This window comes from Coregonus lavaretus (assembly GCF_964263955.1).
Source record: "Coregonus lavaretus genome assembly, chromosome: 3".
In the NCBI taxonomy this organism is placed as follows: Eukaryota; Metazoa; Chordata; class Actinopteri; order Salmoniformes; family Salmonidae; genus Coregonus; species Coregonus lavaretus.
The window spans coordinates 14,125,824-14,270,002 of NC_139990.1; the positions used below are offsets into that span (position 1 = coordinate 14,125,824).

The window sequence follows — 144,179 nt, forward strand, 5'->3', positions numbered from 1 at the left end:
CTAGTGGCCTGTTTCCATGTAATTTCCCGACGTCCTCAGACATGGATGGATGTCTAATACGGACTTCTATCCCGGGCACTGGAGGTTGGTGGCACCTTAATTGGGGAGGATGGGCTCGTGGTAATGGAATGGTATCAAATACATTAAACAGTTTGATGCCATTCCATTTGCTCCATTCCAGCCATTATTATGAGCTGTTCTCCCCTCAGCTGCCTCCACTGATCCTGGGTGACCTGGCTACAGTATACTACAATCTGCAAAAACACTTATTTAATAACTGTAGCATATACTATAGTATTCTTTCACTAAAGTATTCTGGGGCTTTTACAGAGCATCTTTAAACTGTTAAATGTAACCATTGTCTGTCTGGTTGCAAAACAATAACAGTACAGGGAGGTTATTGTCCTCTGTTATTACCCTGTTTTTCGGTCTGAATGTGAAAGTGACCAGAGGCAGAGAGTAAGAGAGTACAGAGAGGGAGGAAGGAAGAGAGGGGGGAAGACTGTGCTGACTCGTTGTGACCCAGTCATCAGGGGCCTCATTTATAACCGTTGGGTACATTTTATACTAAATATCTGCGTGCGCTATTTCTGAAAAGACTCAACACGCACAAAAATATTGAAATTTAGTAACTTGGCTCACGCCATACATACGCGTTTCCCGTTATAAAGCAGACCTGCTGTAAAATTGTGCGCGCGTGAACGAGCATTATACCAAATATAACTCTGCGTGAATAACGCCCATCATTCACCTTCTATGGTGACAATATCGGCCTTATTTGCTGTATACTTTGGAAGTATTGCAATTAAGCCAAGCCAGTATATCTAAAGGAAATATAAATGGCGAACTTGATCAAATGTCTTTGGAGGTGTTGACAGAATGTTTTTTTTTTCTGTGACATTGCTGTATCTGGCCGTTTCTGAAACACAAAAACAATTTCAAATTGTTGTGGACCTGTTAACAGATCGTTTGAATTAAATAATGTTTTGCATTTACTTTCTCCTGAACCAAAATATGCTGCACTGCCCGCGAATTCTGAAACAGAAAAATGAAAACTACATGTTCACCTGAATTTTATAAACCGCGCTCTCTTTAAGATGCATTCAGAAACAATTATAAATTATAATATCCTATCTAATCAGCCTGGTCTCATAGACTAGACCTAACATAGTAAATATACATCTGGGAAATTCAAATAATATGATATGTTACCTTTGGTGTGGTTATATAAGACAGATGGTTACTTAAAATCCTTAAGAGTCTATTGATACACCGGTGTGTCAATCTAAGTAACATAATAAAAAATCCATCAAAATCCTTCAATTTAAGCTAGAGGTATGTTTTTTTGGATGGGCTGCGTCTAAAATCTACCACATCTGCCTATGTCCGCCTTCTGCATCCACATGGAAGGTGGCCGAGCTACATCTGTGTTTGTCAGACCATGAGACATCCCGAAAATAGGTTCTCTCACATGTCACCGACATGTCTGAAGTGGGTAACGCTGATGTGCCAACTTCTGTGTTGTTCAATGCGTTTCTATGGGCTATAGTAGTAAAGGCCAAATTCAACCCTTCCCCCTAACCTTAACCCTTTTAGCTAACCGTTCCCCTAACACTTTAAACTAACTCCTAAACTTAACCCTAATCTTAACCCTAACCCCTAACCTTGTTAACGTTAGCCACCTAGCTAGAATTCGTAACATATCATACGTTTTGCAAATTCATAACATACAGTTGAAGTCGGAAGTTTACATACACCTTAGCCAAATACATTTAAAACTCAGTTTTTCACAATTCCTGACATTTAATCCTAGTAAAAATTCCCTGTCTTAGGTCAGTTAGGATCATCACTATTTTAAGAATGTGAAATGTCAGAATAATAGTAGAGAGAATGATTTATTTCAGCTTTTATTTCCTTCATCACATTCCCAGTGGGTCAGAAGTTTACATACACTCAATTAGTATTTGGTAGCATTGCCTTTAAATTGTTTCACTTGGGTCAAACGGTTCGGGTAGCCTTCCACAAGCTTCCCACAATAAGTTGGGTGAATTTTTGCCCATTCCTCCTGACAGAGCTGGTGTTACTGAGTCAGGTTTGTAGGCCTCCTTGCTCGCACACACTTTTTCAGTTCTGCCCACACATTTTCTATAGGATTGAGGTCAGGGCTTAGTGATGGCCACTCCAATACCTTGACTTTGTTGTCCTTAAGCTATTTTGCCACAACTTTGGAAGTATGCTTGGGGTCATTGTCCATTTGGAAGACCCATTTGCGACCAAGCTTTAACTTCCTGACTGATGTCTTGAGATGTTGCTTCAATATATCCACATAATTGTCCTTCCTCATGATGCCATCTATTTTCTGAAGTGCACCAGTCCCTCCTGCAGCAAAGCACCCCCACAGCATGATGCTGCCACCCCCGTGCTTCACGGTTGGGATGGTGTTCTTCGGCTTGCAAGGCACCCCCTTTTTCCTCCAAACATAACAATGGTCATTATGGCCAAACAGTTCTATTTTTGTTTCATCAGACCAGAGGACATTTATCCAAAAAGTACGATCTTTGTCCCCATGTGCAGTTGTAAACCGAAGTCTGGCATTTTTATGACGGTTTTGGAGCAGTGGCTTCTTCCTTGCTGAGCGGATTAGTTTTACTGTGGATATAGATACTTTTGTACCCGTTTCCTCCAGCATCTTCACAAGGTCCTTTGCTGTTGTGCTGGGATTGATTTCCACTTTTCGCACCAAAGTACGTTAATCTCTAGGAGACAGAACGCGTCTCCTTCCTGAGCAGTATGACGACTGCGTGGTCACATGGTGTTTATTCTTGGAACCTTCAGGCGTTTAAAAATTGCTCCCAAGGATGAACCAGACTTGTGGTCTACAATTATTTTTCTGAGGTCTTGGCTGATATCTTTTGATTTCCCGATGATATCAAGCAAAGAGGCACTGAGTTTGAAGGTAGGCATTGAAATACATCCACAGGTACACCTCCAATTGACTCAAATGATGTCAATTAGCCTATCAGAAGCTTCTAAAGCCATGACATCATTTTCTGGAATTTTCCAAGCTGTTTAAAGGCACAGTCAACTTAGTGTATGTCAACTTCTGACCCACTGGAATTGTGATACAGTGAATTATAAGTGAAATAATCTGTCTGTAAACAATTGTTGGAAAAATTACTTGTGTCATGCACAAAGTAGATGTTCTAACCGACTTGCCAAAACTATAGTTTGTTAAAAAGAAATTTGTGGAGTGGATGAAAAACAAGTTTTAATGACTCCAACCTAAGTGTATGTAAACTTCCGACTTCAACTGTATGTGACTAGTTTCAGGAAACGAGGCATATGTCACACACGTCACTACTTCACAGGAGAGGCATTTGAATGTAAACTTTAAAAAAAAATCTAAATGTGTTTTTTGGCAGAAATGCCTTCTGGAACATGTGAACTTTCATGTGCCTTAATAATAAACGTGTATGCATCTGTAAATACAAATGCAATTGTTAAATTACGAGCATAGTTGGTTTAGCCATGGAAAAAACAGGAACCTTCCCGCTAGCCATGATTGGCTGAGATAATGGCTGGGCTGGACATGCTGAGAGATGAGTGCGGATTGGTCTGCCATGTAGCACGCTTTTGTCTATAACATGAGCTGGTCAGTATGTGTAGGTAATCCTTTCTAACACGGCCTTTTTGAAAGATATCACGTAGTAGAACTGCAAAAGTGTTGCTCTCCCCTTTCTGAAGGATTGAGTTTTGAAATCAATGGAATGCCCAGTGGAATTAGAGTATGATAGCTAAGGAGGGCTTAGCTATCATACAGTTGTGTCAAGTTGGCTGGAGGTCCTTCGGATGGTGGACCATTGTTGATACAAACGGGAAACTGTTGAGCATGGAAAAACCCAGCAGCGTTGCAGTTCTTGACACAAACTGGTGCTCTTGGCACCATACCCCCTCTTCAAAGACACTTAAATATTTTGTCTTGCCCATTCACCCTCTGAATGGCACATATACACAATCCATGTCTCAATTGTCTCAAGGTCTAAAAATCCTTCTTTAACCTGTCTCCTCCCCTTCATCTACACGGATTGAAGTGGATTTAACAAGTTACATCAATAAGGGATCATAGCTTTCACCTGGATTCACCTGGTCAGTCTGTCATGGAAAGAGCAGGTGTTCCTAATGTTTTGTATAGCCTACTCAGCGTATGTATTATGTTTATAAATCAAATTGTCTAGGCTACTCGACACATTTTACATTACAGTAGCCTATTCAGACGTAGCCTACGAATGTCAATGGAAACAGTGGTAGGCCTGCTCATCGACAACAACGAGACAGCCTATAGGGAGGAGGTCAGAGACCTGGCCGAGTGGTGCCAGGACAACAACCTCTCCCTCAACGTGATCAAGACAAAGGAGATGATTGTGGACTTCTAGGCAAATCCCCACCTTATCTTAGGTCATTGGTCACCATAGCAACACCCACCCGTAGTATGCGTTCCAGCAGGTATATCTCACTGGTCATCCCCAAAGCCAACACCTCCTTTGGCCGCCATTCATGCCAGTTCTCTGCTGCTAATGACTGGAACGAACTGCAAAAATCTCTGATGCTGGAGACTTATCTCCCTCACTAACTTTAAGCATCAGTTGTCAGAGCATCTTACCGATCACTGCACCTGTACACAGCCCATCTGTAATTAGCCCACCCAACTACCTCATCCCCATATTGTTATTTATTTTGCTCATTTGCACCCCAGTATCTCTATTTGCACATAATCTTCTGCCTAATCTATCACTCCAGTGTTAATACTAAATTGTAATTATTTTGCACTATGGCCTATTTATTGCCTTACCTCCATAACTTACTACATTTGCACACACTGTATATAGATTTTCTATTGTGTTATTGACTGTACGTTTTTGTTTATTCCATATGTAACTCTGTGTTGTTGTTGTTTTTAAATCGCACTGCTTTGCTTTATTTTGGCCAGGTCGCAGTTGTAAATGAGAACTTGTTCTCAACTGGCTTACCTGGTTAAAATAAGGTGAAATAAATAAAATAAAGAAACAGGAAAAAGAAGAGGACCGAGCATGCCCCCATTCTCATCGACGGGGCTGTAGTGGAGCAGGTTGAGAGCTTTAAGTTCCTTGGTGTCCACATCACCAACAAACTAACATGGTCCAAGCACACCAAGACAGTCGTGAAGAAGGCACGACAAAACCTATTCCCCCTCAGGAGACTGAAAAGATTTGGCATGGGTCCTCAGATCCTCAAAAGGTTCTACAGCTGCACCATCGAGAGCATCCTGACTGGTTGCATCACTGCCTGGTATGGCAACTGTTCGGCCTCTGACCGCAAGGCACTACAGAGGGTAGTGCGTATGGCCCAGTACATCACTGGGGCCAAGCTTCCTGCAATCCAGGACCTATATACCTACCTCAAATACCTCGACTAACCGGTGCCCCCGCACATTGACTCTATGCCGGTACCCCCTGTATATAGCCTCGCTATTGTTATTTTACTATTGTTATTTTACTGCTGCCCTTTAATAATTAGTGACTTATTTTGGGGGGTATTCTTTCTTAAAACTTAATTGTTGGTTAAGGGCTTGTAAGTAACATTTCACTGTAAGGTCTACACCTGTTGTATTCGGCGCATGTGACAAATACAATTTTATTTTATTTTATTTGAAAAGGTGAACCATCTGTTCTACTATTAACCTGCACTTCGGATCGAATCGCATAGAGCAAAGTACTTTAAATAAATAATATGCCATTTAGCAGACGCTTTTATCCAAAGCGACTTACAGTCATGCGTGCATACATTTTTACGTATGGGTGGTCCCGGGGATCGAACCCACACCCTGGCGTTACAAGCGCCATGCTCTACCAATTGAGCTACAGAGGACCACCAAAATATCAATTTACTACTGTGAAGTGGGTCCAATTAAATTAGAGATGGGACGAATGGTAGCCTAGCCTAACTTGTTGTCGGCCTATAGGCTATTTCGTAAGTATGAAACCATCACAGTCAGAAAATGTGAGGAATGTATTATGCAATGATCATGGAAATGAAATAAATATTCGGAAATCAATTTAACTATTTTAGAATGCTAAAACAAAATAAATCGAGTTTCGCTCTTCTCTCTAACAGCAAATGATGGCATCTTGTTATTATATTTAGCTACCAGTTTTTTTTGTTATGAATAAGTAATCATATATTCCCCATTTGCACAATGCTACTAGGCTACTTTTGCTTTCTTGCAATGCAATAATTCAACTACTAGAAACTGTGCGTACAGATGGTCTACAGCAGGGCTCTCCAACCCTGTTCCTGGAGAGCTACCGGCCTGTACGTTTTCACTCCAAACCTAATCTAGCTGTAGTGTATTGAGATTATGACGTTGTTAATGTTTTTCATGAAGAAATGGAATGTTGTTTATTTTAGTATCAAGAGGGACTGTTTTAATGTAACGCCACATACAACAGACAGGAAGTGTGTTGTAGACAGGGGAGACTGGTGATTGGCCAGAAGAGGGAGCATCTTTTTGCATTGTTTATAAATAGGGGGCTAGACTACAGAAAGGGCAGAGCAGCCATTCTGAGGCGTCGCTCTCCGGGTGTCATGTCACCTGTCACTTATGCTGAAGCTTGTGATCTGAATAAACTTATGATCAAGGATTCAGTATGAGCAGACTCCTTTGTTTATCAGCAATAATTGCCACCACTCACTCGATACGACATAGCGCAACTGATTCTAATAATTAGCTAGTTGATAAACTGAATCAGGTTACAACTGGGGTTGGAGTAAAACCCTACAGGAGGGTAGCTCTCCAGGAACAGGGTTGGAGAGCCCTGGTCTACAGTTTGCGGGAGGATAAGCACATTCTCATGTCAAGTTACGTTTTTATAAATTACAACTTTTGCGTGAAAACTGGCGCACAAATATTTTGGGGCATATTTTGTGCGTACACAACATTAATAATTGAGGCCCCAGCTCAGCGCTCATCCATCCATCCTAACTAAGCTTTATGGGGAAATGCAGAGACTAACTTGGAGAGAAAACATGCAGTACTTCCATCATTGAGTTAGGAGAAGAGGAACTTGTTTTTGGAGGGTTGCCATCTTATCTTGGCTAGACACTTATCCGAGAGAGTTAGGGAGACTTGATAGGTTGGACCATTTAGTTATTTTTCAAGAGGATTGCTTCATTTAGCATCTTTTACAGCAATCTCCACCCACAGAAAGCTACTTCCACTACCTAGTAACTGTTACAAGGGCTATGAAACACTGACAAACCAGCATAAGGAGCAACCTTATCAAAGAATATAGTGTCTTCAGAAAGTATTCACACCCCTAGACTTTTTCCACATTTTGTTGTGTTACAGCCTGAATTTAATCAAATTGATGAAATTGAGATACCCTTTGAGCATGTTGAAGTTTTTAATTACACTTTGGATGGTGTATCAATACACCCAGTCACTACAAATATACAGGTGTCCTTAACTAAGTTGCCAGAGAGGAAGGAAACCTCTCAGGGATTTCACCATGACGCCAATAGTGACTTTAAAACAGTTACAGAGTTTAATGGCTGTGATAGGAGAAAACTGAGGATGGATCAACAACATTGTAGTTACTCCACAATACTAACCTAAATGACAGAGAAAAAAGAAGGAAGCCTGTACAGAATACAAATATTCCAAAACATGCATCCTGTTTGCAATAAGGCACTAAAGTACAACTGCAAAAGATGTGACAAAGAAATTAACTTTAAGTCCTGAATACAAAGCGTTATGTTTGGGAAAAATCCAACAACACGTCACTGAGTACTACTCTTCATATTTTTAAGCATGGTGGTGGCTGCATCATGTTATGGGTATGCTTGTCATCGGCAAGGACTGGGGACTAAGCACAGGCAAAATCCTAAAGGAAAACCTGGTTCAGTCTGCTTTCCAACAGACACTGGGAGACAAATTCACCTTTCAGCAGGACAATAATCTAAACCACAACGCAAAACCTACACTGTAGTTGCTTAACAAGAAGACAGTGAATGCTCCTGAGTGGCTTAGTTACAGTTTTGACTTAAATAGGCTTGAAAATCCATGGCAACACTCAAAAATGGCTGTCTAGCTATGATCAAATCAAATCTTATTGGTCGCACACACATATTTATCAGACGTTATTGCGGGTGTAGCGAAATGCTTGTGTTCCTAGCTCCAACAGTGAAGTAATATATAACAATTCACACAATTCTAAAAGTAAAAGAATGGAATTAAGAAATATATAAATATTAGGATGAGCAATGTCAGAGTCCGGAGTATGTGTGTGTGTCATATATACAGTGGGGAAAAAAGGTATTTAGTCAGCCACCAATTGTGCAAGTTCTCCCACTTAAAAAGATGAGAGGCCTGTAATTTTCATCATAGGTACACGTCAACTATGACAGACAAATTGAGATTTTTTTTCTCCAGAAAATAACATTGTAGGATTTTATGAATTTATTTGCAAATTATGGTGGAAAATAAGTATTTGGTCACCTACAAACAAGCAAGATTTCTGGCTCTCACAGACCTGTAACTTCTTCTTTAAGAGGCTCCTCTGTCCTCCACTCGTTACCTGTATTAATGGCACCTGTTTGAACTTGTTATCAGTATAAAAGACACCTGTCCACAACCTCAAACAGTCACACTCCAAACTCCACTATGGCCAAGACCAAAGAGCTGTCAAAGGACACCAGAAACAAAATGGTAGACCTGCACCAGGCTGGGAAGACTGAATCTGCAATAGGTAAGCAGCTTGGTTTGAAGAAATCAACTGTGGGAGCAATTATTAGGAAATGGAAGACATACAAGACCACTGATAATCTCCCTCGATCTGGGGCTCCACGCAAGATCTCACCCCGTGGGGTCAAAATGATCACAAGAACAGTGAGCAAAAATCCCAGAACCACGCGGGGGGGACCTAGTGAATGACCTGCAGAGAGCTCGGACCAAAGTAACAAAGCCTACCATCAGTAACACACTACGCCGCCAGGGACTCAAATCCTGCAGTGCCAGACGTGTCCCCCTGCTTAAGCCAGTACATGTCCAGGCCCATCTGAAGTTTGCTAGAGTGCATTTGGATGATCCAGAAGAGGATTGGGAGAATGTCATATGGTCAGATGAAAGCAAAATATAACTTTTTGGTAAAAACTCAACTCATGGTGTTTGGAGGACAAAGAATGCTGAGTTGCATCCAAAGAACACCATACCTACTGTGAAGCATGGGGGTGGAAACATCATGCTTTGGGGCTGCTTTTCTGCAAAGGGACCAGGACGACTGATCCGTGTAAAGGAAAGAATGAATGGGGCCATGTATCGTGAGATTTTGAGTGAAAACCTCCTTCCATCAGCAAGGGCATTGAAGATTAAATGTGGCTGGGTCTTTCAGCATGACAATGATCCCAAACACACCGCCGGGCAACGAAGGAGTGGCTTCGTAAGAAGCATTTCAAGGTCCTGGAGTGGCCTAGCCAGTCTCCAGATCTCAACCCCATAGAAAATCTTTGGAGGGAGTTGAAAGTCCGTGTTGCCCAGCGACAGCCCCAAAACATCACTGCTCTAGAGGAGATCTGCATGGAGGAATGGGCCAAAATACCAGCAACAGTGTGTGAAAACCTTGTGAAGACTTACAGAAAACGTTTGACCTGTGTCATTGCCAACAAAGGGTATATAACAAAGTATTGAGAAACTTTTGTTATTGACCAAATACTTATTTTCCACCATAATTTGCAAATACATTTATTAAAAATCCTACAATATGATTTTCTGGAGAGAAAAAAATCTAATTTTGTCTGTCATAGTTGACGTGTACCTATGATGAAAATTACAGGCCTCTCTCATCTTTTTAAGTGGGAGAACTTTCACAATTGGTGGCTGACTAAATACTTTTTTCCCCACTGTATATGTGATGGGATGTATAGACATTACGGACAGTATGTGGACAAAATATTTAGTATATTTGTATAATACGTAGGATAGAATAGCATTTATACAGCAATAGTCGAATAGGATGGCATTGACTAGAACATAGTATATACATATGAAATGGGTAAAACAGTATGTAAACATTAAAGTGACCAGTGTTCCATTATTAAAGTGACCAGTGATTCCATGTCTATGTACATAGGGCAGCAGCCTCTAAGGTGCAGAGTTGAGTAACCGGGTGGTAGCCGGCTAGTGACAGTGACTAAGTTCAGGACAGGGTACTGGGTGTGGGCCGGCTAGTGATGGCTATTTAACAGTCTGATGGCCTTGAGATAGAAGCTGTTTTTCAGTCTCAACTTTGATGCACCTGTACTGACCTCACCTTCTGGATGATAGCGGGGTGAACAGGCTGTGGCTCAGGTGGTTGATGTCCTTGATCTTTTTGGCCTTCCTGTGACATCGGGTGCTGTAGGTGTCCTGGTGGGTAGGCAGTGTGCACCCGGTGATGCATTGGGCAGACCGCACCACCCTCTGGAGAGCCCTGCAGTTGCGGGCGGTGCAGTTGCCGTACCAGGCGGTGATACAGCCCTACAGGATGCTCTCAATGTTGAATCTGTTTAAAAAAATAAAATAAAAAAAAATAAAAAAAAAGGGCAAATATTACACAATTCAGGTGTGCAAAGCTCGTAGAGACTTACCCAGGAAGACTCACAGCTGTAATCACTGCCAAAGGTGAGTCTAACATGTATTGACTCAGGGGGTTGAACACTTATGTAATCAAGATATATTAAGGTTTTATATCCATAAAAAACAAAAATAATTGTGTAATTGACAAAAAAATGACATTTAAAATCAAACATAGCACCAAATGTAGAAAAAGTCAATGGGTGTGAATACTTTCTGAAGGCACTGTATACTGTAGTTCAGAGCTGTTTGTGTGTATGCGTACACATACTGTATGCTATCTTCATCTGGTCAGATAATGTGTTGAAAGGAGCTAGTAATTGGTTGCTGGGCTCCATGCCAAGTTACCTCACTTCCAACACAAACACACAAAGTGCCCGCTTACATAATTTAATAGAACAGCTTTAAAAGGCTTCAACAGCTAAGCTCCAACCTCCCATTTCACTCACTGACTTAAATGTACCAGTATTACCATGCAGCAGTGTGCAAGCTATAAGCTACAGCCACATTAGGTAGGTCACAGGCACAAGTACAACAGAATCATGTGAAATTCACATTAGTTGTGTTTGCTTGTATCATATTGTATTGAACAAGCTAGGGCTCTGGTGGTTGGATCTCATATCAAAGATCAGCAGACTTGACACAAAGGGAATGTCTATTAATTTCCTTTTATTTCATATACATTTCTTAAATGTTTTGGCACACTCATGTCTGTCTATAACATACACATACATACACACACACCTCTTTTAAATGATTTACTCCAAAACAATGTCATGATAGTCTCTACTGTACATTGATAAAAGGCAATCTCTGTGCTTCAATTCACATTTGTCAGGTAAATCCACCCTTTGCTCCACTGCAAAAACCAGACCAAAGCAGGATCCAGTCCAGGGCAAAGTCAGGTCAGTTTGACATGTCATGATGTCACCTACACCGTGTCACAATCTTCCTCCACAACGGCACATCTGTATGTCCTTGGCGACCGCAAGCGGCTGTCACCGTTCGTGTTTCGACATACTTTCTCCTCTCTCTACCACGGCAACTCTGTTTCTCAGCTCCTTCGGCGCAACGTCCACGAAGAACTCTGCCATGACAGGACAATGGTCAGACGCCACCCCGCCCCACGACCAGTTGTCAGGTATCCAGGGGTTGGTCAGGCCCTCCCGCACCACCAGGCAGTGACCTGCAGGGGGAAGCACATACATGGAGATACATACACTTCAGAGAGGTTACACATTCAGATTAAATTCCTGGTAGTTTATTGCAGTGGGTATAACTACAATGGTATGAACGCCACATATTCTGACACACAGTTACATCCGTAGACATCAGACAGACACAAACAGACACAGACGTACCTGCATAAATCTTCTTCAGTGACTTGCTGACCCAGATGTTGTCCAGACAGAGGGAGCCCTGGGGGGAGCGGGTGCTGATGTTGGTGAACATGTTGGGGGGCACCAGGGGGCTCAGCCTCTCCTTCCTCAGCTGGTCCAACTCACTGCTCTGGGGGGGCAGGCCAAAGTCCCCTAACACCACCAGGCCCTTCTGACCTGTCACACAGATAAACCACAGATGGACATTAGCCATGTAGCTACGTCAAAAAACAGAATACAATAAACCACTGAGGAAGAGAAAGAGGGTAAGAATAAAGGAAGAGAAAGAGGACGTAAGTTTAGAAAAGACAGACTAGGGTGACCTTTGACCTTCAGCTACTGACCTTTCAGTGCGTCCTGGATACTAGAGGTATGTCTGTGGGCCTTGACTTCCTCAGAGTGGTGGTTCCTACCGTTGGACTCCTCAGCCCCAGACACAGCCGGAGCTCTCATGTGGACATTGACTATCGTCAGCTCAGACTTTCCAATCTAGTTACATATTAACCATTAACATAATGTTAGTCTCTCTAGCAGGACTTTATATGGTTATAATGGTATTGATAGGGGCAATAAAATGAGTAATGCGTTCTGTTACAGTCATTTTATGATAGTCATTTCAGTTTAGGGACACACACACTCCTTGTTGACTTACATAAAAGTGGGCAAGGTAAGGCCGGGGGTGGGGGTGTTTCCCATTGCCGTTGACAACAGGACTCTCCACGACGGAAGCATCTTTCAGGTCGATCCCAGAAGAGCTGTCCCACAGGAACCCAGAATAACTGACTCCCTGAGGGAAGAGAGGACAACAGACAGACAGGAGTGAAAAAAGGAGACTTGTCAAATTTCCAGGACACCCTTGAACCAGTATTGGAGTCAACTCAGTTTTCAGTGAACTTCCCAAAGCCAGAGCTCAGTCTCTACTATATCACTAGGGAGGGGGATGTTTCCTGGTCAGCCCTCTCTAAATATAAAGAGCCTGGGGATGTCTGGCCTATATACTGCAGATGAAGGCATGGCTGTATCTTCAGTTCTCCTCTCTGTTAGTTAAATGAGCCCCCCCCCACCCAGGGAAAGTTTAAGCCTCTCTGAGTTCTGGTGGGTCTGCCTCTGGGGCAGGAGGGGATCATTTGCTGGGGTAACGGTCAGCGTCACAGCTAGACCCAGAAGCAGATGGACTAGTTTGAGATCGATTAGATTAATAGACAGAGAGAGAGAGACAGAGAGAGAGACAGAGACAGAGAGACAGAGACAGAGAGACAGAGACAGAGACAGACACAGAGAGAGAGAGACAGACACACACAGAGAGAGAGAGAGAGAGAGAGAGAGAGAGAGAGAGAGAGAGAGAGAGAGAGAGAGAGAGAGAGAGAGAGAGAGAGAGAGAGAGAGAGAGAGAGAGAGAGAGAGAGAGAGAGAGAGGAGGGGTGTGTCATAGATAAGACAGGCCAGAGAACATGGCCACTGCAGTGGAGCCTCAGACAGATATGATACCCACTGGCTACATCTTCCTGCTGCTAAGTCAATGGAGCTTTCTAAACCACGTGCAGAGAGCAGACACACAAACACACTTGCACTAAAAACTAATCAAATTGTACACACACACACACACACACACACACACACACACACACACACACACACACATCCCTAACCACCACCAAAAGCCATTATAAAAACTAATCAAATCGTACACGGAGATCCTGTTCTACACTGAACAGGTCAGAGTAACAGCAGAAGAGTTATAGCTCCATTCCAGAGCATCTTCACAGCTCCTTGACAAACTGCAGAGCCTGACAGTGGCAGGACTAGGAGAGGGAGGCTGGGAGGGATGGGAGGCTGACAGTGGCAGGGCAGGACTAGGAGAGGGAGGCAGGAAGGGCTGGAAGGTTGACAGTGGGGGGCTGGAAGGTTGACAGTGGAAGGGCAGGACTAGGAGAGGGAGGCAGGGAGGGCTGGAAGGTTGACAGTGGCAGGACTAGGAGAGGGTGGCAGGGAGGGCTGGAAGGTTGACAGTGGCAGGAGAGGGAGAATGACAGTGGCAGGAGAGGGAGGCTGACAGTGGCAGGACTAGGAGAGGGTGGCAGGGAGGGCTGGAAGGTTGACAGTGGCAGGAGAGGGAGAATGACAGTGGCAGGAGAGGGAGGCTGACAGTGGCAGGACTAGGAGAGGGTGGCAGGGAGGGATGGGAGGCTGACAGTACTAGAGGTCAGAGGGTTTGTTTATGACCCCCCTCCACATTATCTGTACTATCCATCTTACTTGACAGGAGCCATCGGCCACAGACACAGAATAAAGCTCAAGTTAACTTCAAGGGTCAATTTCAGGACTGGCTTCCTCTGAGGGTAAACACTGCTATATAGTCCTTGTGGTGTTTGGGAAGACAGAGTGTTGGACAGACATTATGGGAACAGAAAGGGCCTCTCTCTAAGGGTCCCCTAAAACAACCAGCTTTAATCATACTGTACTAGACCTTCTGACCTTTGACCACTACAGCAGACCTTAGATCATGGTATCTATTGAGCTACATCTGGTCACTGATAACAGCCCCTTAGTAAAGAGGTTATGTTTGAGTGTAAAGGGTTAGTACATTTTTCAGTAATAATTGCTGTTTACTTCTGGGCTGTGTGAAATATTGAGATGGGTGGTCTGTTTCAGATGGGATGTGAGATTGTGAGAGAGGGGGGCTGGGGGGGGGGGGGGAGAAACACAGCGGGAGAGAGATGGAAAAAGAGAGAGAGAAACAAGAAAGACAGACAGACAGAAAGGGAAAGAGAATAAAATAGTTTTTAGTGCAGTGAGGTCATCAGTAACCTTACCTCGTTGGACAGTCCTGTGTGTTTCTCAGAGACGGTACTCTTCCAGACTCCCCGTGGTCCTCTCCACTTCCTCACGCTGTCCAACGAGCCCTGGTTCAGTTCCACACAGAACTGCAACACAATAGAGGAGGGGTACGTATTATTACACAACACTGGACTGGACAGTAGACCATAGAAATAGTGTAGTAGTCATTCAGTCATTCTATTTCTATGCAGTGGGCAATGCAATGGATGTAGGGGGCATATTAAACAGCACATAGCAGTATTACATCACATATCACAGCTACTGTCAACACACTATTTTTGTCTCTGCTACAATCGGTTTTTAAAATAGCCACAGCAGATATTTAACTACTTGAAATGAGCACCATTTTTAGTATGAAGTGAAAGTTACACTGAAATGACTCCTCAAATGATACCTTTTGAAATTACCTCAAATAATGTATTTCAGTGTGCAAAGACACCAGCAGTGTTGTAACGTGAGAGGTCACTGAACAAGTTGGCAGCGATGGACTGGGAGAATTGGGAGAGGAGAACTTGGTTTTGAGACAGTTTGCCTTGACTGACCTGCTACCAGGTCCCAGAGGGAGAGCTTCCCTATGGGGCACCAGGAGAGGCAGAGGATCCCCTCCCTGGGTCGTACCTAGCCCTCACCCCCACCCCACCCAGGGAGAGTGACATTAATTAACCTATAGCACAGCTGTCATATCATGCTGGTTATATCCACTCACTTCCCTGTCCTACTGTTCAGAGAGAAAGAGACAGCTCAGCAACTGTCAATGATCAGGTCAGTTCCCTGTCTCTCATACTGTTCCTACTGTTCCTATTCTCAGTCTGACTTTCTCCTATTAAGGGGTGTGTGTGTGTGTGTGTGCGTCCTCATACTGTCTGATAACACCGTCTCTCTGACTGTAGGGAAGGAAAGCCAACTTTACCAGTGACTATCATCAATAATTGCCCTATCATCCTCTTCTGCAGGCCCTATATTAATGTCAAGCACCAACTCAAGCTGACACAGTGCCAAGCAGCCTACAATAAATGAAACTAATAACATTTCAAAATGGCAGCTGGTAGAAAACAAACAGAATTTACTATCGTCATGACGCCTGTATCCGGCAGAAGCGAAGGGAGATATGAGGATGGATGGAAGGCAGCTCTTCCTAGGTACAACAAAACACACAGCCATAATTCAACCAGTGATGAACCAAGACGTGGGTATAGAGGAGGCCTTGGCACAGCTCCGGTGTGACCGGTGTGTGTGTACGTACAGTATGTATGTATAGTACCAGTCAAAAGTTTGGACACACCGACTCATTCAAGGGTTTTTCTTTATTTGTACTATTTTCTACATTGCAGAATAATAGTGAAGACATCAAAACTATGACATAACATTTGGAATCATGTAGTAACCAAAACAAGTGTTAAACAAATCAAAATATATTTTAGATGTTAGATTCTTCAAAGTAGCCTTGGTATTTTATTAGGATCCCCATTAGCTGTCGCAAAAGCAGCAGCTACTCTTCCTGGGGTCCACACAAAATATGAAAGATGACATAATACATTCATTTTTTACATTTTAGTCATTTAGCAGACGCTCTTATCCAGAGCAACTTACAGTTAGTGAGTGCATACATTTTCATACTGGCCCCCCGTGGGAAACGAACCCACAACCCTGGCGTTGCAAGCGCCATGCTCTAACCAACAGAGCTACAGGGGACAAGAACAGCTCAAGGACAGAACTACATACACTTTTTTTTAAAGGCACACGTAGCCTACATATCAGTACATACACAAACTATCTAGGTCAAATAGGGGAGGGGCGTTGAGCCGTGGTGCTGTTTTATCGGTTTTTTGAAACCAGGTTTGCTGTTCATTTGAGCAATATGAGATGGAACAGAGTTCCATGCAATAATGGCTCTATATAATACTGTCCGCTTTTAAGCCAAGAGAGACTGGCATGCATAGCATTTATAACAGCTCTCTGATTACAATGAAGAGCAAGATGTGTCGCTCTGTTTTGGGTCTGCTGCAGCTTATCTCGGTCTTTCCTTGCAGCACTGAACCACACGACTGGACAATAATCAAGATTAGACAAAACTAGAGCCTGCAGAATTTGCTTTTTGGAGTGTGGTGTCAAAAAAGCAGAGCATCTCTTTATTACGGACAGACCTCTCCCCATCTTTACAACAATTGAATCTATATGTTTTGACCATGATAGATTGTAAACTAAGGTAACGCCAAGTAATTTAGTTTCCTCAACTTGTTCAACAGCCACACCATTCATTACCAGATTCAGCAGAGGTCTATAATTTAGGGAATGATTTGTACCAAATACAATGCTCTTAGTTTTAGAGATGTTCCTGACCAGTTTATTAGTCCACCCATTCCAAAACAGACTGCAACTCTTTAAGGGTTTTAGTGATAAAATTAGCCGTGTTTGCTGATGCGTATATGGTTGAATCATCAGCATACATGGACACACATGCTTTGATTAATGCCAGTGGCAGGTCATTGGTAAAAATATAAAAGAGTAGAGGGCCTAAAGAGCTGCCCTGTGGTACACCACACTTTACATGACATTAGAGAAGCTTCCATTAAAGAAAACCCTTTAAGTTCTATTAGATAGATAGCTCTGAATCCACGATATGGCAGAGGTTGAAAAGCCATAACACATACGTTTTTTCAACAACAGGTTATGGTCAATAATATCAAAGGCTGCACTGAAATCTAACAGTATAGCTCCCACAATCTTCTTATTATCAATTTCTTTCAACCAATCATCAGTAATTTGTGTCAGTGCAATACATGTTGAGTGCCCTTCCCTATAAGCATGCTGAAAGTCTGTTAATCTGTTTACAGAGAAATAGCATTGTATTTGGTCAAACACCATTTTTTCCAACAGTTTGCTAAGAGCTGGCAGCAAGCTGATTGGTCTGCTGTTAGAACCAGTAAAGGCCGCTTTACCATTCTTGGATAGCGGAATTACTTTGGCTTCCCTCCAGGCCTGAGGACAAATACTTTCCTCTAGGCTCAGATTAAAGATATGACAGATAGGAGTGGCTATAGAGTCAGCTACCATCCTCAGTAGCTTTCCATCTAAGTTGTCAATGCCAGGAGGTTTGTCATTATTGATCGATAACAATAACTTTTCCACCTCTCCCACACTAACTTTAAAGAATTCAAACTTGCAATGCTTTTCTTTCATTATGTATGAATATGATGGCTCACTGTTCATTGTTGGCATTTCCTGCCTAAGTTTGCCCACTTTGCCAATTAAGTAATCATTAAAATATTTGGCAACATCAAAATGGTTTTGTGATGAATAAGCCATCTGATTCTATTACATTTACATCATTTAGCAGACGCTCTTATCCAGAGCGACTTACAAATTGGTGCATTCAACTTATGATAGACAGTGGGACAACCACTTTTTTTATGGGGGGGGGGGGGGGGGGGGTAGAAGGATTACTTTTATACTATTACAGATATTCCTTAAAAGAGGTAGGGTTTCAAGTGTCTCCGGAAGGTGGCCAGTGACTCCGCTGTCCTGGCGTCGTGGGGGAGCTAGTTCCACCATTGGGGTGCCAGAGCAGCGAATAGCTTTGACTGGGCTGAGCAGGAACTGTGCTTCCGTAGAGGTAAGGGGGCTAGCAGGCCAGAGGTGGATGAACGTAGTGCCCTCGTTTGGGTGTAGGGTCTGATCAGAGCCTGAAGGTAAGGAGGTGCCGTTCCCCTCACAGCTCCGTAGGCAAGCACCATGGTTTTGTAGTAGATGCGAGCCTCAACTGGAAGCCAGTGGAGTGTGCGGAGAAGCGGGGTGACATGAGAGAACTTGGGAAGGTTGAACACCAGACGGGCTGCAGCGTTCTGGATACGTTGTAGGGGTTTAATGGCACAGGCAGGGAGCCCAGCCAACAGCGAGTTGCAGTAATCCAGACGGGAGATGACAAGTGCCTGGATTAGGACCTGTGCCGCTTCCTGTGTAAGGTAGGGTCGTACTCTGCGAATGTTGTAGAGCATGAACCTGCAGGATCGGGTCACCGCTTTGATGTTAGCGGAGAACGACAGGGTGTTGTCCAGGGTCACGCCAAGGTTCTTTGCATTCTGGGAGGAGGACACAATGGAGTTGTCAACCGTGATGGCGAGATCATGGAGCGGGCAGTCCTTCCCCGGGAGGAAGAGCAGCTCCGTCTTGCTGAGGTTCAGCTTGAGGTGGTTATCCAACATCCACACTGATATGTCTGCCAGATGAAACATTTATTTGTCTTTCTGCCCATAATTTCATTTAAATTACTCCAAAGTTTTTTACATCATTCTTTATATAATTTATATCATTGATCTTGGCTTCATAATACAGTTTCTTATTTTTGTTGAGTTTAGTCAGGGATGTAGCTCAGTTGGTAGAGCATGGCGTTTGCAACGCCGCCAGGGTTGTGGGTTCGATTCCCACGGGGGGCCAGTATGAAAAAAAAAAAAAATTAATAATAATAATGTATGCACTCACTAACTGTAAGTCGCTCTGGATAAGAGCGTCTGCTAAATGACTAAAATGTAAATGTAAATGTAGTCACATCATTTCTCAATTTGCAGCAATTGGTTTGGTTATCGTTGTCGTCGGGTGAGGTTGTGTCTCTCTCTGGCGGGAGGTAAGCTTGGCTTATATGGTGTCGAGTAAAGCTTAAACTATGTAGTTAGATTGTAGTTAGGTATTGTAGGTAGTTATCGTGGGTTATTGTATGTAATTATTTTAGGTACTGTATTCGGCTGAGCCCGGTGAAGCACGAGGCTAGCTAACCCACTACCTGGACTAGCTAGCGGGTAGCTACTGGTAACTATTAGCAACTGTGGATAGTTGTTTCACGCTTGAGAGTACCTGTAATTACGCCAGCTAGCTGCCTACAATAATTACATACAATAATGCCTACCATTCAGCTGTTTTTCTAACCTCATTGTCTGAAGCGTTAACGTTAGGTAGTAAGTAGCTACTGTGCTCGAAATGTAGCTAGCTTGTTGCTACCTGGATAGCTACTAAACAATAGCTGGAACGACCTAGCGAACAGACGCGAACTGGCTGAATCGATTCAGTGGCTAGCTTTGCACTTGGCTAGCTAACAGTAGCTACTAGGTGTAAGCTATAACCTACATTTGTGTTTTGTTTTTACATACTGGTAGCCAGAGTCGTTCAAGGGGATTCAGGACATGGGTGACTAGTTAACGTTAGCTTAGCTCTCTCTGTGTGTTCGTGCCGTGGGAGGACGGGTTTCTTCGTTGGCAGAAAGCAATGGCTAGCTAGTATGCTAACTATTCTAGCTAACTAACTGGCTGAATAAGTTGACGACGGACTCGCTCAAGCTGTCGGGACTAACCCACAACGTTAGACACGGACACGAATGATCTGCTTGGCGTGTTGACACACTGGTGGTTTGTTGTGGCCGAGTATTGGTGCTAAACCGTGTTGATGGAGTCCGGCATGCTAGTTGGCTGTGGTGTCATATGACTAGGTGCCCTGGACGGTTTTCACAGAAGAATACTGTACCAAGTTAGCTAGCTGAATAAACTAAGTTAGTCTATTCCTAGAAAACATTGAACAGCTGTAGTTTACAACAATTATAGTTTCTGAGGTGGAAGTTGGGAGAGTTATATTTGGGTGTTTCAGTGAAACGTAAGTGAGGGAGGCCCCGCTCTCTCGCTTTCCCAGATGTTTAGTTCATTACATTCCGATCTCCTTTGCATTAATGTAGCCATTTTCTGTAGCCTGTCAACTATGCCTCTGTCTATCCCTGTTCTCTCCTCTCCGCACAGGCTATACAAACGCCTCACACCGTGTGGCTGCTGCCTCTCTAACCTGGTGGTCCCTGCACGCACGACCCACGTGGAGTTCCAGGTCTCCAGCAGCCTCTGGAACTGCCGTTCTGCGGCCAACAAGGCAGAGTTCATCTCAGCCTATCCTACCCTCCAATCCCTCGACTTCTTGGCGCTGACGGAAACATGGATTACCACTGAAAACACTGCTACTCCTACTGCTCTCTCCTCGTCTGACCATGTGATCTCGCATACCCCGAGAGCATCTGGTCAGCGGGGTGGTGGCACAGGAATCCTCATCTCTCCCAAGTGGACATTCTCTCTTTTTCCCCTGACCCATCTGTCTATCTCCTCATTTGAATTCCATGCTGTCACAGTCACTAGCCCATTCAAGCTTAACATCCTTGTCATTTATCGCCCTCCAGGTTCCCTTGGAGAGTTCATCAAATGAGCTTGACGCCTTGATAAGTTCCTTTCCTGAGGATGGCTCACCCCTCACATTTCTGGGGGACTTCAACCTCCCTACGTCTACCTTTGACTCATTTCTCTCTGCCTCCTTCTTTCCACTCCTCTCCTCTTTTGACCTCACCCTCTCACCATCCCCCCCTACTCACAAGGCAGGCAATACGCTTGACCTCATCTTTACTAGATGCTGTTCTTCTACTAATCTCACTGCAACTCCCCTCCATGTCTCCGACCACTACTTTGTATCCTTTTCTCTCTCGCTCTCCTCCAACACTACTCACTCTGCCCCTACTCAGATGGTAATGCGCCGTCGCAACCTTCGCTCTCTCTCCCGCTACTCTCTCCTCTTCCATCCTATCATCTCTTCCCTCTGCTCAATCCTTCTCCCTCCAATCTCCTGATTCTGCCTCCTCAACCCTCCTCTCCTCCCTTTCTGCATCCTTTGACTCTCTATGTCCCCTATCCTCCCAGCCGGCTCTGTCCTCCCCTCCTGCTCCGTGGCTTGACGACTCATTGCGAGCTCACAGAACAGGGCTCCGGGCAGCCGAGCGGAAATGGAGGAAAACTAGACTCCCTGCGGACCTGGCATCTTTTCACTCCCTCCTCTCTACATTTTCTTCATCTGTTTCTGCTGCTAAAGCCACTTTCTACCACTAAATTCCAAGCATCTGCCTCTAACCCTAGGAAGCTCTTTGCCACCTTCTCCTCCCTGCTGAATCACCCCCCCCCCCTCCTCCCTCCTCCCCTCTCCTCCCTCTCTGTGGATGACTTCGTCAACCATTTTGAAAAGAAGGTTGACGACATCCGATCCTCGTTTGTTAAGTCAAATGACACTGCTGGTCCTGCTCACACTGCCCTACCCTATGCTTCGACTTCTTTCTCCCCTCTCTCTCCATATGAATTCTTGCGACTTGTGACGGCCGGCCGCCCAAGCCCACTTGACCCTATCTCCTCCTCTCTTCTCCAGACCATCTCCGGTGACCTTCTCCCTTACCTCACCTCGCTCATCAACTCATCCTTGACCGCTGGCTATGTCCCTTCCGTCTTCAAGAGAGCGAGAGTTGCACCCCTTCTCAAAAAACCAACACTGGATCCCTCTGATGTCAACAACTACAGACCAGTATCCCTTCTTTTTTTCTCTCCAAAACTCTTGAGCGTGCCGTCTTTAGCCAACTCTCTTGCTATCTCTCTCAGAATGACCTTCTTGATCCAAACCAGTCAGGTTTCAAGACTGGTCATTCAACTGAGACTGCTCTTCTCTGTGTCACGGAGGCTCTCCGCACTGCTAAAGCTAACTCTCTCTCCTCTGCTCTTGTCCTTCTAGACCTGTCTGCTGCCTTTGATACTGTGAACCATCAGATCCTCCTCTCCACCCTCTCCGAGTTGGGCATCTCCGGCGCGGCTCACTCTTGGATTGCGACCTACCTGATCGGTCGCTCCTACCAAGTGGCGTGGCGAGAAGCTGTCTCCGCACCACGTGCTCTCACCACTGGTGTCCCCCAGGGCTCAGTTCTAGGCCCTCTCCTATTCTCACTATACACCAAGTCACTTGGCTCTGTCATATCCTCACATGGCCTCTCCTATCATTGCTACGCAGACGACACACAACTAATCTTCTCCTTTCCCCCTTCTGATAACCAGGTGGCGAATCGCATCTCTGCATGTCTGGCAGACATATCAGTGTGGATGATGGATCACCACCTCAAGCTGAACCTCGGCAAGACGGAGCTGCTCTTCCTCCCGGGGAAGGACTGCCCGTTCCATGATCTCGCCATCACGGTTGACAACTCCGTTGTGTCCTCCTCCCAGAGTGCGAAGAGCCTTGGCGTGACCCTGGACAACACCCTGTCGTTCTCCACTAACATCAAGGCGGTGACCCGATCTTGTAGGTTCATGCTCTACAACATTCGGAGAGTACGACCCTGCCTTACACAGGAAGCGGCACAGGTCCTAATCCAGGCACTTGTCATCTGTCTGGATTACTGCAACTCGCTGTTGGCTGGGCTCCCTGCCTGTGCCATTAAACCCCTACAACTCATCCAGAATGCCGCAGCCCGTCTGGTGTTCAACCTTCCCAAGTTCTCTCACGTCACCCTGCTCCTCCGCACACTCCACTGGCTTCCAGTTGAAGCTCGCATCTGCTACAAGACCATGGTGCTTGTCTACGGAGCTGTGAGGGGAACGGCACCTCCGTACCTTCAGGCTCTGATCAGTCCCTACACCCAAAACGAGGCCATTGCGTTCATCCACCTCTGGCCTGCTGGCCCCCATACCTCTGCGGAAGCACAGTTCCCGCTCAGCCCAGTCAAAACTGTTCGCTGCTCTGGCACCCCAATGGTGGAACAAGCTCCCTCACGACGCCAGGACAGCAGAGTCACTCACCACCTTCCGGAGACACTTGAAACCCCACCTCTTTAAGGAATACCTGGGATAGGATAAAGTCATCCTTCTACCCCCCCTTACCCCACCCCAAAGAAAGAAAAAAAACATATTGTAAAGTGGTTATGCCACTGGCTATAAGGTGAATGCACCAATTTGTAAGTCGCTCTGGATAAGAGCGTCTGCTAAATGACGTAAATGTAAATGTAAAGTCAACCAGTCAGATGTGCAGCCAGACATATTAGCTACTCCTTTTGCCCCATCTCTTTCAACCATCGTTTTTCAATACCTCATCAATCCATGGAGCCTTAACAGTTCTAACAGTCAGTTTCCTAACAGGTGCATGTTTATCAATAATTGGAAGAAGCAATTTCATAAATTCATCAAGTGCAGTGTCTGGATGCTCCTTATTTTTCACATCAGACCAACAAATATCATCCACATATGAGTCACAGCAGAATCTTTTGTATGATCTCTTATACACTATTTTAGGCCCAGCTGTTGGAACTTTGGCTTTCCTGGATATAGCCACTGTAATGTTATCACTGCATCCAATGGGTACGGATACAGCTTTAGAACAATGTTCTACAGTATTAGTAAAAATTTGATCGATACATGTGGATGATCTTGTTCCTGTAGTGTTTGTAAACACCCTGGTAGGTTGATTAATAATCTGAACCAGATTACAGGCACTGGTTACAGTAAGAAGCTTCCTCTTTAGTGGACAGCTTGATGAAAACCAGTCAATATTCAGGTCCCCAAGAAAGTAGACCTCTCTGTTTGCATCACATACACTATCAAGCATTTCACACATATTATTTAGATACTGAGTGTTCGCACTTGGTGGCCTATAGCAACGCACTAAAAGAAAAGGCTTTAGATGTGGCAAGTGAACCTGCAACCACAACACTTCAATAACACTTTACTTAAGATCTTCTCTAAGCATTACAAGGATATGGCTCTGAATATATACAGCAACACCTCCCCCATAAGCATTTCTGTCTCTTCTATAGATGTTATATTCTTGTATTGCTACTGCTGTATCATCAAATGAATTATCTAAGTGAGTCTCAGAAATGGCTAATATATAAATGTTGTCTGATGTTAGCAAGTTATTGATTTCATGAACCTTATTTCTAAGGCTACATATATTAATAATTTGCTATTTTCAGCCCTTTCCTGGGTAGCTTATCAGAGGTCGACATAATACTGAAAAGAGCAAACAAAGCAAGATAAAAAATATATACATTCAGCAGTCCATTAATCAATTGGTGTGTGTGTGTGTGTGTGCACGCGCTGTGGGGTTGAAGCTATGAACCCATAGGCTTGGCTCTCTCATCCCTTCCAGGCTTCTGGGAGGGAGGGTGGATAATGAGCCTGTCATAGTGGATGTAAGCAATGTCCCTACTGGCAGCTTTCATGGCTGGGATAAGTTATTTCCTCTTCAGGCGCGCAGCTTCAGGATAGTCATCGTTGAGAAAGATATACATTCCTCTCAAGGTCTTGGCTCTTTCCAGAACAGCTACCTTGTCCTTGAACATCAGGAACTTCAACTCAATCTTCTTGTGGTCCATCTTCAATTTCTCCGAGATCATTTCCCTCACTTTGTCCTCAGACTCCGTCCAGGTCTCATGTGGAGATTCTGCAATTCCATCCACAACCATGTTGTTACGCCTTGATTGTCCCTCTGGATTTATCCGTCATTGATATCATGGATTCATACACAGAACTGATGTCCTCTCTCAATGACTTAAAGATTACTGTCATCTTGCCATTCTCCTTTTTCAACTCATCGAGCTGACCCTGGGAGAACTGCAAACTGTTCTTTAGGTCCTGGACCTCTCTGGTCAGGTCGTCCATTCTTTTATTAGTTGAATCCACCAGCATTTGGACAAAGCACTTGAAGCTATTTTCTTGTTGCTGTAACAACTGTTTGTATTACTCTTTTTGTTCGTTTAAAAGATCCTTCACGTGTGATAGAGAGACACCACTGTCCTTGGCAACGGTACTCCCGCCAGCTTTGGTCTTTGTCATGGTAGCTAGCAACGTAGGTTACGCTGTTACTCCTCACAGTTCCAGAGAGGGCAGGTCACAGGGAAGCTTGAAAACAACAAAACAGCAGGGATCTAAACAGCCACAAACCCGGGACAATCCGTGGGCCCAGCCACAATGGCTAACCGCTGCGTTCAAGCTCTCAAGAAAACCCTGCTTGCTTTATATGCTTCATATGCTGCAACGCCAAATAGCTCCTCAGACCCTGTCCTTGGTCGGCAGGATCACTGGACAGAGACTAGCAATCCCAGCAACTGATGCCAACTGTGTCGCAGGATCAAAACTAAAAAGTTAACTACCTAGTAAGAACTTCCCAATACACTTTCAAAACAACAAATCCGAGCTCTTCCTCGGATTTGATGCCAACTTTGCACACTCTTGGCATTCTCTCAACCAGCTTCACCTGGAATGCTTTTCCAACAGTCTTGAAGGTGTTCCCACATATGCTGAGCACTTGCTTGCTGCTTTTCCTTCAACTTTGCGGTCCAACTCATCCCAAACCATCTCAATTGGGTTGAGGCCAGGTCATCTGATGCACCACTCCATCACTCTCTTTCTTGGTCAAATAGCCCTTACACAGCCTGGAGGTGTGTTGGCCCCCCCGTGTAGCTCAGTTGGTAGAGCATGGTGTTTGCAACGCCAGGGTTGTAGGTTCGATTCCCACAGGGGGCCAGTATGAAAATGTATGCACTCACTAACTGTAAGTCGCTCTGGATAAGAGCTTCTGCTAAATTATTAAAATGTAAAATGTAAATGTCATTGTCCTGTTGAAAAATAAATGATAGAACCAGATGGGATGGCGTATCGCTGCAGAATGCTGCGGTAGCCATGCTGGTAAAGCGTGCCTTGAATTCTAAATAAATCACAGACAGTGTCACTAGCAAAACACCCCCACACCATCACACCTCCTCCTCCATGCTTCACGGTGGGAACCACACATGCGGAGATCATCCGTTCACCTACTCTGTGTCTCACAATGACACGGCAGTTGGAACCACAAATCTCAAATTTGGACTCAGACTAACAGGACAGATTTCCACCGGTTTAATGTCCATTGCTCATGTTTCTTGGCCCAAGAAAGTCTCTTCTTATTGGTGTCCTTTAGTTGTGGTTTCTTTGCAGCAATTCAACCATGAAGACCTGATTCACGCAGTCTCCTCTGAACAGTTGATGTTGAGATGTGCCTGTTACTTGAACTCTGTGAAGCATTTATTTGGGCTGCAATTTCTGAGGCTGGTAACTCTAATGAACTTATCCTCTGCAGCAGAAGTAACATCGGGTCTTCCTTTCCTGTGGCGGTCCTCATGAGAGTCAGTTTCATCAAAGCGCTTGATGGTTTTTGCGACTGCACTTGAAGAAACTTTCAAAGTTTTTGACATTTTCCGTATTGACTGACCTTTATGTCTTAAAGTAATGATGGACTGTAATTTCTCTTAGCTTATTTGAGCTGTTCTTGCCATAATATGGACTTGGTATTTTACCAAATAGGGCTATCTTCTGTATACCCCCCTACCTTGTCACAACACAAATGATTGGCTCAAACGCATTAAGGAAATAAATTACACACATTTTTAAGAAGGTACACCTGTTAATTGAAATGCATTCCAGGTGACAACCTCATGAAGCTGGTTGAGAGAATGCCAAGAGTGTGCAACACTGTGATCAAGGCAAAGGGTGGCTATTTGAAGAATCTCAAATATAAAATATATTTTGATTTGTTTAACACTTTTTTGGTTACTACATGATTCCATATGTGTTATTCATAGTTTTGATGTATTCACTATTATTCTGCAATGTAGGAAATAGTACAAATAAAGAATAACCCTTGAATGTGTAGGTGTCCAAACTTTTGACACGTACTGTATGAATGTGTATATATACATACACATACAGTGGGGGAAAAAAGTATTTAGTCAGCCACCAATTGTGCAAGTTCTCCCACTTAAAAAGATGAGAGAGGCCTGTAATTTTCATCATAGGTACACGTCAACTATGACAGACAAAGAGATTTTTTTTTCTCCAGAAAATCATATTGTAGGATTTTTAATGAATTTATTTGCAAATTATGGTGGAAAGTAAGTATTTGGTCAATAACAAAAGTTTCTCAATACTTCGTTATATACCCTTTGTTGGCAATGACACAGGTCAAACGTTTTCTGTAAGTCTTCACAAGGTGTTCACACACTGTTGATGGTATTTTGGCCCATTCCTCCATGCAGATCTCCTCTAGAGCAGTGATGTTTTGGGGCTGTCGCTGGGCAACACGGACTTTCAACTCCCTCCAAAGATTTTCTATGGGGTTGAGATCTGGAGACTGGCTAGGCCACTCCAGGACCTTGAAATGGTTCTTACGAAGCCACTCCTTCGTTGCCCGGGTGGTGTGTTTGGGATCATTGTCATACTGAAAGACCCAGCCACGTTTCATCATCAATGCCCTTGCTGATGGAAGGAGGTTTTCACTCAAAATCTCACGATACATGGCCCCATTCATTCTTTCCTTTACATGGATCAGTCGTCCTGGTCCCTTTGCAGAAAAACAGCCCCAAAGCATGATGTTTCCACCCCCATGCTTCACAGTAGGTATGGTGTTCTTTGGATGCAACTCAGCATTCTTTGTCCTCCAAACACGACGAGTTGAGTTTTTACCAAAAATTTATATTTTGGTTTCATCTGACCATATGACATTCTCCCAATCCTCTTCTGGATCATCCAAATGCACTCTAGCAAACTTCAGACGGGCCTGGACATGTACTGGCTTAAGCAGGGGGACACGTCTGGCACTGCAGGATTTGAGTCCCTGGCGGCGTAGTGTGTTACTGATGGTAGGCTTTGTTACTTTGGTCCCAGCTCTCTGCAGGTCATTCACTAGGTCCCCCCATGTGGTTCTGGGATCTTTGCTCACCGTTCTTGTGATCATTTTGACCCCACGGGGTGAGATCTTGCGTGGAGCCCCAGATCGAGGGAGATTATCAGTGGTCTTGTATGTCTTCCATTTCCTAATAATTGCTCCCACAGTTGATTTCTTCAAACCAAGCTGCTTACCTATTGCAGATTCAGTCTTCCCAGCCTGGTGCAGGTCTACAATTTTGTTTCTGGTGTCCTTTGACAGCTCTTTGGTCTTGGCCATAGTGGAGTTTGGAGTGTGACTGTTTGAGGTTGTGGTCTTTTATACTGATAACAAGTTCAAACAGGTGCCATTAATACAGGTAACGAGTGGAGGACAGAGGAGCCTCTTAAAGAAGAAGTTACAGGTCTGTGAGAGCCAGAAATCTTGCTTGTTTGTAGGTGACCAAATACTTATTTTCCACCATAATTTGCAAATAAATTCATTAAAAATCCTACAATGTGATTTTCTGGATTTTTTTTTCTCAATTTGTCTGTCATAGTTGACGTGTACCTATGATGAAAATTACAGGCCTCTCATCTTTTTAAGTGGGAGAACTTGCACAATTGGTGGCTGACTAAATACTTTTTTTCCCCACTGTACATACATACATACATACATACATACATACATACATACATACATACATACATATAGACACAGTTGAAGTCGGAAGTTTACATACACTTAGGTTGGAGTCATTAAAACTCGTTTTTCAACCACTCCACAAATTTCTTGTTAACAAACTATAGTTTTGGCAAGTCGGTTAGGACATCTACTTTGTGCATGACACAAGTAATTTTTCCAACAATGGTTTACAGACAGATTATTTCACTTACAATTCACTGTATCACAATTCCAGTGGGTCAGAAGTTTACATACACTAAGTTGACTGTTCCTTGGCTTTCGAAGCTTCTGATAGGCTAATTGACATCATTTTAGTCAATTGGAGGTGTACCTGTGGATGTATTTCAAGGCCTACCTTCAAACTCAGTGCCTCTTTGCTTGACATCATGGGGAAATCAAAAGAAATCAGCCAAGACATCAGAAAAAAAATTTGTAGACCTCCACAAGTCTGGTTCATCATTGGGAGCAATTTCCAAACGCCTGAAGGTACCACGTTCATCTGTACAAACAATAGTACGCAAGTTTAAACACCATGGGACCACGTAGCCGTCATACTGCTCAGGAAGGAGACGCGTTCTGTCTCCTAGAGATGAACGTACTTTGGTGCGAAAAGTGCAAATCAATCCCAGAACAACAGCAAAGGTCCTTGTGAAGATTCTGGAGGAAACAGGTACAAAAGTATCTATATCCACAGTACAACAAGTCCTATATTGACATAACCTGAAATGCTGCTCAGCAAGGCGCCACTGCTCCAAAACCGCCATAAAAAAGCCAGACTACGGTTTGCAACTGCACATGGGGACAAAGATCGTACTTTTTTGAGAAATGTCCTCTGGTCTGATGAAACAAATATATAACTGTTTGGCCATAATGACCATCGTTACGTTTGGAGGAAAAAGGGGGTTCCTTACAAGCCGAAGAACACCATCCCAACCGTGAAGCACGGGGGTGGCAGCATCATGCTGTGGGAGTGCTTTGCTGCAGGAGGGACTGGTGCACTTCACAAAATAGATGGCATCATGAGGAAGGACAATTATGTGGATATATTGAAGCAACATCTCAAGACATCAGTCAGGAAGTTAAAGCTTGGTCGCAAATGGGTCTTCCAAATGGACAATGACCCCAAGCATACTTCCAAAGTTGTGGCAAAATGGCTTAAGGACAACAAAGTCAAGGTATTGGAGTGGCCATCACTAAGCCCTGACCTCAATCCTATAGAAAATGTGTGGGCAGAACTGAAAAAGCGTGTGCGAGCATGGAGGCCAACAAACCTGACTCAGTTACACCAGCTCTGTCAGGAGGAATGAGCCAAAATTCACCCAACTTATTGTGGGAAGCTTGTGGAAGGCTACCCGAAACATTTGACCCAAGTTAAACAATTTAAAGGCAATGCTACCAATTACTAATTGAGTGTACGTAAACTTCTGACCCACTGGGAATGTGATGAAAGAAATAAAAACTGAAATAAATCATTTTCTCTACTATTATTCTGACATTTCACATTCTTAAAATAAGGTGGTGATCCTAATTGACCTATGACAGGGCATTTTTACTAGGATTAAAATGTCAGGAATTGTGAAAAACTGAGTTTAAATGTATTTGGCTAAGGTGTATGTAAACTTGCGACTTCAACTGTGTGTATATATATATATATATATATATATATATATATATATATATATATATATAGAGAGAGAGAGAGAGAGAGAGAGAGAGAGAGAGAGAGAGAGTCACTACTTTCACAGGTTACTCCCTACTACCACAGGCAGACTGACAGCCACCATTTTCTCCAGCTCAGTTATAGCTCCTCAGTCTCTACTCTGCAGCAACGTTTGAAACATGAGTAGACAACATACCACTTCTCACACACTCAGAACAGTTGGGATTCAAAGCATAACAGTCTAGATTTTCCAGACCCTGATGTTTTGTTGTTTCTAACAGATATGCCACAACTGACGTAGATTTTCAGTGGCCAGAATCCTCCTAGTATGGATAACAGTCCAGATGGCTGGCACACACACACTTCCAGGCAGGCTTGTTTAAGCAGCAGTGAGTAAGAGGAAAGAAAGCTTTATTTCCGATAGTTACAAGTTCTAATGTAAATAAGGAAGCATAGCTGTGGCAAATATACACGTCTGTTTCCCACCATGTTGCGTCAATAGATAATATAGGTCTGAGGGAAAAATACAAAGGAAGTGTGTAGGAGTGTGAAATGCGAAGAGAGACTGAGATATTGTGGGGGAGTATTAGTGTGTGTGAGGGTGAAAATGGTAAATAGTGTGGGTGTCTGTTGTGATGTAACCAAGTGGCTAGATGATGGCTACCCAACCATGTTACTCTACTCCTGCTTGTTGTTTAAGCCAACTCTGAAGAAGAAAAAACAGTGACTAATACTGCTTCACATGCTTAGTGACTAAACAGTGAAAAATGTCAACTGTTAGTAAACATGCCAACTCAAACTGTTGGTTTAGTCAGTGTGTGGTGCTTGATGCAGCATCACAGATGACGACCTCAGACGTGTTTACCATATTTGTAGAGATTAAAGGTAAACATATAATGGGGGGGCTGGTCTAGTGGTAGTGCTGCCACCCCTGAAGCACACATGCCCCTGGAGGCAGTGGTTCAATACCCCGTTCCACCACTCACTTTCTGTACTGTATCCATCTTCCCATCTCATTTTCTAATTTATATCTGTCAATCAGTTCTTCACACAAACCGGTGCGCCTGGCACCAACTACCATACCCCATTCAAAGGCACTTAAATATTTTGTCTTGCCCATTCACCCTTTCAATGATACACATACACAATCCATGTCTCAATTGTCTCAAGGTTTAAAAATCCGTCTTTAACCTGTCTCCTCCCCTTCATCTACACTGATTGAAGTGGATTTAACAGGTGACATCAATAAGGGACATTTGAATGTTACTCCCATGTAGGCCTGTATTTACAGTTATATCTTGTTTTGTCTGATCATGGGGGAAGTCTCAACTGGAAGTTATGAACCCAGAAAAGGTCATTTCAGTTTTGGAATTTTACAGAATATTCCAAGTTGTGAAATTCCAGTGGGCAGTTAAAGAATCCCTACAGGGAGTTGAGGAATAAGACAAGGAAGACTGATGTGATGTTAGAGTGATGTTAGAATGTGATGCGCTCCTTGAGAGAGAATTAGGTCGACAGAGCAGAGCTGCTGTCTCTCAAAGAGAGTTACAGAGTGAAAGCCTGTGGGTTTGAGGAGCCTGTGGGTTTGGACATAATTTTTCTGATTTCACACTCACACTTCGTGACTCACTGACTGTCTGTACTGCAGCGATAGAGGGAGGGAGAATGAAATCTGTAGAAGACGAGAGGAAAGAGATGGCTCATTTCTCTTCATGAAGCATCCTCCTCCCCTCCATCTCTCCTCTCTGCCTTTGGAAAGTCTCTCTCCCTCTCTTTTTTAGAAATAAACTATCAATCCCTCTATTCAGAGGGGAGCTTTCGCTCTATAACTCTCTCTCTCTGAGAGACAGCAGCTCTGCTCTGTCAACCTAGTTCTCTCTCCAGGAGCGCATCACATTCACATCACATACTGTACCAGACAGACAGACGGGCGGCTCATCTCTCTCCCTCTCGTCACAAACAGCTCCTACAGCTGTTACTAAAAGTCTGCTCCAGCACTGATATAAACACAAATTTCATTTACAGACACCGGCTCAGGACCTAGACAGGGTTCATAATAAATCTCCAATGCCAACATATACTTGTGAACACACAAATGATCTTCAGACTAGATCTGATATCTATAGATCTATCTATTTAACTAATTGAGTGCATATTCAGGCAGTCCCTAGAGAGGACCTTCTCTGACTGTCCACAGCTACATTCTCCTAACCTCATAACCAAAGTAGAGCGCAGACACACATAGAGATCCCTAATGGGTTGAGGACATTACATAACATTCAGTAATAGAGAAGCAGGTTATTCTAGCAGTGTGCAGCAGCATACCAGGGCAGTGTCCCCTATCTCTCCTCACACTCATAAAGAAGACACCCCTCTCTCCACACGTAGCAACTACTGACTTATTTATAGCGGTGAAAGCACAGGAGACTGGCCTCACAGTTCACACTACATTTAAGCCTGGAAATAGAATATAGTTTACACAGAGAGAGAGAGAGAGAGACAGAGAGAGAGAGAGAGAGAGAGAGAGAGAGAGAGAGAGAGAGAGAGAGAGAGAGAGAGAGAGAGAGAGAGAGAGAGAGAGAGAGAGAGAGAGAGAGAGAGAGAGAGAGAGAGAGAGAGAGAGAGAGAGAGAGAGAGAGAGAGAGAGAGAGAGAGAGAGAGAGAGAGAGAGAGAGAGAGAGAGAGAGAGAGAGAGAGAGAGAGAGAGAGAGAGAGAGATAGGGAGAGCTAGAAAGAAGGAGAAAAGCAGGAGAAATGGAGAGGGAGGGAGAAAGAGCGATAGAGAGAGAAAAGGAGAGAATTATGCATAATTGAGAAAGAACAGAAGGTTAAGTGGTGAGAGAGAGAGAACAAGGGAGGGAGGTTCTCTACATGTTTTTAATGTCAAGAGCATCTCATAATTATCACGAACATAAAGATTATCTGTACTGGTGGATTAATGGGTACACAGAACTTTGCTCCCCAAATCAATAAGAAAAGTATTTGATCTAGTAGGTGAAGAAAGGGATTGCTACACTGTACCTTGTCAAGGGCCTCCCGATCTACCAGGTCTTGGACTGCCAGTAACTTGATGCTGGAGAGAGCAAGAGAGGAATAGAGAGAGATGGTGTGAGACACATGGATGCATCAATTAAACAGTGGAGAATCATCTCTGTTATCCAAGCTGACCTTTGCGTTATTATTAGCCATATGATAGGGTGATAAATACACCAGTTCTGGTAATAGAGGAGAGGCCAGTGCATTATTAACACAGAGGGCCTCCCTACACATCCAGGATCCTCCTGACTCTACAACACATTACATGACTCAGTCTTTTCCCCTGAGGCACCATGTAATAAAGTCAACGGATGTGTCTGAAATGGCACACTATTCCCTACATAGTGCACCATACACAGCGGCTCTGTTCCAAAGTAGTGCACTAGGGAATAGGGGTGCCATTTCGGACACATACAACATTTATTATGCAGAGAAAGGCAGAGGGGAAGAGTAGACTTTGGACTGCAAGCCCAGGAGATTGTACATACAAACACATTGGTGCAGAGATGGGGTGGAACCTACTTTACGATCCCATAAACATGAAACTGTTTAGTTTCTAATTGTTTTTCCAGCCCACTAGTCAGCGTGATAAAAAAAGGGCAAAGCACTATTCTCTCTTTCTCCATCTTGGCCCCACTCTCCTCTTGCTCCATCCTGCACACTGTTCTCATGTCCCCCTCACTCACTCAGATCCACACAACTGCTGGCTATTAACTAAATGAGCAAACGGAACATTCCTTATTCGTTCACTGACTCATTCAGACTTGTTTAAAAATTAACCCCAGAGAAAACTCATTTGGTAATAGGATATTTTTTTTGGGGGGGGGGGTTCATCTTCAACAGAGGGCTTAGACTATGGACTACAGCTGTAACAGAAGAGGTAAAAATACTCTGGCCTATTTCACAGGTGGGATTAGACACACACACCCCCCACTGGTATGTCCATTACGGAAATATTTTACAGAGCTGCTTGACTGCACTGCACATCCTCGGTCTCCATGGCGACCAGGTACAGTGTTTTAATGCCCTCCGTCCACAGTATTGATTAAGGCTGATTAACTTTAATTAGATAATTAAATCTAAGGCAGTGAAAATGAGACTGTAGTCTAGTGTATTTTTATGCCTATTGTGAAGAGCCTATCTATGTGCTAGGTGATCACACACACACACACACACACACACACACACACACACACACATCTAGTAATCCTAAAAAGGAGGTTGTGTAGGCAGGGGAGGGGGTTGCTGTGGCCCACATGTACTCCATGAATGAATGCAATCTGTTAACAGTTATGATGTAAGACACAATCAAGGTATGTGACAAATGTAGGGGCTAGTAATAACGGCCCTAAATGAGTTGGCTCCGCATAGCTGTGAATCTAGCATAATCTTTAATACCAGTAAAAAATGTCAGGGTATGCTACTCTGCTGACACTGACCAACTGGGATCAATAAAAAAAGGAGGAAATTGTCCTAATAAAAACCCACACAAATTCCAGGAGCAAGGACTCACCCGTGAATATGTGCACTCACCGGGGATATGGCCGATGCTCTCCCTATAGTGCCAATAAGATAGGCTATTGAGCGAACAGTAGCCTATTGGGAGTTGAGAATTTTGATAGCCTAACTAAAACACAGGTTAGAGTTATTTTCTTTGTTTCCTATCTTTTGTGTTTTTCCAGCGATTGTATTTCGAAATATTGCGATAGGCCTATTTAAGATGATTTTCACTGATAGCCGCAAATCAACAAATCAGCCATTTGAAATACTGCCCACTCTAGATTATGCCCTGGCTTTATGATTTTCATACAATCAATAGCTTTTTTTTTTTTTTTTTTTTTTTTTTTTTTTAAAGCTAATGATCCTCTGTGGCTAAATCATGCTCTCTGGTGTAGTGTTTTGAAGGATTGTATTGCTTTTTGTATAGACGGGAGTAATTATATAATTTTGGCAAGTTCAATTCAATTTACTTTAGAGGAAGCTGTGTAAAACAGCTGGCCGTTAGGCTAGTAGGTTTACAAGGCCGAGTTCAAATGCAGACATCAAATTCAATGTGAATGGAGAAGTGGACTGGTGACTTTGGGACTAGCAGGATTAGTGCCCTGCCACCCTCTCCTCCCAACACATATCAGTAGGACGGTGGTCTCCCAGCGGTTCCTACAGGACATTACGCAACACTGCTGCTGGGTCTGTTCTGACTTTCACCCTTTATGCCACGCTGCATAAAAGCATCTGCTAATATAAATGGAAAAAATGCATACGTCAACGTTAGCCTCCCGGTCTGCTCTGCTCGGGAATGATTAGGTGGAGGAGGTTCACTGGATTACCTCATCCAATAGAAGAGGGAGGGAATGAAATGAAGAGCATAAAAGAGTGATAAGACAGACGACAGATGAGACTGAACTGATAAGAACAGAGAAAAGCAAGTCCACCCAGAGATATGAGACTACTTCACAGTCATATATAGACTGATAGTAAATGGAGACAAATTATTACATCATGTACTATGGACCCATTTGCAAAAAGGAATACTCCAAATCCAGCACTTGAGAAGCATTTATTTTATCCTACAAATCCAAATGCTTTGGTTGCTGTCTTCAAATGGTTTGATGCTTCTGCTTACCCACCACACTAGTTTTCCACCGTACCCTAACACCCTAATTCTTTCATAATAGATTGTGAGAGAAATCAATATTTCTGGTCTCTTATGAAAAGAGGAACTGTGCAATCAGAGACTGTGAATACAAACAGGTCTGGAGCCAGAGCGCTCTAGGAGGGTGACAACACCCCTCCTCTAGGTGTGATCACACACTCAGAGGCTACCATAGAAATAGAATGCCTCTGGGGCTCTACTGCCTCCCTTGCACTGACCACAGGTGACCTGGCCGCAGTGCAGACAGGACCTGATGTGACCGTGACCACACAGGAGAGTGTGTGTGTGTGTGTGACAGGATAGCGTGTTCAAACTCCTCAAATCCCCACACAATCCTCCTCACAGCTCGACAGGATGGGCAGATTAACAAACCAAGGCAGGCACCAAAAACAGAATGACGGATAAAAAGCTCTACTGCAAATGTACAAACAAGTGAGAGAGCACACACACACACACACACACACACACACACACACACACACACACACACGAGGATGGAGGGGGCTTGCAGCAAAGGTCACTCAAAGATCCACAATGCCGCAGAGAAACAGAGAGAGAGCAGAGCCATAGTATGGCTCAGAGAAACCGTAATCCCTCAATGTCATCATTCATTTAAAGAAAATAACCAACGTAACTCAGACACTTACAATGATTTACCAGGTTAGGAAGACCACACACACTGAATACACAATGAAGGAAACAGAGTCTGTACTTAAGAGTAAATCTGATAACACAGAGACATTGTAGTTGCGTAAACTAAAAGTAATGAGCTGCCGCACCAAGGTCACCTTGGAATAATCCTGTCTCAGAGGGCACTATACTAGATAGCGGTGTATGAGTGCAGGCTGGTTTGAGAGAAGATGGTGTATGTGTACAGTTGTGGTCAAAAGTTTTGAGAATGACACAAGTATTGGTCTTCAAAGTTTGCTGCGTCAGTGTTTTTAGATATCTTTGTCAGATGTTACTATGGTATACTGAAGTATAATTACAAGCATTCCATAAGTGTCAAAAGGCTTTTATTGACAATTACATTAAGTTTATGCAAAGAGTCAATATTTTCAGTGTTGACCCTTCTTTTTCAAGACCTCTGCAATCCGCCCTGGCATGCTGTCAATTAACTTCTGGGCCACATCCTGACTGATGGCAGCCCATTCTTGCATAATCAATGCTTGGAGTTTGTCAGAATTTGTGGGGTTGTTTGTCCACCCGCCTCTTGAGGATTGACCACAAGTTCTCAATGGGATTAAGGTCTGGGGAGTTTCCTAGCCATGGACCCAAAATATCGATGTTTTGTTCCCCGAGCCACTTAGTTATCACTGTTGCCTTATTGCAAGGTGCTCCATCATGCTGGAAAAGGCATTGTTCGTCACCAAACTGTTCTTGGATGGTTGGGAGAAGTTGTTCTCGGAGGATGCATTGGTACCATTCTTTATTCATGGCTGTGTTCTTAGGCAAAATTGTGAGTGAGCCCACTCCCTTGGCTGAGAAGCAACCCCACACATGAATGGTCTCAGGATGCTTTACTGTTGGCATGACACAGGACTGATGGTAGCGCTCACCTTGTCTTCTCCGGGCAAGCTTTTTTCCGAATGCCCCAAACAATCGAAAAGGGGATTCATCAGAGAAAATGACTTTACCCCAGTCCTCAGCAGTCCAATCCCTGTACCTTTAGCAGAATATCAGTCTGTCCCTGATGTTTTTCCTGGAGAGAAGTGGCTTCCTCGCTGCCCTTCTTGACACCAGGTCATCCTCCAAAAGTATTTGCCTCACTGTGCATGCAGATACACTCACACCTGCCTGCTGCCATTCCTGAGCAAGCTCTGCACTGGTAGTGCCCCGATCCCGCAGCTGAATCAACTTTAGGAGACGGTCCTGGCGCTTGCTGGACTTTCTTGGGCACCCTGAAGCCTTCTTCACAACAATTGAACCTCTCTCCTTGAAGTTCTTGATGATCCGATAAATGGTTGATTTAGGTGCAATCTTACTAGCAGCAATATCCTTGCCTGTGAAGCCCTTTTTGTGCAAAGCAATGATGACTGCACGTGTTTCCTTGCAGGTAGCCATGGTTAACAGAGGAAGAACAATGATTTCAAGCACCACCCTCCTTTTAAAGCTTCCAGTCTGTTATTCTAACTCAATCAGCATGACAGAGTTATCTCCAGCCTTGTCCTCGTCAACACTCTCACCTGTGTTAACGAGGGAATCACTGACATGATGTCAGCTGGTCCTTTTGTGGCAGGGCTGAAATGCAGTGGAAATGTTTTTTGGGGATTAAGTTCATTTTCATGGCATAGAGGGACTTTGCAATTAATTGCAATTCATCTGATCACTCTTCATAACATTCTGGAATATATGCAAATTGCCATCATAAAAACTGAGGCAGCATACTTTGTGAAAATTTATATTTGTGTCATTCTCAAAACATTTGACCACGACCGTAGACTGGTTTCGGGTCAATTGAGAACCAGTGCCGAGTGTGTACCAGTGTAAACGACAAACTGGTTACAGTTAGAGGGAATAGGCCCATGGCACCCGTCCTGGCACTGACAGAAGCAGTGTTTTCTGGGTAATGCCTCTCACTCACGGTCTGTCCTTCTATCGGTCACAAACTGCTGTCCTAATGGAATTTTCCACATGAGCGCCTTCTCCCTCTGTGCTCTTAACACTCAGCGTCAGCTACACGCACACACACACACACACACACGCGCACGCACGCTCGCTCAGCACAGACCTCTAACAACCCACACCATCGCTCATGACCTCAGCATCAATCCCGAGTCACACACACACACACACACCATCACAAAACACGCTGACAGGGCTGAGATAGAATCTGTGCCTCTCTGATAGCATCGGATTTCATTGGGATAGAGGATAGAGGGTGTGTACCATAGTAGCAGTTGAAGCTCGCATCTGCTATAAGACCATGGTGCTTGCCTACGGAGCTGTGAGGGGAACGGCACCTCCGTACCTTCAGGCTCTGATCAGTCCCTACACCCAAACGAGGGCATTGCGTTCATCCACCTCTGGCCTGCTGGCCCCCCTACCTCTGCGGAAGCACAGTTCCCGCTCAGCCCAGTCAAAACTGTTCGCTGCTCTGGCACCCCAATGGTGGAACAAGCTCCCTCACGACGCCAGGACAGCGGAGTCACTCACCACCTTCCGGAGACACTTGAAACCCCACCTCTTTAAGGAATACCTGGGATAGGATAAAGTAATCCTTCTACCCCGCCTTACCCCCCCCCCAAAAAAAAAAAAAATTAATAATAATATTGTAAAGTGGTTGTCCCACTGGCTATCATAAGGTGAACGCACCAATTTGTAAGTCGCTCTGGATAAGAGCGTCTGCTAAATGACGAAAATGTAAATGTAAAAATGTAGCAGAGTCCAGCACATAGTCATGATGTCTGTTTTGGCAGTCAGTCTGCTCTGTTCTGACAGAACTGTGAGTCAGGGGACATACCTGCTGCTGCTGTGGGTGAGATGTAGATGTGACCTTCCCATCATGCACTAGGACAGGGATTAACATGGTTAGTGGCAGGTAGGCAGCGCCAACACCAGCACCACCCAACCCCCGGGCGCTGAACACCCGCTTCCCTGCCTGTAATTCAGACCTGCTAGGTTGGGACTGAGGTGTGGGGTGGGGAGGTATAATCTCAACCACTGCAGCTGGCTGGAAGTTGTAAGTGTTCAACACACACACACACACACACACACAGGTCCAACACATTATAAACCTGGAAAATCTGGACAGCTAGATTGGTAGTGGGAGAAAGGAGAGTGTTGTGACGGTTAACAAAGGAGCTTCAGCAGGTGAGATCTATACTAGCCATGTCATTCAGGCATGCATGCACACATTTATCAACATAATATCGTCTGGGTTAAGCACATGTCAGCTAGAACAGGCCTGCTTGACTTGACAGAATCCCTTCTGTTTTAAACAAAACATGCCATACATATTTGCCCATGGAAGAAGTGGTCAGAAAGTGACTTTTTGGACCTGAATGCCAAAGCATTTAGGAAATAGAGGTCTTAAAAGTTGAGCCATTTTGCATTACCCACCCTACCATGAGACCTCTATGTCTTCATCACTGGTTGAGTTTGATATCATTTAAAGGCTTACAAAAGAGGGTTGTCAAACTATTCTATAATTTCTTAACAGAAGATATAAATGTTTGATCCTTTAACGTCAATTATCTAAAAACGCGTAAACTCCACATACAGTTGAAGTCGGAAGTTTACATACACATTTTATTATATTATATTTCTATGATTGAAATTACACCCACCCTGTATTTACGAGTATGCTGTGTCTCAACCGATGGTGGGAACAACACAAACACCTCAGATTATGTCAAATAGGGTCTAAGCTACAACATATGCGAAATAGTGAAGCATTAAACAAAGTTATCCTTTTTAGATAAAACTATACTAAATATAATCAAATCACCAAATAATTGATTAAAACACACTGTTTTGCACCGAAGGTGTACGGTAGCCTCAACAGCACACTGTAGGGTAGCACCATGGTGTAGCCGGAGGACAGCTAGCTTCCGTCCTCCTCTGGGTAAATTGACTTCAATACAAAACCTAGGAGGCTCATGGTTCTCACTGCTTACCATAGACTTATACAGTAATTATGACAACTTCTGGAGGATGTCCTCCAGCCTATCAGAGCTCTTGCAGCATGAACTGACATGTTGTCCACCCAATCAAAGGATCAGAGAATGAATCTAGTACAGAAAGCATAAGCTACAGCTAGCTAGCACTGCAGTGTGTAAATGTGGTGAGTAGTTGACTCAAAGAGAGAGAAAGACAATAGTTGAACAAATTAATTTCTTCCAAAATGAAGAAGCAAGAGAGAAAGAGTCTTAACTTTCACTTACTTAGCTAGCAAATGCAGCTAGCTAGTTTAGCCTACTGAAACGCATTAGTTCTATTAGCTATGCTGACTATGACCTTACTTTAGCTAATATGGTGACAACGATGTAGGGTCGTGTAGCGGTTTGGCTTGGATATTTATTTATTTTTCGCCTGGTCACATGCAGCTGATGTGTTGTGCATTGAAGTCCACAAGTGAAGGGAAGAGGTGAGAGGAGGAGAGTGCATAGATGCAAGAAGGAATACAACGTGGCTGCTATGAAAGTGAACTGTGTTTATGCGTGATCAGGGGTGTATTCATTCCAACGATTCTGTTGAAAAACTTTTCTTAAAACGGAAGCAAACGGAACAAAAAGGGGATAAACATAGCTGAATTTGTCCAATAGAAACTCTTGTTTGCAACTTTTAGACTAACGATTACACCCTATATCAGCTAGATGCAGGCAAGAGTGTACAAGGCGGTATTGAATGTCACTGTCCATGTGTCACCTCAAATTTGTCTCTCGACCTGTGTGCACCTACGTTATAAACTTTCCTTCATAGGCTAGGTTGTAGCAACCTCATGATGGGTATAGGAAATTCTAGTATCATGTAGTAGCCTAAACCTATTGCTGTTACATTGAACTGGGTGAATGGAATATGAATGAGAGTCATCCAACATGCTTTAATAGAAATAAGGCCATGTTCATTAAAAAAGATCGTCCTCCCTTATCTTAAAACGGCACTGACCACCACTGGTTAAAAGGCACAAAAAAAACATTTTTGACAACACTGTTTTAAGCTTTTAAATTAGGTCAAACTCAACCATTTATCTTTTGCCCGTGATGAAGACATGGATGTCTCATGGTAGGGTATGCAAAATGGGTCAACTTTGAGCACCTCTATCTCCTAAATGTTTTAGCATTCAGGTCCAAATAAATCCCTTTCTGACCACTTCTTCCATGGAAAGTTTCATTCAAATCAAAATGGGGTGCAGTCAAAAAGTGATTGAAATCAGATGGAACAACCCAATACAGAACATAATGCTTCAACATTAGAAGCGAGAAAACACAGTTGATCTGTAGTACCGGTAATCTGTTTAGAAGGAGTCGAGAAGATCTTGTCCAGAGATTGTGTGGTGATGGGAATCATTGGACGATTGCATTACGAATTTGATCGATTGACCTTAGAATAGCTAACTAGCTACGCTGATCTGATTTTCCCTTATCAGATCATGTACATTCAGATAAACACAGAACACATTGTTTCTGTTATCGGGTCAGTCTGGTTGAATCGATATAGATTAGAAACACTGTCAGGGTTCTAATGGCGAACCTCATTAACGATGAAGATCAGAACACATTCCAACAGGTCTCTAATCCACACCCGTCCTGAGTGTGTCAGACATGCCTTGGGCTGGGGGAGTTAGGGATTTTTAGGGATGATTATAAATTCAGACTGCAGTGAAAACAGTTGTTAGTTTGCCTTCAGTGTAAAAGCAAGAGTGGTTTCCTCGGTAGATCAAGTCAGTTCAGACCCATTTAAACCTTTTCCACTAACCCTGTAGAGGCTGACCTGGGGTGAGAGTGTGTGTTTAGGGCGGCATGTGGGTTTGTTTTCGCTAGCGCTGCATGTCCACGGTTAACCTATGGGGTTTCTCAACAGTTTTGACTGATTTACATCCAAATCTAATTTCCACAGCAGTTATTGCACAACACTGACCAAGACAAAATCCCCTACCACTAGTTAAAAAGAAGAAAAAAAAGTTGCCTCGTGACAGCCAAAGTGAAATAATTGCATAAATCGATATCGCAATGCATGGCACTACCTATCTTGAACGGTATTAACCTTACTCCCTGCTAGCTAGTCAGCCTTCCCAGTTCCCTTAGCCTCTGTCTGTGTCCCTGAAAATGCCACTCGTGAATGCCGAGGTTAAACAACTGCACAATAGATATCGCAATGCATGGCACTCTACCGATCTTGCATTTGTGGCCTACCGTTCCCTCGCCTACCGTTCCCTGACACAACATAGTACACAGAGAGGTCATCCCTGGAGTCTGTCAGTAATAGAGCTGTTCATTTGTTTAGCTTCCAGAGATATTAGTCAACTGTGTCAGCAGCTCTATTCTACACATTACCTGTCCTGCTGAACTGTATTAACCATACTCCCTGCTAGCCTAAAGTAACTTCCCTCTCCCTGCTAGCTAGTCAGCGTGGTTCCTTGTTCCCTTAGCCTCTGTCTGTGTCTCAGCAAGGGAATGGGAGTGGTAGTAGGGAGACCAACAGCTCAACTGACTCATTACAAATAACTGGAGGGGGGAGGTTCCTTTCCTCCAAGGCTGCGTCAGGCTGGCTGGTGGGACTGGTAGCCAAATGTCTGTCAGTCTAACCTTTGGTTCCGTGTGGTGCAGAGCGGAGGAGTTCATTGAACTCCAGTGACTCGCTCCCTATGCTAGCTGGAGGCAGGCCAAGATAACACACCCCAGCTTGAACTGTAAACACAAGTATCAGCCCTGCTACCTGCCTACAGCCTGTGGTATTTCGCTCCACAGCTGAGCGCTAAGCAAACAGACAACACCCCTCCCCCTCCCACACACCCTTCTCTGGCTACACCTCCATTTCTCTCCATTCCCCTCCACCTCCTCTCCCTCCCCTGCTCCCATTCTCTCCCTCTTCTCCTATATTCCACCCCCCCAACTTTCCTTCCCTCTCACCTCCTCAATGTCCCGAGCCAGAACACACACCTATAGGCTGACAGAACACAGGAAAAAGGGAGGGACAGCCAGGGGAAGTACCAGCGCTTTAGAAAGAGCTTTCATATCCAAACCAGTACAGAGGAGGAAGATAAGTATTTGGGGTCAAAGTACTGTGCTAAAGGTAATTGTAAAGGGATTTGTTTTCTCTGATTGCTGTGCGTGTGTGGACATGTTAAACTATACTTGTGGGGAACAGAAGTCTTCACAAGAATAGTAAACCAACACAAATTTGAGTGGTCCCCACAAGAAAAAGGGCTATTATTAGGCTAAGGGGTTAGGTTTAGAATTAGGGATACGTTTAGGGGTTAAGGTCTTGAAAAATTAGAGTTTTAAATGGGAACCAATTGTGTCTCCCCACAAGGTTTGGAAAACCACTGTGTGTGTGTGTGAGACTGTACAGTCGTGGTCAAAAGTTGAGAATGACACAAATATGAATTTTCACAAAGTCTGCTGCCTCAGTTTTTATGATGGCAATTTGCATTTGCTCTAGAATGTTATGAAGAGTGATCAGATTAATTGCAATTAATTGCAAAGTCCCTCTTTGCCATGAAAATGAACTTAATCCCCAAAAAACATTTCCACTGCATTTCAGCCCTGCCACAAAAGGACCAGCTGACATCATGTCAGTGATTCCCTCGTTAACACAGGTGAGAGTGTTGACGAGGACAAGGCTGGAGATCACTCTGTCATGCTGATTGAGTTAGAATAACAGACTGGAAGCTTTAAAAAGGAGGGTGGTGCTTGAAATCATTGTTCTTCCTCTGTTAACCATGGCTACCTGCAAGGAAACACGTGCCGTCATCATTGCTTTGCACAAAAAGGGCTTCACAGGCAAGGATATTGCTGCTAGTAAGATTGCACCTAAATCAACCATTTATCGGATCATCAAGAACTTCAAGGAGAGAGGTTCAATTGTTGTGAAGAAGGCGTCAGGGCGCCCAAGAAAGTCCAGCAAGCACCAGGACCGTCTCCTAAAGTTGATTCAACTGCGGGATCGGGGCACCACCAGTGCAGAGCTTGCTCAGGAATGGCAGCAGGCAGGTGTGAGTGCATCTGCACGCACAGTGAGGCGAAGACTTTTGGAGGATGGCCTGGTGTCAAGAAGGGCAGCAAAGAAGCCACTTCTCTCCAGGAAAAACATCAGGGACAGACTGATATTCTGCAAAAGGTACAGGGATTGGACTGCTGAGGACTGGGGTAAAGTCATTTTCTCTGAATCCCCTTTCCGATTGTTTGGGGCATCTGGAAAAAAGCTTGTCCGGAGAAGACAAGGTGAGCGCTACCATCAGTCCTGTGTCATGCCAACAGTAAAGCATCCTGAGACCATTCATGTGTGGGGTTCCTTCTCAGCCAAGGGAGTGGGCTCACTCACAATTTTGCCTAAGAACACAGCCATGAATAAAGAATGGTACCAACACATCCTCCGAGAACAACTTCTCCCAACCATCCAAGAACAGTTTGGTGACGAACAATGCCTTTTCCAGCATGATGGAGCACCTTGCCATAAGGCAAAAGTGATAACTAAGTGGCTCGGGGAACAAAACGTCGATATTTTGGGTCCATGGCTAGGAAACTCCCCAGACCTTAATCCCATTGAGAACTTGTGGTCAATCCTCAAGCAAGAGGCGGGTGGACAAACAAAAACCCACAAATTCTGACAAACTCCAAGCATTGATTATGCAATAATGGGCTGCCATCAGTCAGGATGTGGACCAGAAGTTAATTGACAGCATGCCAGGGCGGATTGCAGAGGTCATGAAAAAGAAGACTCTTTGCATAAACTTGTAATTGTCAATAAAAGCCTTTGACACTTATGGAATGCTTGTAATTATACAATAGTAACACCTGACAAAGATATCTAAAAACACTGAAGCAGCAAACTTTTTGAAGATCAATACGTCACTCAAAACTTTTGACCACGACTGTACTGTTGAGACTAGGGTGGGGCAGTATTTTATTTAGTGTTCTTTGTTACATGATTTACATTAAGTGACAGACCCACGAGGATCATGTGCTGTATGCATGATGACAGTACTCTCTCGTGAGAATGGATTTGGGACCGCATGCAAGATTTGACTCTGGGTGCGGAAATGACCATGACAGGGACACGTTCTCCTGACGGTAGCCGTTTCAGTAGCAGCAGCCCGTCCATTAGGGGCAGCGCCCCACCTGTGATAGTTTTTTACCAATGTAAACATAGAAATTGTTTTATACACACTAAGTGTACAAAACATTAGGAACTATTTCCATGACAGAGTGACCAGGTGAAAGCTATGATCCCTTATTGATGTCACTTGTTAAATCCACTTCAAATCAGTGTAGATGAAGGGGAGGAGACAGGTTAAATAAGGATTTTTAAGCCTTGAACAAATTGAGACATGGATTATCTATGTATGCCATTCAGAGGGTGACCGGGCAAAACAAAATATTTAAGTGCCTTTGAACAGGGTATGGTAGTAGGTGCCAGACGCACCAGTTTGAGTGTCAAGAACTGCAACGCTGCAACTTGACACAACTATGGGAAGCACTTCAAAAATCCATGCCCCGACAAATTGAGGCTGTTCTGAGGGCAAAAGGGCGTACAGCAACTCAATATTAGGAAGGTGTTCTTAATGTTTTGTACACTCAGTGTGTGTGTGTGTATATATATATATATATACACACACACACTACATGACCAAAAGTATGTGGAAACCTGCTCGTTGAACATCTCATTCCAAAATCATGGGCATTAATATGAAGTTGGTCCCCCCCCCCTTTGCTGCTATAACAGCCTCCACTTTTCTGGGAAGGCTTTCCACTAGATATTGGAACATTGCTGCAGGGACTTGCTTCCATTCAGCCAAAAGAGCATTAGTGAGCTCGGGCACTGATGTTGGGCGATTAGGCCTGGCTTGCAGTCGGCATTCCAATTCATCCCAAAGGTGTTCGATGGGGTTGACGTCAGGACTCTGTACAGGCCAGTCAAATTCTTCCACACCGATCTCGACAAACCATTTCTGTATGGACCTCACTTTGTGCACAGGAGCATTGTCATACTGAAACAGGAAAGGGCTTTCCCCAAACTGTTGCCACAAAGTTGGAAGCACAGAATCGTCTAGAATGTCATTGTATGCTGTAGCGTTAAGATTTCCCTTCACTGGAACTAAGGGGCCTAGCCCGAACCATGAAAAACAGCCCCAGACCATTATTCCTCCTCCACCAAACTTTAGAGTTGGCACTATGCATTCGGGGAGGTAGCGTTCTCCTGGCAGCCGCAAAACCCAGATTTGTCCGTCGGACTGCCAGATGGTGAAGCGTGATTCATCACTCCAGAGAATGTGTTTCCACTGCTCCAGAGTCCAATGGTGCCGAGCTTTACACCACTCCAGCCAGCGCATGGTGATCTTAGGCTTGTGTGCGGCTGCTCGGCCATGGAAACACATTTCATGAAGCTCCCATCTAACAGTTATTGTGCTGACGTTGCTTCCAGAGGCAGTTTGGAACTCTGTAGTGAGAGTTGCAACCGAAGACAGACGATTTTTACTCGCTACGGCACTCGGCGGTCCCGTTCTGTGAGCTTGTATGGCCAACCACTTCGCGTCTGAGCCGTTGTTGCTCCTAGATGTTTCCACTTCACAATAACAGCACATACTGTTGACTGACGCAGCTCTAGCAGGGCAAAAATTTGACAAACTGACTTGTTGGAAAGGTGGCATCCTATGACAGTGCCAAGTTGAAAGTCACTGAGCTATGGAGATTGCATGGCTGTGTGCTCGTTTTACACACCTGTCAGCAATGGGTGTGGATGAAATAGCCGAATCCACTAATTTGAAGGGGTGTCCACATACTTTTGTTTGTGTGTATGTGTGTGTGTCTATGTATGTATGTATGTATGTATGTATGTATGTATGTATGTATGTATGTATGTATGTACAGTGGGGAGAACAAGTATTTGATACACTGCCGATTTTGCAGGTTTTCCTACTTACAAAGCATGTAGAGGTCTGTAATTTTTATCATAGGTACACTTCAACTGTGAGAGACGGAATCTAAAACAAAAATCCATAAAATCATATTGTATGATTTTTAAGTAATTCATTTGCATTTTATTGCATGACATAAGTATTTGATACATCAGAAAAGCAGAACTTAATATTTGGTACAGAAACCTTTGTTTGCAATTACAGAGATCATACGTTTCCTGTAGGTCTTGACCAGGTTTGCACACATTGTAGCAGGGATTTTGGCCCACTCCTCCATACAGACCTTCTCCAGATCCTTCAGGTTTTGGGGCTGTCGCTGGGCAATACGGACTTTCAGCTCCCTCCAAAGATGTTCTATTGGGTTCAGGTCTGGAGACTGGCTAGGCCACTCCAGGACCTTGAGATGCTTCTTACGGAGCCACTCCTTAGTTGCCCTGGCTGTGTGTTTCGGGTCATTGTCATGCTGGAAGACCCAGCCACGACCCATCTTCAATGCTCTTACTGAGGGAAGGAGGTTGTTGGCCAAGATCTCGCGATACATGGCCCCATCCATCCTCCCCTCAATACGGTGCAGTCGTCCTGTCCCCGTTGCAGAAAAGCATCCCCAAAGAATGATGTTTCCACCTCCATGCTTCACGGTTGGGATGGTGTTCTTGGGGTTGTACTCATCCTTCTTCTTCCTCCAAACACGGCGAGTGGTTTAGACCAAAAAGCTCTATTTTTGTCTCATCAGACCACATGACCTTCTCCCATTCCTCCTCTGGATCATCCAGATCATCATTGGCAAACTTCAGACAGGCCTGGACATGCGCTGGGTTGAGCAGGGGGACCTTGCGTGCGCTGCAGGATTTTAATCCATGACGGCGTAGTGTGTTACTAATGGTTTTCTTTGAGACTGTGGTCCCAGCTCTTTTCAGGTCATTGACCAGGTCCTGCCATGTAGTTCTCGGTTGATCCCTCACCTTCCTCATGATCATTGATGCCCCACGAGGTGAGAACTTGCATGGAGCCCCAGACCGAGGGTGATTGACCGTCATCTTGAACTTCTTCCATTTTCTAATAATTGCGCCAACAGTTGTTGCCTTCTCACCAAGCTGCTTGCCTATTGTCCTGTAGCCCATCCCAGCCTTGTGCAGGTCTACAATTTTATCCCTGATGTCCTTACACAGCTCTCTGGTCTTGGCCATTGTGGAGAGATTGGAGTCTGTTTGATTGAGTGTGTGGACAGGTGTCTTTTATACAGGTAACGAGTTCAAACAGGTGCAGTTAATACAGGTAATGAGTGGAGAACAGGAGGGCTTCATAAAGAAAAACTAACAGGTCTGTGAGAGCCGGAATTCTTACTGGTTGGTAGGTGATCAAATACTTATGTCATGCAATAAAATGCAAATTAATTACTTAAAAATCATACAATATGATTTTATGGATTTTTGTTTTAGATTCCGTCTCTCACAGTTGAAGTGTACCTATGATAAAAATTACAGACCTCTACATGCTTTGTAAGTAGGAAAACCTGCAAAATCGGCAGTGTATCAAATACTTGTTCTCCCCACTGTATATGTGTGAATACATTTTTTTACATTTACATTTTAGTCATTTAGCAGACGCTCTTATCCAGAGCGACTTACAGTTAGTGAGTGCATACATTTTTATTTTTTATAATGGAATCGAACCCACAACCCTGGCGTTGCAAATGCCATGCTCTACCAACTGAGCTACATCCCTGCCAGCCATTCCCTCCCCTACCCTGGACGACGCTGGGCCAATTGTGCGCCGCCCCATGGGTCTCCCGGTCGCGGCCAGCTACGACAGAGCCTGGATTCGAACCAGGATCTCTAGTGGCACTGCGATGCAGTGCCTTAGACCACTGCGCCACTCAGGAGGACATCCCATCTGGTTTGTGCTTAGTGGGACTATCATTTGTTTTTCAACAGGACAATGACCCAAAACACACCTCCAGGCTGTGTAAGGGCTATTTGACCAAGAAGGAGAGTGATGGAGTGCTGCATTAGATGACCTGACCTCCACAATCACCCGACCTCAACCCAATTGAGATGGTTTGGGATGAGTTGGACCGCAGACTGTTGGAAAAGCATTCCAGGTGAAGCTGGTTGAGAGAATGCCAAGAGTGTGCAAAGCTGTCATCAAGGCAAAGGTTGGCTACTTTGAAGAATCTCAAAAATATATTTTGATTTGTTTAACACTTTTTTTGGTTACTAGATGATTCCATATGTGTTATTTCACAGTTTTGATGTCTTCACTATTATTCTACAATGTAGAAAATAGTAAAAATAAAGAAAGACCCTTGAATGAGTAGGTGTGTCCAAACTTTTGACTGGTACTGTGTGTATATATATTTCACGGATAATGTTTTAAATGCTCATAAAAGTGGTAAGTGTGTACATTTTCCTGTTTAAAAAATATATTGTTCAAAACAAGCTGTTCAGCTACTTACTACTCTGCCCCTCAGTGACTGTCAGCAGCAGCTCCGCGGGCGCATAGGCCATGCGAACATTGCTTGGAGTGTTTTGCCAGCTATTTGCTATGAGGGGGGAACTTCCCTAATGAAATCGCAGGATTTCATAGCATAAATTTTAACAGCACAAAGTAAATGGACCGTCCTGGGGTGCTCAATGTGCCTCTATTCAGTCTCCTCTTCCCAATGAGTCTCTCATGCCAGATGGCTTACTTCCGACTAGATCTGCTCTATGAGGTACAGATGACGCAAAAAGAAAATTGTAATTAACTTGTAAATAAATAAATCATAACAGTCATGGGAGCCTGGGACCCAATAAACCAGACAACGACATCCAACAAGACTCGAAGGACAGAGGGATACACTAAGTAGAACCTTCTCATCACGGATCTGGTAGGACAAAAAGGCATGGCCAATGTTATTGTTTCCCCTGGTGTTTATCATGTGTGGACTAAAACAGCATAAAACCTGGTGTATCACAAAGCATGATCAAATGAATTAGCCAGCTACAGTAATTTTGAGAAACATTGAGAAATAATTTTTGCTAGATTTTTTGGTCAAATTAATCACTTATCTACCTTTGATAAGCAGCTAGCTAGTGTACAAAACATTAAGGACACCTGCTATTTCCATGACATAGACTGACCAGGTGATTCAAGGTGAAATCCATGAACCCTTAGTTATGTCACTTGTCAAATCCACTTCAAATCAGTGTACTTGAAGGGGAGGAGACAGGTTAAAGAAGGATTTTTAAGTCTTGAGACATGGATTCTGAATGTGTGCCATTCAGAGGGTGAATGGGCATGAAAAAAATATTGAAGTGCCTTTGAACGGGGTATGGTAGTAGGTGACAAGTGCACCAGTTTGTGTCAAGAACCGCATCGCTGCTGGGTTTTTCACGCTCAACAGTTTCCATGTGTATCAAGAATGGCCCAGCACCCAAAGGACATCCAGCCAACTTGACACAACTGTGGGAAGCATTTGAGTCAACACGGAATATAGTCCATGAATGCTTTCAACACCTAATAGAGTCCATGCCCTGAATAATTTAGGCTGTTCTGGGGGCAAGGGGGGGAAAGTGTTCTTAATGTTGTGTCAATATTAGGAAAGTGTTCTTAATGTTGTGTACACTCAGTGTAGCTTGCTAGCTAGTTAGCTCCCATGCCAATTTCAAGTCTTTCTAATCTAATATCTGACTAACTCGGAAATATCAAGTTATTTCAGAATGAAAGTTAACTGGCTAGCGCATCATTCTTTGTGACATGTTAGCTAGCTATCCCCAGTTAGATAATGTGTTTTCACTTATCGCATCTGCATGCTTGTTGCTTTCTCCCTGGTGCACTCATTCGTTCGTAAACTGGCTGTTCATTCTAAATAGTATAATCTAATCTGTTCAGTTGCAGCATGTGCAGCAGCGGTCATTTGGTTTTTGACATGCAAAAGTTAAATAGGTGATTATATACTGTTGTTCAAATGCACAGATCGCTTTATAGATCTTCTCAAAGAAACTACCAGTAGTTGTGGCATCATATTTCTGTCATGCTGCTTTGTTGACAACTCCAACCACCTCGCACCCCAGGTATTCGGCCAATCAGCGGCCGCCACTGCATTTCAGTCTGTCACACACTGTGTCCTAACACCACCAAGGGGGAATGTGTCCCCCTCTCACTGAGGAGGCCCAGGAAGAGATTCTAACCTTACTGCTGCATCACACTGTTCTGATCTTGGGGTTATACAAGACAACCCACTGAAATATATCAAACAAAAATATAAATGCAACCTTTTCATTGATTTTACTGAGTTACAGTTCATATGAGGAAATCAGTCCATTGAAATAAATTAATTGGGCTGTAATCTATTATTTCACGACTGGGAATACAGATATGCACTGTTGGTCACAGATACCTTTAAAAAAAAGAATGGGCCTCAGGATCTCGTTACGGTATTTTTGTGCATTCAAATTGCCGTCGATAAAATGTGATTGTGTTTAATGTCCGTAGCTTATGCCTGCCGATACCATAACCCGACCGCCACCATGGGGCACCCTGTTCACATCAGCAAACCGCTCGCCCACACGACGCCATACAAGTGACCTGCGGTTGTGAGGGCAGTAGGATGTACAGCCAAATTCTCTAAAACAACATTGGAGGTGGCTTATGGTAGAGAAATTAACATTCAATTCTATGGCAACAGCTCTGGTGGACATTCCCGCAGTCAGCATGCAAATTGCACGCAGCCTCAAAACTTGAGACATCTGTGGCATTGTGTTGTGACAAAACTGCACATTTTAGAGTGGCCTTTTACTGTCCCCAGCACAAGGTGAACTTTATATGTTGTGTTTATATTTTTGTTCAGTGTAAAAACGCACAGTCTACTGGGGAAGTCACCCACAGAGTGAGCAAGTGTGAGTTCATGAATGTCTCTGTGAGTGAATGTGTGAGTAGCCTTGGGGACAATCAAAGTCACCGAAGACCAAACACTCAACGACTCATCGTCTCAGATCAATAAATAAAGCTGAACAGAACACAGTGGTGAGTTAAGGGTCTGGCTTTCTAACGAGACTACTGATCAGACTGCTCTATCCCTTAACACAGTTGACCTGGTCTGTGATAGGTATTCACCTGGCAGTACCTCATTTAGGAACAATCCTGAGAGCCCAGGCAGGGCATTGGTTAATCCAACAGTGTGATTGTTCTCTACCACCTGCAGACATGTTTTCCCTGGGGATACAAAACAAGTGACAAGCACTTCCCTTATCTAACGACTCTATTTGGATTACAGGTGTTTTGCATGTCAACTCTTTTTGAGCAGAGACGATGGAACATCACCATACATTGGCATATAATCTATAATGGACAATTTACGTCTATAAAATTGACAGTTTGTCAGTAGGGTACAGATCAATACTTACTCGTTTTCAAGCAATGTCATACACACGACCTCTTTGACGCCCGGGTTGTTGGCCTTTTCACAGGAGCAGTTCTGGAGGTTCCAGGTAGCCACCCTGACCACCGCTTTCCCGTCCCGCATCCCCGACGGCGGCTCCACGTTGGGCCGCACAGACATGATCCGAGTCGGCCCCCAGGGTGGAAGCTCCATGTCCTCACTCCAGAGACTGAACGATGTGGGGCTCGGGTGAGACTTGGTAGTGTATGCCAACCCCCCGTTAGTATTGGTGGAAGGTGTTCTGGAACGCTCCACAAACACTTGGAAGCGAATTTTGTCCAATAGGGAAGAGTTTATGTGATTGACCCTCACCAAGTCTTCGATGCTTTTAAACGGACCGTTTTCTATCCGGTATTCTACTATGTTCTTCGCTATTTTATCCGTGATGCCACGGATGCTCATGAGCTGCGCCGGTGTGGCGGTGTTAATGTTCATACCTGTGCATGACAGGTGGGGTTCGAAGTCTTTACGCAGAGACGACGGCGAGTGTTGGGAAGAACTCGTCCTGCTCGAGACGCATATCTCCAGTCTGATGATCTCCAGTTTGCCAGCACCGATTCCGCTCACGAGAGCCAAGTCCTCTACCTTTTTAAACCCCGCAATGCAGTCCCGGTACTCCACGATATTCTGCGCTACCGTGCGGTTCACTCCCGGTAGAGTCATCAGCTCCTCCTCCGTGGCGGTGTTGATATTCAACCGCTCTTGGTTCACGAGGATGTGGCTGAAGTTGCACGCGGCGCTAAACTTGCGCTTGCTGTTGCTTAAATCCGTAGGGTCTTTAGGGATCGAGCGGTGGCACCCCAAATTCCCTCCCATGGCTGCGGTTCAGTTGGCAGGGCAATCCACCGGGGCTTGGAACAGTCTAGACCGGACCGAACGGCAAAGGCAGCAGCACCACAGCAGCAGGCGCGCAACGTGGAAAAATTGCCTACAGTGTGATTGATCGACTCCTGTTCAGATATGCCCTGCATGCAAGACAGTTGTAGACGTGACAGTTTTTTTAAACTAATTTACAGACATATGAGCCGTAGTATGTTTTATCGTATTTATTTTTTTGGGATTCAAATATAGAAAATACGCACAAGAAACGGTTACGCACGAAACAGCAGTTCGACTCGGTTACCCTCGCAGGTCCAATTCTTTAGTCGTTTAGCTATCTGTCTAACTCCATTTTTATCATGAAGCCTACTGGTGTTACGTCCTTGCTGAATATTCAGGTACCGGCCAGCTTGCCGAGAGGAACTGGTCGGTGGCGTGCTGGTGCTACAGCACCTTGTTCGCGTTAAACGCCAGCTGGTCTCAACGTCACACCAGGGGGGCGTGGCTCTAACCTGACTGACAAATCAGTTTTTTCAGTCCACATGTTGTGCTGAGTCCTTGAAGAGGACTTCAGATCTGATGCAATTTATCTAATTTACATTATAATACATGCCTAAAATGGTTACATTCTAAAGAGAAGAGCTCTCGAAATCAGATATCTCAATACAGGCTATCACATGTAAAATGCAGCCTAAAATAATCCCTTTTACGCTTTTACGTGTTGTAAGGAATATTACTTCAACAGGTTATAAAACACTTAATACACATCAAAACCCTAAAATTAGATTTTCTATTAAATCTCTTAATCTGTTGGTTTTTGTTTGACACTTCTGGTCAGACGGTTTCACAAGTGGTGCACAGGATTTATTTCGATTGAGTAGGTAAAATAAACTCAAACACTTTAGCAACTCACTTAGGTGATCTTTATGAAAAGGAGAAGTGTGCATGATGATAAGATTGTCATATTTTTTCACCTCATCTTTTCTCTTCTACAAAATAAGCTATTATTAAATCTAAAGTTGCGATATAAGATGTAATAGATCACTATAATAATAATATATAATACTTTACTTTAAGGTATCTGTGACTTTTTACACACAGACACTTCAACAAATAATACTCAAATGTCCATGTTGGTCACAGTCACAGAGGCCCCTAAGTGTTCTCAATTTTGCATTTCAAATAGTGTTACAACACTTAATTTATTTTCAGTAAATAAAATACACAGATATTGGTGCACTGTGCAAGCAGGGATAGAATATAAATTGGTATTTCAAAGCTTCATATAGCCCACAGCCACCTCTCTCTCTCGTTCGCTCTAAAACAGAAATAAATTAGCTAGGCCCCCGTTTCGTCCCTCTCCAGTCAAATAGAAATATGCAGACAACAGAACAACCAATGAGAGAGAGGTGCTGAAGGTGGTCAGAGTTTTACATAACATGATGCATTGTGGCCAGTTTCAATGGACAGCCAGGCTAAGTAATGCCATTCTGGTTTCTACACTACAGGTTTTTTCTCCTCTGATTTGATTAGCATCTCATTTGCATTTTAGATTAGCCAAAAGGGGATTATGTTGGATTTCATCTCTGGCTACATAAAGCTGGTGATAGATAAGCTATCAAACTGTATAACACTTTCTGAACTATGTAACAGAGCTGTACACTATTATTTTGTTTTGTTAGAATGTTTTCAAAACAATGTGGATATTATGCTGTGAGGGTTCTGCATAACAAAGCAGTGGACTTCCCTTTTGGAACTGTCTATACTGGCTTTTGCTCTAGCCCTGCTCTAAGCACACCTGATTCAGCAAATTTAGGCCACCCCTGCCCAAGAATCTCCCTGGCATAAACCAGGAAGCTGTAGACAGGAAGATATCTGATCGCCATGCAGCGTACACCGGTACGGTTCCACCACCAGTACTGATGGGGAAAGCCATGCATGCAGTGTTCACATCACAGTGTTTCATGACATGGCTCAAAGTCAGAACACTTCCACATTCACGTGAACCCTGTTCTTATTACACAATACCAAGGAAGTCAGAATCACTGAGAAAACATCAACAGGTAATAAAGCTGTATTGATGTCTACAGATGTACCAAAACAGTATGACTTCACAAAAGGATAAGGGGATCAAATAAATAAATAAAGTGATCACAGCCAAAAATAGCTGAAAATATTTAGATATCATAAGGTGATATGACAGACATATCGAGGATCCTGTTTCCCCTACCAGTAACCCTGTGCTCTGTTCCATGCCACTTCTTTGTCAATATTGACTTACTTACACTCTAGTTGTGGCAGCCAAGGCTCCTGGCCCCACTTGACCTGCAGAGAGAATGGAAGTTGGTCTACAGAGCACGCAGCTGGAGCGTGACCAGAGGACAACCACCATTTTGTCTTCTTAACTCCTATCCAATATTTCTCAATTACTCTGATCATATCACCCCATAAACTAACTTGCCCATGTGGACACAGAAACTTATCCAAAGTGTGTCTCAGTTGGCAAGACTGGTGCTAGCGCTGCCAAGGTAATGGGTTCACTTCCCACAGGGATCACATACAAAAAATGTATGCACTCACCAACTGTAAGTTGCTTTGGATACAGGTACACACTTAGGCTGCGTTTACACAGGCAGTCCAATTCTGATCTTTTCCCCACTAATTGTTCTTTTGACCAATCACATCAGATCTTTTCACATCAGATCTTTTTCAGAGCTGATCTGATTGGTCAAAAGACCAATTAGTGAAAAAAATATCAGAATTGGGCTGCCTGTGTAAACGCGGCCAGAGATGCACAAAGACACACAGACACAATCATTGTCTGGTCCAATGATGTAATGGGATTCTGGCTAACAAAAGGCCCGTCTCCATGGTGGCAGAGACCACAGGTGGTGAAACAGTGCAGACACACAGACAGAATAGAATCTGGCTCCTGATCCCTTAGTGGGTCCAGAGCTGAGAGGCCCTGTCTAACTAACGTACTGCTGTGTAACCCTATTGCATGGCACAACGAGAGAGAGAGAGAGAGTGTGGCACACCAAGCGAGTGCACTGTGTGTGTTGGCTGGGCTCCCTGCTTGTACCATCAAACCCCTGCAACTTCTCCAGAACGCCACAGCCCGCCTGGTGTTCAACCTTCCCAAGTTCTCCCATGTCACCCCGTTCCTCTGCACACTCCACTGACTTCCAATATAAGCTCGCATCCACTACAAGACCATTGTACTTGCCTACGGAGCAGCAAGAGGCACTGCCCCTCCCTACATGCAGGCTATGCTAAAACCCTACACCCCAACCTGAGTACTCCGTTCTGCCACCTCTGGTCTCTTGGCCCTCCCACACCTACGGGAGGGCAGCTCCCACTCAGCCCAGTCAAAGCTCTTCTATGTCCTGGCACATTGGTCTTTTGACCAATCAGATGGTGGAACCAGCTTCCCCCTTAAGCTAGGACAGCAGAGTCCCTGCCCATCTTCCGAAAACATCTGAGACCCTACCTCTTCAAAGAGTATCTTAACCCATAAGAGTCTAAGCCGGGGGGGTTCTACTAAGCTATATGGAATTGTTTTAAGAAGGTCATACCAAGGATCATTAGCTATTTGATTTGGAATTTTAAGACCTCTTGAAGTATAAAAAAATATATATATATATATATAGATAGCTCTGGAAAAAATTAAGAGACCACTGCAAAATTATCAGTTTCTCTGGTTTTACTATTTATAGGTGTTTGGGTAAAAATAACATTTTTGTTTTATTCTACAAACTACTGACAACATTTCTCCCAAATTTCAAATAAAAATATTGTCATTTAGAGCATTTATTTGCAGAAAATGACAACTGGTCAAAATAACAAAAAAAGATGCAGTGTTGTCAGACCTCGAATAATGCAAAGAAAATAAGTTCATGTTCATTTTTAAACAACACAATACTAATATTTTAACTTAGGAAGAGTTCAGAAATCAATATTTGGTGGAATAACCCTGATTTTCAATCACAGCTTTCATGCGTCTTGGCATGCTCTCCACCAGTCTTTCACATTGATGTTGGGTGACTTTATGCCACTCCTGGCGCAAAAATTCAAGCAGCTCGGCTTTGTTTGATGGCTTGTGACCATCCATCTTCCTCTTGATCACATTCCAGAAGTTTTCAATGGGGTTCAGGTCTGGAGATTGGGCTGGCCATGACAGGGTCTTGATCTGGTGGTCCTCCATCCACACCTTGATTGACCTGGCTGTGTGGCATGGCGCATTGTCCTGCTGGAAAAACCAATTCTCAGAGTTGGGGAACAATGTCAGAGCAAAAGGAAGCAAGTTTTCTTCCAGGACAACCTTATTTCATGCTTCCTTCACAAAGACAAATCTGCCCGATTCCAGCCTTGCTGAAGCACCCCCAGATCATCACCGATCCTCCACCAAATTTCACAGTGGGTGCGAGACACTGTGGCTTGTAGGCCTCTCCAGGTCTCCATCTAACCATTAGACGACCAGGTGTTGGGCAAAGCTGAAAATTGGCCTCATCAGAGAAGATGACCTTACTCCAGTCCTCTACGGTCCAATCCTTATGGTCTTTTGCAAACCTCAGCCTGGCTCTTCTTTGCTTCTCATTGATGAAGGGCTTTTTTCTAGCTTTGCACGACTTCAGCCCTGCCCCTAGGAGCCTGTTTAGAACCATCCTCGCCGTGCACTTCACCCCAGCTGCCGTTTGCCATTCTTTTTGTAGGTCACTTGATGTCATCCTACGGTTGTTGAGTGACATTCGAATGAGTTGGCGGACTCGTTTTCGCCCTCTGCCGGTCTGTAGCTTTGTTGTCCCCAATGTCTGCCGCTTGAACTTGTTCTTATGAACCGCCGTCATTGAAATTTTAAGGATGGAAGCAACCTGACGCTCACTGTATCCCTCTGCCAATAAAGCCAGAATTGAACCCTTATTTTCCTCACTCATAACTTTCCTTTTCAAATCTTTTGGCATGGTCAATAGTAATTTTTTTGATTAATATTACTTTTGAGGTACTATTAGCACTGTTTTTGCCATCCAGCTGGTCCTATTGCAAGAGGATAGTGATGACCACAGCAGTGGTTTTTATACTTTTCCTCGTTAAATAAGATTTGGTTCAGGTGATCACCTAATCAGTAGCTAATTCAGTAGAATGAGGTGTGCCTGTGTTGGAATTCAACAGACACTGGAATGGAATGGCTGTCATACATGTAGAGATGCCGATTTAAGAAAAATGTGCAGTGGTCTCTTAATTTCTTCCACAGCTGTATATACAGTACCAGTCAAAAGTTTGGACACACCAATTCATTCAAGGGTTTTTCTTCATTTTTACAATTTTCTACATTGTAGAATAAAATATTTTATTTCAGCTCATGAAACATGGGACCAACACTTTACATGTTGTGTTTATATTACTTACTACGACTGAGATAGGTGGTTGCTATTTTAAGATGAATGCACTAACTGTAAGTCGCTCTGTATAAGAGCGTCTGCTAAATGACTAAAATGTAATATGTAAAAATGTGTGTGTACTGTGTGTGTGGAATAGCGAGTGTGTGTGTTTGCGTGTGTTGCCTTGTCCAAGCCATGGGACAACAGAGTTCACACAGAGAAAAAAGCTAAAACATGTTGACAGCCGCAGTGGCAAATCTTCTCCCTCCGTTGTCTGTCTGCTTGGACCCACTCCAGCTCACCACACACACACACAGAGCTCCAAAAACCAAAAGGTCATTGTCAAAATGAGCAATTAAGCAGAACAGACTGTGCAAGCCAAGTCAGGGGACTGCATTTAGCAAGAGCTTCCCTGTGTTTCACCAACTATGGAACGGTTTTTGGCAGGAAGGAGGTCTCAGGGGTGATAGACTAGAGAAAAGGCACCAAGCGGTGTGGACAGCGAAAATAAATCGGAGCGTCGTAGTGCTATGTAACAAAGATTGGATCCAGTTTCCCATGGACCGGGCAGCAAGAGACTGCTGATGAGTGATTTAGCGTTAGTAACCACTCCACTGAGGCATAGAGCTGAATAGGGCACTGTAAATAGTCAGGGAGCCTTATACTAAGTGGACTGATAGATGCATACGGTGTCTAGAGAAAGCTCACAACTGAAGTAGGCCTCAAGGTGACAATACATAGATGATAGAAAGTATGAGGAATATTTCTTTTTCAGTTTCTTCATTGCTCCCTAGCATGTCAATACAGTATGTGATCAAAATGCACTATGCACAACTGAACTTTTATCCAATTACTTTGAGTGGAGTATTTGGCCATTACCCTCAGTGCAATGGCCATGAATAAAACCTGGTTAGTAGAGACGTTCATTCTGGACCGCACGGCTCCACGGGTGCCGACTGAGCACAGGGCGAGCAAGACATGAACCTTGACCCTTGTCCAGTCTGACTGGCTAGGATGATGTGGTCAACAGACCAGACACCAAGGACCAACGCCAACACAGCTTTCTGTGTCAAAGGGTGTCGGTCCACAATGGACCCAATATCAATTGGCAGGCTTTTACTGCTTAACTATTACGATCAGCTAATTCCTAGATCACCATTGTCTCGTTCCGTTTTAGGTCAAACTTTTCCAATAATTCATTATATTGTCTCAAAACCATCTATCCCAACGGGATGGTTTAAGTGGGTTAAAGGCATCAAAGATAATCAGCCATCTCCCCCAATGAACTCTGAGTGCATTTCTCTATTCAGGAGGATTCAGGTTTGGAGTACACCATGACGAGATGATCAGGTCTAAAGAGCAGAATGTTCAAGGGGCACAGAGAGAAAGTGTGTGATAAGACTGGAAATTCCCGAGATATGGCCTATGACAGCATGGCAGGGTTCCCCAACTGGCGGCCCGGTGGTTCTATTTGGCCCCCCAAGTTATGAGCCCAATTATTATTAATAATAAATATATCTCTCATCATTGGACATAAGACTAAAAACACCAGGAATTCAGCTTCAAGTGATTTTACATTTTGGAATTCTGTTAAAGTATTCCCACTCATAATAGACATACAGTGCATTCGGAAAGTATTCAGACCCCTTGACTTTTTCCACATTTTGTTACGTTACAGCCTTATTCTAAAATGGATTAAATTGTTTTCCCCCCTCCTCAATCTACACACAATACCCCATAATGACAAAGCAAAAAGTATTTTAGAAATGTTTGAATAATTAAGTAAATAAGGTATCTTTTTTTATGTGCAAACATCTCTAAAAACCTGGTTTTCGCTTTGTCATTATGGGGTAGTGTGTGTAGATTGATAGGGGGATTATGGGGTAGTGTGTGTAGATTGATAGGGGGGGATTAATACATTTTAGAATAATGATTTAACGTAACAAAATGTGGAAAAAGTCAAGATGTGAATTCTTTCCGAATGTACTGTACGTGATCAAATACAAATGTAAGAAAGGTTTGTAATAATGTCAAATATCTGTTTGGGCTTCTTGCGGTCAATTTGCAATCTACAAATGATTTGTAATTATGTTCCGGACCCCCAAATAACTGCTCAAGAAAACGAAAGAAAATCAGCCCGCAGCTGAATCTAGTTGATGATCCCTGTTGTATGGGATATGGCGGAGTCAGTAGTTATTCACTGCCCCCTGCTGGTGAAATATAGCACGCATCTTGGTGTGGAGGACATAAACCGCAGAGGACATCTTTTGACTTGTAACTGGACTCAAAAGGCGAGCAAAGCCGCATTATACCACACTAATTCACTTCCATCAACAAAAAGCTTATTTGATTCCCCTTATTTCAATAAAAACCACCTGGGGTTGTATCATCACACGTTTATTAGTAGACTTTACAATAAAAACAAAACAAAAGACAAATAAAAAAATACAGAGATACATTACATGAACAGAGTTAAATGTGATGTAAGGGAAGGGAACCCCATAGTTGTTTATTACAGTCAATGCAGACCTGTTTATTTACAGTCATTGGACATTGTAAGTAAACAACAATAGGTTATGTTAACGGATTGAGTCAACAACCAAGCTTTCCTCCCCACCATCTTCTAAAACAGAATGGAGAAATGCCTACAAACAAACATGGAACGAAAAATTAACAGACAATTACTGTAGCAGGGCCAATATAAGAGAACCCCCCCAAAAAACAGACAAAATCATCATCAATGAAACATTCTAACATGACTGAAGTTATACACGGCTAGATAATTTAAATGACAAGAAATGGAAGAGCATAACATTTTTGGATGAGGGCCAAAAAAACAAAAACAACGATGACTAAATAACTAAAAAACAAAAGTCGTTATAAAAACAAAACGCCTGAGGTGTGTAGCTTGGTTTGTAGCTTCCTACTCCGCAGTTTGGTCATTTGGCATTAAATAGAACACTACAAGAAAGTAGTGCAGTCTCCAAGGTCATCTAACTAGAAAGAGGAAAATAAAGCAAGAACAGTCTTGTGGCATTCTGGGTTTCAAAAAGAAAAGAAAACCTTCTCTGAAATCATGAAACAGCTCATACCTGTGGGTTTTGTTTGTGTGTGTGAGACTGTGTGACTATGTGTGCTTGAGAACTGTGAACCAAAAAACATGATTGTACAACTGTCTTACGTGCCCATTTCAGGAAGAATAAGAAAGGTCTTTGGGGAGGAGAGCGAGAGAACATGAAGGTAAAAAAAAAGGAGACAGTATAGTGATGGAGTATGTTCCAGGACTGAGCCCGTCTGTGACAGTGAGTCTTAATCTAGGACCCTCACCCTGGCCCCCAGTTAGAACCCACTTCCCCCAGACAGTCCATGCTGCTCCTTCACACACACACACACACACACAGTAACAGGTTTTTGGTCGACAGACAAACTGACGGTCCAGGTTGGTAAATTGGCAACTAGTACATTGTTACACGGTGGATCTACTGAATTACTTTTAAAATATCTTCTTCTTTTTGTTCTTTTCCAAGGTCCTGTAGGAGCGTGAGAGAGAGAAGAGAGTTGGAGAAAAGAGAGCGGGAAGAGAGACAGATGATCACTATGTCGATTACGAGGCAGAGCTCTTTATAAATGACCGTGTATGCAGTATTTGCTGCAGTGTGTATGTGAGTGATCTCCAAACAGCACTTTGGCTGAACCCTGTGCCATTCTCAGCCTTTCAACAGGTGTGTATTGTCTCAAAGGGAGTGTGTGTTTTGTGCTGTGCCTTTTCCCAACCATTGAGACACGTCTGTCTCAAAAAAATTGACAATAAGTAATATTCCAACATTTTCTTTGATGGTACAGGATGTGAGGCATCGAAAAATACATACTGTATTATATGACACCGCAAAAATAGGTTGAATAATTGTTTACGGTTGACTCCATGTAATATTGTTCTATAGAAATGTATGTGTTGGCCGTCTTTTTCATGTGAGTTGTAGTAGTGTGTTGTACCTGGAGGAGTCTAGTTTATGTTGCTCCAGCACCCTCTGCTGCGCCTCCCAGTGGTTCTTCTCGTCCTCCAGCTGGCGTCTCTTCTCCTCCAGCTCCTTGTGCTGGGCCTCCAGGTTCTTCTTCATCTGCTCGTGGCGCCGCTGGAGCTGCAGACAGGACAATTTGCATCATTTGCATCGCTGAAATCTAGTGTGTCTGTGTGCGTGTTAGATGTAGGATTCTAATAAAAACATACAAATGTAACCATTCAAACTGGTGTCTTTTTTAAGTGAGATTGCTCCATGAAAAAATAAAACATGGGGTGAGTGAGTGTGTTTTAGTGATTTAAGTGGTCTGAAGGTGTTCTGTTAGGTTCCAGTACCTCTTGCTCAGAGTCTTTGAGCTTCTGGATCTTCTCCTTGACCTTCATCTCAAACACCTGTTCCATTTCCATCTCCATCTTCTTCATCTTGGCCACATGTTCCCTCCGCTCCTCCTCCATCTGGGCCAGGGGACTCCTGCAGGGTTGAGGCACGTACACACACAACATCCATCAGGCTAAAGCCTTGCACCCCAGCCCTAGCCCAGAGTAGTCAAACTCAGACTTTGGGCCAGGGTGGAAATTCCTGTCACCATCTCTGTTGCATAGACTTATGCCTGGAGGAGGATGAGGAGGAGCAGGGGAGAGGAAGGCCTTGGATGTGGAAGACCCAATGATTCAGTGACAGAGGACAATAGCTATCTGTCTGTTAGTAAAGCCAAGCCATTGCGTCGCTGAGTTAGTGAACACCAAGTTGCCAAAAAGCTCTACTGGTGTGGATGCTGAGTGAAGCTCACGAAAAAAAAGCAAGAGCCTAATCATAGGACAAATAGGATTTTCCTGGAAGACTATTGGAGACTATTCTACCAACAAGTATTTAATGAAGACTTCTGGGCAGTTTTCTAGTGCCGTAGAATTATATCATCCATATCGTGACCTGGTAGGGGCCTCTAGTTTAAAATAAAGAGCAGCATCTGTATACAACACTGATATCTGTACGAGGCAGAGGGGAAAACAGAGAGGAGAGAGAGTAGAAACGGAGCCAACTTAAGAGGTTCTTGAAGAACTGAAATGACACTTACATGCCTTCATTTGTGTCAAATCTAAAAAACAGAAACATACACACTTAGCATGCTGATATTATGATGACCATGTGTTAGAGAGCTAGTAGCTAGATAATGAGAACAAATGCTGGTGGTTACTGTGACATTACGGTGCATTATTTTAGTGAGGTTTTCTGTGCTTGGCTGTGAATTAGCAGTGGTTCAGGGTTATTAGATCGTGGGCTATGTGTGGGTGACTGTTAGTCCCTGTGATCAGGGGAGAGGATTGCGTTAGTGCAGGGCCTCGTCACCTTCCCTTCATCCACGCTGATCCAGAAGACCTGGAATGGAGAGAAATGGGAAACAGAACCACTTATAAAAACCTTTGGTGGACTGTTGATTAGTACTCACTTGGTCATTGGTCCCTTGTTCTTGTTGTTGTCCACTCCGTTGTATGTGACGGCTGCTAGCTTCCTGCTGCGGTAGTTCTCATAGTGGACGTTGTTGGTCACGTCCTTCAGGTCCTGCATGTGGGTTCTGGATCAAATCAAATTAAAAAACGTTATTTAAACTGCATGTAGGTTCTGGAACAAGAAGACCGAACAGAACCACTCAAATACAACTTTATTTAAACAAAAATTAACCACAGCAATAAACTTTAGAGTAAAAAAAAAAAAAAAGTGACACTAAAAATACTTTTAAAAATGTAAACAGTCAGAGAGAGCAGTGAGGAACGATATCGCACTGAGAACTGGCACCATAATGTCTCTGCCATCTGCTGCTGCTCATGCAGAGTGTAAAACAGGCCACTCAGTGGAGCATGACCATAATGGAGAGTGTGTTATAACAGTACCTGATGAGCATGTTCCTCAGGATGGTGAAGTCACAGTGCTCTCCATTCTCCACTTGCGAGAGAGAGCGAGAGAGGAGGAAGAGTTAGAGTAGTCAGTCACCACAAGGGTGTGTGGCAGTCACAGGAGGGAGGGAGAGAGCGAGAGAGGAGATCGAGAGCTAGTCACAGCTCAAGGGAAGACCTCAATTGCATACTCCTCATGTCCGCTCTCCTCGTAACACATCGGATGAGAAGGTCAGAGGGGAGGGACCTCTGGCTTTCTCATCCAATGGGTTTTGAGAAGGAGACGAGGAGAGAGGATGCGAGGAGTATGCAATTAAGATCTTCCCCTAGAGAGCAGCATGGAGTAGACAGGGAGGAGTGCCTGGGTGTAATACTGTCAGCAGCCACAGGGTGGTGCCAGACACCACATATACTAGTTCCCCTGAGGTTTCTGCCTGACTGCAGTGTGTAGAGTGGATCACATAGCTGAAGTGTGGCCTTGCACTCTCCCTATTTATACACTTACATGGTGCCAGAAACATTTTTGGTATTCCAAAACTCACTCCCCATGGGCGGGTAACATGCAACTGCCACAGAGGTACTGTAGTAGTAACTGCACAATTCATCCAGTCGAGAGAACACAACTCTACTATCTTATACAGAATTAAAGCCTCACACACACAAACTACAGACCAAAGACCTTGACTCGTAATCTGGTCATATAAATAAATAAAAGAGCTGTATCTGAATGGTAGAGTTTAGGGTAGAACTGATTTGACCATCTACTCATGCAGCAGTTGAAAACAGTTGGGAGCAGAGAGGGGAAAAGACCGGAGTTCTGGGGTTAGAGTGTATTCTCGTGTGTGTGTTTTTTTTTTTGTACGTGACCTGAGCTCTGGGCCGATGACTGCTGGGGTCATGAGGTTAAAGTTCAGAAGAAATAGCTAAAATTCATTACACGTCTACTCTACTAAGACCAGTGCTGTACAGTCCAGACTAATTTACAACCGTTCATAACATGCGGTTGTATTCAAGAAGAAAAACGACATGCACGTCCAATTTGTACCCATCAAGTCAGTTTGAGTTTAAAATGACGAGATGCAGAGAGTCGAACAGGAGACTTGCGTTAAATGGTGAAACAGTCCTCTTTCAAATCGGGGCTCTCAATTCATCTCTCTCGGTGAGCTGCTGCATTCCTGCGTGCACATATTCCTTAGTCGGATGCGTTAAGTGGGAGGGTTTTAGAGGTAGTGCATTTTTTTTTTTTTTATGAGTGCTAAAGCAGCTTCCTGTCGGTCTGTCTGTCTGTCTAGCATCAAAGAGAACTGAACACACATATCCTGTTGAGTAGAACACATCTGTCTGCTACATACAGGACTCTCCTCAAAACACACCCCTCTATCTAAAGGGCCTGTTCTATATTGAGTGAAAGTCAAACTTGTAACACAGCAACGGTCATATAATCTCAATGATTTTTGTTTGTTAAGACATAAAAAATGTCATTTTCGTAGTACGCAATATGACCTCAGTACTACTCTATTTGTGTGTTTAGAACATTCCATGGTCATTATGTCACCAGTAGATATGAGTATTTAGCAGACTGACGTAACTGGTCACACAGGAACACACAGGGCCAGCAATAACATAGCAAGTGAACATTGATAACACAACATAACTCTAAATGTCAACTGCTGGGCAGGAGGCTGCTGAACTTACCCTGGTTCTAGTAGTATACTGTTTAGTATAGGAATAGTGTTGAATAGTGTTACATTTTAATACCCTTTTTTAGCCGAAACCTGAAATGTAGATGGGACTAGAAATGTGAGCATTTGCATTGAGACACAGAGGGCCCTAAGGTAAAAGCAGAACGGTCATTCTAAGTCAAACATGACCTGCAGATGCACTTCCCCCAACACACACACACAAATAGAGACACACAAAGAGAGACACACTAACTATAGGCAGAGTGCAGTTGCCCGGATAATGTATTGACCCCATAGTAGGGTGAGATAGATTGTATTACTTCCACAAATAAACCTTTCAAAGTTAAACCCATAGATGTGTGGGACTACCTTGGTGCTAATATCGAATAACACCCAGAGGCTGTTATGTGTGTGTGTATCTAGGCCATTATCTGACTGTGACCTCTGACCCCTCACCTTCCGCCACTCCCCAGGGGTACTGCCTCCCTCGCACCCGCTTCTCGTTGACCACGATGATGGTGTTGCTACCAACAACAGCCAGGGGCAAGCGATCCTGCAGGGGGAGGGACAAACGTTACACAGCAGACCAACAACTCATTAAAATAACCTGTTAGACAAGGCTATGCACATACACAGTCTGCAGACGTACATTTTTGTGTCAACTTTGCTGTCTCCTTTTTATTCAATTGGATTGAAAATTGACTGCAGATAAAGTAGTGCATTGACAACACAGCAGCTCTAATGGCAGTGACAGTTGAGAACAGTTGTTTGTGTGTGTTTCTGTGTGTACCTTTAGTGTGTGTGTGTGTTTGATTGTTCGCTCCTGTGTGTGTGACAATAAGTGCAGAGTGTGCTGGAGCAGTAGAGGACATTTGATTGTGTGACCTAATCAATACTCAATACTAATTCTGCCTGTATGGCTCTACGGTAGCCAACTAACCACTCAGTGTCTACGGTAACCAACTAACCACTCAGTGTCTACGGTAACCAACTAACCACTCAGTGTCTACGGTAGCCAACTAACCACTCAGTGTCTACGGTAGCCAACTAACCACTCAGTGTCTACGGTAGCCAACTAACCACTCAGTGTCTACGGTAGCCAACTAACCACTCAGTGTCTACGGTAGCCAACTAACCACTCAGTCGCTTCTCTTATCAATACTGGGGCTGGTGGGGCCAGTTCAGCCAAAACACTTCTAGTGGATTTTAGTGTTAGATGAAACACTAGTGTTAGATTTATGTTATGCCTTCAGCAGAGCTATAAACACTACATTTCATGATTGGGATAAAGATAGTGATGTGTGTTCATGTTTGTTATGTCAAGTTTTTTCTCCTATTCAATTCCATCTTTGGCATGGAGAATAAAAGCTGTGTGTGTGTGTGTGTGTGTGTGTGTGTGTGTGTGTGTGTGTGTGTGTGTGTGTGGGGGGGGGGCACTGGGAGAATCCAAACCTTGATCTTCTTGACCATCTTGTTCTCCTCCTCATCGGTCGTCTCTGGGAACTCATAGATCTTAATTTTGTGTTCTGTGATTTCTCGCATGATCTATAAAGAGAGAGGGAGAGAGAGAGAGAGTTAATGTGAGTCCTGCTCCCCTCTGGTTGAGTATCCATCTAGGCCAACGAGTCACAAACAGCAATACTCACTCAGGCTGAAGGGTCAGTCAATACACAGGATGAAGGAACTGTGCTCAGCACGTACACACACTCGTTCAGTCACATGCAACAACTGTGCATCACTTATTTATTGCATGTGTTCTCTCCCACAGGAATAGCTTGCATACACTACTAATCACACACAAACTGTCTACATCTGAATTCAGAGAAAGATGTGTTTTTTAAACAAAACATAAACACACAGGCCCCGGTACGTATACAGAGCCGACACACACCTGCTTCTTGAACTGTTGGCACTCCTCAGGAGTCATTGTGTCCGCTTTGGCGATGAGGGGGATGATGTTCACTTTTTCATGTAACCGCTTCATGAACTCTATATCAAGAGGCTTCAATCTGGAGAGGTGGGAGAAAGCGGTTTTGAGTTTCAACAAGTTCCTTTAATTTAACAGGGTGCATAAGGGACCAGGTTAAGCTTGTTGGCGCTACACCGGAGGGATGGAGGGAGGGAAAGAGAGAGGGTAGAAAAACTCAGATTTCACAGCTTGGCCGACCTCGGGACTAAAAAAAACATAATTTCCGGTCCAGAATGAATCTCCCTCTCCATGGCAGCATTGCTGCTGAAACTGCACATCTGGCCGGCCCACAACACACTGTAAATCTACTGAGCAGCACAGGACTCTTCTGTCTGAAAACAATTCATACAGAGTTAAAGATTCCAGTCTGTTTGTGAAAGGAGATTCTAAGATATCTAAACCATGTTGAATCCTGGAACGCAGACAAGAGCTAAAACTGCATGCCGACATGTACAAGTCTCTGCTCTGGCTTGGCTGTGGCTAGATTAAACGTTATGTTTAGAGAGTTAGATCAAAAGAGCAGAATTAATCATCACACTTTGAGGAATGATTGTGTTTCAGTCTCCATTTTGAAAGATCAGTTTGTGCACACACACACTAGGCCTACACACACACACACACACTTTGCTCTCTGCCCTGGGTTCAGCTGTGCTGGTAATGTGCTGTGAGTCCCGTGGGGACACAGAGGAAGAGACAGATTTTAACTATGAATGGAGCCATACGGTGCTAGTCCTCTTGGTTGACCACAGACTGATGCCAGCCAGCCAGGCACGATAGAGACCAGAACAGAACAAGGACTTGGTCAGAGATACAGACACCTTGGGCCAAGACAGTGAGGAGCACTGGCATCCAAATGGAGAGAGCGCTGGCCTGTCAAATGACCCTTTGTTTATGGGGAGCACAGAGCAGCCCACAGTGGGGATGTAACAGCAGGGACAGCTGTGTGTGGAGCAGAGCACAGACTGGAGCCAATATACATAGGATAAACAGCCTCCAACAAAGTGAACCCAGGAGAGGACAGATTACGTAAATGTTGTCCCAGTGTGCCTCTCAGCAGCCCCAGTAGGGGTTAAGCGTGGGGTCGAGGGTGGGGCTAGGCCTAAATGAAGACTGACAGCTTGACTCCACACCAGGGGCAGGAGGGTGGATGACCAACTAACAACATGTAAACAGTCTCAGGCTAGTTGTACACCTCTTTTCTTCCCCTGTGACTAATACCCCGTCTAGTCTGCCCTGTTAGGGAACAGTCAAGAGCCTCAAGATCATGTTCAATCTCAAATGAGAGAGGGAAAATACTGTTTTCTTCACCCGTGTGGCAGAATTATTCACAGTTTGAGAAGCGGCATGACTAAATTTAAACTCCAGCATAGTGTTTCAAGAATGGCACCATTCCAGCTGCAGTACCTACCCGTGTCCAGAGGGGGCAATGAAGTAGAGGCAGCAGTGCACTCTGTTGTCAGGCATCTGCCGTCTGTTGACCCGGGACTCTGAGTTGAGGTAATCCTCAAACTTACTGTCAATGTGATCGATGACTGGCTGCCAGCTTTATAGGAGAGCAGAGCACAGACATTACTCAATGTTAGGTAACAGTGTCTACATTTAATGTAGAATACACACATTCAGATATAGAGATATAGGGCAGGCTAGTCAGTCAGTCGGTCAGCCAGCCACCTAGTCAACCGGCCAGTCAGACGTACCAGTTACTGTTGTCGACAGCGTCCCCGAACCCTGGCGTGTCAACGATGGTGAGAAGAAGTTGAACTCCTCCTTCCTTTACCAGCACCTTAGACTGCTCCACCTGAGATTGTAGAGAACACTAAATATTTACAACAAAGACGTGTAGAAATTCAGCACAGAATCATGGTGAACTTCAAAAAAACACCATGACATCAATTTCTCTCCATTTACGGTTAATTTGAATACGGACATGTACAAACATTGACACATTGAAAAAAGAATAATCCGATGCATTGCACCATAGTGTGTGTATAACTTGTGCTAATTTACGCTAATCATGAAAGTTTGCAGTCTCTCCACTTCGGAGCACTCCTCTGTTGAGGGGATGGGCTCAGACTCAGGGGCTTGGTTAGGAGGTCTGACAGTCCTTTCCATTCATCTTTATCTAGAAAGTGTCTTTTTGGAGAAGTTAGCTATCCATCAAACTACAAAAGCCCAGGTGAAAAAAAAATGTGGCTTTGCCAAATATAAATCACAGATAGAGATACACTTGTGGAGGGTTGCCAGCCAGGCAGACTGAGGATGAATCCATCAACAGGGTCTTAGAAGATATTTGACCTTAGACCCAGAGAGCGCTCTAGTAACATTTGGCTGCCTACCTGGAGTGTCCAGTACGGGGTGTACAGAGCGGATTGCAGAGTGGCCTCTTAGCTGATCAGAGAGCTTTAACCAGCAGGCGGTCCAGACCAGACCTTGTGATTAGCTGCACTTCAATGATTTAAAATCAGGAGGAACATGAAGGCCTGCCGTGTTCCGCTCACATTGCAATGGATGCCATTGTACGCGTGTGTGTTAAATGCAGCTCTGTGTACAGTAAGCAAGCTCTGCTTCAGCAGTTGTACACAGACCCCAACATAAAACACTACTATACCTCATTTGCTTCCACACACACACCTCACAACCGGATGTACTTGGTGATATAAGCGCCCTTACCATCGTTTTGTTTACTTGATGACATATTCCATTGCTGTTGGACCATTTTGAGAAGGCCAGCCCAGCCAGCAGCCCATAGTTTATCTAAGAGCAGCACATTTTAATTTAACCTCAGCAGCTAAACTGAGCAGTCACCTTCCACTTAGAAAGCACCACATAATACCCGTGGTCTAGGCCTGAGGCTGGGTTATGGCTGCTCTCCCTCCGCTCCACCCGCTGGGCCCAAGCTAAAGGCTTCCTCTCCTCCACACAGCCCCACTGTGGGCTGACCACCCCCTGGCTGGCTAACACAGAGCAACGCCCTGAGTATGGAGCCAGATAGCTGCCAACAGGTTGAACGTACGTATTTTTAGGATCGTAAGAAAATCCATACGTAAAATGGTTAGGATCGTAAGAAAAGCCATTAGTGAAACATGAAACGTAACTGCTAAATTAGATCTGTAAACGTACAAACCCTATGTTACGACTACAAATGAACATTTACACGTTCAATTCTTACTTTACATCTCCCTTTACTCGGTTACAGATCTTTTTTTATACGTACAAACTTTTGTCAGGAATGTGGTATCTGCAAAAGGACATGAACCGAACGTAGCTAGTCGAAGTTAGCTAGCCAATCAAGCAACTCTAGCCCAGAAGTTAGAGTTGCTTTGCAGCTTCCGGTTTAATTTCCAATATAAAAGTTGAGCTTATTTTCTAATAAAAATTATAAAAAGTTATAAAACACAAATAGAGTTCTAAAATTATTCCATATTATGGAGCCAGATACCTGCCAAAAAGGTTGAACGTGCACATTTCTAGGATCATAAGAAAATCCATATGTAAATTGTTAGGATTGTAAGAAAATCCATGCATGAAACATGAACGTAAAATTATCTGTGAACATACAAACACCATGTTAAGATCACGGACTAACATTTTAGGCTTGAACAAATTGTTGCAATTCTGACGTACAATAATACCTTTCAAAGTTTTGGCAGTTTCATCTCACCAACAAACAAAAAAAACGTACACCAAAACGGCCTGCGAGGAGTGCGACTCGAACAAGCATAACACAGTATTCAAAAATCAGAAGTCAGGGAACCCGGAATGAGGTATCCTGCACGTTTTCAAGTTAAAAGTTTCCATTACTCCTGCTGAGTTTACTTCACATTTAGGTAGCCAATGTAATGGATTTATTTGCCAGCGCAAGTCTAGATAGTACTAGCTGTATTATGCCTATAACAGTGAAGTTTCAGTCCGCTAGGTGCATCTCTACAGCATGGACATATCTCTGGGTGACGTAGACATCCCCATGCATGCATGCACCTTATCAAAATATGACTAATTCACTATTGCACCATCCCATCCTCTGGGCTCTGTCTGCAATCTTAACCAGGAGTATCTACCAGGAATAATGAAACAGATTCACCAAACATCTATTATTCTATGAATTATGTACGACAACTGGAGTCTTTGCCACTCAAAATAAAACAATTATTGATTATTTAAATCACTCAAAATCTTGCCAAAGCATAATCTGTAGAAGTGGTTAATATACATTTCAAATACTTTGACATGATTTATATGAATCAGGTCATGAACATATGGACTTTGAAATGAACAAGGGAGAGGTTAAACGTAGGCTAAGTCTGGCATAAGCTTATTCCCACACTTTACAATAACTATGTTGCAGTGGTCTTAGGTAGTCTCCGTATAGGCTATTCCCTCCATTGCGACACTGCCGCCCAGTTGAAGAGCTTGTGATCTCCATGCAGCACCACAGCACCGTGCGCCTTCAAAAAAGCACCCCTCAGCCTCAGAAGTTGACCTTCTGGAGGCATGCAGTCAGATTCGTTATACCCTAATGTAGGCCTATTTGCCTACTAGCCAAATAAAGTGCAGAGCACGCAACTCGTCATTCCAACATATTTGAACATTTCATTCAGTTCAGTATGTCATCCATTCAGTCATTTGTCTGAGTTGCAATAGGAACTAAATCAAAGAGAATAGAACAGTCTCATCCATTTGTTTATTGAAAATCATGTGTATTCAAAATTATCCAAAGCTCTTTAGCCGATCACTTAAAATAATTCTGTTTACTTTAGGCCTATCCAAAAAAAATAAAAAAATAGGCCTTCAACTTGTAGGCATTACAATTTAGGCTATCATTTTGGGTACTGGTTTCTTGTGTAATAATTGTATAACTCTATTTGTGTTTTATAACTGCTTTTATTATAGGGCTCCCCTTAAAGAGACCCTAGCTCACAGGCCTCTAAATATAGCCTCTAAATACATGTTAAACAAAATAGTTGAAGAAGCACATGCAGTGGCTGATAGGGAAAACAGATCTGCCAATAAGAATAGGTTATAGATAGTCTTGACCATTTGGGACCCCTTGGCTATTTAGCTCAGGACAGGTTATAGCAAAAAGACTTAAATCAATATTTTGTTTTGTCTCATTTATTGATATGGATTTAGCCTCTGCGTGATAGGGTTGTGCAACGCAAGTGGCTATAACAAGCCTACATACCGAGTGGAATTCGCAAATATAATATAAGGCCTACAGTCTGTGCTCCCAAATACTGGAAAAGGTGTGATTCATTAGGTTACATGATCACCACAGTAGCCCCACGCAGCTATAAAAATAAATAATGCAATTATATGGCCATTAAATAACCCACAACAGCATGGCATATTTAGATAGTGGAATAGGCCTAAAAATCATATTTACCGTACTTTCTATTCAGCAGCTCAGGCGGTTATTCTAGACAAGGCTCTTCTGTGTCTATCATTCTCACACAAGTCATTTGCTGAAGGCCCAAGCCTATACTACGTCATCTACTAGTATAACGTCTTTATTGAATGCAGTTCTAAAACAAGTTCTAGACTTTTATTTTGGAAATGAAACCGGAAGCTGTAAGCGACTAACATCTTGGCTAGAGTTGCTTCATTGACTAGCTAACTTCGACTAGCTACGTTCGGTTCATGTCCTTTGCAGATGCCACATTACTAACAAAAGTTTTACGAATAAAAAATATCTGTAACCGAATAAAGGGAGACGTAAAGTAAGAATTGTCGTAACATAGGGCTTGTACGTTTACAGATCTATTTTAACATTTACATTTCATGTTTCACGCGTGGCTTTTCTTACGATCCTAACGATTTACATATGGATTTCCTTTTGATGCTAACGATACGTACGTTCAATCTTTTGGCAGGTATTTGGTTCCATAGATGATTCACACAAATTTTGACCATCGATAAAGGAGAATGAGGTAATAAAAGAGAAAACAACTAGTGTGTTTTAGTGGGTGCCTTTTTATAGGGCAGCGTGACGACAAGTCTGTCCCCCCACCCTAGCCAGACACTGACACCTGGAGCTGGTGGGCTTTACGGCGTGTGAAACGTTGACCTCCTCATCCATTAAACCCTACTAGAACGCGGCTGTTCATTCCAGCTCAAAGTGTGTGTGGTGCTGCCCCTGACCTCCGTGACCTTCCGTCACAGGAATCCAGACTGCACATTGATATCCTCCAGTCTCCTTTCCTGACCGCTAACCCCAGCTGCTGCTGGCTACTGGTGGTGGTGGAGATTCATAGACCTCAACCAGATCCTCTAAGCACCAGTAGGATTTTCTCTCTCTTTTGCCCTCTCCTCCCCTCGCTCCCTACCTCTCATCTAGTCTTGTTGTAACTAAAACTAAACTGGTTACAGATATATATTCTCAGGCTCCATCATAGCATAGATGATTGACAGTGGCATAAAAAAAAAAAATGGTTTCATTTACATTTTAGTCATTTAGCAGACTTACAGTTAGTGAGTGCATACATATTTTTTTTCTTCCATACTGGCCCCCCGTGGGAATCGAACCCACAACCCTGGCGTTGCAAACGCCATGCTCTACCAACTGAGCTACACGGGACTACATTCATGCTGTTCAACTGACTGCGCCCTTTACAGTGTCATGAATGGCAGATGCTAGTGTGAGATGCTGAATTGATAAAAACAACGACATGGACCCCTCCCTGTCTGGAATGAGTTAGAGATGGTACTAAACAGTGTAATGGTAAGAGGAGAAGGATCAGTTTTGAGTAAACATCTAGGAAAGAATCTGCAAACAGAAGTTTAATCCCTCCCTCCTCTCTCTTCCTTCTCGCTCTCCCTACCCCCGCTATCTTCCCCTTTCCCCCTCTTATCCCCCCCCTGCTCGCTCTCCTCTCTCTTGCTCCCTCTCGGTTCCTCCCTCTCTCCTCAACAGAGTGAGTCATGCCACAGTCATGCCTCTAAGTGGCTGACCACAATGAGCTCACAGACAGACAGGGAAGAGGAACCCCAACACTGCCCGCTTCGCCACACTCCTCTCCTCTCCCCTACAGTTGGTTGGCTCAGCTGTGTCACATGAGGATATTAGGCTGGCAGACAGACATTAGCACGCTAAGCGCCAGCCTCGTCGCCCCTCTCCATCTGCTCTTAACTACCTACACATACGCCTGCCCTAGCCTGGTCCAGATTTGTTCAGCCAACTCCTATGGTCGGTCGGTGGCAATGAGCACTAAAGTCGGCTGAACAGCACAAACACATCTGGGACCAGGCTAGCCCCGTCCCTTCAATAACACAAACAATATAGCATAGCCCTCATCACCCCAAGGTCTTCAGGCCTCTGAACAGATCTGGATGGATCATGGAGGGTCTGTTGTTCATTACCCAACCAATGCATTCCATAGGGTTTCATCACATCACTCTGGCTCGACTGGGAAACAAAAGACGCCACAATTATGTGAAATCTCAGTTTGTGGTTCCTGGAGAGAGGGAGGAGGGGAAAAATTAAAAAGGAATGCTTTCTTCATTCTTCCCCTATTCCTCTAGGATAAACAAGCGTAGAGTTCCCACTAGCTACTCTTCCCTTCTGGGATCCTGACCCAGACAAGTTTATCAGGAAACCTCTGGAATAATGTTTACTATTGAAGCCAAAAGAAGCAGAGCAAATGCACTCACACACACTAATCTCGTTGAAACTTTAATAAGTGCTTAAGGGTGTGTAATTCGCAGGTAAACAAATTGGCGGGTGCTGGGCTTAGTGGAGATTTAGACTGTAGTGTTGAGAGGAATCACACATGAGATGAAACAAGTCAAGAGAAGCCCCTTAAAATGCATGGAATACCACACACACCCAGGCTGAGGGGGACGAGGCAGAGGCCATGTTTCTATTGGCTGTGATTCACAGAAACGGGATCACTTTCCTGCAACTTCAAAAGGGAGGTACAATACAATGTGGTTAAACCTTCATGGAGGGTTGTTTCTATGAAGTCTGAAAACTAGATAGCACTCCTGCTGCACACCTAACCTGATGCCGAGGGCCCAGGAGAGGAAGCAGGTCAAACTAGATGGCTAACCATTGATCAGTACTACTTCCTGTTACTACTATGACTACTTCCTCTTCTTCAACTGGTATAATAGCATTCAGTGGTAGTAGATCAGATACTCCTGCTCCCTTTTTTCCCCCCTCTCTCCTTGTCAGGCTCCTTCTCTACCCCTCTTCCTCCCTCAACCTTCAGATCCAGAACCCTTAGTAAGGACTTTTACTGCTAGTGCTGAACAAACAAAGACCCAAACAACCTGGGAAGTCAACCCAGGAGTAGAGAAGAGGTTGACTGCCTCACGTCTTGTTTTTGCAAGAAATATTAATGTGTTAAAAATTCCAAACTGTCTATTCAATCAGCTAACATACAGCTCTGACAGACATTCCTAACATCAGAGACATGCATCAAGAAGTGTCTTCACAGTCCCAAAATCCAAAACGAGGTCAAGGCAACACACAATATTATATAGAGCCATGACTGCCTGGAACGTCCTGCCATCTCAAATCACTCAAGCAAACAGCACACACTTTTTTTTATTAAAAACAGCACCTCACAACACAATGCCTCTCCTTACTGACCAAAAAAGAAAATCCACTCCGCTCTCTCCCGAGAACATCTGGTGTTTGAGTTAAAGATAACATGTGCCCATGCCACTGAACTTAAACAGGCTGTAAGAGAAACAGTGGAGAGATGGGAAGAGAGAGATATTAGATTTAGGTCTCTGTCTTTTTCTTCACACGACGTTAGCTAGAGTAGGCTTTAGCTGGAGGAAACTGATGTACCCAGTTCCTTTTATGAATGGCTCCGCCCCGGTGTGACTGTTTTTATGCAGCTCCACCAAGTTACACTTGACAGTTGGTGGTGACTATAACATATAACGAAAGTCCAGTATTTTATGTATAGGACCCTTTTCATTTAATGAATGGCTCTGACTCTGTTCAGCTACACTAAGTTAACTTCAACTTCACTCCAACCCACTATATCTGGAGGTGACTAAAATATAACGAAAAGTCAAGGCTGTCACGGTTGCTGAGGCAACATATGTATGGGACTCCATTCACTGGGTGAACGGCTCCAATGCTGTGTGACTATGTTACTTCTTTTAATGAACAACAACACCAAGGTTACCATTTCACCACAAGAGACCCACTGGGTGGTATCTCTAACATATTACGATTAACAAAAGATTATGTATGCGCTGGCGTATGTGTAATGTTATTAAGCATTGGACTGTTAAGACTTAAGGGTATGAAAGTGTGAATTATTATTTTAAATCCATGTAGCTCTGTCCTTGAGTTATTGTCTATAATGTTCTGTATTATATGTCATGTTATGTTTTGTGTGGACCCCAGGGAGAGTAACGGCTGCGTTAGCAGCAGCTAATGGGGATCCTAATCAAATCCTACAAATACTAAAACTGAATCACCAGCAGACAGGATTCCACAGCTGGGAAGCAATAGACTGGTAGGAGTACCTTATCCTGGCAGGCCCTGAAACCTGGCACGCCTCACCTCTCACGCCCTCCACAGGCACGCCAGAACGAGCCCAATGACATCATTTCGCCACTATTAAAACATGCATCCTCACCTACCTTAGCCTGGGTGCCAGTCTGTTTCTGCTCGCTTGCCAACTCCTTATGGAATTGTTGGCATGACAGAGATTGGCACCCAGGCTACTCCACTCTGGCCTGTACAAGACATCACACACTGTTATCCAATGACAAATCATTCTCCTATTGAGAAACTTTCAAGCCAGGTAGAATATGGGATTAATAGTGATCTGTCATTGGATAGAGGTGTGGCGTCATAATATGAGTAACTATGTGTGTGTGTGTGTGTGTGTGTGTGTCTCTCTCTCTCAGAGGCATGCAGCCCAGCTCTGACAAAAGAGACCCATGTTTTATCACCCATTCAATCATCACAGGAAACAGTCTGTTTGGAGCGCCCCCCTGCGCTGTGTGTGCATGGCCAATCCTTTGGCACACATATGAACTGCAGGTTGTTTATGGCTTTCAACACCAGGAATTGGCCTGAAGGCCATACTTGACACATTAAATGAGATCCAACAACAGACAGAGCTCTTCAGCCAGTGTGTGGGGCCAGGGGCAGCTGCAAGCCAAACAGAATAAACCAACAGGATGGGACATTTAGGGGAATACTCTTAACTTGACATTTGGCTCTTTTAAACCTGGCCTCAGAGATCAGCAAACAGATAACACAGGCAGCTCTCTCAGCAAAACAGCCATTTACAAATAGGTGTCTGCAGTGTAGACATGTTGCAAAACAACTGTGTGAAGTTTTACAGACACTTGTTTCACAGATGTTTGAATATTCCATATTCAGAAACATGAGCGTCAGTGATAAAACTGGACATGAGAAGAAAAGTATTTCTCAACGTGGTTGAGGAGGCCCCCCCCATCTAACAGGGCCGTTAGAGGGAGTTACAGTGTGGTTAGTTAGTTACCCAGCCAGCTGTAGTCTCTCCAGTGCTTACATTAACACTTATTGAGCTGAACTAGGTCATAAATACTGTGGTGCATGTGGCATAAATAATGTGATGCAGAGATGTTCCAAGACATGAATGAGGTCTTGGCAGGCTCAGTCTCTCTCTGCTATGCTGCTGCTGCCGCCACGGGCCAGGGAGCCAGTCCATCACTGCTGACAGCGTTCTCACACACCTGGCCCACATACAGTATACACACACACAGACAAACAAACTCATATATGCTCACATGCCTCTCAATCGCTCACACACTCCAATGCACAGACAAAGAAACACCCAAATGCATGCACAGTCACCTATGCTCACACAGACAGACGCCTATGCTCACCATTACCCACCCATTCTGAAGGCACTCAGAAGCCCAACACACACGATTCCCTACTTATATATAATATATTTAACCTCCCGTGGGCCAGATTGAATGGGCTCGCGGGGCAGATCCGGCCCCCAGGCCGTAGGTTGCCCACCCCTGCTTTAGTCCCTCTTTTAATTTCCACAAATCAATGTGACACTCCAGCCTACATGTACAGCACAACTTCCTCTTGGAAATCAGTGTCAGCTGTCAATACCACTACCACCACACCAATAGCAAAACACTGGTTTGGGCCGTACAGCACAAGTGTAAGAAAACCCCTAATACCAGATTTACTGTTATAATATCTCTCAACCATTCCACTGCTTCTCTTAATGAAAATTACATTGCGAGTGTGTTTGTGTGTCATAAATCACAGGGTAGCGTGGTGGTCTGGTTGTTAACCCCTTGGTTGTCAACTGATTTCCCAGATTGACTGGGGCTCATTCATCATCAGCCTGGACTAATATTTCCTCCCTAGTATGTGACCCTCTGGCTCTGCACCTTTACAGCTGTGCGCGCGCCTCTGGCTACAGTTTAACAGCAGCGGCCATCAAGCGGGGCCCAGTTAGCGCATTTCCCCTGACCTAAGAATGAACTGCTGGCTCAGTAGTCAGTACTAGTACACCCACAGAGAGGAGGAGAGGAGCATGACTCCAGTTATAATGATGTACTAGTTCTCTCTCCAGCCAAAAACTCCCTGTTGCTATTTGTTTAGCACACCGTTCCTTTTCCCAGTCGATGAGTCAGTCGCCCGCACCTGATATTCTGTATGGTTTCAGCAGGCCTCTCTCTTTGCAGTCAAAGACATTCCTCCTAGTCCAAGTAGATAAACTGGTTGCAGGTCTCTTGCTATTCACAGACAGACAGGGCAGCGGTGGTAACAGGGTAACCTGTTACACCCTGTTAGGGTATCGACTCTTAAGAGTGGCCTAGCCTGAAGCCTCACCAGCAGCATGTCAGAGAGCTGGTATGTAGTGGAGGGAGGGCCTGTGACATCAATGACCCAAAACAACACAAAGGGCTGGGTGGGAGCTGGCTGGGGCACACTGGTGTTACCACAGCCTGGGGCACCAGCAGTTAACCAGGCCAATGTCAAGGTTACATTCAAGGAGAGCCCAGAGAAACAGATATTACATGGTCGTGTTCATTAGGGCACACCGTAGCGAAATGTTTTACAACGGAAAAAGAAAAAGAGCGTTCAAATAGAAGAAAACGGTCCAAAACAAGGATTTACTATGTCACGCCTGAACATGACCCAGCTCTGCGTCAGATTATGGCCAAACCTCTGGGTTAGACCTAATGGTATGAATTCCTTTAGACTCCAGCATTATAAAAAAATGCTGACTTGGCAGGGTGCCTCAACATCAGATAATATACCAGACTAGAGGGCAGTTCTGTGGCCAACAGAGGGACTTATGGGTAGTCAGACAGGACAGAGACAGATTACCTAGCTATCACCCTGCACCTAAAGCAACAGGAAACAGCGTTTTTAACGTTGCGAGTGAACTGAAATATTTATCTCAGTAATGTCCTGTTAAGAGGAGGGAGGGGAAGGGGGGGTGAGCCTACTCATTTGTTTAAGCTTACAAAGGGACAGAAGTATGATAGCGTATTCCAAGAGAGAAACGGAAGTAGGGTGTTGAAAATTAGCTCAAGCTATGGTGCAACACATAAGCACATCAGATGATTGTTTATTCATTGTGTTTATCTGTTCCCATTCAAATAAACCACAAATAAATCAATAGGGTATCCTAGTGTTTACCTGTACTGTCTTCTTGATTCTGTGGGCGGGACCAGGGTATTCAGGAGAATACAAGTCTGTCAGGAAGAGGGAGTTGATCAGTGTAGACTTCCCCAAACCAGATTCACCTAGAGAAAGAGGGGGAGCGAGAAAGAGGGAGATTAATTTCAAGAGGTGTATTTCACACTGTACTTGTTTTTCTAATCCTTGTTTTCACGCTAGACAGTCGCAACACGACAAATCTCCAGATGTAGATTCCTAAACCCTGCACAATGTTTAGAATTCTTTAAAATGTTTCACATTCAAACTTTCTCCAACAGGAAATCAATCCATTTGAGCTGCCTCAAGTGAAGTGTCAAGATTTAACATGAGAAGGAGAGACAGGCGAGGAGGGCTGAATATCTTTCCTCCTAGTCAAATTATTTTCCTGTCTGCATTTCAGGAATCTAATCAGGGACTATTATGATGAGGAAAGCCTAAGGCTGGCATAGTCATCATACCTTTACAGTGACTGTCTCACCACAAACTAATTTAGGAAATTTGTCTTGGATAAAATAACGGCTCAATCTCTCGTGGACAGATTCAGATTTTCAGAGAACAATCCATACATCTGGGTAACCCAACACCATTAACAGTATACATAGCAACGGTTGGCGTGGGGACGGGGGGCCAATGAGAGGGGCTGAACAAAGGGATCAGTGTGGTGGAAGGGGGCGGGGCTAGAGACACGCTGGGCTGGCACAGAGGACCGCGGCACACTGCTGCGTGTGTGCGTAGGTGCACCGACCTGACCTTTAGAAGAGTGGTTAGTCCCAGCATCGATCGACCACACACTACTGCCAATTAACCAGCTACTAAACACTTTGTGTGCAGAGAGAGCGAGAGAGAGAGCGAGAGATGGAAACACCACACAAAGGAGAGCACTCTTTCTCCCTCAATCCTTTTAGAAAGAGGTTCTCTCAACACACTTTCAAATGGTAAATGTTTTCCGCCAGGGCTAGAGCCACACTGACCTCACAATAACAATGGTAATGTTTTAGCGGTCGGGCTGTTATGAGGAATGATGTGGATATGATCATCCATGTGGATATTTCTTCAGGACGGAAGTCAGGATTTAGGGCCTACTTCTCTCACTGAGAGCTGGGTGGAGAAGGGACGGGTTGTTGGTCTTGTGAAAACAGCAAACTGAAATACGCTGGTCTCAAACAAAAATCAGCTTGCATTAGGGAAACTATAAGCTGACAGAATGGCAGGCTCAAGCGGATACAGTGAGATGGGATTCAGCGCTCAATGTCTATAAACTGGTTCAGATACAGAGATTCAGATCCAGCAGCAATGATGGGCAGAGAGGAAACTTAACTCTCTGGTCACAGTTAAAAAAAGAGCCAGAACACTAAACATCTCTCGTTTTGAGAGTATTGAGTGAGGGATAGAGGGAAGGAAGGGAATGACAGGGATGGATGGCGGGATACCAGCGAGCAAGTTGGCTAGTCAGACTACAGAGCTGGGTTTGCTTCTTTGCAGAGGAGAGCAGGAGGGAGGGAGAGATGAAGAAAGGATGGGGGGAAAAAGGGTGAGGGAGGGATGGAGGGATATAAGAGCTGATGTAGGCTATTCAGAGTTGGAGTTGCAGAATTTGTTACCAGAGAGGAGAGAGCAAGGCCTCTTAAATCCTTATGTCATGGAAATGAGAATCTCCCTATACTGGCCTATAGCTGGGGCCTGGGAAGACATCTCCCTACACTGGTGGTATAGGCCTATAGCTGGGGCCTGACCCCAGGGTAGGGATCTCCCTACACTGGGATCATCAGCACTGGTCTGGATTACAGGGAAAACTGGAGAGCAGTTAGCATGCATGCTACTGGGAATATATGGGGGCCTTTTGTAGCCTAACCTCTGACTCAAAAATGTGTAATCATTTGAAAACCAGTCAATTGAATATCTACCAGAGGGCTACAGAATAGATTTAGCCTTGAGGCAACGCAGTGTTCATAACGATGTGACAGATCCGACATCAGACCAGACTTCCATTCACAGTAGTAGTGAAGGGTCAGTCTCAGTGTCATACAGCTAGAAACAGATGCTAAGCTGGTTTATGCGACCTGTCCTGGACCTAGAAAGTAGTATTCATAAGTGCCACCAGACCAGAGCATGACCCCTCTCGGTGTAGCCCTGCCTGGCCCGTCCCCGCCAGTGGCCCTCCTCGGTCAGTGACCAGCCCAGCCAGCAGCACACTTCCTTTAAAGGAAATTTCCAGCAGCTGTGTAAACCATGGGGGCGTATTCAGAGGATCTTCATCCTGCTCTGCATGCAAGGAGATGAGGGGCTGGCTGGGGCTAGAAGGGGGAAGCAGGAAAAAGTTTGGATTGGAGGGGAGACAGTTTAATGTTAGTTCATTTGACGGTGCTGCCTTCTACTACAGGAAATGGTACACCGACTGGTGAAATTAAGTGGTTCTGTTCTTTTAGGAGGGGGACAGCAGAAACTGGCTGAGGTTATCATTCTGCTTTCACTGTATTTAACGTGCAGGTAAAGTGCGTCTCGGATGATAGTGTGTGTGGTGTGTTGAAAAGGGGTATTTCCCCTTCAAATAGGGCACACACATAAAATTACTATAAAAACATTACAAGTCTGGCTACCACGTGACAAATCTTTAAATATCTTCTGGCAAACACATCACTTTCCTTTAGAGAGTGAGTCAAAACCCTGAAATCCTACTTGTTGATGTGGGGGACATAGTTTCCAGAGAAGATAAATACCGAAACGCATTAAAAAGTGTTTGAGGCTGGTTTGAGAGAAGATGGTGTATGTGTACAGTCGTGGTCAACATTTTTGAGAATGACAAGTATTGGTCTTTAGAAAGTTTGCTGCTTCAGTGTTTAGATATTTTTGTCAGATATTACTATGGTATACTGAAGTATAATTACAAGCATTCCATAAGTGTCAAAGGCTTTTATTGACAATTACATTAAGTTTATGCAAAGAGTCAATATTTGCAGTGTTGACCCTTCTTTTTCAAGACCTCTGCAATCCGCCGTGGCATGCTGTCAATTAACTTCTGGGCCACATCCTGACTGATGGCAGCCCATTCTTGCATAATCAATGCTTGGAGTTTGTCAGAATTTGTGGGTTTTTGTTTGTCCACCCGCCTCTTGAGGATTGACCACAAGTTCTCAATGGGATTAAGGTCTGGGGAGTTTCCTAGCCATGGACCCAAAATATCGATGTTTTGTTCCCCGAGCCACTTAGTTATCACTGTTGCCTTATGGCAAGGTGCTCCATCATGCTGGAAAAGGCATTGTTCGTCACCAAAATGTTATTGGATGGTTGGGAGAAGTTGCTCTCGGAGGATGTGTTGGTACCATTCTTTATTCATGGCTGTGTTGTTAGGCAAAATTGTGAGTGATCACACTCCCTTGGCTGAGAAGGAACCCCACACATGAATGGTCTCAGGATGCTTTACTGTTGGCATGACACAGGACTGATGGTAGCGCTCAGCTTTTTTCCAGATGCCCCAAACAATCGGAAAGGGGATTCAGAGAAAATGACTCTCAGCAGTCCAATCCCTGTACCTTTTGCAGAATATCAGTCTGTCCCTGATGTTTTTCCTGGAGAGAAGTGGCTTCCTCGCTGCCCTTCTTGACATCAGGCCATCCTCCAAAACTCTTCGCCTCACGGTGCTTGCAGATTCACTCACACCTGCCTGCTGCCATTCCTGAGCAAGCTCTGCACTGGTGGTGCCCCGATCCCGCAGCTGAATCAACTTTAGGAGACGGTCCTGGAGCTTGCTGGACTTTCTTGGGCACCCTGAAGCCTTCTTCACAACAATTGAACCGCTCTCCTTGAAGTTCTTGATGATCCGATAAATGGTTGATTTAGGTGCAATGTTACTAGCAGCAATATCCTTGCCTGTGAAGCCCTTTTTGCGCAAAACAATGACGACGGCACGCGTTTCCTTGCAGTGGTCTAAGGCACTGCATCGCAGTGCTAGCTGTGCCACTAGAGATCCTGGTTAGAATCCAGGCTCTGTCGTAGCCGGCCGCGACCGGGAGACCCATGGGGCGGCGCACAATTGGCCCAGCGTCGTCCAGGGTAGGGGAGGGAATGGCCGGCAGGGATTTAGCTCAGTTGGTAGAGCACGGCGTTTGCAACGCCAGGGATGTGGGTTCGATTCCCACGGGAGGCCAGTATGAAAAATAAAAAAATTATGTATGCACTCACTTAACTGTAAGTCGCTCTGGATAAGAGCGTCTGCTAAATGACTAAAATGTAAATGTAACCATGGTTAACAGAGGAAGAACAATGATTTCAAGCACCACCCTCCTTTTAAAGCTTCCAGTCTGTTATTCTAACTCAATCAACATGACAGAGTGATCTCCAGCCTTGTCCTCGTCAACACTCTCACCTGTGTTAACGAGAGAATCACTGACATGATGTCAGCTGGTCTTTTTGTGGCAGGGCTGAAACGCAGTGGAAATGTTTTTTGGGGGGATTAAGTTCATTTTCATGGCAAAGAGGGCCTTCGCAATTAATTGCAATTCATCTGATCACTCTTCATAACATTCTGGAGTATATGTAAATTGCCATCATAAAAACTGAGGCAGCAGACTATGAAAATTAATATTTGTGTCATTCTCAAAACCTTTGACCACGACTGTACAATGAGCTGAACTACAGCTGGCTGCAGTAGCCATTCTAGCCAAGATCAAGTTCAATCCTGGGCAAACGTGGTAAATCATTGGCAAATATCTATTTTTACCGATGGACGCAAACGTCCCACTGTTGCGGCCCACTTTCACTAACTTGGCTGCCGACAATCAGTTCTAACCAAGAGAGAGGCTTAAGCCTTTTGCATGCTTGCTTTCCAGTCAAAACAGTTCAAGCATATATTAAGACAAAGTTGAGGTTTTTGTTCATTTTGGCTGTCGAAGTTTGGTAGCCAAAGTACAAACAGGTCCTAAAATTAAAAACACCCGCCAAACGTGGGTAGATTGACACTGGCGGGTAAGGATGTCAAACTCACCAGCCACGTTGGCGTGTGGTAACTCTCCGGGCTCTACAGTGTGAGCATTTAATAAAAAAGTATGGGCACAAGTGCGAGCTGTAATTTATAGTTGTTTTCAAAGTATTTCTTCAGTTTTGTTTTATATCTGGTAATGCACAAAGAAATCTGAATCCTAACGTTATAGCTATCCCACCTTGCACAGCAACACTGCCTGTCTGAGGGACTGAGTGCTGAAATCATCATTTTTAGAAGCAATGGGCACATTGTTAACCTAATTAACTTGAAAGTCTCCTAAAGTGAGTCATTGTCCTCATGTTTCGTGGCTACTTACATTGTTTGTTCAAAAGCTAGGTTGCTTATCAATGTTTGAGTTTGTTCCCAATGCTAGCAAAGATAAATTGTCGGCCTCTACTGGTGACATTCGCACGTGATGACTCAAGTGGCCCTGTCACCAAGGTAACCCTAAAAAGGGTAGCTAAACATTTTTGTATCTGATATTTATTTTAAATACTCAGGTCACAGAATATTAAATTAAATTGAGCAATATACCACATTACTTCTTACTAGTAATACATTTATTGTTTTAGAAACATTCCTAAGCATGCTCAGTTTTTTTCTTTGTGTAGTTATGGCAAACAAAAATATTTGGGCTGGTTAAAAAAATATCAGTGGCTGGTAGATGTTTTTATAATATTTTGTTTATCTACCTGCCACAGTGGCTGGTATACAAAACAGTTAGTTTTAGGCCCTGTCTACGACCATTTGTCGGTGATTGGTCAACAGTACTAGTCCTAGGAGTGGGAACTATGGATGGGATTCTTCAATTAAATGTTTGTCGTCATTCAACGAGAGACTAGTGTTTTATGCACATTTTTTAACTTGGGAAATACTGTACGAAACATCTTAGTTAAATGTAAAATTGCACGACTAAGACCTCAAACATGAAAGTTGATTACAGATTTCTTGATTTATCTTAGATTAATTGGGACTATTTTGAGAAAGTGTATACTGGCTATGCTATTAATATGGTGTCTCAAATGGGGCAAACAGTACTAACGCTTTTCTCATTTTTCAAGCAAAGGTCTTTTAAAGAAGTATGTGAGGCACAAACGATTGTGTCGCCTAGCCGAGTTCTGCTAGGAGCAAACCGAACCTAGTATGCGGCCGCCTTTAAAATACATTGGCACACTTCACATCGCAAACAGGGACATTACCATAAGTTGTCTGGTAATTAAGAAAACACACACACACACACACACACACACAGAGAAACACACCCCATGGAGCAGCAGAGGGTAAACATGCACTATCAGATGCTGTATCTCCAACAGCATGACATGAGCTCAGCTTCACCAATTACCCTGCCATTCTAATTACATGCTCCAGACAAAATTGCACCTATAACCATCTTTTTTCCTGAGAGTGCAGCAGAGGGGGAAACTCCAGGAAGGGACCACTTGAATGCTGCTCAACTCTACTCAGACCGACAGCAGTAGGTCTGGAATACCAGGCAGGCGTTCCTCCTCTTCCTCCCTCGTTCTTTCTCTTGTTCCCCCTCTCCTGGCCCGGAGGCAGGTGGGCACAGGTTGAGTCGACAGCCCGCCCGCCACAGGGCCAGGGGACAGAATATGACCTCACTAGGGTGTTCACAGCCATTTCCTGTGTAACGAAGTTCGGTACAGTGCCTTTAGAAAGCATTCATACTCCTTGACTTACTCCAAATGTTGTGTTACAGCCTGAATTCAAAATTGATTTAATTATTTTTCTCACCCATATACACAAAATACCCCATAATGACAAAGGGAAAAGATGCGTTGACATTTTTGCAAATTTATTGAAAATGAAATACAGAAAACTAGTATTCACACCCCTCAGTCAATACATGTTAGAATCAACTTTGGCAGCAATTACAGCTGTTGAGTCTCTGAGCTTTGCACACCTGGATTGTACAAAATTATTCAAGCTCTGTCATGTTGGTTGTTGATCATTCCTAGACAGCCATTTTCAAGTCTTGCCATAGATGTTCAAGACGATTTAAGTCAAAACTGTAACTAGGCCACTCAAGAACATTCAATGTAAATCTTCGGAAGCAACTCCAGTGTATATTTGGCCTTGTGTTTTAGGTTATCGTCCTGCTGAAACCTGCTGAAAGGTACATTTGGAAAGCAGACTGAACCAGGTTTTCCTTTTAGGATTTTGCCTGTGCTTAGCTCTATTCAGTTTCTTTTTATCCTAAAAATCTCCCTTGCTGATGACAAGCATTCCCATAACATGATGCAGCCACCACGCTTGAAAATAAGAGTGGTACTCAGTGATGTGTTGTGTTTGCCAAACATAACGCTTTGTATTCAGGACAAGTTCATTTAATTTGCAGTTTTTTAGTGCCTTATTGCAAAGAGGATGCATGTTTTGGAATATTTGTATTCTGTACAGGCTTCCTTCTTTTCTCTGTCATTTAGGTTAGTATTGTGGAGTAACTATGTTGTTGATCCATCCTCAGTTTTCTCCTATCACAGCCATTAAACTAACAGTTTTAAAGTCACCATTGGCCTCATGGAGAAATACAGGAGCGGTTTTCTTCCTCTCCGGCAACTGAGTTAGGAAGGACGCCTGTATCTTTGTAGTAACTGAGTGTATTGATACACCATCCAAAGTGTAATTAATACCATGCTCCATGTTCAAAGGGCTATTCAAGGTCTGCTTCTTTTCTTCCCATCTACCAATAGGTCTAAAACAAAATTAAACATGTATTTTTCCATATAGACACACCATATGTGTTTTAATAAAATTAACTATATGTAGGCTACTGAGCTTGTCTGATGCTTTAAGCACACTGTTTGATTAAATAATTCAGGCACAAATGACTCAAGAGGGAGCTAGACATCAAGATAGCCTTACCAGAAGAAAGAAAACCTGTTCCCAACCCCCCTCATCCCGCTGCTGCTGGCCATGTTATGCTCCTGAAGTTGCCGGTAATAGGCTACACCAGGGGTAGGCAACCTTTTCCATTTAGAGTGCCAATTTATCTTACCATTTCTACCGATCTGCGTGCCAGTTTTGATTTTCTTATGCACATTTTGGTGGAACAGTCTCATTTAATTTATAATAAAGTAATGGTATCTTAAAATAATTGTCGAAATCTAAATGAAAATGATACAAATCTAAAAAGTAACTTCTATTACCATTGCCAACTATGTAAAAATAGCCTTCATAAAGCCAACAAATAAAAACATTGCAGCCTGCAGGTAGGACATTTCCTGATAAAAATAAATATCTTATAAATCACATTGGCTACATTTACATTTTAGTCATTTAGCAGACGCTCTTATCCAGAGCGACTTACAGTAAGTGAATATATATTTTTTTTTAAAATATACTGCCCCCCCATGGGAATCGAACCCACAACCCTGGCGTTGCAAACGCCATGCTCTATCAACTGAGCTACATCCCTGCCGGCCATTCCCTCCTCTACCCTGGACGACGCTGGGCCAATTGTGCGCCGCCCATGAGTCTCCCGGTCGCGGCCGGCTGCGACAGAGCCTGGATTCGAACCAGGATCTCTAGTGGCACAGTTAGCACTGCGATGCAGTGCCTTAGACCACTAGACCACTGCGCCACTCAGTTTATACAATGTTACGCATTGCCTGTTGGAAAGGAACTTGAAACATTGTATAAACTTTAACTGGGTCCGGCCCAAAGTTCGCACTAGCAAACTTGCAACATTGTATAAAATATTCTGGGCCCTCAGAGTTTCCCCGTTGCAGTGAGCTCAGAACAGATACAGCCGTAGGCCATTTGTGCAAGGGATAAGAAGTAATCCGGTATTGTATGACTTTTCCACTGGATCAGAGCATTACATTTTCCCCTTTCATGCCGAGTGGTATTGAAAGGGAGAGAGCTGGAAATATTTTTCAAATACATTGAGGAACAATTGTAATTCTCAATGGATTCTAAAAACGGACTTTGTTTACTTGCTGTTTGATGTAAAGAAAAAATTACTTTGAGAAGCTCCATAGCTCATTAGTGGTAGTGCGTTAAGACAAATCGGAAATATTATCAGACATCCCCAAATGGGGCACATTTATAGGCCAGGTAGCCTAGGCCTACTTCTATATGTGTAAATCAGGTGTACGTCCTTACTCAACATTGACAGGAACACTCCAAACAAAATAATGAATAAATTGACAAAACTCATAAATGGAACTAAATAAACCAAAACTTGTTTCTCATAAGTGTAGCATAGGTTGTGCGCTCTGTAAACAACGTGTCCACTTCGACAAAGATAAATGGTACACGGCTGTAATAATAATAATAATAATATGAACACAAATAAACGCAACACGTAAAAATAAAAGATCCCAGAAATGTTCCTTACGCACAAAAAGCTTCTCTAAAATGTTGTGCACACATTTGTTTACATCCCTGTAAGTGAGCATTTCTCCTTCGCCAAAATAATCCATCCACCTGACAGGTCTGGCATATCAAGAAGCTGATTAAACAGCATGATCATTACACAGGTGCACCTTGTGCTCAGGAGTATTTCTGTCTTTAATAAAACCCTTTAAATCAAAAGGTCAAACAATTCACACAATGAAGTTATGAAACCATGAATGCACACGAAATGGCGAGAGATCGCATTCTGGAGAAAGACGTGCATTGTGCATCTTAGCCACACTCCCCTTCTTCATGGACCACACCAACCCCACAATGGATTAGTCCACTGAGACAGGCGTGAATTAGACTGGTGTCTTGTGTACCATGAAACAAATATACAGTACCAGTCAAAAATGTGGATACACCTACTCATTCAAGGGTTTGTCTTAATTTTTTACATTGTAGAATAATAGTGAAGACATCAAAACTATGAAATAACACATATGGAATCATGTAGCAACAAAAAAAAGGGTTAAATCAAAATACACTGCTCAAAAAAATTAAGGGAACACTTAAACAACACAATGTAACTCCAAGTCAATCACACTTCTGTGAAATCAAACTGTCCACTTAGGAAGCAACACTGATTGACAATACATTTCACATGCTGTTGTGCAAATGGAATAGACAACAGGTGGAACTTATAGGCAATTAGCAAGACACCCCCAATAAAGGACTGGTTTTGCAGTTGGTGACCACAGACCACTTCTCAGTTCCTATGCTTCCTGGCTGATGTTTTGGTCACTTTTGAATGCTGGCGGTGCTTTCACTCTAGTGGTAGCATGAGACGGAGTCTACAACCCACACAAGTGGCTCAGGTAGTGCAGCTCATCCAGGATGGCACATCAATGCGAGCTGTGGCAAGAAGGTTTGCTGTGTCTATCAGCGTAGTGTCCAGAGCATGGAGGCACTACGAGGAGACAGGCCAGTACATCAGGAGACGTGGAGGAGGCCGTAGGAGGGCAACAACCCAGCAGCAGGACTGCTACCTCCGCCTTTGTGCAAGGAGGAGCAGGAGGAGCACTGCCAGAGCCCTGCAAAATGACCTCCAGCAGGCCACAAATGTGCATGTGTCTGCTCAAACGGTCAGAAACAGACTCCATGAGGGTGGTATGAGGGCCCGACGTCCACAGGTGGGGGTTGTGCTTACAGCCCAACACCATGCAGGACGTTTGGCATTTGCCAGAGAACACCAAGATTGGCAAATTCGCCACTGGCGCCCTGTGCTCTTCACAGATGAAAGCAGGTTCACACTGAGCACATGTGACAGAGTCTGGAGACGCCGTGGAGAACGTTCTGCTGCCTGCAACATCCTCCAGCATGACCGGTTTGGCGGTGGGTCAGTCATGGTGTGGGGTGGCATTTCTTTGGGGGGCCGCACAGCCCTCCATGTGCTCGCCAGAGGTAGCCTGACTGCCATTAGGTACCGAGATGAGATCCTCAGACCCCTTGTGAGACCATATGCTGGTGCGGTTGGCCCTGGGTTCCTCCTAATGCAAGACAATGCTAGACCTCATGTGGCTGGAGTGTGTCAGCAGTTCATGCAAGAGGAAGGCATTGATGCTATGGACCGCTCGTTCCCCAGACCTGAATCCAATTGAGCACATCTGGGACATCATGTCTCGCTCCATCCACCAACGCCACGTTGCACCACAGACTGTCCAGGAGTTGGCAGATGCTTTAGTCCAGGTCTGGGAGGAGATCCTCAGGAGACCATCCGCCACCTCATCAGGAGCATGCCCAGGCGTTGTAGGGAGGTCATACAGGCACGTGGAGGCCACACACACTACTGAGCCTCATTTTGACTTGTTTTAAGGACATTACATCAAAGTTGGATCAGCCTGTAGTGTGGTTTTCAACTTTAATTTTGAGGGTGACTCCAAATCCAGACCTCCATGGGTTGATAAATTTGATTTCCATTGATAATTTGTGTGATTTTGTTGTCAGCACATTCAACTACGTAAAGAAAAAAATATTTAATAAGATTATTTCATTCATTCAGATCTAGGATGTGTTGTTTTACTGTTCCCTTTATTTTTTTGAGCAGTGTATATTTTATATTTGAGATTCTTCAAAGTAGCCACCCTTTGCCTTAATGACAGCTTTGCACACTCTTGGCATTCTCTCAACCAGCTCGCGTGAAGAATGTTTTTCCAACAGTCTTGAAGGAGTTTCCACATATGCTGAGCACTTGTTGGCTGCTTTTCCTTCACTCTGCGGTCCAACTCATCCCAAACCATCTCAATTAGGTTGAGGTCGGGTGATTGTGGAGACCAGGTCATCTGATGCAGCACTCCATCGCTCTCCTTGGTCAAATAGCCCTTTCACTGCCTGGAGGTGTGTTTTGGGTCATTTTCTTGTTGAAAAACAAATGATAGTCCCACTAAGCACAAACAAGATGGGATGGCGTATCGCTGCAGAATGCTGTTGTAGCCATGCTGGTTAAGTGTGCCTTGAATTCTGAATAAATCAGAGTGTCACCAGCAAAGCACCCACACACCTCCTCCATGCTTCATGGTGGGAACCACACATGTGGAGATCATCCGCTCACCTACTCTGAGTCTCACAAAGATACGGCGGTTGGAACCAAAAATCTCAAATTTGGACTCAGACCAAAGGGACAGCTTTCCACCGGTCTAATGTCCAATGCTCGTGTTTCTTGGCCCAAGCAAGTCTCTTCTTCTTATTGGTGTCCTTTAGTAGTGGTTTCTTTGCAGTAATTCGACCATGAAGGCCTGATTCACGCAGTCTCCTCTGAACAGTTGATGTTGAGATGTGTCTGTTACTTGAACTCTGTGAAGCATTTATTTGGACTGCAATTTCTGAGGCTGGTAACTAATGAACTTATCCTCTGCAGCAGAGGTAACTCTGGGTCCTTCCTTTCCTGTGGCGGTCCTCATGAGAGCCAGTTATCATAGCGCGTGATGGTTTTTGCTACTGCATTTGACTAAACTTTCAAAGTTCTTGACATTTTCCGGATTGACTGACCTTCATGTCTTAAAGTAATGATGGACTGTTGTTTCTCCTTGCTTATTTGAGCTGTTCTTGCCATAATATGGACTTGGTCTTTTACCAAATAGGGCTATCTTCTGTATACCCACCCCAACACAACTGATTGGCTCAAACGCATGAAGAAGGAAAGAAATTCCACAAATTAACAAGGCACACCTGTTAATTGAAATGCATTCCAGGTGACTACCTCATGAAGTTGGTTGAGAGAATGCCGAAAGTGTGCAAAGCTGTCATGAAGGCAAAGGGTGGTTATTTGAAGAATCTCAAATATAAAATATATTTTGATTCAACCCTTTTTTTGGTTACTACATGATTCCATATGGTGTTATTTCATAGTTTTGATGTCTTCAATATTATTCTTCAATGTAGAAAATAGTAAAAATAAAGAAAAACTCTTGAATGAGTAGGTGTGTCCAAACTTTTGACTGGTACTGTGTGTATGTGTATGTGTATGTGTATGTGTATGTGTATGTGTGTGTGTGTGTGTGTGTGTGTGTGTGTGTGTGTGTGTGTGTGTGTGTGTGTGTATGTGTGTGTATATATATATATATATATATATATATATATATATATAGTGAGGGGGAAAAAAGTATTTGATCCCCTGCTGATTTTGTACGTTTGCCCACTGACAAAGACATGATCAGTCTATAATTTTAATGGTAGGTTTATTTGAACAGTGAGAGACAGAATAACAACAAAATCCAGAAAAACGCATGTCAAAAATGTTATAAATTGATTTGCATTTTAAATGAGGGAAATAAGTATTTGACCCCTATGCAAAACATGACTTAGTACTTGGTGGCAAAACCCTTGTTGGCAATCACAGAGGTCAGACGTTTCTTGTAGTTGGCCACCAGGTTTGCACACATCTCAGGAGGGATTTTGTTCCACTCCTCTTTGCAGATCTTCTCCAAGTCATTAAGGTTTCGAGGCTGACGTTTGGCAACTCGAACCTTCAGCTCCCTCCACAGATTTTCTATGGGATTAAGGTCTGGAGACTGGCTAGGCCACTCCAGGACCTTAATGTGCTTCTTCTTGAGCCACTCCTTTGTTGCCTTGGCCGTGTGTTTTGGGTCATTGTCATGCTGGAATACCCATCCATGACCCATTTTCAATGCCCTGTCTGAGGGAAGGAGGTTCTCACCCAAGATTTGACTGTACATGGCCCCATCCATCATCCCTTTGATGCGGTGAAGTTGTCCTGTCCCCTTAGCAGAAAAACACCCCCAAAGCATAATGTTTCCACCTCCATGTTTGATGGTGGGGATGGTGTTCTTGGGGTCATAGGCAGCATTCCTCCTCCTCCAAACACGGCGAGTTGAGGCCAAAGAGCTCGATTTTGGTCTCATCTGACCACAACACTTTCACCCAGTTCTCCTCTGAATCATTCAGATGTTCATTGGCAAACTTCAGACGGGCCTGTATATGTGCTTTCTTGAGCAGGGGGACCTTGCGGGCGCTGCAGGATTTCAGTCCTTCACGGTGTAGTGTGTTACCAATTGTTTTCTTGGTGACTATGGTCCCAGCTGCCTTGAGATCATTGACAAGAGCCTCCCGTGTAGTTCTGGGCTGATTCCTCACCGTTCCCATTATCATTGCAACTCCACGAGGTGAGATCTTGCATGGAGCCCCAGGCCGAGGGAGATTGACGGTTCTTTTGTGTTTCTTCCATTTGCGAATAATCGCACCAACTGTTGTCACCTTCTCACCAAGCTGCTTGGCGATGGTCTTGTAGCCCATTCCAGCCTTGTGTAAGTCTACAATCTTGTCCCTGACATCCTTGGAGAGCTCTTTGGTCTTGGCCATGGTGGAGAGTTTGGAATCTGATTGATTGCTTCTGTGGACAGGTGTCTTTTATACAGGTAACAAGCTGAGATTAGGAGCACTCCCTTTAAGAGTGTGCTCCTAATCTCAGCTCGTTACTTGTATAAAAGACACCTTGGAGACAGAAATCTTTCTGATTGAGAAGGGGTGAAATACTTATTTCTCTCATTAAAATCCAAATCAATTTATAACATTTTTGACATGCTTTTTTCTGGATTTTGTTGTTGTTATTCTGTCGCTCACTGTTCAAATAAACCTACCATTAAAATTATAGACTGATCATGTCTTTGTCAGTGGGCAAACGTACAAAATCAGCAGGGGATCAAATACTTTTTTCCCCTCACTGTATACGACTGCTCGACTAAAAATCTCAGTCGACCAACAGCATATCTTCCAAACGATCGACCAGTCGACTAACTTATGTGACTTGTTAAGCACATTTTTACTCTTGAACTTATTTAGGCTTGCCATAACAAAGGAGTTGAATACTTATTGACTCAAGACATTTCAGCTTTTCATTTTTAATTAATTTGTAAAAATAATACAAAAATTCACTTTGACATTATGGGGTATTGGGTATAGGCCAAATTCAGGCTGTAACAACGTGGAAAAGTCAAGGGGTGTGAATACTTTCTCAAGGCGCTGTACCTCTGGGCAGGACTTATGGAACAGAGAGGACAGTGGAGTGGAGAATGGCAGGAACGTAATGGTGCCTGCACCCTGGGTCTTTCTCTTTCCCTCCATCCCTCTCTCCCTTCAGCTGTTCAGGCTCCGACTCTGGCTGCGTGAATGGAATTACAGGAAACCTCCCACCCACAATCCAAAAGGCACACCACACACACACACACACACACACACACACACACACACACACAACTCAAATAACACTACACACCTCTCGCGCGCACACACACAACTTATACACACATTCCACAGTATGGAGGAAATAAACCCTGCCTACCCTCCATCGCTGAAGCACTTTATTTTATTTTTTTTATATGGTTTCTTCGAGTCCTGCTTTACATGCAAGACAAGTTATCCTAACTCAACAGAAAGCATCACTAATACATTTTATTTATTTTTTAGTCATTTAGCAGACGCTCTTATCCAGAGCGACTTAACAGCCAACTGTCAGCACTGTGCATTGATAACGTTCCTGACTGTGAAATGTAATACTGCTGGACTGGACACATGAACGTCTATGGCAGACAGCCATGTGTAGGCTATATTACATATCCACATACATTTCTTACACAGATGTGTCCACATCTTTCAAACAGAGACTGTGTCCCAAATGGCACCCTATTCCCCACATACTACACTACTTTTGATCAGAGCCCTCTGGACCATGGTCAAAAGTAGTGCAATACATAGGGAGCCATTTGGGATGCAGACGGAGCCTCTAACAGCCATTTTCATGCAAACTTCATTGATTCATACAGTAATATGCAAACAGCTTTTTACACAGCAGTAAAATCTCCATTTGATTTCCCAGAGAAATACCAGGAAATGTTTTCTGTTCTGTGGGGTCTTATTTAGAAAAGAGGAGCGGGAGACATAAAATGGGCTGAAAATATCTCTACTCACCCACGACCATGAGAGTGAACTCGAAGCCTCTCTTGACAGACTTTCTGTACACTTGGTTTGGGAGATTGGCAAAGCCCACATAACCTTCCAGGAGCTTCTCTTGCTGTAGACCGAAACCAAACATTAATGCTTTTCCCAACTGTCCGGGCTGGTAACAAGGCTAAACTAAAGACAGGTTACACTGTTGACTTATCGCCAAAGTAGCTGTGATATCACTGGCCTATGAAAACTGTTTAAAATAGTTGAATTGACAGGTACAGGATATAAAAAAATAGCAACATGTTAGGGCTGAGCGATATGGCCAAAATATCATATAACGGTATTACATTTAAAATGATGGTATTTTATGTTTTTGAATAATAAAAGTTCTTAATTTGCTTTATGAGTAGTGCGTGACCCTAGGTTGCAACACATACATTCTAACTGATTTCAATGGGTCTTTCTCCATTCTGATTGTTTTATGCTGTTCAACATGAACCAAAAATCATGTTTAGCATTTATCAATTTCTGCATTTCCTGCACTCATTTGAGAGCATTTCCACAATGCCACGTAGGGCTGCACGGTATGGGCAAACAATCTAGGCCTTATTCTTAACCAAATGTTGCAATTGCGATTTGACTTGCGATTTTGATCAAAACACTTGGGTGAACTGTTGGAATCATGGAAATAGAAAGATTCTTCTAATTCTATATAGTTAGATTATAGTAGTGGGCACTTTGAATACAGTGTTGTTTGACATGACAACAAATGAAAATGCCAGGGGGGAGTTATTGTGACAGGGTAGGAAAAAAAGTGTTACGTTTTCCTTGGGGACCCTATAATCTGTCTACATTGAATGTTCTCTCTTAGCTACTTCATGTAGCTAGCTAACATATTCATGCTTCGCGTATTCATCTTTGATTTAGAAGATACTGTTGCACAAACAACATGCTGATTTAGGTCTACACCATCACTGATATTATCAGGCTGTATAGCTAGTTACGTTTGCTCTGACTCAGTACATTTATTAGCTAGCCAGCTAACTAGCGATTAGCGGCTAACAAGACTTAGGCCCAACTTGCTAAGAAAAGACAAACTAGCTGTTTACAAATGTAAGCTACACAAACTAATAGTGTAATTATAGAATGATAGTGGATTTATATTAAGCAGCAAAGTGAAAACAGCATCATTGTCATCAACATTGTTGCATGTGCTGCATTGACCATGCAGACTGAACCCAAGTCTCTCGTGGTCGAGGAACAACAAATGGCTCCTTGTGTGACAGGGGGCGGGGATAGGTCTGTGTGAAAAGCGGCATGAAAGAGAGATGACTCAAGTAGCGACGTAAACTATAAAAATTGACGTTACACACGGTGTATCACATTGAACAAACCAAACATTCAAATACTGTTATACAAGGTAAAGTAAAAACCCAAACCGGTCCGTGCATCAATACCGGTATATAGTAAAATACGGTATACCGCCCAGCCCTACAACCTGGACAATGTTGTACTGAATTCAATCATTCATCAGACAATTGATTGAATTCATATGCCCAATCTAACATTCTTCTCTCTTAACATTATCAAATAAGTAAATATTATAGCCTAAAAAAGGTACGGTACAGTGGAGTGACACTAGGTAATCAGTCTCAATAATACTTACAGCTGGTTTGGAGAGTGCAGGTCAGGATGGTTGATAGTGAGGTGGTGATGGAAGAGAGGAGATGCAGAATGAGTCACAGTCCACAGTAGACAGGAGGAGCACCACACCATAAAGGAAAGAAGTGATTAATACAGTATACCAGTTAAGAAGAACACAGACAAATGAATCCACCATCCATCTTGTGTCAGAATAACACATGCCTGCCTGTGGATAAAAGCCCAGACGGACTCTCTCAGGTGTCAATTTCACTTTGACGCCATTTCAATGTGCAAGTGCCATCATGACCAAGAAATTTGCCTACTCATATAGTAGTCAGCAAGGCATAGCTTCTGAGGTATAGTTGAACTTACTTGTGTAACTTCTAGCCTATACAGTATACTGATAGGTCTTGCTACTCCATTTTGCGTATAGCACTCAATCAGATCAGATGATTGGTGGTAGTGGTACGCATACTTTTGGATTGCTTGGTTAATGCTAGTTCCTGCATCTTTCACCAAAAATTCAATTTGATCTGCCACAGGTATGACAAATAAAGTTTTTCCCCACTCAGTTTCTTCATTCTATTTGAAGGGATTTTACCTATGTTTTATAGGGCTAGGATATTTGTAGTCAAACCCATGCATAAACGTCTCAGATATCCTTTTTTTTTTTTTATCAGAGGGTGTAAAACACGGAGATGGATCACGATTTATGACGAGTCTAGTCTGGAAAACAGGGTTGTGGCCTCAGCTTCTTTTACAGCTCTCTGGGTGCCAGTAAAGTGACATGAAAGCTCCTCCAAAAACAGGTATTTCCCTAAATAGGATAGCAGCCATTACTGAAGAGGAGTGTAGAGTCAGCAGCCAAACAATGTTCTCAGTAAAGAGAAGAAAAATCATTAACTTGCCAACTGTAATGACACAAACAAGTTAGGCTAAAGCAGTAGGACAGCAAATTATGCTTGTAATTCAGCACATCAGAGGGGGGGGGGGAAACAGTCAACCTACCTAGCATTCAAATTGCCTAATCCTCACTCTTACAACTCACTTGAGCTTCAGTTTGAGGAGTTACAACTAACTCAAACTTCCTACAGTATTTTAGGTCTGTTTATGAGAGCGGTCATTGATTAACTCCAGAGTTTAGAGGTATTGATACATCATTTCAGAGACTGATGTGAAAACGAGATCCCATTGGCTACCAGCTACAGCGTTGTCTCCCAAAAATCGTAGTGTAAAGCCATCAATAGGGTGGCAAGAATTTGAGCATTCACTCAGGCTATCCCAGACCCAGACAGTTGGGCCAAAAATAGTGATTATTAAGCGGAGGAGACATTTTTGGCGGTAAGCACTGCTCAGAGGAGGAGGCTGTTCATTCCGACAGCTTTAGACAGCCAGTTTCAGCTCATTGGCTATTAACAAACCACTTCCACAGAAGAAGATCTGCCCCACCTAGCCTTCACTCAAGCTCACCGTCTTTGAGGGTTTCAATGTCGCAAACGCCAGGTGGGATGATAGAAGTTGACAGACGTAGCATGCATCACCACCCAAGCCACTTCCTCCTGATGTTATCGGTCGGTCTGTGTCTGTCAGTCTGCTCTGGAGCAGAAACGTCTGTCATGTACACAGTATGACTGTCAGTGGTGCCTGTCGCTGATCAGACACTTCATGACCACCTCACAACCACCTCAGAACATAGCTGAGACAGCAGCATCATCATAATTCTGATCTCTTAGCTAGCTCGTACTGAGAAGAGAAACGTTTGATGTGCACTTCAGAGCCAAAAACAATGAGCCGTCCCTACTTTTCCACGAGTCCAAGCGGAAGGTCATAAAAGTTAGCCTCATCTTATGAAAAAATAAAGTGAAATATATAGGCTACATCTACTGCAGCTTCCTGACTCATACAGCAGGCATAAGCGGCTTGTTGAAATTTACTAAGTCAGGTCTTTTTCAAGGCAACACCCTTGACATATTTCAAATACCATTGTCAAGGTTGGCGAGAGAGCTTCCACCCAGGCCAGGGTCACTGCGAAGGATACGTGGTGTGGTGGACCTCTGTGTCTTGGATGTTCACCTCAACCTTTACACACAGTGGCTTTAACAAAGGCCACTACATACCTCCAGAAAAGCAGCGCTTCTTCCTCCTTTAGGCCTCACATTCCACCACTCTTTGCCCATGTTTTTCAATGCACCAATAGCCTGATACAATCTGTTTCCACTCTCTTTGCTACATGCTCCCTTCAAGCAGAGTAGATGTGTTATTCTTCTTTGCTGGTGGTGGGTAAACTGCCGGAAGAGATGTGGTAGGATTGAGGCTAGTCTGCCTCAGAGAGCCTGAGGTTAGAAGGAGGAGTGTTCAGCTAACCCTAAAGCAAGGCCTAGCACAGTACACTGATGTTGGCTTGCAAATACTAGAGGAGGATACACAGTAGAGAATGTTGCTCTGCGTCAAAAGGTCTGACCCCTCCCACGACCTTTCTTCATCTTCCCAGATCGTTACTTCACCAGACTTACTGGTGTGGGCGTGTGTGTGTACACAGTTTTGCCAACCTCTCCATTAGAGTCGGTCTGTGTCTGCCTTGCATGATTTAGTGTCAATTTACATTTTAGTCATTTAGCAGACGCTCTTATCCAGAGCGACTTACAGTTAGTGAACGCATATATTTTTATTTCTATACTGTAATTTAGGAATAATATTAAGTCTGTATGAGTAAGACAGTCCTGAGAGTGAGGTGAACAATAGTCAGTGGTCTACATGGAAAGCTGATTGACTCTCCATTCACTACCTACCCAGTTCATCTGAGGCTAAATACCAAATCTCTCCCCATGAGTGTCTACCGTATTTCACACACCAATCCAACGCTTTTAAATCTTTGAGGGGGAGTGAACGAATACATTACAGCAAGACAGGGAAGAATCCAAAATGGGCCTTTTACGGGCACCTAAACAAACTCTGCCCAGGCTATGGGCTGCCTTAGTCAGCTGTGTCATCACAGACATCCTGGCATTCCCAGGCCCCGCCATCTGACACACTGACTCACACAAAAATAGTTAGCAACAATAATGGAGAGACAGCAATTGTTCAATAACAATTGAGAGAGATAGTGGGAAAATGTGCATTTATTTACTCAAACTAAAGTAATAACATTGCAGGCATTCCATAGGGACTAGAGAAAACATTCACATGGTCGGTAGGTGGACTGTTGGGTTTGAATGGCTAGGGTGAGGATCTATGCCGGCCTTTACACTCACAGGAAACTTTCATTACAGATTCTACAGCTACAGGTCACATGGAGGAATAACTGACAGGCAGAGTCACTCAGTAAAAGCATCCGCCATGTGATTACAGCATGATTACCACAGTATTAATCCAGTCTCATGTGAACCAATACACGAGGACTTCGTTTTCTAAAGGAGATATTGCAGTCCTCCTACCCCACTCCAAGTAAAACATTTTGTTGATGCTGAATAGATGACAGTTTTTGTTTGACAGACAATCGAATGATGACGTAACTTAGCTTGTTAGGTGTTTTTGTGGAAGATTGGATTCATAACAACTTTGCTCCAGGTTTCCCCCACATTTACTTTACCATTGATTCAATCCACTTTAATTAACTAATGATTAGTTATGTGACCAACACTAGCAGTTTCTGACATCTGAAAGTAAGCTAGCTACGTCGACTTTTTGGAATAACAGCCATTCACAACTTAACAAGCGAGCTGCGATGTCAGCTATTCCATTACAACAAACCTAGCTAGCTAGTAGTAAATGTTTTTATAACATTTTTCTATCTGTGCTAGTAGTTAGCTAACCAACTTAACTAGGTAACGTTCGTTTTGTTAGCTAGCTAGAAACGTAGTTATGATGCGCCTTTGTTGGGGTTGCCAACTTATCACAACTGGCATCTGATGAAGTAGCTAAACTCAGTTGACATTCTTCACACAACATTATTTGGCCAGTAATTAACTTATCTGGCTGTATCTCAAACTGCTAGTTAATTAACGACAGGTAGCTAACGTGAACTACGTTAGCTATCGTTTGCTAGTACTAGCCAACTGTGTGCCAGGCAACTAAGCCTCTCACACAGTCGAAAAAACAAAGGAAATGCCACAGTAACGTTACTCGCGGTTATTCTCGAGCGGTTTGTAAATGTATTTCCAATGAGCTAGGTAACTATCGTTGTTTTTCTAGCTAGGTAACTAGCTAGCTAATTCTGACAAAGTTTTTTAGTAACAACTCCGAGGACGCAAATAACAAACGATAGCAAAAGTTCCCGAATGAATTAAAACGGACAGAGTCAGAGTACTCACCCATAATGTTCCCGTTCCTAGGCACCTCACTAACCGATCTTTCACCGTTAGACATTCCCTTTCACGAACTCACTGGAGACCACAAAACTGTAAAAGTCGTACCAAACTTATTTCGCGTAATGTCAAAAATATCCACTGTCCGCAGCATGTGGTGGAGACATAGAAATAGATAGGACTCCAGTGCCGAAAAGCCTTCTTCTTCGCTGAGGACTTATAGCGAACTACACACAAAAGGTGTGTTGTCGCCGCCAATTGGACGGGGGTGAAAATAATTCAGAAAATGTAAGTAAATTCCATAAAGTGAAAGGAAAAATAACATTAATCCACAAAAACTACAAAAAATGATTAAAATATATTCCCACTCAAATCATATTTTATTGGTCGCATACACATATTTAGCAGATGTTATTGCGGGTGTAGCGAAATGCTTGTGTTCCTAGCTCCAACAGTGCAGTAATATCTAACAATATACAAGTATGAAAAAATAAATAAAAGAATGCACTCACTAACTGTAAGTCGCTCTGTATAAGAGTGTCTGCTAAATGACTAAAAATTTAAAAATGTAATACAACAATACACAAATCTAGAAGGACGAGCAATGTTGCAGTCCGGAGTGTGTGTATGTATGTATATATATACAGTGGGGAGAACAAGTATTTGATACACTGCCGATTTTGCAGGTTTTCCTACTTACAAAGCATGTAGAGGTCTGTAATTTTTATCATAGGTACACTTCAACTGTGAGAGACGGAATCTAAAACAAAAATCCAGAAAATCACATTGGCGGCAGGTAGCTTAGTGGGTAAGAGCGTTGTGCCAGTAACCGAAAGGTCGCTGGTTCTAATCCCCGAGCCGATTAGGTGAAAAATCTGTCGGTGCCCTTGAGCAAGGCACTTAACCCTAATTGCTCCTGTAAGTCGCTCTGGATAAGAGCGTCTGCTAAATGACTAATTATTATTATTGCATGACATAAGTATTTGATCACCTACCAACCAGTAAGAATTCCGGCTCTCACAGAACTGTTAGTTTTACTTTAAGAAGCCCTCCTGTTCTCCACTCATTACCTGTATTAACTGCACCTGTTTGAACTCGTTACCTGTATAAAAAGACACCTGTCCACACATTCAATCAAACAGACTCCAAACTCTCCACAATGGCCAAGACCAGAGAGCTGTGTAAGGACATCAGGGATAAAATTGTAGACCTGCACAAGGCTGGGATGGGCTACAGGACAATAGGCAAGCAGTTTGGTGAGAAGGCAACAACTGTTGGCGCAATTATTAGAAAATGGAAGAAGTTCAAGATGACGGTCAATCACCCTCGGTCTGGGGCTCCATGCAAGATCTCACCTCGTGGGGCATCAATGATCATGAGGAAGGTGAGGGATCAGCCCAGAACGACACGGCAGGACCTGGTCAATGACCTGAAGAAAGCTGGGACCACAGTCTCAAAGAAAACTATTAGTAACACACTACGCCGTCATGGATTAAAATCCTGCAGCGCACGCAAGGTCCCCCTGCTCAAGCCAGCGCATGTCCAGGCCCGTCTGAAGTTTGCCAATGACCATCTGGATGATCCAGAGGAGGAATGGGAGAAGGTCATGTGGTCTGATGAGACAAAAATAGAGCTTTTTGGTCTAAACTCCACTCGCCGTGTTTGGAGGAAGAAGAAGGATGAGTACAACCCCAAGAACACCATCCCAACCGTGATGCATGGAGGTGGAAACATAATTCTTTAGGAATGCTTTTCTGCAAAGGGGACAGGACGACTGCACCGTATTGAGGGGAGGATGGATGGGGCCATGTATCGCGAGATCTTGGCCAACAACCTCCTTCCCTCAGTAAGAGCATTGAAGATGGGTCGTCGCTGGGTCTTCCAGCATGACAACGACCCGAAACACACAGCCAGGGCAACTAAGGAGTGGCTCCATAAGAAGCATCTCAAGGTCCTGGAGTGGCATAGCCAGTCTCCAGACCTGAACCCAATAGAAAATCTTTGGAGGGAGCTGAAAGTCCGTATTGCCCAGCGACAGCCCTGAAACCTGAAAGATCTGGAGAAGGTCTGTATGGAGGAGTGGGCCAAAATCCCTGCTGCAGTGTGTGCAAACCTGGTCAAGACCTACAGGAAACGTATGATCTCTGTAATTGCAAACAAAGGTTTCTGTACCAAATATTAAGTTCTGCTTTTCTGCTGTATCAAATACTTACAGTGGGGAAAAAAAGTATTTAGTCAGCCACCAATTGTGCAAGTTCTCCCACTTAAAAAGATGAGAGAGGCCTGTAATTTTCATCATAGGTACACGTCAACTATGACAGACAAAATCCAGAAAATCACATTGTAGGATTTTTTATGAATTTATTTGCAAATTATGGTGGAAAATAAGTATTTGGTCAATAACAAAAGTTTCTCAATACTTTGTTATATACCCTTTGTTGGCAATGACACAGGTCAAACGTTTTCTGTAAGTCTTCACAAGGTTTTCACACACTGTTGCTGGTATTTTGGCCCATTCCTCCATGCAGATCTCCTCTAGAGCAGTGATGTTTTGGGGCTGTCGCTGGGCAACACAGACTTTCAACTCCCTCCAAAGATTTTCTATGGGGTTGAGATCTGGAGACTGGCTAGGCCACTCCAGGACCTTGAAATGCTTCTTACGAAGCCACTCCTTCGTTGCCCGGGCGGTGTGTTTGGGATCATTGTCATGCTGAAAGACCCAGCCACGTTTCATCTTCAATGCCCTTGCTGATGGAAGGAGGTTTTCACTTAAAATCTCACGATACATGGCCCCATTCATTCTGTCCTTTACACGGATCAGTCGTCCTGGTCCCTTTGCAGAAAAACAGCCACAAAGCATGATCAAATCAAATCAAATCAAATTTTATTGGTCACATGCGCCGAATACAACAGGTGCAGACATTACAGTGAAATGCTTACTTACAGCCCTTAACCAACAGTGCATTTATTTTAAACAAAAAAAGTAAGAATAAAACAACAACAAAAAAAGTGTTGAGAAAAAAAAGAGCAGAAGTAAAATAAAGTGACAGTAGGGAGGCTATATATACAGTAAAATAAAGTGACAGTAGGGAGGCTATATATACAGGGGGGTACCGTTGCAGAGTCAATGTGCGGGGGCACCGGCTAGTTGAGGTAGTTGAGGTAATATGTACATGTGGGTAGAGTTAAAGTGACTATGCATAAATACTTAACAGAGTAGCAGCAGCGTAAAAAGGATGGGGTGGGGGGGCAGTGCAAATAGTCCGGGTAGCCATGATTAGCTGTTCAGGAGTCTTATGGCTTGGGGGTAGAAGCTGTTGAGAAGTCTTTTGGACCTAGACTTGGCACTCCGGTACCGCTTGCCGTGCGGTAGCAGAGAGAACAGTCTATGACTAGGATGTTTCCACCCCCATGCTTCACAGTAGGTATGGTGTTCTTTGGATGCAACTCAGCATTCTTTGTCCTCCAAACACGACGAGTTGAGTTTTTACCAAAAAGTTATATTTTGGTTTCATCTGACCATATGACATTCTCCCAATCCTCTTCTGGATCATCCAAATGCACTCTAGCAAACTTCAGACGGGCCTGGACATGTACTGGCTTAAGCAGGGGGACACGTCTGGCACTGCAGGATTTGAGTCCCTGGCGGCGAAGTGTGTTACTGATGGTAGGCTTTGTTACTTTGGTCCCAGCTCTCTGCAGGTCATTCACTAGGTCCCCCCGTGTGGTTCTGGGATTTTTGCTCACCGTTCTTGTGATCATTTTGACCCCACGGGGTGAGATCTTGCGTGGAGCCCCAGATCGAGGGAGATTATCAGTGGTCTTGTATGTCTTCCATTTCCTAATAATTGCTCCCACAGTTGATTTCTTCAAACCAAGCTGCTTACCTATTGCAGATTCAGTCTTCCCAGCCTGGTGCAGGTCTACAATTTTGTTTCTGGTGTCCTTTGACAGCTCTTTGGTCTTGGCCATTGTGGAGTTTGGAGTGTGACTGTTTGAGGTTGTGGACAGGTGTCTTTTATACTGATAACAAGTTCAAACAGGTGCCATTAATACAGGTAACGAGTGGAGGACAGAGGAGCCTCTTAAATAAGTTGTTACAGGTCTGTGAGAGCCAGAAATCTTGCTTGTTTGTAGGTGACCAAATACTTATTTTCCACCATAATTTGCAAATAAATTCATTAAAAATCCTACAATGTGATTTTCTGGATTTTCTTTTCTCATTTTGTCTGTCATAGTTGACGTGTACCTATGATGAAAATTACAGGCCTCTCTCATCTTTTTAAGTGGGAGAACTTGCACAATTGGTGGCTGACTAAATACTTTTTTCCCCCACTGTATGTCATGCAATAAAATGCAAATTAATTACTTAAAATCATACAATGTGATTTTCTGGATTTTTGTTTTAGATTCCGTCTCTCACAGTTGAAGTGTACCTATGATAAAAATTACAGACCTCTACATGCTTTGTAAGTAGGAAAACCTGCAAAATCGGCAGTGTATCAAATACTTGTTCTCCCCACTGTATATATACACTGCTCAAAAAAACAAAGGGAACACTAAAATAACACATCCTAGATCTGAATGAATGAAATAATCTTATTAAATACTTTTCTTTACATAGTTGAATGTGCTGACAACAAAATCACACAAATATTATCAATGGAAATCAAATGTATCAACCCATGGAGGTCTGGATTTGGAGTCACCCTCAAAATTAAAGTGGAAAACCACACTACAGGCTGATCCAACTTTGATGTAATGTCCTTAATACAAGTCAAAATGAGGCTCAGTAGTGTGTGTGGCCTCCACGTGCCTGTATGACCTCCCTACAACGCCTGGGCATGCTCCTGATGAGGTGGCGGATGGTCTCCTGAGGGATCTCCTCCCAGACCTGGACTAAAGCATCCGCCAACTCCTGGACAGTCTGTGGTGCAACGTGGCCAGATGTGCTCAATTGGATTCAGGTCTAGGGAACGGGCGGGCCAGTCCATAGCATCAATGCCTTCCTAGCATCAATGCCTTCCTCAGGAACTGCTGACACACTCCAGCCACATGAGGTCTAGCATTGTCTTGCATTAGGAGGAACCCAGGGCCAACCGCACCAGCATATGGTCTCACAAGGGGTCTGAGGATCTCATCTCGGTACCTAATGGCAGTCAGGCTACCTCTGGCGAGCACATGGAGGGCTGTGCGGCCCCCAAAAGAAATGCCACCCCACACCATGACTGACCCACCGCCAAACCGGTCATGCTGGAGGATGTTGCAGGCAGCAGAACGTTCTCCACGGCGTCTCCAGACTCTGTCACGTCTGTCACATGTGCTCAGTGTGAACCTGCTTTCATCTGTGAAGAGCACAGGGCGCCAGTGGGGAATTTGCCAATCTTGGTGTTCTCTGGCAAATGCCAAACGTCCTGCACAGAGTTGGGCTGTAAGCACAACCCCCACCTGTGGACGTCGGGCCCTCATACCACCCTCATAGAGTCTGTTTCTGACCGTTTGAGCAGACACATGCACATTTGTGGCCTGCTGGAGGTCATTTTGCAGGGCTCTGGCAGTGCTCCTCCTGCTCCTCCTTGCACAAAGGCGGAGGTAGCAGTCCTGCTGCTGGGTTGTTGCCCTCCTACGGCCTCCTCCACGTCTCCTGATGTACTGGCCTGTCTCCTGGTAGTGCCTCCATGCTCTGGACACTACGCTGATAGACACAGCAAACCTTCTTGCCACAGCTCGCATTGATGTGCCATCCTGGATGAGCTGCACTACCTGAGCCACTTGTGTGGGTTGTAGACTCCGTCTCATGCTACCACTAGAGTGAAAGCACCGCCAGCATTCAAAAGTGACCAAAACATCAGCCAGGAAGCATAGGAACTGAGAAGTGGTCTGTGGTCACCACCTGCAAAACCAGTCCTTTATTGGGGGTGTCTTGCTAATTGCCTATAATTTCCACCTGTTGTCTATTCCATTTGCACAACAGCATGTGAAATGTATTGTCAATCAGTGTTGCTTCCTAAGTGGACAGTTTGATTTCACAGAAGTGTGATTGACTTGGAGTTACATTGTGTTGTTTAAGTGTTCCCTTAATTTTATTGAGCAGTGTATATATACACACACACACACTACCAGTCAAACGTTTGGACACACCTACTCATTTAAGGGTTTTTCTTTATTTTTTTACTATTTTTTACATTGTAGAATAATAGTGAAGACATCAAAACAATGAAATAATACATATGGAATCATGTAGTAACCAAAAAAGTGTTAAACAAATCAAAAAATATTTTATATTTTAGAATCTTCAAAGTAGCCACCCTTTGCCTTGATGACAGCTTTGCACACTCTTGGGATTCTCTCAACCAGCTTCACCTAGAATGCTTTTCCAACAGTCTTGAAGGAGTTCCCACATATGCTGAGCACTTGTTGGCTGCTTTTCCTTCACTCTGCGGTCCAACTCGTCCCAAACCATCTCAATTGGGTTGAGGTTGGGTGATTGTGGAGACCAGGTCATCTGATGCAGCACTCCATCACTCTCCTTCTTGGTCAAATAGCCCTTACACAGCCTGGAGGTGTGTTGGGTCATTGTCCTGTTGAAAAACAAATTATAGTCCCACTAAACGCAAACCAGATGGGATGGCGTATCGCTGCAGAATGTTTTGGTATCCATGCTGGTTAAGTGTGCATTGAATTCTACATAAATCACAGACAGTGTCACCAGCAAAGCACCCCCAAAACATCACACCTCCTCCTCCATGCTTCATGGTGGGAACCACACATGTGGAGATAATCCGTTCACCTACTCTGCATCTCACAAAGACACGGCGGTTGGAACCAAAAATCTCAAATTTGGACTCATCAGACCAAAGGGACAGCTTTCCACCAGTCTAATGTCCATTGCTTGTGTTTCTTGGCCCAAGCAAGTCTCTTCTTCTTATTGGTGTCCTTTAGTAGTGGTTTCTTTACAGAAATTCGACCATGAAGGCCTGATTCACACAGTCTCCTCTGAACAGTTGATGTTGAGATGTGTCTATTACTTGAACTCTGTGAAGCATTTATTTGGGCTGCAATTTCTGAGGCTGGTAACTCTAATGAACTTATCCTCTGCAGCAGAGGTAACTCTGGGTCTTCCATTCCTGTGGCGGTTCTCATGAGAGCCAGTTTCATCATAGCGCTTGATAGTTTTTGCGACTGCACTTCAAGAAACTTTCAAAGTTCTTGACATTTTCCGGATTAACTGACCTTCATGTCTTAAAGTAATGATGGACTGTCATTTCTCTTTGCTTATTTGAGCTGTTCTTGCCATAATATGGACTTGATCTTTTACCAAATACGGCTATCTTCCGTATACCACCCCTACCTTGTCACAACACAACTGATTAGCTCAAACGCATTAAGAAGGAAATAAATTCCACAACTTAACTTTTAACAAGGCACACCTGTCAATTGAATTGCATTCCAGGTGACTACCTCATGAAGCTGGTTGAGAGAATGCCAAGAGTGTGCAGAGCTGTCATTAAGGCAAAGGGTGACTACTTTGAAGAATCTCATATAAAATATATTTTGATTTGTTTAACACTTTTTTGGTTACTACATGATTCCATGTGTTATTTCATAGTTTTGATGTCTTCACTATTATTCTACAATGTAGAAAATAGTAAAAATAAAGAAAAACATTTATTCAGCCTCCTGGGGTTGAAGAGGCACTGTTGTGCCTTCTTCACCACATTGTCTGCGTGGGTGGACCATTTCAGATAGTCAGTGATGTGTACGCCGAGGAACTTGAAGCTTTCACCTTCTCCACTGTGGTCCCGTCGATGTGGATGGGGGCATGCTCCCTCTGCTGTCTCCTAAAGCTCACGATCAGCTCCTTCATTTTGTTGAAGTTGAGGGAGAGGTTATTTTCCTGGCACCACTCCTCCAGGGCCCTCACCTCCTCCCTTTTGGCTGTCTTGTCGTTGTTGGTAATCAGGCCTACCACTGTTGTGTCATCTGCAAACTTGATGATGGAGTTGGAGGCGTGCGTGGCCACACAGTCATGGGTGAACAGGGAGTACAGGAGGGGGCTGAGCACCCACCCTTGTGGGGCCCCTGTGTTGAGGATCAGCGTAGCGGAGGTGTTGTTGCCTACCTTCACCACCACTCCTTCAGTCATTTGAAAACTAAAATACCCTACTAATACATGTACAGTATCCCAGAAAGAGTTCAGCTGCAGAAACAATGATTTAGATTTTTCTTGACTTCTTTTCAACTTGTGCAGTGCTGTTTACCACCATTGCTATAAATGACACAATTTCTGTGTACTGCTGGTAATACTCAGGCTGTGGTGTAGGCCTACCGGTATTCACTAGCACCGGTCCTTCAGAGATACTCAACCTTTCTACCCTTTTGACAGCCTCCGCATAGCAGACTCTCTCAACTGCCCTGATTTTGGCAACCTCAGTCTCTTTCACCCTAATCAGGCATTCCAAGGATTTCGCTTCAGGTTCTCCACCACCATTACAACACTTTGCTCCTTGGCCACTCTCTTCTAATAAACATTCGACATCTCCTTCATAGTGATCTTTCCCACATGTCCCACATCTCGACTTCACCCGTCCAAACATTTTACAGCAAGAACATTGTAAAGCCGGGGATACGAAAGCTCTGACAGGATAGTACACATATCCCAGCTGCACTGCCCAAAAGCCTGGGCAGCACCATTGAGAACTGTCACAGACAGAAGAGGAAGCGAGACATCTCACTTGTTCGTTTTTTCTGGTTCATATACAGTCAATGAACTAAGCAGACCAGACCCAGTTGCTAATGCATTGGTGCCTATGGGAGAGCCACTCATTTATCCACCATCTCTGCTTTCACCATTTTGAAGTAGTCATTGGGTGGGACCAGAGGTGTAGTGATGCCTGGAGATGTGGGTATACTCTAATTTTGCAAAACATTTCACCAATGGCCCGCCCGGCGTAGGAAAGGCACCCTGTGTGAAAAACTCTATGAGAAACAGTGACATACATTCTTGCACTACTCATCTCATATGTATATACTGTATTCTCTTCTATAATATTCTACTGTATCTTAGTCCATGCCGCTCTGTCATTACTTGTCCATATATGTATATATTCTTAAATTCCATTCCTTACTAGTTTTGTGTGTATTGGGTATATGTTGTGAAATTGTTAGATATTACTGCACTGTCGGAGCTACATTTACATTTTAGTCATTTAGCAGACGCTCTTATCCAGAGCGACTTACAGTTAGTGCATATCAAGAATGACAAGAATGCCCTTCCTTACAAAAACGTTTTGTAAAATCACAAATGTTTCATTAGATCACATATCAGCGTCGGTAATATCTGTATAGAACATCCTACCATAATAAACAGACGTGTGCTCTTTTTGGCCAAGCCGAGAGGTAAGGAAGGTCCAATGACCTTTTATGCTGATTAGATACGTTTATTATACAGCACTGTAAGATCTGCAGCACTTCATTCTAACAGCAGGGTTACGTGTTCATTAGGGCACGCAACTGAAAACTCTTCTCAACAGAAAAGAAAAATTAGCTGCGTAAAAGTCCAGGTAGTTCCTCCTGGTTTAAGTCAGTTTTCTTCATTTTGGTGCCAAATTAACACGACCCAGGCCATGTGAGCTGGGTGATTAAATATCCTAGGTACTAGAAGCACAAGCATTTCGCTACACCCGCTATAACATCTGCTAAACACGTGTTTGTGACAAATACATTTGACTTGATTTGATTTGAATGATAAATCCCATATTGGTCTTTCACAGTCAGGCCAACCCAAGCTGTACTGTGCAAGTAGGCTAATAGTAGGCCTACTGTTGAAACAGATAAATGAAATTCACTAGTTTCAGATTTGTTTAAAAAAATGGTTCACACACTTTTTTAATAGAGAAATGTAATACAATTGGATGTTCTAAGTCCATAACAATGCTTAAACCACATCAGGAGACCACTTTTGAGGTCTGGGAAAAATCTCATTTGCTCTTTTTCTTCTAGACCTGTCTGCTGCCTTTGATACTGTGAACCATCAGATCCTCCTCTCCACCCTCTCCGAGCTGGGCATCTCCGGCGCGGCTCACTCTTGGATTGCGTCCTACCTGACCGGTCGCTCCTACCAAGTGGCGTGGCGAGAAGCTGTCTCCGCACCACGTGCTCTCACCACTGGTGTCCCCCAGGGCTCAGTTCTAGGCCCTCTCCTATTCTCGCTATACACCAAGTCACTTGGCTCTGTCATATCCTCACATGGCCTCTCCTATCATTGCTACGCTGACGATACACAACTAATCTTCTCCTTTCCCCCTTCTGATAACCAGGTGGCGAATCGCATCTCTGCATGTCTGGCAGACATATCAGTATGGATGACGGATCACCACCTCAAGCTGAACCTTGGCAAGACGGAGCTGCTCTTCCTCCCGGGGAAGGACTGCCCGTTCCATGATCTCGCCATCACGGTTGACAACTCCGTTGTGTCCTCCTCCCAGAGTGCGAAGAGCCTTGGCGTGACCCTGGACAACACCCTGTCGTTCTCCGCTAACATCAAGGCGGTGACCCGATCCTGTAGGTTCATGCTCTACAACATTCGGAGAGTACGACCCTGCTTTACACAGGAAGCGGCACAGGTCCTAATCCAGGCACTTGTCATCTCCCGTCTGGATTACTGCAACTCGCTGTTGGCTGGGCTCCCTGCCTGTGCCATTAAACCCCTACAACTCATCCAGAATGCCGCAGCCCGTCTGGTGTTCAACCTTCCCAAGTTCTCTCACGTCACCCCGCTCCTCCGCACACTCCACTGGCTTCCAGTTGAAGCTCGCATCTGTTACAAGACCATGGTGCTTGCCTATGGAGCTGTGAGGGGAACGGCACCTCCGTACCTTCAGGCTCTGATCAGTCCCTACACCCAAACGAGGGCATTGCGTTCATCCACCTCTGGCCTGCTGGCTCCCCTTCCTCTGCGGAAGCATAGTTCCCGCTCAGCCCAGTCAAAACTGTTCGCTGCTCTGGCACCCCAATGGTGGAACAAGCTCCCTCACGACGCCAGGACAGCGGAGTCACTCACCACCTTCCGGAGACATTTGAAACCCCACCTCTTTAAGGAATACCTGGGATAGGATAAAGTAATCCTTCTACCCCCCCCCCCCCCCAAAAAAAATAAATAAAATAAAATAAATAAATAAATTGTAAAGTGGTTATCCCACTGGCTATAAGGTGAATGCACCAATTTGTAAGTCGCTCTGGATAAGAGCGTCTGCTAAATGACGTAAATGTAAATGTAAATGTAAAATTTTTGAGTGTAGCTACCCTTTAATTCATGTGCACAGGGACCTAGCACTGATGTTTGGTTAGCAGTGTTTCTGTAGCACTTGAGACAGAGTTTGGAAAATAAATGGCCATTGGATTGATGCCAATAATTATTATCATTCTGCCAGGTAGGCATAGGCTACTTTGTAGCTAGTTAACACTTAATTGAGAAGGTTTTGGGAAAGCCTTTCCATCTAGAAGATGGTTAGGCCTATCATTACCATCGCTATATTTTTCCTGTTCCTTAATTGTTTAAAACCAGGACGTTTTACTTCATACAGATGTAGGATCTTAATTTGATCACTCTTTTGCTGATTAGAATTTTCCTGCACTGCAGGAAATGCAAACTTGTAGTGTATTCAAGGTTTAAAAACGCTTCTAAAGTTTGTAATTTACACTTTAAAATGTCAGACTTGATTTACCCTAACAAAAACTGTATGAACCCCTACAAAAAATATCCATGAATTATAATCCACATAATAATTCAAATGTCCTGTTGCTGCAGGATTATTTTCCTGCGGTAGCAAACTGGCTCAAATTAAGATCCTACATCTGTATTATGAGGCATGTCTTACCTTGCTTCAAAGTAGCCTATAGCCAAAATCCCACTATAGTAACATGGAGGCAATTAGTTGTTGCATCTTTAGATTTCCCCTCTTTCTACATTTCTAAAGAATATTTCAATCTCTGGCCATGAAACCGCCTGCGCATTTTAGAAAGGTGTTTCTGCAAATAGCATTTTGGAACATTAGTGCGTGGGCCAGTGGAAGCTGCTGAGAGGAGGATGGCTCATAATAATGGCTGGGACGAAGCGAATGGCATGGCATCAAACACACGGAGACCATGTATTTGATACCATTCCACCAATTCCGCTCCAGCCATTACCACAAGCCCGTCTTCCCCAATTAAGGTGCCACCAACCTCCTGTGCCGTAAGCCTACTGCCGTGTGTGCATTGCTGCGCCTAAAATGTAAAGAATTAGCTTAATAATTTATCAACATTTGAAGCTAAACATTTTGATCTGCTGCATCAGCCTTATTGATTGATACAGTGTATACCTGACTGTAAGTCGCTTTGGATGAAAGCGTCTGCTAAATGGCATATTATTATTTAATATTATACCTCCACTACACTACTTGGCTTTATACCTGCTCAAACAACACACTCCAGGTGGCAGTATTCACCCTTTCAGTGTGTTTACTAACTCATAGAAGTAGTAGAAGAAGCATTATAACTGACTCACATCACCTATTTGTAGGTCTATACTAAAGTAGGTTATGAATCATTTGGTACGTTTTCTGCCCATATGCCATGGTCGGTTTATGGAATCTTATACCGTCTATGATGGAATGATTCGTTCATGAATTGATAATATGACCTGTGGTGCCACCTAGCGGTTATGGTATGAAAGATAAACCATAATCAGGAGGCAAACAGGATCTTCGTCCAAGAGGTCTTGACATCTATGGCACAGGAGATAGCATGCCTTCCCTATCCTCATAGTGTCACTGGATCAAGCATCTTGACTACTCCCTTCTAAGTCCCACACATTAGTCCCTCAGGCTTTTGTTAAAATCATAACCAACACAGAGGAGGACAATTGGACTGTAACATTGAGCCCTAAACAGCCTTGAAACCCTGAATACACCAACTAACCAGATGACAACCTCTGTGTTGAGATGAATTCGGATGTGGCACGTAGGGCAATGAGAATGTCGCTTCACGTATCTGATATGAGAGAGATCATCGGCTGAATGGCTGACTTTGCGCCACCTGCGTGTGTGTGTGTGTGTTATTATTGTGGCATGGATTCAGCCCTTCTAATAAACAAATACTCTGACCAATTATAGAGAAGTCTGAGTCTATTACTGTGAGAAAATGGACAAATGGCAGGGTTGCCCGATGATGTAATTGAGGAATGATTGGTTAAAGGTTACACGTGACATAACGTTGACAAATGTATTGGGGTTGTTACACAGTATTTTTATTTTTATTTATCACACAATATAATTTGCCTTGAGAGACACACCCTGCCATTTGCATGTTCCATATTCTCAATGAATATAGCACTCAAATAGACAGTATTAGTTATGGCATGAAACAACCACAAGATGTCAGTGTTGGTGATATCAAATGCAACTATACGGCCATGTGATTCAGTATTTATTATCATAGCAGTGAACAGCAGCGGGATTGGCTGTATAATCAAATCTGGGCCCTGGGAATGGGCTCTCCTGTAGAGGAGTGTTTATGTCTGAGTCATAAATAGAATCGCCATTCATTCACAGTTGATCAGTAATGACTGTAATGACTCAGACTCTTCTGAAACCCTCCACAGCATCTCATAGCAGAGCTCAGTCAATATCCTTCTCTCACATAGTAGTTCTAAAACATCTGAATGCTAATTACAGTGTGTGTGTATGTATGTGTGTGTGTGTAGTATGTTTATATGGATATGATTTCCATAAACTTTATATTCCCTAATACAAGGAAAGAGAATTGAGAGGCGATTGCTCCTTCAATCATTCTTTCACATGGACCCTGGAGTGCTAGGGAAGAAACCATGCTCTGAAGTAGCGTGCCTTGGCACAGGCGGACATTTTCCTATTACAATAATAAGAGACAATTATAGTAAATGGTATATACATTTTTCATAGATTATCCCAAAATAGCCTCAGATATATGGGTATCATTTATTTAGTTTAGAGTCTATTGCAAGTTGTAAATGTAGGCTACATTCCTATGTTATTTAAACTGACTTTGAGATTTAAGTAAATGAAGTACAGAATTTTGGTTGTCAGTGAAAGAATGATATTCAGAACATGCATGTCCTTCCTGTCATGTGTGTCCTTACCCATGCAAAACTGTGTTCCTCTATAATTATTCTACTGTATACCCTCCTTTGTCACAAACCAATGTTACTGTTGCCAGTGTAGTGATGATTTCAGCAGTTGCCTTCCGAGTGAACATGTACAATATCTGTTGCCAGGTGTAACATGTTTAAGTATTTTAAATTGTCAAATCAAATCATGAAACATGTATCCTCTTCTGAATATGGATTTATGCAGTGGGCGTTAGTGTGGGCGTGTATATTGGTGTTATGCATGCATGAACATGTGGTGTGTGTGCGTGTGTGTGTGTGTGTGTGCAAGTGTGTAAATGCATATGTGTTTATTATAACACAAGCCATTAGAGACACTGCTTGTCATCTTCAGCCATAGAAGCCATAGCTCATTAGGGAGGCTAAAGAAAAAAGCTCAGAGCTCAAGAGAAAGAAAAGAGAGAAATGAAAAAAAAAAAATTGTTTCTTTGCCCAGGAGCAAACTGGTACTTTGGTAGCTATGATGTGTGTGTGTGTGTCCAAACCCTTACCCCCTATCCATCAGATTGTTTTAATGTACGGAAACGTACGGAATGTACGGAAACGTACGGAATGTACGGAAACGCTACAGACAGACTATGACTCCTTATTAAGGAAGCTATGGAGCCTGCCGGTAGTCCTGTTAACGAGATCTACACACCACAGCCCTGCCAGCAGAAAGATCTGTATGGGAATCAAACCCCACTATGCCTTCTGAGAAGCTTAATTTGAATAAGCTGCAGCTTGAGGGCTGGGCACTGGGAGTGATAGGCCTACAGTACACTGTTAATTCCAACACGTGTGTGTCCGTGTGTCTGTGTGTCTGTCTGTCTGTCTTCATGGTGTCCTCCATAATAACAAAAAAATATCCTCCTGGACCTCTCAAAAGTGTCAACTTGAAAAGCTGCATGAGAAAATCACTCAAGTTTTTAAAAACGAGAGGCTTAGTCGAGAGAGAACAAGCATTGTTTTGGGGCCTGCAGGTGTTTTTCTACGTAGACATTATTTTGTCTGAAAGAAATATGCACTCTGTTTTGTTCCCGTCACATGCGACACCTCTTTGTCTATGTGTGAATACATTTGTCTCTGCCACTGCAGCAGCTTGTTGGCTTCTTTGTAGCTGGTTCCAGCAGCCTCGCTGGCTTTGAAGTTTCCCCTGAGTTGGACATAAAGCAGTCGTTTTCATAATTGATTTTCATCGGTGGAAGTTTTGGTGTTTCATACACTGTTATGACGTTTCTCCCGCTTGATCCCCCCAAGGCTGAGGCTTCTTTTATGTGCCATCTAGTACGATGAGATGAGGACAACAGTAACATAAAGTTATACTCCACTACTTTCCATGGTCTTCAAATAGCATACAGTCACAACCACAACAACACACTTATCCTGTCAACATGGTCTCATTAGAATACTGTATGTCATAATAGTGACATTTAACCATTGTAGTTACATTTCACCTACCGTAAGATGAGATATGTGGTCCTCTGTAGCTCAATTGGTGGAGCACGGCGCTTGTAATGCCAGGTAGTGGGTTCGATCCCCGGGACCACCCATACGTACAAATGTATGCACACATGACTGTAAGTCGCTTTGGATAAAAGCGTCTGCTAAATAGCAAATAAAATAAAATATATATATGTCTGATCCTGTACTCTGTACTCCAATACTTTCCATGGACTAACTTAACTATGGGAGTCATGAGACCCAGGCAGTGTTCACATGAAAAGCTCCAGGAAAGACATGAATCCTAGATGCCCGGGGGTTTTCCAGGAAATAGATGGATCCTAGATGCCCAGGGTTTTTCCAGGAAAGACATGGATCCTAGATGCCCGGGGGGTTTCCAGGAAATACATGGATCCTAGATGCCCAGGGTTTTTCCAGGAAAGACATGGATCCTAGATGCCCGGGTGGTTTCCAGGAAAGACATGGATCCTAGATGCCCGGGGGTGTTCCAGGAAAGACATGGATCCTAGATGCCCGGGGGTGTTCCAGGAAAGACATGGATCCTAGATGCCTGGGGGTGTTCCACATTCTTCAGTATGATTAAAGACCCAGGGGTGTCCTGTGAAAACCATTAGCATATTTAGGGCTTCTTTAAAGAATAATTGCATATAACCATTCTTCATCTGAATTAAATACCTTTTTAGAAGCTTTGGAATACATGGGAAGGGGTGCAGTGGGTAGGGAGAGAGGGCCTGTAACCCATTGATGGGCATGGATACTGGAAAGTTAAGGTTATAGGCCATCCAAGTGAAAAAGTTTATATTTCTCCAAATGCTGCGTTGCTAAGGCCCTCCTCATATCCAACACCAGATTAATTGTGAATCACTGGCACCAATAGCTACACATGTTTAAGAAAACTTAACATATACAGACATTTTCTGCCATCCCTCCACAAAGAGTAAGTAAGCATAGTCTGTGATTTTAAGTCTTATTTTCTTCAGTTTGTCTTTATCCCTTGTATGAGCAAACCATGACATTGGTTTAGTCTCTCTCTCTCTCTGGAGTACTGACTATCTTCATGCAGCCTTTGCACCCTACCCTGGCCTCTATCCTACATGGGAGAGTAGAGATAGCTTCAGGGCATAATCTCCATGCTGAAACAAGGATGAACACAGCTTACCATGATCCCTTTTATAGGAAACATAGACAACACATGTCTTGTTTGGCCCTATGAGAGGAAATCATGTGAGTATGGTAATGAAGAGTGCAATCACTCACAAACTGAACATGAGGTTTTTATAACCTTTATTTTACTAGGTAAGTTGGTAACACTTTATTTGGAAAGTCCATCTGTAGATGCTCTACAGACTATCTACAGACTATCAGTAACATTTCAACTAACTATCTACTAACCCTAACCCTAACCTTAACCCTTATCCTAACCTAACAAAGAAGAGAACCCATTCTCATTTACATCAACAACCTGGGGAGAGTTGCAGGTCAGGGGAGAGGAGAGGGGATGGTCCTATAGGATACACGTTTCTGGAAGTCAGTCTGCTCAATATGCCTGCTGATGTACTACTACAGTAATATTGTTGATTGTTTGGATCCCTATTAGTTGATACAGTCGCAATAGCTACTCCTCCTGGGGTCCTGTGTTCATCCAATAGCTACTCCTCCTGGGGTCCTGTGTTCATCCAATAGCTACTCCTCCTGGGGTCCTGTGTTCATCCAATAGCTACTCCTCCTGGGGTCCTGTGTTCATCCAATAGCTACTCCTCCTGGGGTCCTGTGTTCATCCAATAGCTACTCCTCCTGGGGTCCTGTGTTCATCCAATAGCTACTCCTCCTGGGGTCCTGTGTTCATCCAATAGCTACTCCTCCTGGGGTCCTGTGTTCATCCAATAGCTACTCCTCCTGGGGTCCTGTGTTCATCCAATAGCTACTCCTCCTGGGGTCCTGTGTTCATCCAATAGCTACTCCTCCTGGGGTCCTGTGTTCATCCAATAGCTACTCCTCCTGGGGTCCTGTGTTCATCCAATAGCTACTCCTCCTGGGGTCCTGTGTTCATCCAATAGCTACTCCTCCTGGGGTCCTGTGTTCATCCAATAGCTACTCCTCCTGGGGTCCTGTGTTCATCCAATAGCTACTCCTCCTGGGGTCCTGTGTTCATCCAATAGCTACTCCTCCTGGGGTCCTGTGTTCATCCAATAGCTACTCCTCCTGGGGTCCTGTGTTCATCCAATAGCTACTCCTCCTGGGGTCCTGTGTTCATCCAATAGCTACTCCTCCTGGGGTCCTGTGTTCATCCAATAGCTACTCCTCCTGGGGTCCTGTGTTCATCCAATAGCTACTCCTCCTGGGGTCCTGTGTTCATCCAATAGCTACTCCTCCTGGGGTCCTGTGTTCATCCAATAGCTACTCCTCCTGGGGTCCTGTGTTCATCCAATAGCTACTCCTCCTGGGGTCCTGTGTTCATCCAATAGCTACTCCTCCTGGGGTCCTGTGTTCATTGTGTTGTTGTATTTTCTTTGCTGTCTCTCATTTGGAAAGACTTTAAGACTGTAACAGTATATACTGTGTGTCCTATAATGTCCTATACATCCTTGAAAAACATATGTAAATGGATTAGATTAGATACATCAAATGATGAGAGAACACAAATAAATTAAATTGCCAACATGTCAATAGGCAGTATGCTAATATCACTATCGACAGCGTCACACATGCGAAGCGTGCCCATATGGAGGTACACATCTCATTGTATTTAATTAATGTCTTCACATCTAACATTGTTGTACCCTTGTTGTCTGCTCTCTTGTCACCCTGGCGTAGTGTTGTACATGACAAACTCCCAAATGTTTTACATTTACCCTCTTAATGAGGCTGATGTCTACTTGTCATTGAGAAATAATTAACCGTGGCGTCCCTTCCAAACAAGAGACAGTAAAGAAGATACAACTCAACACAATAAACCCAGTATAGGGAAAATAAGAAGAATGAGAATTCTGTTCCTAAGCAAAAAGCCTTGTATTGTCAGAGAGACCTCTTTGCCAACTGCCTGCTAAAGTTTTATTTTGTGATGTGTAAGCTCTACTCCGCTAACAAGCCCAGATCACGCATAAAAGCAAACAGACAGACAGTGGTCCTAGAGAAACTAATGATCAACACACTGAAACGAGACCACAAAAATTACAAAGAAGAAACAAATATCTGAGTCTTGTCCACATGTTGAGGAGGACAACATTCAGCTGTCAGAAACACTGTCAGAGCCAGTAATGGGAAATGCTTCGTATGTGTTACTTTCGAATAGGAGAGGAATTTGCATTTTCCACATGACTATAACTTTATAAGAAGTTGAACCTTGTTAATGTTATTCAGGGAGAGAAAGACTGAGACCAATGCTTCTACTGTCTTTGACACCATCTGTTTCACGCTTTAAAATAGCATTATCTAATATCAATTACTTCACAGGGAAGTAATGGTGTTTGACGGAATGGTATTTGGTTTGAAAATGTGAAACAAAATAAAACTTAAAAGATGTTGGTTTGAGGCATCCATTAGCAGTAAAAACCTCAACTCAGAATATGTTCCAGAAGATCAAGTCTAATTACCACATAATGGATCAGCTGAAGAGTTTCCCAAAGGATACTAGAAGTTCCTAGAAGTCAGTGAGAGAGACGTAGCGCCATACACTGTGTATAAAAAACATTAAGAACACCTGCTCTTTCCATGACATAGACTGACCAGGTGAATCCAGGTGAAAGATATGATCCCTTATTCGTGGTCCTCTGTAGCTCAGCTGGTAGAGCACGGCGCTTGTAACGCCAAGGTAGTGGGTTCGATCCCCGGGACCACCCGTACACAAAAAAAAATAATTATGCACGCATGACTGTAAGTCGCTTTGGATAAAAGCGTCTGCTAAATGGCATATATTATATTATATTATATATATATATATTATATTGATGTCACATGTTAAATCCACTTCAATCAGTGTAGATAAAGTAGAGTAGACAGGTTAACCTCTTAAGGATCAGACCCTTTTTTTCAATTTTTGCCTAAAATGACATAACCAAATCTAACTGCCTGTAGCTCAGGACCTGAAGCAAGGATATGCATATTCTTGATATCATTTGAAAGGAAACACTTTGAAGTTTGTGGAAATGTGAAATTAATGTAGGAGAATATAACACATTAGATCTAGTAAAAGATAAAACAAACAACAAAACATGCGTTATAAAAAAAAAAAAAAAAATCATCATCTTTGAACTGCAAGAGAATGGCCACAATACAATATTGCAGTTTTGGCGCAATTTAGATTTTGGCCACTAGATGGCAGCAGTGTGTGTGCAAAGTTTCAGATTGATCGAGTGAAACGTTGCAATACTGGACTGTTTTGCATCAAGTCTGCCCAAATGTGCCAAATTGGTCAATTGATACATTTTCAAGTACATAACTATAGAGAACATACAAAAATTATATGGTAATACAACATTTAAGTTTACACACTCCCAGGAATGTCATACATGATGGATCATTAGCTTATATACTAACTTTCACACATCTATATGGCCGGGCGGGGTGGGTGTGGAGCCAGGATTTTATCAAACAAAACTATGCTACATTTTATCTCTGGGACCCTTAGGATGACAAATCAGAGCAAGATTACTGAATGTAAGTACATTATTTATCTTCAGAGGTGAATGTATCAAACCAGTTGCCGTGATACGTTTTTTGTTGTTGTGCACTCTCCTCAAACAATAGCATGGTCTTTTTTCACTGTAATAGCTACTGTAAATTGGACAGTGCAGTTAGATTAACAAGCTTTCTGCCCATTTAAGACATGTCTATGTCCTGGAAAGTTTGCTGCTACTTACAACAGTCATGCTAATCACATTAGCGCACGTTATCTCAACCGTCCGGTATACAGGACACCGATCCCGTAGAGGTTAAAGAAGAAGGATTTTAAAGCCTTGAGACAATAGAGACATGGATTGTGTATGTGTGCCATTCAGAGGGTGAATGGGCAAGACAAAAAAAATGAAGTGCCTTTGAACAGGGTATTTTAGTAGGTGCCAGGCACATCGATTTGTGTCAAGAACTACAACTCTGCTGGGTTTTTCACGCTCAACAGTGTGAATCAAGAATGGTCCACCACCCAAAGGACATCCAGCCAACTTGACACAACTGTGGGAAGTATTGGAGTCAACATGGGCCAGCATCCCTGTGGAACGCTTTTGACACCTTGTAGAGTCCATGCCCCAATGAATTTAGGCTGTTCTGAGGGCAAAAGGGGGAGTGCAACTCAATATTAGGAAGGTTTTCGTAATTTTTGGTATGCTCAGCGTATATCATCAGAACAGTGGTCGGAAAACAGAGCCTTGATGAACTCCAAAACTTACCTTAGACTCTCCTCTTCGCCGAATTCACCATACACATCTCTTTTCCACATAAATCAGTTATCTAATAGTTCTCAGTATCCCTACATACAGCAAGGACCATCATATGGTTGTGAATGGTCATTCTCCTTCTCATGTTTGCTTTCTCCTATAGCACAGCACTACCAGGAAAGTATAATCTCCGTCATGCTAAATTGAGCTGATTATTGTAATGAGGTTTCACACCTTTGATATCCTCCAGAGCCTTGGGGAGAGGTTGTGAAGATGAACATGGGCGGGTGAAAGAAACCAAGCGAGATGGAGGGCGGTAGGGATGGAGGGCGGTAGGGATGGAGGGAAGGAAGGGACATGGTGTGAGAGAAGACTAAAAACAGCATCCCTCCACGTGTGCCATTCTGAGGTTTTTCCAGGTCAGCTGTGATACAGTAATGTACAGTTAGTAAGATTGTAAAGATTGTTTTTATTTTTGGTGAACCATAAAAAAATATTAAAATATTTACTCCCTGAAAAGCAGGAAATGCCTTCAATAGCGGTGGACAAAGAAGCATATCCTATTGTGTATAGCCAGTCCTGTGGAGAGGGAATATGTTGCTACGCATACATGACTGTCACTTTAATTGCTGATTTTCAAAATGTCATTGCTCCTGTAATGTTTTTTTCTGTGGATAGGGGTGTCAGACCCTGGAACTGGATCGTGGTATGAATTTGGAGTTTCAGGGGTCTGGTTTGGTATGATTAAAGTTATCAAGAATCCCAGGAACTCCCAGCTATAGGTTTCTTGATTCCTGATTAATATAAAACTCACTCACATACTGTAGTATCTAGCATTGGGTAGGTCTGTCTGACCATCCCAGGAAAATCATTGGTAAGAGGCTACATTTGCAACGTGAATGAGGCTTTGTGTAAAAAAACCAGGTATCAGAACCTAGCTGGGTACAGTAATATCTGGTTCGAGCTGGTGTGATATGGCTACCCAAAGCAGGTTTGTAATCACCTGCACTACACCTGTCTTCAAACGCAGGCAGGTTCATGTGACGTCTCTTCTAGGCTGGCTTAGCCACACTGAGCCTTGGCTGCTTCACTCCGATAAGGTGGATAAGAGAGCCGTCCTGACTGCACACACCCACACCCACACCCACACACACACATACACGCTCACACACACACACACACACACATACACACACACACACACACACACACACGCTCACACACACACACACACACACACACACACACAGGGGGAGCGGTCCTGTCGACGTATTACACTGTGGCTTTCATCTCCTTACCATTTGAAGGGCTTATTCACGCCAATTAATAGTCTGTTGCTTTCTTCTCATAATTCCACCCACCAACTTCCCCTGCGGTCAGTGGAGGCTCCTCAGAGGAGGAAGGGGAGGACCATCTTCCTCAGTGAATTTCATAAAAATAAAAATAGTGAAACATTACAAAAGCTGTAATTTAAACAATAATTAATATATTCACGTCACCAAATAATTGATTAAAACACATTGTTTTGCAATGAAGGTCTACAGTATTCTCAACAGCACTCTGTAGGGTAGCACCATTGTGTAGCCGGAGGACAGCTAGTTTCCGTCCTCCTCTGGGTATATTGACTTCAGTACAAAACCTAGGAGGCTCACGGTTCTCACCCCCTTCCATAGACTTACACAGTAATTATGACAACTTCCGGAGGACGTCCTCCAACCTATCAGAGCTCTTGCAGCATGAACTGACATTTTGTCCACCCAATCAAAGGATCAGAGAATGAATCTAGTGCTGAAAGCATAAGCTACAGCTAGCTAGCACTGCAGTGCATAAAATGTGGTGAGTAGTTGACTCAAAGGGAGAGAAAGACAATATTTGAACAGTTTTGAACAAATAAATGTCTTCAAAAATGAAGGAGAAGCAAGAGAGAGAGGGAGAGAGCGAGAGCTAGCTACTGTCACGATCGTCGACTGAAGACACGGACCAAGGCGCAGCGTGATAAGCGTACATACTTTAATTGTACTTACACAAACAAAAACAACAAACAAACGATATGTGAAGTCCTAGGTTATACACAACAAACCAAACGGAACAAGATCCCACAACTACTAGTGCAACACAGGCTGCCTAAGTATGGTCCCCAATCAGAGACAACGAGCTACAGCTGCCTCTGATTGGGAACCACCCTGGCCAACATAGATCTAAACGATCTAGAACAAAAACATAGAAAAACTAAACATAGAAAAATACACACCCTGGCTCAACCTTTAAGAGTCCCCAGAGCCAGGGCGTGACAGTACCCCCCCTCAAAGGCGCGGACTGCGACTGCGCCACACAAACACAAGAGGGTAGGGGCCGGGTGGGCATTCTGCCTCGGAGGCGGATCCGGCTCCGGGCGTGACCACCACTCTCTCTTCACCCCCCCGTTGCGCCCCTGATCTGGTCTGGCCCCGCTGGCCAGAGCTGGACTGGACACCGGTGGAGCGGATTGCTCTGGCTCCGGAGTGGAGCAGCTGACCGGTGCCGGACCAGGCACCGGTGGAACAGGCACAGGCCGTGCCGGACTGGACACACGCACCACTGGCTTGGTGCGGGGAGCAGGAACGGGCAGGAACGGGCTGACGACGCGCACCACTGGCTTGGTGCGGGGAGCAGGAATGGGCCGGACCGGGCTGACGACGCGCACCACTGGCTTGGTGCGGGGAGCAGGAACAGGCCGGACCGGGCTGGCGACGCGCACCACTGGCTTGGTGCGAGGGACAGGAACAGGCCGGACCGGGCTGGCGACGCGCACCACTGGCTTGGTGCGAGGGACAGGAACAGGCCGGACCGGGCTGGCGACGCGCACCACTGGTTTGGTGCGAGGGGCAGGAACAGGCCGGACCGGGCTGGCGACGCGCACCACAGGCTTGGTGCGAGGGACAGGAACAGGCCAGACCGGGCTGGCGACGCGCACCACTGGCTTGGTGCGTGGGACAGGAACAGGCCGGACCGGGCTGGCGACGCGCACCACAGGCTTGGTGCGAGGGACAGGAACAGGCCGGGCCGGACTGTGGAGGCGGACTGGAGGTCTGGAGCGGAGAGCTGACACAACCCGTCCTGGCTGAATGCCTATTTCCACACAATATGTGTGAGGCATCAGCACAGGACGTACAGGGCTGTGCACTCGTACTGGCGCTACAGCACGTGGCACTGGCGCAGGATATATGGTACCGAGGAGGGGTACTGGAGGCCACAAGCGTTGAGCCGGCACACCCCGTCCTGGCTGCATGCCCACCTTAGCACGACACGTGCGTGGTGCTAGCACAGGACGTACAGGACTGTGCCGGAACACTCGCGGCACAGTACGTGGCTCCGCCAACCACCCTTTTAGCCCCCCCTAAAAATTATTGGGGCTGTCTCTCGGGCTTCCTCCCCGGCCGGTACCCTCTGCGTTGCCGCTGCTCCTCTCTGTAGCGCGCCTCCACAGTCTCCTCTCCTGCCTGGGCATTCACCTTTGCCCATGGCCCTTTGCCCCCGAATATCTCCTCCCAAGACCACCATTTGCCCACCTGGGACATCGCCATCTTCTCCTCCTGGGCACGCTGCTTGGTCCTCTTATGGTGGGATCTTCTGTCACGATCGTCGACTGAAGACACGGACCAAGGCACAGCGTGATAAGCGTACATACTTTAATTGTACACAAACAAAAACAACAAACAAACGATACGTGAAGTCCTAGGTTATACACAACAAACCAAACGGAACAAGATCCCACAACTACTAGTGCAACACAGGCTGCCTAAGTATGGTCCCCAATCAGAGACAACGAGCTACAGCTGCCTCTGATTGGGAACCACCCTGGCCAACATAGATCTAAACGATCTAGAACGAAAACATAGAAAAACTAAACATAGAAAAATCCACACCCTGGCTCAACCTTTAAGAGTCCCCAGAGCCAGGGCGTGACAGCTACAGTTGAAGTCGGAAGTTTACATACACCTTAGCCAAATACATTTCAACTCAGTTTTTCACAATTCCTGATATTTAATCCTAGTAAAAATTCCCTGTTTTAGGTCAGTTAGGATCACCACTTTATTTTAAGAATGTGAAATGTCAGAATAATAGTAGAGAGAATGATTTATTTAAGCTTTTATTTATTTCATCCCATTCCCAGTGGGTCAGAAGTTTACATACACTCAATTAGTATTTGGTGGCATTGCCTTTAAATTGTTTAACTTGGGTCAAACGTTTTGGGTAGCCTTCCACAAGCTTCCCAGAATAGGTTGGGTGAATTTTGGCCCATTTCTCCTGACAGAGCTGGTGTAACTGAATCAGGTTTGTAGGCCTCCTTGCTCGTACACGCTTTTTCAATTCTGCCCACAAATGTTCTATAGGATTGAGGTCAGGGCTTTGTGATGGCCACTCCAATACCTTGACTTTGTTGTCCTTAAGCGATTTTGCCACAACTTTGGAAGTATGCTTGGGGTCATTGTCCATTTGGAAGACCCATTTGCGACCAAGCTTTAACTTCCTGACTGATGACTTGAGATGTTGCTTCAATATATCCACCAAATTTTCCTTCCTCATGATGCCATCTATTTTGTGAAGTGCAGAAGTCCCTCCTGCAGCAAAGCACCCCCACAGCATGATGCTGCCACCCCCATGCTTCACGGTTGGGATGGTGTTCTTCGGCTTGCAAGCCAACCCCTTTTTCCTCCAAACATAACGATGGTCATTATGGCCAAACAGTTCTATTTTTGTTTAATCAGACTAGAGGACATTTCTCCAAAAAGTATGATCTTTGTCCTCATGTGCAGTTGCAAACCGTAGTCTGGCTTTCTTATGGCGGTTTTGGAGCAGTGGCTTCTTCCATGCTGAGCGGCCTTTCAGGTTATGTCGATATAGGAATCGTTTTACTGTAGATATAGATACTTTTGTACCTGTTTCCTCCAGCATCTTCACGGTCAAGGTCTTTTGCTGTTGTTCTGGGATTGATTTGCACTTTTCACACCAAAGTACATTCATCTCTAGGAGACAGAACGCGTCTCCTTCCTGAGCGGTATGACAGCTGCGTGGTCCCATAGTGTTTATACTTGCATACTATTGTTTGTATAGATGAACGTGGTACCTTCAGGCATTTGGAAATTTCTCCCAAGGATGAAGTCAGACTTGTGGAAGTCTACAGTTTTTTTTCTGAGGTCTTGGCTGATTTCTTTTGATTTTCCCATGATGTCAAGCAAAAAGGCACTGATTTTGAAGGTAGGCCTTGAAATACATCCACAGGTACACCTCCAATTGACTCAAATGATGTCAATTAGCCTATCAGAAGCTTCTAAAGCCATGACATCATTTTCTGGAATTTTCCAAGCTGTTTAAAGGTACAGTCAACTTAGTGTATGTAAACTTCTGACCCACTGGAATTGTGATACAGTGAATTATAAGTGAAATAATCTGTCTGTAAACAATTGTTGGAAAAATTACTTGTGTCATGCACAAAGTAGATGTCCTAACCGACTTGCCAAAACTATAGTTTGTTAACAAGAAATTTGTGGAGTGGTTGAAAAACAAGTTTTAATGACTCCAACCTAAGTGTATGTAAACTTCCGACTTCAACTGTATATATCTTAGTATTTTTTTCACTTTCACTTACTTAGCTATTAGCCAACTCAAACACCCGGCTCAAACAGAGAGGGATGCTACGTTAGCTAGCTGGCTATGGCTATCCAACACTGGCACTCTTTCAAGTCAAGGTAAGCTTTTGGTTTTATACATTCATTGCCACCGGCATCCGCCAGTGTATCTGCTAAAGTGCTTGCTGACTGTACACTGAACTGCATGATTGTAGCGGGTTTACTAATGCGTTAGTTCTATTAGCTATGTTGACTATGACGTTAGATAATAGGGTGACAATGATGTTGGCTATGTGTAGCGGTTAGCGGTTATGATATGAAGGTTTGGCTTGGAAAGGTTTTTTCTCCTGGTCACAGATAGCTGATGTGTTGTGCACTAAAGTCCACAAGCGAAGGGAACTGGTGCGCGAGGAGGAGAGTGTGTAAATGCGAGAAGGAATTACAATGAGCAAAGTGATCATGCTGTTTTTACAGTATGTGGCTGCTATGACAGTGAACTGTATTTGCGTGTGATCAGGGGTGAATTTTTTCTGCCAATTCTGTTGAAAAACGTTTCTTAAACGGAAGCAAATGGAACGAAATGGGGTTAAACATACCTGAATTTGTCCAATAGAAACTCTCGTTTGCAACTAGATGCAGGCAAGAGCGTGCAAGGCGGTATTGAATGTGTTACTGCCTGTCACCTTGATTACAAAAAATTATCTTGACTTCTCTCAACTTCATGATAGGTATAGGGAAATTCAAGTATCATGTAGCACCCTAAATCTATCGATGTTACATTGAGCTGGGTGAATGGAATATGAATGAAAGTCATCCAAAATGCTGTAATAGAAATAAGGCCATGCTCATTGAAACAATGGTTGTCCTCCCTCATCTTAAACTGCACCAACTGCCACTGCCTACGGTTTTATTTACGCTCACACTGCCTGTGTTATCATCAGCTTAATGGTTGTGTTGGTTCATACCTAATACCTAATACACCTTGCATGGTTACATTAGTAAAATAGACAGCGAGAGAAATTGCAAATGGCCAGGTAACATAACTTGTGTTGTCATTAAGTGGGTTACTCCTGTGTTTGGGGAAAGAAAATATAGGGTGTTCATTGAAGAACTTTGTGGCCTTCATTGTGACCTTTGGTCACGGGCATCACAGAGGATGACACAGGAAGTGAAATAATTGTCCTATAGTCTCATCAATGCATTGTTGGCTTTCCTATCAAAGGTGTAATAACGACTGTTAATAAACTCAGTTTCTTTCCATAAAGGACTGTCTGAGTAACTTAATGTGTGACATTTTCACATGGACAACGGTCATTTATCAGTCTCACTCTTTAGCAAGATACATGATGTTGTTAATTTCCTAAATGGAAGTTAACTCATGATCTGTGAATTACTTTTTCATGATTTGTTAACCGTTTATAAACGGCACATCCATCCTAGGTGATGGTCTTATTGGTCTTATTTTAACATGGTGGACTTGAACAAAAAGAACAATGTTTGGATTCGAAACCAAACACAGGGGAAATCACTTTGACATCCCCAATTTGCAGCAACAAATTAAAACATAACAAAGACTTAATTATGGTAAAGAAAAGTAGGCGTCTGCCAATATACATTACAGAAAATTCCCTACATTAGCCTGATGGCTTCACTGTTTTTTGTGTCTTATTTCCTCATTTACAATAGCACACAAGAACACATTACTTTATTAAGCATTATTAAATGAGCAATTTAGGCCGTGGATGAGCTAATGGCTTGCGTAAAAGGATATCATAATAATAATCATAGGAAGACAGATTGACAGGTGATCCTCATTTGATATCATCATACGTACACAGTAAAGGCATGCAGCGTCTTGTGTGTCATCAGAAATAGCTATATGCTGGGTGAAACAGGTGGAGAAGTGTAATAGTTTGTTGATGGTCTTGTCTAAGACATTAAACCTGCACCAAATCCACTCAGACAGTCTAAAAAGCTTTGTCTGGTGGCTGGGTTGTGTTATTTGATATGACCATAATCCTGACCAAAGCCACAGTAATGGTTTTCGTATGAGCCAACCAACCACTTAACCTTCTCCAGTACCTCTGATCATGAGAGGTGCACTGCCACCATAACAAGTGGCTTTGGGCTAAAGTAAGGACTTCCTCCACCGGCAGTCCTAGTATGCACCCCAAATGGCACCCTAATGTGCCCTGGTCATAAGTAATGCATTATGTAGGGAATAGGGTGCCATTTGGGTCGCAGTGTTAATTCATTTTGTCTCGATGAAACTGAACATTGCTCACAGGGGGAAGTAGAGTGTCAAAGGGGACCAATTTAACCGTGGATGGGGAACATTTGACATATCTACCTCCTGGTTAGAGTCCTCTGATGAGGTTTCAGGAAGGATTAAAGCTTATGTGATACTCTGACACTGTAATATTTAGGAAATGATGGGTGATACAGTACAGTACAAAACCATTGCTTTTATTCCTATATAATATAATACCTAATTGTTGCTCTTTGTGAGGCTGCATAAACTCACCAAATTACCAGCTTTCCTTTCCTTTGTCTCATGCTTGGCAATTAACCCAAATAAGAACAGGGGAGAAAATCTGTATGGAGGAGATATTATTGCCTAAGGAATAACAATGTCTCATTACTAAAGACAGTGGTCTTGTGTGGGGCTCAGTTGGTGCTAGCATTGTCAAGGTTGGGGTTCAATTCCCGCAGGGATCACATACACATACTATAAATGTATGCACTCACTGTACTGTAAGTTGGATAAAAGCACCTGTTAAGTGGCAAAATATATAGAAAGCAGTGGCGGTCGGTGCCGTTTTTTTTATGAATATGGCCTTGCTTATATGGCTTATTTCTATTACAGCATATTGGATGACTGTCATTCATATTCCATTCACCCAGCTCAATGTAACATCGATAAGTTTAGGCTACTACATGATACTCTAATTTTCCCTGTACCCATCATGAGGTTGCTACAAACTAGCCTATGAATGGAAGTTTACAATGTAAGTGCACAGGTCGAGAGAATTATGAGTAATCAATGTGACAGATAGTGACATATTCAATACCGCCTTGCACATTCTTGTCTGCGTCTAGCTGATCTAGGGTGTAATCATTTGTCCAACAGTTGCAAACAAGAGTTTCTATTGGACAAATTCAGGTATGTTTATCCCCGTTTCGTTTCATATGCTTCCGTTTAATAAATGTTTTTCAACAGAATCGGCACAATGAATACACCCCTGATCAAACGCTAACAAAGTTCACTTTCATACCAGACACATACCAACAGCTCATTGTATATAAAATTCCTTCTCGCATCTATCTATGCGCTCTCCTCCCCTCACCTTTTCCTTCGCTTGTGGACTTCAGTGCACAACACATCAGATGTCTGTGACCAGGCAAAAAAACGTTTCCAAGCCAAACCTGCTAACCGCTACACACAGCCTACATCGTTGTCACGTCATAGTCAACATAGCGACTAGAACTAAAACGTTAGTAAACCCGCTACAATCATTCAGTACAGAGCAGTCAGCAGCAATCAGTTTAGCAGTTACACATGCGGGCCCCAGTGGCAAAAAAATAATACAACCAAAAGCTTACCTTGACTTGGAAGAGTTCCAGTGTTGGATAGCCATAGCCAGCTAGCTAACATAGCATCCCTCTCTGTTTGAGCCGGGTGTTTGTGTAGGCTAAACTAGCCAACTGCATTTGACACTAGCTAAGTATGTGAAAGTGAAAGTAAAAAATATATACTACGAGATATAGCTCTCTCTCTCTCTCTCTCTCTCTCTCACTCTCTTTCTCTCTCTCTCCCTCTCTCTCTTGCTTCTCCTTAATTTGAGAAGAAATATGTTTGTTCAAAACTGTTCAACTATTGTCTTTCTCTCTTTTTGAATCAACTACTCACCCCATTGTATGCACTGCAGTGCTATTTAGCTGTATCTTATGCTTTCAGTACTAGATTAATTATCTGATCCTTTGATTGGGTGGACAACATATCAGTTCATGCTGCAAGAGGTTGGAGAACGTCCTCCGGAAGTTGTCATAATTACTGTGTAAGTCTATGGAAGGGGGTGAGAACCATGAGCCTCCTAGGTTTTGTATTGAAGTCAATGTACTCAGAGGAGGACAGAAGCTAGCTGTCCTCCGGCTACACCATGGTGCTACCCAACAGAGGGCTGCTGAGGCTACTGTAGACCTTTATTGCAAAACAGTGTGTTTTAATCAATTATTTGGTGACGTGAATATATTTACTATGGTTTTATCTGAAATTCACTGAGCAGGATGGTCCTCCCCTTCCTCCTCTGAGGAGCCTCCACTGATAGAAAAAGAGTCAAGGCAACCCCAGGAAGGAAACCACAGTAACCAAAGGTCATTGGGTCACCTGGCAGGCAGGTGATGGCGGTGAACATGTCCTGTGGGAATGCCACGCGATGCTGAAGGGGTTTGTGTGTGTACGTACGTGCATGCGTCCGCAGGTGTGTGTGTGTTTGCGTGTGTGTGTGTGCCAGTGGCACCCTAAGAAAGGTAAACAAATCACAACAGTGTGGGATACACTGTATGTCTGTTGTACTTTACGGTGTGTTCAAAGAAAGGAAAAGAAAGAGAGGGAAAGTGTGTCCCCATTTTATCATTCAATATTAACCTGTTAGTTTATTCAAACTCAATTCAATAATGAACATCGGCAACAGGCCCATTAATCAACCATACCAGACCAGACGACGGTAGACCAGACTAGTACAGTGAAATATTATAATAAAACAGAAAAGCGATCCAGTATCTTCTGTAATAACCCTAAGGAGAAACCAGAATTAGTCTAATACAGGAGGAAATAATTTAGTCGAAACAGAAAATGTGGGGACAATGTTTCTGATTGCCCAAAGCAGAAATCAAATATGTGTTATCGAGAATATGAAGCTGATGAAGCTTATTCCTGGACCAAAAAGCAGATGAAGCTTATTCCTGGACCAAAAAACACTTTCAATTAAGATTTTCCATATACTTTTTATTTCAGTAGGAGGTTTAATCTGAGTCTGGGAAATCATCCCTTGATGTTTCCTGTATAAGACTCAGACAGAGACAGAGACCTTGTCCCTGAGGACAGTACCTTGAATTACCATAAATTGATGCCCCTGAAGATCACTTTCAATGGCTCTGACTTTATAAACTTAAGATGAGTCTTGTCCCAAGGAGAATGACTAAGTATGATAACTGCAGGTCCACCCAGTACTGTTGGCATGGCTAATGCTGAGCAATATGCAGAGACAGGTAAGAAATCATCGCCAGCTCCCTCCCTCAAACAACAGGAGGAAATTAAAATATGTCACAGTCAGGCAGTGTTTTAGCTGGCTCATGGTCTGTTTTAACTGGCTTTGTCTGGTCTGGTCTCTGTCTGAGTTGTAGTGCTACAAGCCTGGTGGCTCACTGGATAGACAAGCACTATAACCTGGTGGTCCAGTCTATGGTCCTGTGTGTGCTATTAGCCAACTCCTCTCTGTGTTCCAATTGTCTTACCAAAGATGCCTTTGTGTATGCCTTGACAATGATAGAAGAGTTGGCTACAACACATAGCCTTCAGTATGGGACCAGGCTAAACAGGGATATTCTTGTCTGAGTATTTTTGATTGTCGAGGGACAGCTGATCCAATCACTAAGGGGCAAATCCTAATTTCCAATGTTCATGTAGTCATGCATTGATGTCAGTGTTAGACTAAGAGGAAGTTAGGATTCACCTTGGGACTCAGTGCCTAACCCAACCCCTCTGGAGAGACAGTACTTCTCTGTATATTTTGAAGTCCTTCTTTGAATTTCTCCAAGTTCACATCTGAGACAGTTGTTATGTTGCACTCTTCAATAATATATCAAACCCTCTGATACTGGTCCTTGGAGACACATATGTCTGAGCAGTTTCAATGTGTACAGTAATTTGACCCATAGGCGAAATTACCACGGGAATTGGTGGACATATTAGAACAGGTCGATTCGTCTCCCCCCCCCCACCCCCCTAATTTATTCAAAATGGTTGGGGGTCCCCTGGAGGATTGGAGGGGCCCCATATAGCATAGGAACACGTCATAAGCAATGGCAAAATGTGTAGAATTGCAGGACATCAGCTTTAATGGTCGACTTTGGCCACGAAAAACAGTCCAATTCCTCCTCTTTCTCAATTTTCTAACCAAAATGGGGTGTGCCTTTGGTGGTTCATCAATGTCTCATTCTGGTCATGCACGCTGCGACCGACATAGCTAGTTCATTAGCTAAGCTAGCCACTTGTAGCTAGCCAGTGACTCATCCAGTATGTGTTGGTGTCATTTCACAGGATTTGTTATTCAATCAGTTTTTATTAAAGCATTACATATATTTTAGTCATTTAGCAGACGCTCTTATCCAGAGCGACTTACAGTTAGTGAATACATATATATTTTATTTCATACTGGTCCCCCGTGGGAATCAAACCCACAACCCTGGCATTGCAAACGCCATGCTCTATCAACTGAGCTACATCCAGCCATTCCCTCCCCTACCCTGGACAACGCTAGGCCAATTGTGCGCTGCCCATGAGTCTCCCGGTCGCGGCCGGCTGCGACAGAGCCTGGATTCGAACCAGGATCTCTAGTGGCACAGCTAGCACTGTGATGCAGTGCCTTAGACCACTGCGCCACTCAGGAGACTGAATGACCTGTTATGTTGGTGCATTGATCAGTTATAGTTTAAAGTCGTTATTTTAGCGTCCAAAAAACGTTGATTAAGTATGTTAAAAAGCTGCTTTTCTGTGTTGGAATGGTGTGGGCATATACCGGTCATTAAAAATATTCATTCAAGTAGACCGCTGATTGGCCAGGTCATCCTCCTCAGGAGGTTGACAGCATCCTTTATGAGGAAATAGCAAGAGTTTTTGAAACGGTCTGTTTAAGAGGTGGGAATTTGTAAGTGTTTTGTCTCCAATTTATGCTTTGGCCACAAATACAAGTATAGGATGAGTTAACAACATTATTTGGGTATGAATTAACAGAATATGAACTTTTAAAAGGGATATTTTCACTGGACAGTTACTTTAAAATGGAAACATTTTCTCTTATCCTCATGGCAAAATGTAAAAAAAATAGCATGAGATGAACTATAAAACAGCAACATTTTCTCTCTGCCCCATGGTAAAATGTGTAGAATTGCAGGTAATTAGGGGGGAGGGGCCTTCCACTTAGCCTTCCCACTTATACTGTGTTTTACCCCTCAAGAGAGGCATAATACGTTTTGTCAAACTGTGTAGAATTGCAGGAAATTTGTTTTAAAATGTAAAAAAATTATCCGGGGGAGGACCACCCAGAGCCACGTCTACTGTTTGTCCACCCCAATATCTACACCACAATGCCGCCCTTGATTTGACCACCTCTAATCATCTCTGGAACAGCCTGTCTCTGTCATACTAAACATGTCCTTGTTGGGGTGTAGCTGTGAGAGTGGGGGTGTCGCTGTGAGAGTGGGGGTGTAGCTGGGAGAGTTGGGGTGTACCTGGGAGAGTGGGGGTGTAGCTGGGTGTAGATGAGAGGGGGACAGCTGGGAGGAGGTGGTTGGTGGGGAGAGGTTGCAGGGGTTGAGTGGTGTTGGCAGAGACCATGAAGTATGACTCTGGGTCTACCTTGAGTATAAAATATGTCTGAGTATAAAAATAGATCTAATTTAGGATCTAATTTTAGTCTGTGTCAGTTTATAATTTAGAAGACAATTAAGAACAATTGGGCATCCATCCTATCCCAGCCTTAAATACAGATGGATGGAAGGATGGAGGGATGGAGGGATTGAGGGAGGGAGGGAGGGAGGGGAGAACCGTTGAACAGATGTAGCCGTGGTGTCGAGGGGAATAAATAAGTGAGTAGTTGTTTTGAGACAGATAGGCGCACTCATGTATGGCAGGCAGCGTTTGTTCATCTGTGCTTTTAGTGAACCGTTGACAAGCCGCTTCTAGTCTCAACTTCAAAAACGATTTCTCTTTGTTTAAATGTAGCCCTGATTTGCTGCGCGTCAGTGTGTGTATGTATTCTGAACATGCCTTAATCATGATCTGTCATACTTTGCATTTAAAGATGGAATCCACAGTAGGGGAAACACCGCCCCACCGTCCCACCGTTGTTATTGTTTTTGTTGCTGAGCTGAGGAGCATCATGCAGCATGGTAACAAAAAATTGCGCTCTTCTATCGCACGTGCAATGATGTCCGAGGGGAAAAAACCGTTTGTTGTATGCAGTAACTTATTTGTTGTTGTACTATCGCAAACGGACGTGGCAGTTTCACCATTAAGGATTCCAGCTTTAAGGACAAATGCAAATAAACATACTGTATGGATACTGAAGCTCATTATTCAAAGATAAACATTTTGTTTAGCTAAAACGTGAACCAGTGATTGATGAAGCACTGTAGGTTGCATGTTGTGTGACAATGTTATCAGCATATGGCAAATGTCCCTCTGTAAAGTGTATTGAGACCTTATCACAATCCACTTAAATAAAGTTGACTTGACTTCACAGGCATATGGGTGCCCTCTCCACTCCTGATGCCTAGTATTGGGTAGAAGGCTACAACGTACACTACCAGTCAAGAGTTTGGACACACCTACTCATTCAAGGGTTTTTCTTTATTTTTACTATTTTCTACATTGTAGAATAATAGTGAAGACATCAAAATGATGAAATAACACATATGGAATCATGTAGTAACCAAAAAAGTGTTAAACAAATCAAAATATATTTTATATTTGAGATTCTTCAAATAGCCACCCTTTGCCTTGATGACAGCTTTGCACACTCTTGGCATTCTCTCAACCAGCTTCATGAGGTAGTCACCTGGAATGCATTTCAACTAACAGATGTGCCTTCTTAAAAGTGAATTTGTGGAATTTCTTTCCTTCTTAATGCGTTTGAGCCAATCAGTTGTGTTGTGACAAGGTAGGGGGGGGGGGGGGGGGGGGGGGGGGGGGTATACAGAAGATAGCCCTATTTGGTAAAAGACCAAGTCCGTATTATGGCAAGAACAGCTCAAATAAGCAAAGAGAAACGACAGTCCATCATTACTTTAAGACATGAAGGTCAGTCAATACGGAAAATGTCAAGAACTTTGAAAGTTTCTTCGTGCAGTCGCAAAAAACATCAAGCTGGCTCAAATATAAACTGGCTCTCATGAGGACCGCCACAGAAATGGAAGACCCAGAGTTACCTCTGCTGCAGAGGATAAGTTCATTAGAGTTACCAGCTTCAGAAATTGCAGCCCAAATAAATGCTTCACAGAGTTCAAGTCACAGACACATCTCAACATCAACTGTTCAGAGGAGAGTGCGTGAATCAGGCCTTCATGGTCTAATTGCTGCAAAGAAACCACTACTAAAGGACACCAATAAGAAGAAGAGACCTGCTTGGGCCAAGAAACATGAGCAATGGACATTAGACCGGTGGAAATTTGTCCTTTGGTCTGGAGTCCAAATATGAGATTTTTGGTTCCAACCACCATGTCTTTGTGAGACGCAGTATTGGTGAACGGATGATCTCTGCATGTGTAGTTCCCACCGTAAAGCACGGAGGAGGAGGTGTTATGGTGTGGGGGTGCTTTGCTGGTGACACTGTCTGTGATTTATTTAGAATTCAAGGCACACTTAACCAGCATGGCTACCACAGCATTCTGCAGCAATACACCATCCCATCTGGTTTGGGCTTAGTGGGACTATCATTTGTTTTTCAACAGGACAATGACAAACACACCTCCAGGCTGTGTAAGGGCTATTTTACCAAGAAGGAGAGTGATGGAGTGCGGCATCAGATGACCTGGCCTCCACAATCCCCCGACCTCAACCCAATTGAGATGGTTTGGGATGCGTCGGACGGCAGAGTGAAGGAAAAGCAGCCAACAAGTGCTCAGCATATGTGGGAACTCCTTCAAGACTGTTGGAAAAGCCTTCCAGGTGAGGCTGGTTGAGAGAATGCTAAGAGTGTGCAAAGCTGTCATCAAGGCAAAGGGTGGCTATTTGAAGAATCTCAAATATAAAATATATTTTGATTTGTTTCACACATTTTTGGTTCCTACATGATTCCGTTTGTGTTATTTCATAGTTTTGATGTCTTCAGTATTATTCTACAATGTAGAAAATAGTCAAAATAAAGGAAAACCATTGAATCAGTGTGTGCCCGGGTGTGTCCAAACTTTTGACTGGTACTGTACATCATGACCATCCAAAGCTAAATGAAAATAAATCACAAGGCGAGTGTCCATATTTCCTTTATTTCCTTTTATGACATGCCTTTACAATGTATGGATGGTTTAATCAGTGCTAGGTCTTGAGTTTTATCACAAAGCTTCAGACAACGTTTTGTCCGTCTAAAAAAAGGAAAAGACAATTGACAGGCAGAGAAGAAAGACAACAACCATATTCTCTCTGTTTTATATTACTTTGACATTTCTGCGTCTTCATTTCAGCAAGACAGTGGAAAACTAGGATATCAAAGTCCATTTCACTTCTATCAGCTCTTTCAAAGCAAACAATAAAGAGTTAATTTCTCCTTTGTGTTGGTTCTGTATACACTATCCTGGACATGAAAAGATTCCCAAACACATAAACCTTTGTCTGTGAAACGCTGCGCTTTCTTCTTTCATGTCCAGAAACCGACTCTGAATGTGAAATGATTTGGTTAAAATGAGAAACAGAAAATGTGAGATAAGTATTTCAGGCACTTAAATATTCTTCCCGACTCCTTGGCTTGGCTACGCTTGCTTTCTTCATTTGCGGTACAGTACATGCATTGAAAGAAAAAGTATCCTCTCCTAAACCCATTACAAATACATGAGACATGAACCCATGGCCTCTGCTCTGCAGGATAAATCAGTGCAAAAGGCTGTACAGTAGCACAACATTCAAATACAACGATTTAAAGGGATTTCAAGTTCTTTCTCACACACAACAACAATGTACCTATTTACATTTAGTTTGATTCATGTGTGATGTGACTAGGCTTACTTGTGTATCTACCGGTTGTATCTATCTGTTGCAACTACTTGTCGTAACAACATGTTGTAACTACCTGTTGTAACTACCTGTTGTAGCAACCTGTTGTAACTACATGTTGTAACTACCTGTTGTAGCAACCTGTTTTACTACATGTTGTAACTACCTGTGCTCATCATATCATCAAATCCTCCCAAATGAACTGTCCACCTTGCAGCTCTGGGGGAAAAAATGAAACTTTGTAAACATTCCTTTTCAAAATACAGAATTTGTTATCCGCATTGAATATGGAAAGAACCTTATACTTTTCTAATTCTCTCATTCTCCTGCCCATATCTCTCCTCTCTATTTATCTCTCTCTCTTTCTCTCCCTCTCCGACCTGCCCTCCCCCTCCCTTCTCTCTATGGGATGTTTTAGTGAACCCTTGTCACTGTGATGGAAGTGAAAGCCATTTAAATTAATGACAGCTGCAATTTGCTCTTCTCACTTGGCTGGAGATATAACTGTACACACAGTGTTATTAAAGGCAAGGTAAATGATGCATGCATCTATCTGCATTCTGAACGCAGCATGGGGCTGAACAGAAAGGGGATGTATGTGTTGAAATGATTACAGTCTTCCCATCGCCAGGTTTGTGATGCTGAGGGTGTGTCCCAAATTGTACCCTATTCCCTACATAGTGTATTACTTTCCACCAGGGCCCACAGGGCTTTATGCACTATGTAGGGAATAGGGTGCCATTTGGGACACTAACTATATCTACAATTTGGCTGAGAGAGGAAGCTTTGTGTGAAACACATTCCTATGAATATGAATATGTATTCTATTTCAGGAAGCATAAACTGAGTCATAAAAAATCATAGCAAATGTTTTTTGTGGAAAAACCAAATGCACAGTATTGTTGTTGGGTGTTGTACAGGTGTTGTGTTAACATGTAACACGAAACGCTTGTTCGGACTCAGGACATGAGAACTTGGACACTACTAGGGTACTGGTAAATCACGAAACACATACAAATCACTTGAATCTACCAATTGTTTTGCGGGGTCATTTGATTTGATATCTACCCAAAAAACCATTGTGCTACGTTATCTGACCATCACAAATCTACTAAGATGCAATGGATCAACTTTGTTGTTTCAAGACAACAAGAACATACAGTACAGGGAGTTGACAAAATGAAGGAAGGAATGTTTAGTGTTTCTACAGCACATCAGTAGTCTTTCAACATTGGTGATGTCATGGTCAGTTTAACAAATCATTGATTCCATTATTTCACATATGAAAATTAAAGGTAATTTTCATGATTGATATTTGGGGCCCGTTATTTGTTCAAATAAAATTAAACAAAGTATGCAGTTGGATGCACAAACACAGAACACTCTTCAGATCAAAGGTCTGTTATCATTACCTTACAAAAGTTTAGTCCAACAAACAATTTCTCCAGATTTTGCTCTAAAAAAGACTTATCAACCTATCAAAATTTAAACCTGAGATTCAGATTTTCAAAACGATCTCAGAACAGATCTCAATGAAGCCATATGTGGTACACCCATAGACTATACCCTTCTGTTACTGTGATCTGAACTAACTGCCGTTGTCTATGTTCTGACCTGTACGCTGTGCATTTGAAAATGCTTGTCTTTAGATTGATGCCTACAGACAACCGCTAACGTTTAAAGCATTTCTCCTCTTTAAAAATGGGGTTTTCTCAATGTTTACCTTTGTAATTGACACATATGGGGTGTGAAGCTTCAAATACACAGATCCAGGTTGAATCTATCATGATTTCTTTTAAGTACACCACAGGTAGGACAAAATAAAAACAATTTCACAACAGAAGACGTTACATCCATCTTGAAATTTGGAACCAGTTGTAAACACTAGAAATGTGGGTCCTATCTCCGGGTTTAGTTCTGAACTTCTGCTGTTCATGCATAGAATTAGAATAAATTAGTCATTCTAATTCTAGAACTAATTAGGCAATCTAATTCTATGGTATACAGTCAGTTCTCACTATAGTGATGTCAGTTCTCACTACAGGGATGTCACACCGGACTACTGATGTCCTATAGTATTCAGTAGTGATGATGTCATGTTACACCACAGTACTGATGTCCTCCACCTCGTTGGGCTTCACAGGCTTGCTGGGCAGCGACTTGAGGTACTCCAGGTGTCGCCGGGCATCCTCCTGGTTCTGCCGTACGTAATACACCACGTAGGAGATGACCATGGCGAACCAGCCGAACATCGTCACCAGCATGGCGTAGTCCGTGGTCCTCTTGGCCAGGTTACACAGGTCTGTGTCCACCGCCAGGAAATGGCGTCCCTCCTGCTCCTGGAGTTCGGAGCTCCGGCAGAGGACACGTGCAGCCGCTTCGTGGTTGTGGGCCATGCCGCCCAGTGCCTGCTGCAGGGTGCAGTCACAGTGCCAGGGGTTGTCGTCCACCAGGACCCGTGCTTTGAGCCGGGCGAACGCATCCTTGTGCACGCTAGTGATGCGGTTGTGTGAGAGGTCGAGCACCTGCAGTGTGGCCTCCACGCCACTGAAGGCGCCCTCCCCCAACGTCTCCACAGAGTTGTGGGACAGGTTGAGCTCCCGCAGCAGCCTCAGGCCCCGGAAGGCGTGGTCGGGGACGGCCATGATCTGGTTGTGGTCGAGGCGGAGCACGGCGGTGTCTGGAGGCAGGTCCGGGGGGATCTCTTTGAGCCGGGACCCGGTGCAGGAGACGTTGAGGCCAAGGAGGAGCCCCAGGGGCCCCGGGCCGAGGTGGAGGCCAGGGTCGGGTCGGGCCCGCTGGCAGACGCATCCCTTGGGACACATGGAGGCAGAGGGGAAGCACAGGGCCATGAGGACCAGGCTCTGGAGGAGCAGGCACATGGGGATGGATCGGGACAGCCACAGGTCCAGGGGAGTCATACTGGTGGGGACCACCAACCCTCAGCATCCCGCCAAGGGACAGGGACACTACACCACTGGACCGACCCAAGGAGCAACGGACCGGCCACGGCTCATACCAAACACT

General features: G+C 43.7%; 3 protein-coding genes across 6 annotated transcripts; all 3 read right to left on the reverse strand.

The window, feature by feature from the left end:
* Positions 1-11,294: 11,294 nt before the first annotated feature.
* Positions 11,295-54,697, reverse strand: LOC311118280 (endonuclease/exonuclease/phosphatase family domain-containing protein 1-like). The gene is made up of 7 exons (XM_084157609.1): positions 53,364-54,697; positions 33,728-33,779; positions 14,838-14,948; positions 12,677-12,811; positions 12,369-12,513; positions 12,007-12,201; positions 11,295-11,831 (listed from the first exon to the last, which is right to left on the reverse strand). Exons 1-7 carry the CDS (start codon positions 54,212-54,214, stop codon positions 11,644-11,646), a joined length of 1,677 nt encoding a protein of 558 aa, XP_084013735.1. The 5' UTR covers positions 54,215-54,697; the 3' UTR covers positions 11,295-11,643.
* A 7,260-nt stretch (positions 54,698-61,957) lies between these two features.
* Positions 61,958-103,767, reverse strand: LOC311121353 (septin-7-like; the record flags this gene model as incomplete). 4 transcript variants are annotated; one of them, XM_084157953.1, is made up of 14 exons in its annotated part: positions 61,958-63,125; positions 63,589-63,734; positions 63,950-64,085; positions 64,690-64,710; positions 65,062-65,187; positions 65,504-65,555; positions 67,645-67,741; positions 68,641-68,733; positions 69,080-69,197; positions 70,566-70,700; positions 70,855-70,955; positions 81,789-81,895; positions 97,630-97,732; positions 103,563-103,767. In XM_084157953.1, the coding sequence occupies 13 exons, from the start codon at positions 97,637-97,639 to the stop codon at positions 63,089-63,091; spliced, it is 1,179 nt and encodes a 392-aa protein (XP_084014079.1). In that variant the 3' UTR covers positions 61,958-63,088. The 4 variants fall into 4 exon arrangements, with proteins under 4 accessions (XP_084014079.1, XP_084014077.1, XP_084014080.1 ...); XM_084157951.1 differs by lacking the exon at positions 103,563-103,767 and having other exon boundaries at positions 61,978-63,125; positions 97,630-97,753; XM_084157954.1 differs by lacking the exon at positions 64,690-64,710 and having other exon boundaries at positions 61,979-63,125.
* A 39,484-nt stretch (positions 103,768-143,251) lies between these two features.
* On the reverse strand, positions 143,252-144,073 carry LOC311106436 (leucine-rich repeat-containing protein 3B-like; the record flags this gene model as incomplete). The annotated part of the gene is made up of 1 exon (XM_084148770.1): positions 143,252-144,073. The coding sequence occupies one exon, from the start codon at positions 144,071-144,073 to the stop codon at positions 143,252-143,254; it is 822 nt and encodes a 273-aa protein (XP_084004896.1).
* Between the last annotated feature and the right edge of the window lie 106 nt (positions 144,074-144,179).

Coding starts and splice junctions, on each gene's coding strand:
- LOC311118280 (XM_084157609.1), bottom strand. CDS start 54,214: ATGGGAGGGAATTTGGGGTGCCACCGCTCGATCCCTAAAGACCCTACG. Junction 12,514..12,676: donor CTTACCTTGCCCACTTTTAT/GTAAGTCAACAA, acceptor ATATGTAACTAG/ATTGGAAAGTCTGAGCTGAC. Junction 12,202..12,368: donor TATCCAGGACGCACTGAAAG/GTCAGTAGCTGA, acceptor TCTGTGTGACAG/GTCAGAAGGGCCTGGTGGTG.